The following is a 107,194-nucleotide window of genomic DNA, read 5'->3' as shown; positions in this document are numbered from 1 at the left end:
TGGTACCTGAATTGTTTGACTACAGAACCGTTAAGACTTTAAGGAAACCCCCTACTTAACCACGTGCTTATTCTATACAAATATCGCAGTGTTATCAAAGGTTGAGCCATGCTTAAAACGGAAAATAATACAACCATTAATGCTTCAAAACAAAGTTTCTATTGTTACATTAGGTTTAATGGGATACAGCAACGCAACACACGCGAACAGGGTACGCTTCACAGAAGGACTTTGTATGGAAAACTGGCCCCTATTTATGTGTTAGACACGTGAAGAAAACTAGGAAATCGCCACCAGGACAGCCAATTGATGAGACTACTACTAGTGTTTTATGGTTTTATCTACATAGTCACTGGTGGGCGTCGCCTGCACACCTAAGACGTACGCAATTTGGTCCTCCAATCGAAAAGGCATTACCGGTTTAAATAAAAACATTTGACGCTTCTGTATTTCGCTCTTTGAATCGAAAAAGACATGACGGATCTAAAAACTAGTGGAAGCAGATTGAAAATAAGCCGGACCATGACAGTTGCTGGACCCTAGGTTGCCAGAATAAAGAGGTTCAACCTGTACTCGTCTCTACGTATGTTACAGTCAAAGCAAAAACCTGTTCTTACTGGAGTCCGGGGAGGTTAAGGAGTCAACCTAACGCTCAAAATTAGTTTGCCATCAAAATTAAGCCTTTGTCTTTTTATTATAATTAATAGTATAAAAGTTATTTTTTAAATAAAACATCCTCAATAACAGATGGCGCCACACAATTTTTTAAACTGCTAGTATGTTCCTTAAGCATAAATATTTTTTGCCGGAAAAGTTACACAACTCGTTGCTGGATTTTTTATTTATCAACTTTTAAAAGATTGAAAAGTACTGAAGAAATAGAAGGTTGCATTGGAATTGGTAAAACCAACCACCCAAACAATATGTGTGAAGTTTGTACAACAGTACTTCAATTCTGTACTATCTCTCATTCACTACTGAATGAGCAATAGAATGGATGATGAAAGCTATGTTAGTTATGTTGGGGATTTTTCTCCTGGTCTGGATAAAACTTGGGGACTCGTGAAAAATTAATATTATTCTTAGTAACAGAAATAATATCTTTAAGACTGTTTTTATTATTAATAAATCTATTTAATTTGTTTAAAAAATGATGGCTAAAGAGCCAGGGAAGAGGCAAAAGGGGCTCGTTTTACCACTGTGCCCTATACAAGCTCTCGACGGTGCTGCAGAGTTATGATCTAAAAAGTGCAGTAATTGTAGTAATTGTAACGTTGTATAAACGAAGTGACTGTAAATATCTTCAAGGAATAAGTTTGCAGAGCATACGAGATAAAATGTATGGAAAAATTCTGATTGGGAGAGTGAAGGCAATTATATTGTAAATGGGTTACAAGTACAAAACAGTAGGATTTACGGAAGTAAGACAGAGACAAGTCATTTCTGCATGCTCACCGTGATTTACAATGATGTCATCATAACAGTTCCATAAGTAACTATAACAGTTCGTAAGTAGGTTTTTTTTTTTACGTCACAGCTCAATATTTTATTACTGTGTTTCAATATTCATTAGACGAAAAAGTAGTATTTAGGTAACAAAGATGCTATTTCGAGCTTTAGAATCGATACTTTTTATATTATTCCTGCCTTATTATATATTTTATCGGGCAAGTTTTACAATAAACCTATACTATTGTTTTCGTAATTATTGTTCAAAATATACAGAGACAGATTAGACTATTCATTTACATTTTTCAATATTTAACCTATTCAATATCCTTTTTATTTATTTATCCTGTAGTTACAGGATAAATAAAAAATTTCATGTAAACCTTGAATAAATAAAACACAAATTTCTATTTTTACTAACGTTACTTTCCTTTTTCATTTATAATTTATTATGTTATTGTTATGTAATAGGCTATATATTAATAATCAGTACCTGGAACGTTAAGTGAGTCGCCGTAATATTTCCTACACCTGATAATTATGTAAATATATTATAAAATATATCCTAATATTTACATAACTTATTGGGCTGCAATATGAAAAAAATTGTAGACCTGTAAATTCCACTGTCGTCCGTCTGTATGTCTTCTGTCTTTCCTTAATCTCGAGAACGGAATTAGATGAAAGACGAGACCGGATATAGAAATATTAGGGTCAGGAGGCCCGATTGACTATATATATATATATATATGAACTTTCGATTTGCACCGGAAGTCACGTTATTTCAGTTCAAAAGCGTGACTCTATTGCTAACAGGAACAGTGTGATGTATAGGGGCAAAACACTACTAATTTGAAGTGGAGAGCATATATTTTAAATTAAATAGTAATTTTGCTTATAATGATTATATTGATAATAAATTGTTTATTTAGTATCAACATAATCGTTGTAAGCAACGACGGTGTGATAAGTCTTTAAATTTTCGGGAGAAGCTGTCGTGTCCTTGAAATTCGGGTGTTTTTTTTATTTATTTATTTTCTGTCCACGATTGCTCGCTTTCTAAGTGGTGATCACTCGTTGCTAAGTGTAACGAGATCTCGACTTAGATCGCAGGAGAGGTCAAAATCGATGTTTAATTCGATCTCAACCGCAGATGGTCGATCTTAGGACTTACATTCTTCTATTGTTTATACGTTCGCTTCTCATTTTTCATACATAAAAAAATTATTTCTACCTTCTTTCTTTTATTTTTTCTTTCAAACATATTTTGACGCAAATTTTGGTGAGGGTTCGGACCTATCCAGAGCCTCACATACTAATTGGAAGCTAGTAAGATAAACCTTATCATTTCCATTATTGTAGGGCCTAAACTGAGATTTCCTGCTTGGAAATAATAGTTTTAACTAAGTAATAATGCAGCTAATAAACACTTAAATATAAAATTTCAAATAATCGTAAAAGAAGATGTAAAACAAGCGGTTGTAAACGGATCCATTTCATTATGACACTTCAGATTGGATGTGTTCTATAACATTCCCTTCATTATCATTATTTAAATTAAATAAGTTATTAATGAACGTAACGTCTTTAGTTAATGACAATTAAGTTTAATATTTTTTAGGTATAAGTGTTATTTAAATTTGTTTACATTTGAAAAAGTACAGTACACGAAATTAATAATACAATAGGTTAAAGTCAATTATGTAAAATATTTTTACGTAACTACAGGAAATCGATATATTTTGAATTTTTATAGTGATAACAAATTAGAAAATAATCTAAATCAATATAGAAATGATCTTTATAATCTGTATATAGGTCTAATATTCTACTCGAGTGTTGAATATAAAAGGTGCTGTCGTCAATGAAGAATAGAATAAAGCATAAATTAGGTTAAATCCATTTTAATAATAAATGTTTGAAAGGAGAATATTTTTTTTTAAAAAAAGTCACTTATAAATTCCTATCGAGAAGAAATTAAATTGGGTTTTTCCAAGTACGTCTTTATCACGGAAACGAATCGATAAAATAACAATTGATTTTAATGACTGAATGATAATTGATTATTTCCCCTTCAGCAATTGTTCTGGTTACTCTTCCTTTATCTATAGGCCTATAATATACTTAAAACCATGGTTACAACTGCTAAGTGTTTAATTTCGAAACTCGTTAAAACGAAGATGAAACCCAACTTAAACAATTGATCGTCTGTGATCGAGTGAATAACACCACCAAACACCGGTCGCGTGTTCGCAACCGACTAACAACAGGCTGGTCTAATGGGGTCTTCCGGATTATCATCGCGTGTTTAATGCCTAAATTGTGACCAGTTTTTTATAGAAAGTCCTCTCGGGAGGCACAAATTTTGACATTACTGTATGATATTATATAATTAAAATTTTTGCTAAATTAATCTCAAATTTTATAGGAAGTAAAATGGCTCGTTTTAGGATTTTCCGGGCACTAATTACATCGTAAAACAACAACAATAATAATAATAATAAGAAAAATGTATATAATAATATCAATATAAATATTTTTTATAGTGTAAGAGAAATTCCAGCCTAATATCTTTCTAGGTATCTAAAAAAAAATTAACAACGAGTTACTTAACTTTCCCGGCTGTTATGAGATTTTAATTTTAAAAAATTGTTATTAATCATAATAAATAAATAAAATTGTGTATGGCTCCATCTGTTTTGAGATTTTGTTATAAAAGTTTCTATATTTTTAATTATTATGAAATGAAAAAAGGCCTAATTTTGAGGGTAGAGATGAGCTTTATAAAAAAACTGTAAATGCTAATAACAAGAAAAATCTTCATTAAGTCCGAACTCACTCGAGATATGACAGGTGACCACCCTCTATCTCTCCACCTTTCGACCTTTCACAACCAAGATTTAACAGTATAAATGTCCCAACAACAAGCTATCGTGCCAAATTTCATTTCTTAATTTTCACCCCATCCTAATATATTAAACGAAACACACATACATACATACATAATGGAATTTCTTTTTGCCTTTCTTCCCTTTTTTGGGGTTTTGAGTGGTCTCAAAACATGGAGATTTGCAAAAAATTCAGAGGGTCATATTTGACACTATCCTAATACTTTCCTTTGGTTATATCTACACAACAGCCGGAAAAGTAATGTTAAAGGTGAGAAAATGTAAGTTTTGGATAGTCTGTTCCAATAATTGTATCTAATAGCACAACATATAAAGTGATATAAAATAAATGATATTTGAGAAAAATTGCAAAGTACAGGAAACATTAAACGTGTTTTAAGTATTAAACATGTGAAAAAACACGGAAAACATGCGACAAGTCCGCTGGTGAGGCACAAACTCAGGACCGAACTATCAGTGTTCGGTGGTTTTATCCACTCGGCTACTGATGGGCGTATAAAAAAAAGGGGCTCTCTTAGTACCTATAGAGCGAAGTTTTAAGGTTCTGATTTCCCCTTTTCTTACTCTGGCAAAATTCACAACGGGCATAAGATAAAGCCCCTGAGTGTCCATGCAATGAAAGCAATTTTAATAAGTCCAAATCATTAGATAATATATATAAATAAATCATATTCGTTTAAGCATGAGAAGCAATTCAATGAAAAGAAAAGTAAAACACATATAATTTTAAACTATTGATTTGTCCAACGATACAGATAAGTAGAATAAAAAGAATCATACACACACACAGAGCAAGAATTTATTGATTTTTGCCTTACAGTATTCAAAAATTCCTTATTCAAAAGCATTATTTTATAAAAGTTACTGTTCATAACTATACATAACTTGTTCATAATTTGTTATTTTTGAATAATATTATGTAATTTAGCTTGTATAGTAACTGAAATTGAATTTATGTTTAATTATGTTTGCATGATTAGAATGTAATTTAAGTGAGAGAGGACCAAAGAGCCATTCAATAAATATTTTATTTTATATTTATTATTGTTAGTAGATTAAGCATATACTAATCTACTAACAATAATCTACTGACAATAATAAATATAAAATAAAATATTTAAAATTAAATAAAATTAAACAAAATAAATGTTGTTTTTGTCTTATTCAATTTAAAAATAGACAAAATAATAATATTTTTTATTGCTGAAACATCCCTTAATTGTACTACAAAATACATTCTTCGTACAGCGTAATGATGTTTATAATGGCGATGATTGCACATTGCAGAAGCAATAAAAATTAATGAAATAAAATTATTTTAAATCAAACAATTTTATTAAAGAAAAATAAATCAATAATCGCAACAAGCTTATTTTTATTTATTTATTATTTCTTTGTACATAAATGATTTGCAAAGAGAATTTTATTATTACGTTAACAGGTGCAAAATTATATATTTATTTACAAAATTTATTACTTAAAAATGCTTAAGAGTGTACGAGAATACCTTTAAAGTATAATTTATATGTAAATTAATTACAATAGATGTACTGTACATGTACTATACTCGCTCTACGTCTCTTATCGCTGTACAAGTAAACTTTTGCAGTGATAATTTAAAAATAAAATGACAAAAATAAATAAAATATATATATTGGAAGTATGCAAATTATATGTTAATTTTTTTTAAAGATATATATTAAATCATTTTTCTTTATTATAAAATTCCATTCGGTAAAGAGCCGGATAGAAATAATAGGTCTACGCATTTAAAACTCGTAGGTACAGTACGTAATTAATAGATAATTTTTTTCAAATATTTATTATTATTTTATGTTGTGAATGTCATGCTCGGCTGATACTAATGCCGGACTAAAGTCAAGGCATAGTTATCCAAACAAATGTAACAATGATTTTATATAAAACTTATCGAAATGTGCATCAATAATGTATAGAGAATTCATCTTATTAAAAGAAGACCCCCAAAAAGTTTCAAGAAAAATAAAAGTACGGAATTATTTTTTTATTAATTAATAGTTTGAAAATTTTATTTAAAAAGTAATTTTTGTATAGAAAATATCATCAGAAAAACGACCAGTTTGGTTTATATTCTCTGGCATAGAAACTCAATGGCCTGGTATGGGCAAAGATCTTTTTAAACTAAAACCATTTGCTAAAACCATTTAACACTCTGAAGAAACACTTAAACCATTTGGCATTGACTTAATGCAAATATTAACAAAACGTGCAGCCTAAAGTAGCAAGAAAAGAGAAATTATATCATTGTTTGTTGCCATTGCTGCAATTCAGATACATTTTAATGTTCGCATTTGTTTTTACGTGTTTGCAATGCCTGGTTCGTCTCAACAGAGAGCAAATGGTTAGTTTGTTTCAAATTGATAAAATATTTCTGTTCCAAACAGTAATGCATTGAAAATTGTAGAATAAGCGTTTTTTTTTTTTTTTTTTTTTTTTTTTTTTTGTTGAAGACATTAAAGTTAACACCATCATAAATATGAATTGTGTTTATGTTAGACACGTGTCTCGACGCAACTTGCGGTTCTCAATTTATGCTATTTCCTTTCTTTCAGACAAATTCGACTGTTGAGATTCGTTCACGGGACCTGGGCCCATAACCTGTGGTGATTTCCTATAACCGTGAACGAGTCAAAAACAGGGCGAGGCAAAGGCAACAAGAACATTTATTAACTCACATACATCCGACTTGGATCTTACACGAAAAGGACGCCTCCTATCGTGAACAATTGACAAATGGAAGTGTACATTGACCAGACAATAAATAAAGACTTAGCTTGTATATACGTAACTCGATCCCGAGTGGTTCTTTGACGGTCGGACGCACAAAATAATTGGCAGATGCATGAAAGCCGTCAGTTTGGAAATTATAATTGCTTAGGTCTTGTCCATTGTCATCCGAAGAGACATCATCAACGTGAACTTGATCGCATTCCTCTAAATCGTTGAAGAAGAAATGAATGTCAGCAAAATTAAATATCATTTCTTCCATTCGTAAACCAAGCGACATAGAAGTGGGACCATCCTTGCAGTATCTGTTAGCGTATGTTCCTGTCAGAAGCGAATGAAACACGATAATAGTTTCATCTAAATCCCAAATGAATACCCTTTCTAATTTATTTTCGGGATCAGGAGAAGGATTATTTTGTTTCCTGCCTCTTCCACGAACACAGCGATTACTTTTCTTTGTAGATCCATTAGTCACTTCCATTTTCAGAGGTGGAGACGGGCTCGTACTCACTTGGTTATAATGCGGGCTATCTGTTACAGCTTTCTTTAATGTTTTATTAAGATTTAATGTTTCTAGACTTTTGTGTAGTGTGTGTGTGGTATAACACCAGTAGAAAGAGGACAACAGGTGCAATAAATAATAATAATAATAATTATTATTATTACAGAATCGGCTCAATATTTTGGGGACCTTATTATTTAGACATTTATCATTAGCTGTCGTGGATGCATACAAAATTCGTCAAGAAATCTGGCTTCCCTCCTCATCCCTTCTTTACACCCTTAATTCCGAAAAAATGATAATATATTATTACGTTTTCTTTTGTCAACTATTTAGAGGAACTTGCCACGTTGGGAGGGTGAGAATACCCTTGCAAGGGTCTAACATTAGCGAAGTGCGGGACCGTTTGAGATTTCACGGATCGCATACCCACGAGACTCTTTCTCATTGTTGTTGTCATAGATTATATAAAATAAACTATTAATTTTAAAGACAAACCTCGCCCTACAAGGGTCTTTTTTTTTCATCTTTAGGTCCTACACAGTTACGTATTTCTCCCTGATTCGATAGGATATTTAATATAGAATTGCTAAAGATGACGTGTACGTACCGCAATGAAACTATAATTGGATCGTTTTTGTTTTACATTTAAAAAAAAAAAATAATTAAATAAAACGAAGAATATCAATTTAATTAACGGCTTCGATTCGTAAATAATATATTTAAAATAAAATAAGTATATTTCATTTTTACTATTAAAAATTACGTAGCGAAAAACACGTCATTAGTATCGCGAAACCGGTATACACAAGCGGTAAAGACGAAAAAAAAGGAAGCAAAATTTGAATGTAGTAAGCGAACACACAGTTTCAGCAAACATCCAATGAAAGAGTGACACAACATGACTTCATATCTACTATAAAATCGCTATCGAGAAAGCGGTAAGTGTGTTACATTATTGTATAGCTAGCGATTCACTAAGCGAAAGGAAGTGTGTGTATGTGTGCGTGTGCTTGTATTTACTAAATAAACACAGGGCGATGTGGTATGAGGGACAGTCTACTACACCACCTACACGAAAAAACAGGATTAAATAATATTTTTTAAACTTTTCTATTGTTAAAATATATATATATATATATACATATATATATATATATATTTGCATTTTTACAACAGGATTTTTAAATATATTTTTAAGAAATTACAACTTGAAATTGGAAGAAAATTCAAGGTAAATTTTTTTATGTCACCATTATGCCTTTTTTATTGTGTTTTTCTTCCTTTTTTTTGTATATTATTGCGGTGTAAAATACTTTAATAAGTTGTTTTAAAATAGGTAAATAAATAAATAAGTAAATAAATAAATTGCACGTTTAATTACGATGATTCATGTTAAAGTAAATGTTTATTTTTCTATGTGAGGATTTAAAATTTAAAATTAAAAACGACATATTTGAACGGTAAAGATGCAATCTTTACCGTTCAAATATGTCGTTTTTAATTTTATTTTTATAAAAATAATGCAATATTTTGGTATTCTTACTTCAAAATTCGTAATTTTGGCTTCCTCTTAACGGTGAGAGACACCTTTTATGTAACTAATAATTAATTTAATTTTTATTATACTGTAATTATATAATATATATATTATTATTATCATTTCTATATATTTATACGTAATTTTTTTTTAAATTTATTACTAAAAACATTGCATAAAATTCGTAATTTTAGCGCCTGATGAGTTTATGAATATTTAATTATTTTATTTTTTAAATAAAATAATTAAATAAATTTTCAATTGTGTTACTTATACATTTTACTTCATGAATATTAAATATTCTGTTATATAGTTTTAAATGGCTTTAGTTAATATAAGTGATATAAACCATTGTTTTCAGCTTATATTTAAAATATTTACTCAATTTTGTTTGCATTTAACTATAAAATAATGTTTATATTATTTAAAAATATAAAAATGCATACGAATTTATGCAATTAGTTAAATCTTCTATGAGGAAACTCGACAGAAATGATTCATAGTCATGTGTTTTCTCCATCAGCGAAAATATTAAAAAAAAAAAATTCAAAATGTCTGCTAATAATAATAATAATAATAATAAAATGTTTTAAAATATTAATTAATTAATTAATATTTTAAATAATTTTTATAAATATTTATTAAACAAAACTTCCTGCCTATATAACTAGTAAAATATATGTAAATTAATTATTAAAAAAAAAGAATAAAAATTTCTACGGTGCATACGATTATTATAAAATTAACTTTAATGAAGTAAAATTCATAATTAAATCATTAAAGTACACTTAAATTTAATACAGTCCTTTATTGTCTCTTTATCGAATTTTAATACATTTATTATGCAAAATTCGCACCTATTAACGTAATTACATGATTTTAAAAACGTTTAAAAAGGGGGGCATAAAAGGTCTTTTTATTGCAATAAGTAACCCAAATTATTATTTTTGTGAGTAATCTGTTGTTATATTTCGCTTGTCACCTTTATAATTTATTAATACTGTCGCAAGTGTTGGCATATTTGTTAATGCCAATATATTGTCGACTTATTAGAGTCGAATGCAGTAGTTTTGGGTATTAAAAACGGAATTTATAATACACGTTTTCTGTAAAATTGAATGCTGTATAATTTAGAAAGGAAAATTGAAATAATTACGTAAAAAGAATCGTTCGTTTAGGAAGATTTCATTGATTGAAAAAGGCATTTTTCTTTACCGACCAATCAACGTTTAGATACTTGACACACGTTGTACTTAAAAATCAATATTTTTCTGTCCTTGGAGTGTGTTTACGTAGTTTTCCAGTTGTATATTCGTTTAATACATTCTTATTCTAGATCGAAGAATAAATATTTACTAAGATTATTAAATGTTTGAATTAATTCCATTTCTTAGTTCAATAAATTAATTGCATCTGCCTTGAAGTCCTCAATATACAAATATGGATGAGGGATGATTTTTTTTTTCGTATTTTCAAGGAGAATTCTAATAATTGGCATCGGTAAATCGATTCTTGTCAAATCAATTAAAAATTCTAAGTGTCTTGCGTAAGTTCACTGTTTATAATCACTGGAATTTTTAAAAAAATTCTTACTTTTAATAAGCTTACAACTTGATTTATGTGTCTAGAATTTGAACAAAATCCAAGGAAAATTAGTTATTTACGTGTACCATTTTACTAACATTTTATAATTCATAATTTTATTTAAGATTGTAAGTGGGGGGAATTTTTATTTCGCCCGTTATAGATTCTTGGGTCTCCGGGCAAATTTGAATTAAGGGGTCCCATGTAACCTCTTCTACTTAATTTACCTATATATAATAATCAGGGACGGATTTACACATAACAGGCTTCGATTTAGAGCAGTGGTTCCCAAACTTATTATGCCCACGGATCCCTTCTCATAGCATAAACCTGACATTATTTTTTAAGTACTCGCATAAAGAATTTTCTACGGACTGAGCCATTTCTTCAATCCTTCTTTGCACCGTATTATTACTCAGCGGAATTCTTCTTATAATATCGGAAGCTGGTTTATGCAGCACGGTGCGTATTACCTCACTTACAGCCGGTAGAATGAGTTCTTCACCAATAGTGTGCGGCTTTCCGGACTTTGCTATCAGTAAAGAAATGTTATAAGAAGCACGCAGTCCATAGTCGTCTCGCTCAGATGTTGTCGCAAAGACTTGTTTCAATGACGGTGTTTTCAAATATTTTTCTTTGATTGTTTTTAAAAAGTTAAATCTTTATCTTTTTTTTTTTGTCGCTATGGACTTTTGTCAAATGTTCCTTAAGCTTAAAAGGTTTCATTGATTCGTTTGACAGTTTTATGCATAGAAAGCACATAGGTACTTTTATTACCTATGTGCCTTCCTGTGTTGGCATTATTCCATTACCTATGTGTACCTATGTTGGCATTATTCCATTACCTATGTGTACCTATGTTGGCATTATTCTATTACCAACAAATAGTACGTATAAAGCCATATTTTAAATCTTCACCACTATATTGTCTGCATTTTTTGTTCGGCTCACTCATATTATTATGTGTGAAAAAAGGGCACAAATTTAAGATACAAGAAAATAAAACAAATTATTTCTTTGAAAAAAAAACACTATTTATTCATAAAAACTTCTGTTTCTTGTTTTTTGCAAAGAAATAATTTATTTTAATTCGAAAATGGAATAATACTACAAAGTGACACTCGAATCAATTAATTATTTAAGATGTAAGGGTAAAATTTTAAGTAATAATAAATAAATAATATAATAAAATATTGGTAAATATTATATAATAAAACTATTAAATAAATTAACTTTAACAAATGTATTGTGGTTATAATCTATTCTATTTCATCGACCTCTACGGCTTTCTTCGACTCCGCAGTCCCCTTTTCCCTTCTCAAGTCCGGAGCGCTGCCCCTCCGCTCTGAGATCTTGACCAAGAATGGCTCTTCCGTTGGCAGTACTGTCCGAGTATGTGGCGTCGATTTTCCGGAAAAACTATAACTAAAAAATTTAGACGCTAGGGAGAAATTTGGCGCTTCTGTTCCATTAATGTGCACATTGCATACGTTTTACAACGAATTTCGGATATAAAAAGAGACGCAAAACGTTTTTTTAAACACGTGCACTCTCTCTAGAGTCTAGAGGATCGTACGTCATTTCCACATTCTACATCTGTGATCACATCTGTATTAACATCTGTAATTGACGTGAAATTATTGTACTTTTTTTCTTAACTGCAGAAATTCGTCAGAAAATTACGTACGCTATATGAAAATTAAAAGGACATCAGCGCCAATTTTTTCCCAGCGGTTGAATTTTCAAGTAAAATCTTTTCCCGAAAATTGAATCCCCTTTATACTCAGGACAGTGTGCGTGCCAAATTTGGTTTGGTAGAAATTACACAATTACACAGAAAGCACCGAAAACTTAGGCTACTCCTTAATTACGATCACCCATCCTATACTTTATCGGATTAAAATATTGAAAAATAATTATTATAAACTACATTATTATTTTTACTCTATATATTTTTCCTATAAATTAGCCAAAAAACATAATTTGTTTTTTTTCTCACCATTGTTTTACGTACAAATGCTTTAATTTTATATCAATGAATGTAAAAATTATTTAATGTATTACTTAAAAAAATTATTTATTTATTTATTCGAGTTTTTCTGTTTATGTATGTAAAATATTCTTTAAAAAATAAAATAAAATGTAAACAAGGAATATAAAATTTAATTATGTAAAATCTTATCTATATTATAATAGGCCTGTATTCATACTAATGGTTTATGTATTGTTATATCATACCTCGTTTGAATTTATTTTATTTTTTATCCTATTTTTTAATAAAAATTCTCAAAAATAAATGTTTAAACAATATTATACTCTAATTCGGGGATGGCCAACCCGCGGCACGCGTGCCACAGTGTGGCACGGCGGAGTTTTAACAGTGGCACGCGAAGACATGATGAAAAATTTAAAATTTTGAAAAAAATAATAATATCGCCTTCGAGAATCTTATCAAATTCCGTAAAAACCCTACACATACGCTACTGAATACAACAGCGCCGGAAAGCGGCACCCATTGACACCAGTACAACGACGCGGTATTGTCTCTGGACTACAATACATTGCAAATACGAGCTCGAGCTCTGAATCGAAGACGATTTCGTGAGCTTTTCCCGGAAGAAACGGAAGAGGATGGCGAGTTACTCCTTTATTGTAGTGTGCGCTGGCTTTCCAAAAGAAGTGCACTCGCGAGATTTTGGAATTTGTGGGAGTGTGTTTTAAAATATCTGGAAGAATACAATGAACTGCCCAGTGAGTGCTTGCTACTTCAAGAATGAAGATTGGCTATGGGATTTAGCTTTTCTCGTCGATATTATGGGGCATTTAAATAATTTAAATTGCAGAGAAAAGATTGTATTTTTCCTATCCTAGTTAGTCATATATCATCTTTTGTGAACAAAATTTTGCTTTTTTTTCTCGATTTTGGAGAAAAATTGAACGTAATAAAATCAAAATCATTTTTTCACCTTTATATATTTTTTAGTATGTTGGAAAAGTTGGAAGTGGCACGCATAATTTTTTTCTTTCAGATAGGGGCACTCTTCCCAAAAAGGTTGGCCACCCCTGCTCTAATTTAAAGGCTAAACCAATAAAAAAGATTCTCAATCTTTTTCCCTCGCGTATCTCCCGAGTCTTCTGTGTATAGACTTATACCACTAACCGATTGTTCTCAAGAGAATACGTGTACCACGTGTTGAGAACTGTGGGTTAACCCATTAGACCCCTCTTTAGACTTTATTTGGTATATACTCCTCCCCTGTTGCAACCATTAGAGAATCTGTAAGATAGTTTATTCTGGGCAGCCATAATTATATGGAAATTATTATAACTATTAATTTAATTATTATCATTTGAAAAAGAACAGTATAAATACAGTCAAACCTCTAATAAAGATCGCCTTCCCAACCTCTAAACTTCGGCCATTTTTTCCAGGAACGTTGAACAAACATGCCTACAAAGTATCGGATATCTTTCACGCAGGTTCCCGTTGTTCAGAGGTTTGACCGCATTTTCTTTGAGAAAAATCAATAATCCATAACAATCAATAAACAATGATATTCTAATGGTAGGAAATTGAAACCAACCGTATAAATATAAGAAGATAATTAGGAGTTTGCTGTGTATAGAAATTGTTCGAATCCAAGATTCTTTACTGGGATTGTTGAACAAAAGTTTTTATATTCACACACTTTTTTTCTGTTTTTCTGTACAGAAACAAAAATAAAATAAAAATTTAATTATGTAAAATCTTACCTATGTTGGCATATTGCCTGAATTTTCGATAATTTCCTGTACATTATAATATATTCACACTAATAATTTATGTATTGTAATATCATACCTCGTTTGAATTAATTTTATTTTTTAATCCTATTTTTTAATAAATGTTTAAACAATATTATACGCCTACTCTAACTTAAAAGCTAAATTAACAGAAAGGGTTCTCAACCTTTTTTCCTCGCGTACCTGTTGAGCCTAAATCATTCGATAAAATCGATTAATTTCACTTCGAACGAATTTCAACTAATTTAAACGATTTTCGATTTCCGTCCCTGTAAAGGACTCCACTTTACAGGGACGGAAAGACTAAATTACTGGAAATTTACATAAGATTAATGAAAATAAATGAAGCGTTTTCTATATTTATCGTTTAGTAATAAGAAATTTAAAGAAAAACAATAGGATATATCCGGATTGAGTCTGTGTAATCCGGATTCTAATAATACCGTTCATAAATTGAAGATTAAATTTCACTTCATTATTTCGCAATTTAAAATATTTTTAGTATTTATTAGAACTATTTCACCAATAATACAAGTGTTTATCTATTTTATTTTTAAATATATGTATAAAAATATAACGTACGATGTTTACAACTATAGTTAATAGTATTCTACTAGCATTAGTCAATATTTTTTCCTCTTTCAACTTTCAAATTAATATACAGTAAAACCTGTTTAAAACGGAACGATATCTGCAGAACTTTCTGTTTTGGCAGGTTTCCATTTAATATATATTTATTCATTATGGTCTACGTGTATTTTTGTAAACTCACAAATTAATCCAAAGAACAGAGTTAGATGATAGTCGAGACCAGATATGAAAAGCTTAGGGGCAGGAGGTATACCAATTTTCGGTCAAAACCGTTATTTCAATTTAAAAATATTCTGAACGGAGTTAGGCATGACTCGGACCACGAAACAGGACGAAACACCCGCTTTGAAGCTTAATAACTCTTGTGTTTTATGTCGAAAATGTTGCAGAGAGGTTTGTTTATTAGGGAAATTGATGCTATTAAATTTTGATGGTTAAAGGTCAAGAGAGTGGGAAGATAGAGTGGGGTCTTACAGAAGATTTTACCTGTTATTAGCATTTACGATTATTTATAAAACTTATCCCTACCCTTAAAATTAAGTTTTTTTGTCATTATATAATAATAAATAATATAAAATTTAAAAAAAGTAAAATCTCATAACAGATGGCGCCACACGCAATTTTAACGTTTGGCTTGGAACGTTACTCAACTCGCTGGATTTTTATATACACGCAATCAGTAGGGTATTCTAAATTTATAAGGTATTACTATAATTTATTATATAAATACATTATTTAAAAATTATAAGACAAATGCAAAACATGGAGAAATGCAAATAAATTCGGGGTTTTTTTCTGTATGCATGCATATTAGTGTGTATGTGTGTGTGTGTGTGTGAGGCACGGATTTTTGAAAGCGATGTTTATCCGATTTACAAACTGCATTTTAAAGAAAAATTCTTTTTATTTAAAATGTATCACGTTTGCGTAAACATTCCATACCCGAGGATGGACACTGTTAACAATTTTGTTTCTCTTTGGTTTACTTCTGTACTTGGTAGTGTCATGTGGGCAATTCAGATTGCTTCACTGGGTGTTATACCTGGGTGTTACTGGATGTATAAATAAAATTTTATACAAAACTTAGTTGCGCGATCGAAATTTAAGTTTAAATTATACTAAAACAATATATTTTACATTCTAAACTTCGCCTATAATAACTCTAATTAATATAATTACAATATGGAGCTTACTTTTTAATTATAACTTTTTTCTCCTTGACTATAAAATCAAGGGTAACCGATAATTTACATTCTTGTCTAACGAATTTTATTAACATTAATTTGTCTAAAAAAATAAATATAAAAGGTTGAATAGTTTACAAACGACTAGTAATCGAATGGAATATTTTAAATGAGAAAATTTGTATAAAAAATAAATAAATAATTATAATAAATTATTCATTTTCCTGTAAATATTTAAATCGATTTATTAATGTCATCCCTCAGTTATATTCAAGGTCTATTTAAGCATATTTGTTTTCTTGGCTCGTGTGATAAATATATCAAAAATAATCGGACCGATAAGTACTAAATTACATCAGCTTAAGCTTTTTAATGGGCTGCTTAAGCCCATTAAAAAGCCTTTTGCTTCGGAACTCGCACGTAAAGTTCAGTTTTTTCATGCAAAAAATATGATATAAAAATGACATAAATTAAAATATCCTTCGATAAGTGGTTAAAATTCAGCTATTTTGTGTTACTGATTAATTTTCTTCGTATATTTTTATGAATGGCCCTGGCCTGATTTCGTTTCCCTCAGCCCTGATTGTAACAACGTATTTAACAGAAATTTAATTGATAACACCAGTAGAATTTCCCTAATTCAAACTAAATGTAAAAAATATTCAGATTAAACGAGAAGGGGGAAAAACATGTGTAGTATATAAAGTAGTGTTATATTTCTGAACGGTTTGACCAAATTTTTCACAGATGCAAAGAAATACGAAAAATATTATTTTTGACTTTTTAATTACCTTATATGAATTAAATTCGGGTGATTCAAAATTCTCCATGCACGGGTAAAGGATTCGCCTTATTATGCAGTCACTTTACACCTCAGAATATAATATATGTGAGTGCCATTTAGCTGAATGCTTGCTTACCTCCCACATACGGCAAACGTATGTTTAACACGTCTGGTGTTATACACACATTGCATCATAAGCGAACCCTTTGAATCACTTTATAGACTATAAAAAGTTGACAATGCGACTTTTAAACTTGGCCAACTTATTCAATTTTCTTAAATTATTATTTTATTCATTACCTCTCAACTTTTTGATTAAGTGCCTCGTGTCAGCACTCAAGTCTTTTCACTGTAAAGATATATCAATTTAGTTGTAACTGTCAGATCTTAACGAGTTGTGTAGGAAAAACATTCAGCATTTTCTCTTATCTCTAAATTTCATAACATAGTCGTGATATTTTTACTATATTTGCCATTGAATAGTATTAATAAAATAGTTATTATATCGATTTATTTGAACATAAACGCTTTAATATTGTGTATTACTGTGTAAACAACAATACCGTTTTGTAACAGTCGATGAGGGTATAATGACTATATCATGTGTTTGGCGCATCAATTTGTATCTGGCTTTCGTGATTAGTCACTACCCTGCGGGTTTAATGGCCCTAGGCTAAAAATTCAAGAGACTGTATGTTATTAAAAATTAAATTCTCTATATTTTCTATTTATAAAAGTGAATTTTATAGGATAAAATATAACATGGCAGGAAATGATGCACTAAAGAAGTTCTAAATGCCACTATAGTTGCACTTGTATATGTTATAACTATGTGTATATTTTTCATCCATATATCGTAATTCATAGATAATATGGGCTTCAAAGAGTTGTTAATGTGATTATATTTAATAAGGCATTTATAAAGAATGCAACATTATCGATTTGCATAATATTAAGCTAAAACGAGGAAAGTCTTATTTGATAATTTAATATGGTAATCACAGAATATAATGAATTAAATATGACTAGATGCTAGCCAGTAGCCCAATGAATAAAAGCAGCGAACACTTGTAGTTGGTGGTTAGGTGGGTTTTGCACATGAACAATGGACTGCCACGTGGAGTATGTTTGGGGAATTTCTTCACCTGAACAGAGAGGATAATTCTAATCCAATCCTAAATTTTAATGTATTTTACAGGAATTGTTAAAAATTCTTGTAAAATACATTAAAATTTAGGATTGGATTTTAAAAGGATAAAGATTGATTGGATAAAGATGTTTAAAAAGAGATGTGATGAAATGCAAACTTTAGTAAATGAAATGGACTTTATTTTTTAAAAATACCGTTAAAAGTATTCTCAGTGCTCTTTTATCACCTTATTAAGTGTTTAAAAGGGAAGCAGTAGGTTATTAATATGTTGGGGAGCCTCAAAAAGATATGACTCGGACTTCTCAGCATCTGAAAAATACTGTTTTTATATTCTATCTCAATGCTACGACACGCACGATCGTTGCTCGAAATCAAAGTTTTCTTACGCTTATAGTATATTTTCTTGATTGGTTTATTTTAATATTTATTCATCATGTCATTAATTAATTTTAATTAGTCACTTTAATCCGACAGCCCGAAATATTAGACGATAAAGGACAGGGCAGGATATGATATACTTGAAGACAGGAATGGCCCCCGTAAGGACTTTCTATGCTAAACTGGTCTTTAGACACGTGTAAAGAAATCTCGAAAAACTCCACCTGGACACGAACCCGCGATCTGTGTTCAATGATTTTAATCACTTAGCCAGTAGTTGGCCTTCGACAGTAAAGGCGTTAGCCTGCTTGCTCTAGGACACTAGATTCAGTTGCGGGCCTGGAACTTCAGAAACTTTTATGAAACAGAGCCTCGTGTATCCAGGTGTTTCGGATACTTCGAGCCCGTCTCTTATTATTAAGCTGTCCCCATCTGGGCCTAGACGAACCCGATAGATATGATTAAAATAGTATTAGTTCCCTTAGAGTAGAAATAATAATAATAATTCAAGACATAAATAATTGTCGAACAACTGTTTCTTTAAACATTTGTTCTCTGTTTACGGATGTTTTTGCGTTTTTATTTCACGAATAAGTTGGAAGAATTAACTGCTATACATTCATAAGCAAGACCAAGACGATCAGATTGGCCAAGTGGTAAAGATGTCAGTTTGCCATTCTGGGAATGTCAATTCTATTCCAAGTGAGGAACCTGAGAAATTTTCAAGGGCCAGTTGTCTCGGATATATCGGGTAACGTTCCTCCTGTTCGACTGCTTTTATTATGGGCTGGGCGAACCCACGAAGGGTATTGTTTTAACACTTCAACGATTATTACTTTCGCTGAAAATCAATGAAATTAGCATAAACAAACATCAAACTCGTTAAAAAACCTGTTATTACTGAATAATCATATACACTGATAAGATAATGAAACAGAATATAAGCAATTACGTAATATCTTGTGTTTTCAAAGTTTCTTAAGGTTTACTTAAGAAACCTTACGAAGAAAAACAGATTGTTCTTTCAAGACTAAAATTCATACTAAATTCCAAACGTTATAATTTTTATTTTAAGATGATTTAAGTATCAAGCTTGTTGGGAATCGCCGGATGGCCGAGTAGATAAGGTGACAACTTACTGCTCCGAGAACCCGGGATCTAATCCCAACGGATCGTAAAACCTCAGAATCTTTTACGGGTGGGCCGTTCAGGATATATTGCATTCCGTTTCTCACAAGCCGGTGTTTCCATTGTGGGCCTGGATGGACCCATAATTGGTTGCTAAAAAATGGTCCTCGTAATGCTTACAGGGAGGAAAGAGTTCAAACTATAAAACTATATAGGCCTGCATACATATGATAAATAGTTTAATAATTTAAGTTATAAACTGTAATTCTCTAAAATTGGTATTACTTATTCATTATTGAAATGTTACCCTGATTCTGTAACAATCATGGCTTCCACGAGATTAAACTAGGCCGGTAAGGATTCGATACTTTCCATAACATCCTCCCAGACAGGGCTTTTTGTAATTGACATCCAATTAAAAACTTTGAATGGCAAAAATTGAACAGTCCAATGATTTAAGTATTCCAGTCCAGTTTGATACATAATCAAGCAATTTCTTTTTATATTTTGGCATTCGTTTTCCAATTCGGGTTGCTATCATCGAGTCATTGAAAATTTTGGAGTTCAATTTATTTGTGCAATCTACAGATTTAAAGCTGACATGATGTATGGCTGTGTAGTAAACCAATGTTAGTTCAGTAGCAGCAATCTTCTGCTCTAATTTGGAATTGTGTGGTGCAATAAATTTCTCAATCCAAACATTACTTCCAGTCGATGTAATATTTTTCTTATGACGATCTATTTCTAAATGTTGCTCTTCCCTTTGTAAGCAATATTCAGAGTTAGGTTACAAATTGGACAAAATGCTTCGTCATCTTTGTTAGTAGCTTTAAACATTTTAAAGCTTTTTTGAAGTTTTTCATTAAATTTACATTTTCGCTTACTACTCATTCTGATTCTAAGATAATAAATATTTTGAATTAAAGTTTTAACGAATGATGGGAATAAAAAAAATTAAATTTCAGCTTACTTCTGCACTTCACTTGCAGCTGAACACGTCGTTTCACAGTGGAATCTGAGGAGGCCACTGAGCCGTACCTTTTGAGGAGATGGTCAGTTAAGTCGGTCACCGATTACATCCACAAGTAGTGTCGTAGTTGTGTCAGAGGAATGATACTGGACAGCGAAGGAGTCCAACGGTCATTGCCACAAGTTCATTTTACAGAATTATATACAAGGGAAATATATACAGTTACACCGACCGTGGAAAAAATTTTCAGAGCGTTCGGTGAGTGAAAGTCCGAACAGAAGTATGTCGAACCGCCATAAATCAAATAAAAAACCAATAACACATGGTAATGAACATTTTACATTAAGTATTCAGACTTTAACTACTAAGTTTAATTTTAATTCTGTCATTTATGAGTTATACAAAAGTATAGTGGTGACACATGGATCACCTCCAAAAGTAGGACATTTGCTGTTTTTGTTCAAAGGGGGGAGGACGGAGGACTGAAGGCCAAATAGTAGGACATGTCCTCCCAAAGTAGGACGTTTGGTAACCCTACATAGAGTGTATATGTTACAGTCAAAACCCGTTTTTAGTGACGGCCGGATGGCCGAGCGGTAAAGGTGGCAGCCTACCGCTCTGGGGGACCCGGGATCGAATCCGAACGGGTCGAATAATCCCCAGGAATTTTTCGGGGGGGTGGTCCGTTCGGTTATGTCGGGCTCCGTCCCTCACCACCCGGTCGCCCCATTGTGGGCCTGGCCGAACCATAATGGGCATACTAAAAGAGACCCTCTTAGTGCCCACAGGGCGGAAAGAGTTAAAAAAAAACGTTTTTAGTTAGAACTCGTTTTAACTAGTTGAAACTAGATGTCTTTCTTAAAACCCGTTTTGTCTAGTTAAAACTAGAATTTACTGCTAGTCAAAAATGAATTTGAGTTAAAACTAGAATTTACTGCTAGTTAAAAATGAATTTGAGTTAAAACTAGTTTTAACTAGACAAAACGGGTTTTAACAAAGACATCCATTATAAACTAGTTAAAACTCGTTCTAACTAAAAACGGGTTTTGACTGTAACGTATATATATAAAACAAAAGTATTAAAATAATTTAAAATATTAAAAATTGAAGACACGGTCTGTCGAAACAGGAAACACCGTTTATTCAATTTAAATGTTCCGGATTACATTTTTGACAAGCGATGTTTCCTCATCAAGTCGCCGTGTCGTGTTTCAGTATCCTATCAAACCATATTTTCATTTTGAAGATAACATCTCGTAATTTCACTATTTTCCTTGAAATCCAGGATCAACTTAGGTTTTTATTTTCTGGAAGACCTTCAATTTAACAATTTTTTTGTCTAAGATAAATTTTCGCAGTAATTTAAGTTTCATGTTGCGAAAGTATATTGCGTGTTTATAATCGAATGCTGCAAACAAATTTAAATCTATAAATTTCTCTTCTTTTAAACATACAAATTATGTTCTAGAAATGTACTTTCAAATGCATTTAAACTATTGAAAACACTACAATAAAAGAATTCAAAGTATTTTATTTTCAGGGGCAAATCCACGGGGGGCTACAGGGGCTTAAGCCCCTTCCCATTGACACACACAGAAAATAAAAATTAAAATTTATTCGTTCCAATTTCAAAACGTTGTTTTGAAAATCATTTACGTTGGAAAAAATGGTTTATTGGACAATCCATAACAACATGTTAATGTTACCTATGGTTCCAAAATGGCGGCTTGTCTCTGATTCCAGCAAATAGAAGAAGATGTGATATTTTAATAACCCCAAAAAACAATCTTACGGATAAAGATAAGCAAAGTAAATACCGGCGAATCCAAAAAACTCAAAAGGGACCTAACTCAAAAATTAAAAACTTTTGAATAATTATAAATATATTTTATTAGACAACCGGATGGCCGAGCTCACACAGCAAGATTTTATACACTAACTTCTACGCGAAGGGTTGACGTCGATTGAAAACTCAATTTTTTTAGCACTACGTTTTCCTTGCATATTTCCTACAATAATTAATACTGTAAAAATTACTTTTAAGTAAAATTTTGTAAAAACAGTGGGTTAATGTTACCTATGGTTCCAAAATGGCGGCTTGTCTCTGATTCCAGCAAATAGAAGAAAGGAAACAGTGGAGACGCACGTTCTAACCTAACTAACCTATTCTAGTAATTTTGTTGGTAATAATTACGGTAATTTATTACAATAGGTTAGGTTAGAACGTGCGTCTCCACTGTTTCCTTTCTTCTATTTGCTGGAATCAGAGACAGCCGCCCATTTTGGAACCATAGGTAACATTAACCAAACAGTGCCACACACAAAACAAACACGGCGATACTGTTAAGTCTGAAAACTACCGCTTTGGGGAATCCGGGATCGAATCTAAATGGGTTTAAAATCCCAGGAATTTTTTGAAGGTTGTCCATCTGAATACTTTGGCCCTCGTGGGCTTGCTATAAAAGGCCCTCTTAGTACCCACTGGGCGTAGAGAGTTAAAAAATGTATCTTTTATTAATTTCATATTGTGGGGTTTGTTGTCAAATGTTAATAACTCAACAAAATAGTATGTAATTACCTCAACAGCCGCACGTCAGGTTGCCAATTTAGCGGAAAATCCTCTGAATAAGGTAATAAAGTAATATGGCAATAGAATGTTTACAAACACAACTGTAAATCACGCGATTTTTTTGCGGAAACTTAATTGTAGGTTTAAGTGTGTTGCGAGATAAAAAAAAAGGTTGAAAAACACTGGTCTAGAGGAAATGTTAGTGGTCACTAAGAGGGCCTTTTAATCATATCCATCATGAGTTTGGCCAAGCTCACAATGGAGACAACCGAAAGAGGACGACTTCCGACACATCCTGGAAGGACCCCCATGAAAAGTTGCTGGAGAGCTGTTTGCCGTGATTCGATTTCCGGTTCTTATAGTGGCAGACTGATGCTTTTATCACATCGGCCATGTATCCGAAGTGAGGTCCTGTGCACGTGTAAGGTGGCAGCTGGAAGATTTTCGGAAAGAAATTTACTCCAAATGCATAAATGTAGGTCTATTTATTCTTTACGACAATGAATATAACCTATATAATATCGAAATCCGACTAGAGGAGCGATCTCAACGTTAAATCTGCTATCTGCTTCATTTTTGTTCTTTTCTTTTTGCATCGCATCGATCTGCCAGAAGAATAAATAAAAACAGTAAATCGCTAGTCCGATGATGCCGGACAGTACAGTATATATTTTATAAAATCAGGCTTTACTTATATAAATAAAAGAAAATCAATGGGAAAAATTTAACAGAAAAGCTAATATGTACTATAATATCAAGCAACATCATTTATCATTTTGTCACGTCATTTTAAATCAACTAAACTATCACATACTGTATATAAAAACTAAGACGATAATTTTCATATTTTATTGTACATTCTGGAAGTCTTACAAGGGCATTTACTCATAAACTATATTATCAACACTGATCTCAATTGTGAATTTGTGAATTTGCCCCAAAATGGCGTAACTTTTATGTCGTTTTCAATCGACGAAGAGTAAAGACTGCCGCCAACAAAGATAAGCAATTGCATATATACCATCCATATCGCGTTACAATTTTTAAAAATTGAAGACCTATAAATTCCCACTGGCTTCCGTCTGTTTGTCTGTCCCTTCTTAATCCCAAGAACGAAGTCAGAAAAGTGAAAGTCGAGACAGATATGGAAAGCGTAGAGGAAGGAGGCCCCGATTAACTATACAAGAACTTCAGGTTTTTACTAGAATTCACGTTATTTCAATTCAAACATTTTCTTATAAATGGATTTAGATAGATAACTGACCTGACTCTCTTATTATCAGGAAGAGTATGATGTACAGAGGAAAGATATTAATAAAATTGAAAGCACTGTGAAGAAAAACTGCAGCCCGGTATTGTGACGTATTCATATTTTTGAATTAATAACTTGATAGAAATTGAATGCTTAATCATTATAAACAAAATTTGCAAATGTGTTTTTTCTTTGTTACCTTATTACCAGTATTGTAAAATTGATAATTATTTACAGTAATTTTCTAAAACAATATACTGACATTCTGATTTTCAAATGATGTTCTAATAAGTTGTCATAAAAGATATCATCTCAATTAACACTTATTCCAGACGCCATTAATTGTCCTAAATGTAGTGCTATATTTACATATATGCTACTGTGTACAACTACAATTTAGGGACTCACATTACAAGACTAACGTTTTAAATGTACGACTAGTTTTGATGGAACGTGAGGCGTGTCTTATATGTTATAGTTTTTCTTCATTTTTGACTCTTTCCACCCTGTGAACACTAACAGGGCCTTTCCCACGCCTATCGTTAATTCCAAGTCCATTGTAGGCTTGGAATTGTTGGAATAGGGTCACTCCAATTGTGTACCTGGGCCTATTATGAGGTACTGGGTCAATAGGCGATGGACTGAGTTCGACTTATCCTTGACAGATCGCTCATGAAAAGTTTGGAAAGTTAACTCACTTTGATTCAATTCGGATATCGCAGAGTGGTAGGCTGAGTTTTAACTTCCTTGGCCATTTGGCCGATTTTGATTTCTTTATTTAGTGTATTTATAGACTGTTATTGAAACTCCCGCATACGAACTAAAGTGTTTTTTTCTTCATTTCAATCACGTAGGATGATAATGAGAGCGATCTGGTGGCAAGGAACTGCACTTGACTTGTCCAAGACAAACCAGACGCGTATTATATGCATCATATTTCTTTATATTTAACTAAATGTTTTTAATATAAAAGTTGCAATTTATGGCGCTTTACTACGAAATGCGCCATAGGACTTCGAAGGAATGTGCAATAATTATGCTTTAATCGCTTCCGATAATTAATTATACGAGAGTATCTTGAATAAATATAATATCCATTAAAATCGTTGTATGTTGCAGAATCAAAAACTCCAGCAACGAGTTGCTTAACTTTCCCGGCGACATCGTCACTAATCGCCATAAAATCGCCATTTATTCAGACCCTACTCGAGATATGACACGACCCCTTTACCTCCCACCCAAATTTTGGTGATTAAAGGTCACTTTAATTAATCACCAAAATTTAACAGCATCATTCCTCCTAATACACAAGCCTACCCGCAAAATTTCAGAAAATTTCGACAAAAGCACAGGAGTTATTAAGCTTCAAAGAGGGCGAACAAAATCGTGCCACGTAAATACATACACATACACACATACTAACATCCGTACATACAGAAAAAACTCACAAATTTTTTAAAGATACATCCTCATTAAGGTACTGTACGTAAAATATTAAAGGCGTTTTTCTCTGGCAAATATTAAATCAGCAAGTAAGAAGTGTTTAAATGTATGGTTGCCAAATACAGTATGTGCACAGGATTAATTAACAAGGCCCATACGGTATGTAAATGGAAGCCAGGTCTTGTAAAATGAGAATGCCCTCCTTTTGGATCACATGTACTCCATTTTAACTTTAAAAAACGTCCCTCTAATCAAGTGGCTGATTGGATAAAAACACATGCTAGGTGATCGCCAAGTAACGGACCATACCATTGCTTATCTAGTTGTATTAAAGCCGCTTTACTACGAAATGCGCCATAGGACTTCGAAGGAATGTGGAATTTAGGAAACTAATTTTAAAATATTTTAAACATTTAAATTAATACTCACAAATATATTTGAAGTATTAAAAAGATAACATATATTAAAACAATATTAAATCATCTATAACAGTATGCAAATTAGATCGAAGTTTATAAATTTATGTAAATGAGGAATCATCTTCTCTTTCATAAAGTGTGGAAGTAGTTTAAACTCCGTTTTGCTATAATTTTATATGAAATAAGTGGATACGAAGAAAAACTCTGTTTAAACTTTAATAAGCGAGTATGTGAAGTTACGTTTCAAGTGGAACAAGACAAATTAGATTTATGAGGATAAAGCGCACTGTTAACGTAATTATTCGATAAGTTTGTTCAAGTAAGTGTCATATTTTGTGGTTACAATGTAACTATTACGTAAAAGTCTCCTTCAAACTACACTTTAATGAAGTTATTCTTTAAACTAATATTTCCCAAAGTGGTTCCTACGGACCCCTGGAAGTCCTTGGAACCGCTGATGGAGTCTGTGGAAAATTGAAATTAATTTGGGGGTGCGTGGACAACGCCAGGGGGTCCGCAAAAGGTTTAATAAAAAGTAAAGTAATTGTGACCTATTTTTCATTATTTTGAAAGTTAAAAATAATAATAAATAAATTGGATGTCATTTTTACGTCCTGACGTAAACGTTTGTTCTGTGATTAAAGTTATTGCTGGTAAGGTACGTATGGTGTTTTTTATCGTCAAATTTCGGGCTATTTATCCAAAAATATTGTTAACCTTTTACCACCGCCATCTTGTTTACGTTTATTTTGTAAACGGTCCGACGACAATATAGGTCAGACAAGCGATATTATTTTAAAAATTCACCGAAAATCAAATTGTCATTATGTTCATATGAAAAAAATCGCGTACATTTATTAATATAAAATTAGTTTAGTAGTTTAGAATAATTATAATTCCTTCCAATTCTAAATATCTATTGTTAGCAAAAGGTGGCAACACTACAGCCTGAGAATAAACAGGCAGTTCTTTATAGCTCGTACGGGAGTAAGTTGTGTCTGTTACTGCTGCTGTTTTATTGCGCTGCAAACGTAGTGTTTTTCATATTAGAAGTCTGGTTTTAATACCCACGTCGGCTACCAATGCTAAGAAGAAATGCAGACAATATTCACAGGAGTATTTGAAATAAGGTTTTGTGCCATCGTTTGCTAACGAAACTATTCCTATGTGCTTATTATGTGAAAAAAAAACTTTCAGCAATGATGTTATGAAGCCGGCGAAAATGAGACACCACTTGGAAAGGAGCCATTCTGATAAGAAAAACAAAGATTTTGAGTATTTCAAAGTACTAAGAGAAATTGAGAGTTCGGCCAAATTTGAATACATATTTGAAGTCATCCGCTAGTGTTGATAGTGAAGGAGGACTGAAGACATCCTACAGCATCTCTCAATATAACAATGAAAGGCAAACCGTATACTATTGGTGAAGAGATCACAATATCAGCTATAAGAGATGTAATTGAAATTGTTACGAAGAAAGACACTCGGCTAGTTTCAAAATGCATAACATTAAGTGCCAATACTGTGCAGCAACGTATTGAAGAAATGGCCGATGATGCGGAAAGAACATTGATCTCTGAGCTCCAGCATTGTAAGTTTGCGAATCAACTTTCGCAAGTTCAAATCTTCTCATGGCTTATGTTAGGTTTCGTAGCCCATCCCTGAATGACACTGTTGATGAATTTCTATTTGCTAAGTATTTTGAAACTGATTCAAGAGGTGAGACAATTTTTTATGTTTGCAAGATAATTTGAACAAGTACAGCATTCCTTTCGGGAATATTACTGCAGTAGCTACTGACGGTACACCTGCTATGGTAGACCGTTATAACAATATTGCCACTAAATATCCCAAGCTCAGAGCAGAAGCCGAACCTTTTTTACTTGCATTCCAACTTCATACGCTGGTTTTAGCCACGCGAACGCAATTTTGACAAAACAGAGAAACAGATTGAACTTGGAAAACCGTGGTGATTTGTGACTAAAACTTACCAATTTTCAACCGAATATCAATAATCTTGCTGCTTCTCTTAAGACACATCCATCCCACTAATCCAACCTACTTTTTTATTAAAATAGCTAATATATTTATAAGGTATTCAGTAGTCGCAAAATGACAGAGGTTTTTTTCATGCAATATAATTTGTTTTCAAAGATAATTGTGTATTTTACGTGTTATGACACGTATGGTTTAAGAACTACAGGCAAATTTCCATCTATCCACAATTTTGCTATTACTTTTTAAGATTATAAATCAGTGGAAAATATCTCCTTTTTCTGTTCATGTTATTGGGTGGATTTTATAAGATATGGAAACTATAAATTCTTTTGTCGGGTTATGCAGGTCTTATTGCTTAACATCCAGAAATGCAAAGAACGATTTAATGTTTTTGTTAAGTACTGTACTTAATCTGGAGGTCGATAAGAAGGCAAATATTCTATGAAGGGGTCGACGGTATAAAAAGTTTGGGAACCCTAGTCTACATTGTGGCAAATATATGGCGCCAGAGGACCTTTTTTAGACAATTTGCATATGTATAAGCGGAAAAACTCATCTAAAAAGAATGTGAGTAGACAAATAGAAGACTCCAGTTTGTTTTGTTAAGTTACGGTAACGCAACACTTCGGCGCGATCTGCCTAGGGGATGACTTCCGGGAGGTTTTTTTAACGGTAATGAAATCGTTTTTTTAAAAGGTTTTCCTCTGTCAATTTCTAATGAATATGCCTAAATAAATCATTTCATTTCTATTTCCTTTGCGAAATTTTGACCACTTTCTAGCTGTCCCGGCGTTGCTCCAGCTCTTTAACTCTATTACCTCCCGCCACGCTGCATATTTGTCTAGTTTATTTTTAATGTCCCGTAGACCTGTACCATTTGGTAACCAATAGATTGGAGTATCAATTGATAGATCTAAGTTCTCTCTAATTTTCTGATAGATTAAAATAGTTACCGATTCTTCAGTCTTTCCTACAATTTTTTATTACTTTCTCGAATGTTATATATAACAACAGGGAAAGTTTGTCGAAATTTTCTGAAATTTTGCAGGGAGATTTGTGTATATGGAGGGGATTGATTCTATTAAATTTTGGTGGTTAAAGGTCGACGGGATGGGATATAAAGGGCGGTCGTGTGTCGTATCTCAAGTAGAGTCGGACGTAATGACGATCTTACTCGTTATTAATATTTACAATTTTTTATAAAATCCATCCCTATCCTCAAAAAGAAGCTTTTCGCCATTTTATAATAATCAAAAATTTAAAGTTTTTAAATAAAATATCGTAGCAGATGGCGCCACACACGCAGTTTTAGATGTTTCAGAGAAAGTTAAGCAACTCGTTGCTGGATATTGACATGATGTAAATCGAAATTGATACTTTTTCTCATTTACCATTATTGTGTTATAAACTTAATACCTTTATCTTATTGATTGAAACATGGAACACAATTTAATCTGGGAATGTTTCGCTTTAATACGTAAAATATATATGCATATATAGGCCTATATAATTGTGTTTTCAGGGGAAAATATATTTGGAGGTAACATCACGTAGGTGTGTGTATATATATATATATATATATATATATATAATATATAAACATTTTAAAATATAATGTGAGTTTTTATATTTAAGCATATAATTTAGATAAACACTGAAAAAATACTTCGTACATTTTTAAAAATATTTTTCTATATTTTAACACAAAGGTGTATTACATTCTCTATAACATAAAAATTTGTTTGTGATTTAATACAATTTGATAAAAAATATATACAGTTATTCAATTTATATCCAACTCTATCCATCATAACGCTAATAAACAATACAACAACAGAACAAACATCCTTAAAAGTGTTGGAACAGTTTACAAACTAGAATGCAACTGTCATAACCCGAAAATTTACATTGGTGAAACTGGCCGAATATTAGAAACTAGAATTAAAGAACATGAAGCAGCTATCCGCCTTAAACATAACACTTCTCCTTGGTACACCCACACAATAGAAAATAATTGTCAAATTAATGAAAACAATATCAAAATTTTACATTCTGAGAAGGATCCATACAAACGGAAATTTAAAGAACACATTGAAATTAGAAAACACCCTAAAGAGCATCTTATTAATATTTCCGATGGTATGACAATAAATCCCAATGGTACAAATTAATAGAGGACACCTCCATACGCTAAACATCGTTTAAAGCACACTCCAATGTTCGGAATGCCGAGAATGTATTGGATTACATTACAGCACTTGTCAGCAAGGTCTGTATAAGAAGGTCAGGACACGCTCCCGTGATTCTACGTGGCAGCAACCATGTTGGGGCATATCGATAGAGATCACCACACGTGGTTCCTGCGTGGGTCGACTATTATTACGTATATACATACTCAAAACGTTAAACAATGGGTTATTCTGTGGCACCTAATTTTAAAAGTAAGTCTACCGACCTTCGATTGTTTAGATTTCCTGCAGATAAGCAGAGGAAAACGAAATGGGCGCAGAACTGCAGACGGGATAAGTGGCCGCCAACTGAACATTCTAAACTATGTGAGGATAGTGTATATTATGTATTTTTCTATAGGTACTGTATAGCTTTATAGATGTATACGTGAGCTCACATTAAATTATTTGTTGTTCAGCTTCATTTCGAAGAATCTCAGTTTGAACTGTTAATCTCAACTTTTCTGTCAGTGAGATTACATATTTTTGCCAGAGATATGAACAGTACTTTGAATGTAAAAAAAACTGTATGGAAGCAAAAGCTCATTTATGCGTAATTCTGCTGACTTCCGAAAATGGTGTTTTATTATATTTGTATCTTGTGCGTTTACAGAGAAAGAAGTTATGTCTCATAAGCTCTGTTAAAAATATCATCAAATTGTGTTTAATATTATCCTTTTTGATTAGATTTTATGTAATTAGGAAAATATGACGTTTAAGCCTTTGTAAAGTAAAAAATGTTCATTAATTAAACGTTAGTCCAGTATTTATTTTTTAATGCATTAATATTGTATTGGTAAATGCTTTAAAATAAAATTTTGGATAACTTATGTTATTGCATTACTTTACCAAGTGCTTATATACGTAATTGCATCAGTTTTAGCACCTATTTAATTAGTTTCATTCACGACAGCAAATGATGTGGATGATTGTTTCTTTTAAACTATTTGATCGAAAAGTTGCATAAAATTTGGGTTGCATAATCATCCGAAATTATAATAATAATTTCGACTGGCAATCACTGGATTTATGCAATTTTAGTTTAATTAATGTCGTGTAAAACTGACTGCTCGTACAAGTTTGCTTAAAACGTGCGACTCAAAATACCCCAAAATGACGGCTCAAGAAGTAGGTCACGCGTGTCCTGACCTTCTTGTACAGATCTTGCTTGTCAGTAAACTGTAACACGGTCAAGACCGGATAAACTCCTGCCTTTTTAGTTTTTACCCATCTTCACCCTCATTAGGAACAATGCACTTTCACTGCAAATGTAAGTTTTTATATAAATAATCTAAATTGAATAACCGTGTATATTTTTTTTATCAAATTGTATTAAATCACAAAAAAATTTTGTTATAGAGCAGGGGTGGCCAACTTTTTTGCATATAAGATCTACTTTTTATCGTAAAAATGTGTCGCGATCGACTTGTTGTCATAGGCATAGTCTAAGTGGGGAGGAGGAAGTGTGAAATACATACTATGTTTATACACTGTTTCAGTACGAAGTGCACTCACTGCTTATGAGTCGAGTCATAACTGCATGCATACGGTTGCGTTCGGTTACAAATATATGTATAATACATTAAGTCAAGACATCGCTAGCGATCGACTTGTTGGCCACCCCTGTTATGAGAATGTAATACACCTTTGTGTTAAAATATAGAAAAATATTTTAAAAAATGTACCAACATATGATATGTAAGTTTTATGTTGTTGTATTCCAATTTACGTGATGTTTAGTATTGTCGGAAACCTTGCCATATTTTGTATTCTTTAACAGCACTGAAGAGGGGTTGGGAGATAAACCAACCCGAAATGCATTTGATTAAATAAACGAAAATTTTACTAACCATTGCTGTATGATCGTCTACCAGAATCATTATTTGGATTACAAGGACGGTACACACAGAAATACTTCGTACATGTTTTTATGTTCGTGTTAGTGTAAAAATCTCATTTTATTTGTATATAGATGCTGATTTTATAATCTTTAATTGTATCTCATCATTTTAAGCTTTCATTGAAAACAATACATTAAAACAATACTTTTATCTATTTTTCGATATTTCTTACTATTCGATGAATTTTAATAAATTTAACACACACACACACACACGAGGCAATTTTCTATACAATATTTTTCGAAAAATACGACATAGGACGAATTAAAATCGACTTAATTTTCTGAAACCGCACTTTAAAAAAAGGCTATTAATTAAACCATGTCTCTGCAACGAGTTCAATGCATAACTGTTCATTGGAAATTGCGAAACAAAATTAGATATATCGATTTCCTTTAGCGGGATTTAGACACGGAAAGGTTAAACAAACTGTTTTAATTTACTGTAAATCGATCAAATTAAATTTTTTGACGTGAATAGCGTCTATGTTAGTCATTAGGAAAGTTTTCGTTAAGGAAGTGTTGCCGAAGTGCGCCGCCTATACATTGAAGCTAATCATAATCAGTTTCATCTATTAGCGACTATCATCCGTAGTCATTTACATATGTAATTGTTTCCAACGGTAATCAATCTATACACATTGATCATTTTTTTTCTCTATATAAATGTTTTCTAATAATTAACATTTTTAGATATATTTTTTGTTCTTTAACATCATCTTCGCTGTTGCAATTAAGGGGCCGTCCATAAATTACGTAAGGTATTTTGGGGTGGGTGGGGGTCAAGGATTTCTTACTCGGGTAGGCAGGTAATAGATCTCGTCTTACGTAATATTTTATTTTTTTGCTCTGTAATTTTTTTGCTCGGTAATTAGATTTAAGTATCTTTTTAAAAATTAGCACTGAGGAGGGGTTGGATGAATATACCAACCCGAAATGCATATGTCATTTTTTAAAGAATAAAAGAGAGTTCCTAACTTAACGTTTTGCTGTGAGACCGTCTACCAAAAAACCTTTTGGATTACAGAGACGAATTATATACATACACATTTATTTTTTTGATCTCGTTGAGTGGTGGAGTTTTGAATTTGGCTTCAATTTGGCGGTTTCTATTAAGAACGCTCGTTGCACTAACGCCACCTCTTGTGACGTGATAAATAACAACACTAGCAAACTCACTCTCTACACATTTTTTATCATAGGAGAAAGGCCGTGTGGTGGTTTCCTCTCGTTTTTTTTTATTAGAATAAGTGCACCACTCCTATGGGTGTATAATACTAAGAATACATAAACCAAAATACATGATACAAAGTAAACAAAAAATTAATATTGGGCTTTTAGTGAAAAGAAATGTAAAACTAGAAATTAGAAAGTCTTTTCTTCCATATTTTTTGAACATAATTGTAAAAAGCATCAAACAGTGGCTTCTGAACGAGCTTATCGAGTGGACACGACCACCCGAAACCAAGCGTAAAGATTTCTAATTTCAGAATAAGTCTATCTTGATCTTAAATTGGACAACGATAGATCATACGCTCGACGGTGTGTAGGTTTTCTGTAGAGCAAAAGCAAGAGGCAGTTTCTGCCCGGTTATACATCGCCAGGTAGCTTCTAAAATTACAACGCTCAGTAAGTAGTAGTGAGCAATAGCAAACGTTATATCTCTTAAGTGGTGATGAGAACCTGCATTCAACTCTAGGAAAATAAAGTCTTGTTATTCTACCAGTTTTACTGCTCAACCATTGTTGATTCCACTTTTGCATAGCGTTTTCACGAACATAATTTTTAAGGCTGCTACGCGAGAGAGGATGTGAGTGTAGTCCAAGTCAGTGTCCCCTTAGCCTCAAAGTCGGCTTTTTCATTTCCTAGTATGCTAGTATGGCCAGGAACAAATATAAAAGTTACCTTATTACAAGATTTTTAATATGGTGCTGGATATATATGATTTTATTGCTATTGCAATTGGGATTTTTAATAGAACTATTAGGACAGACTGAGAATCACTGTAAATGTTGATAGACAGAGTTTTGTTTGGTAGTGAAGTGGCCCACTAAACAGCTTGGTAGATAGCATCTTCAGCTTGATAGATGGAGGTATGTGTGGGGTGTCCGTATCTTCTAACATATTTTGGGCAAAGTGTCAGTTTGGAGGAAGATACACAGACACTTGAGCCGACGTGAAGGGGGCTTTTGGACCTATCTGTGTAGATATTAATGTCTGCATGGTTATCCACGGAGGAAGCAGATGACACCAAATCTACCCTGAAGATAACCTTGTTTACGGGGTGATAGTAGGGTAATTGCAATGTGGTAGCATATTGAATAGCCGTGGATAGGAGTAGAGACCGTTGTTGAGCCTTGATGTTTATAGTTCTGATGTAGTAGTTTAGAACCTTTTCTACAATACAAAGTGCGAAGGAAGGAAGGAGTTCTGCTAGTATCAGAGAAGCATTAGTAGAAACAGTTCTGCAGCACTTTTAAATTCTGACGGAAAACTGTTTTTGAAGAGAGAGTAATTTACTTGCTACTGAATGTTTACTAGTTACATGACCCCAGCTAGAGGCCACGCAAAGTAGCATTGGTTGTATTGCCCCATTATATAGTGTTACAGCTTTATGATTTAGTCCCAGGTGCATCTAGCACATTTTATCAGCGTGTGGTTTATTTTCTTGGCCTTAGCCAAGATGTGATCAATGTGGCAACGGAATGTGGTTTCTCTCTATTCTCTCGTTTTATTTTATATGACGTTTCTGTTTACACGTGCACTAGCTGCTTTACACGTGCACTAGCTGGTCGATCTGTCAGTTTTTCGCGTCCTTTTGTGAAAATTAAAATTTATATAAAAATGAATATTATGGCATTGATTAATGATAATAATAATAGATTGTTAATAATTAAAAAATAAAATAAATTGTTCATTCGAATTCATTAAATTTTTATATTTTAAAATTTGTTTACATAGTCTATTATAAATAATAGTGCATATTAATTAACTAAATAATAATTATATATTTTGGACCTAAGGTTTTTAGGGTTTCATAAAAAAAAATTTTTGTTAAAATCTTTCTATAAAATCATGCTCAAATATTACGTAAGATAGGGAAGGGGAGTGGGATCAAAGAAAATATTACGGTTTCTTACACGGGTGAGAGGGTGTCTAGAATGGCCGAAATCGTCCGTATGTAATTTCTGGACGGCCCCTTATTTCTCTGTAAATACACTTCCAAATTTTTCAGTCTTATCATAGCCAAATTGTCCTTTAACTTATTTTCCATATTAACATTATTCTTCCCTACCGTTTTATTAATAATTTGTAAGGATAACCATTCAAAAGCACTTCGAACATTATGGCGTCCATTTCTTTTTGAATATAACTATTAATATTTCGGCTGGTTTAGACCCAACAATAGACTCCATTGCAACATTTTTCTGTCTATAATGGCGCATTCAAAATCTCAGCACGCTGTTAGCACCTCTCGGCATTCCTGTTCAAAACTCAGGTAACCCCCGATTGCTGACGGGAAATTGCAAGTGTCTTTCAAGGTTGTCAGAGTTAGCAAGATGTGTTGTCTGACCACGTGAAAAACGAGATGAATATAACGTACAATAATTTATTACGATAAGCTCTACAGAAAAGTTTACTGAACTCCAGCAGTTTAAATAATAATCACAGTAATACTACTAAATCATCAGGCTTCTGTAATCTACTACTAGAAAAAAGATGGTAGCTCGTTCATAATTTAATTCATTACAATCTTAATAGACGTTATTCACGAAATCAACGTGATTCCGTAATCCCCTGTTACTCGTTTATTCTGAAAATAGTTTTTTTGGAAAGCTTAAATGTTCACAATATTCTGGTTTTTTTTGGGTTATAGTTTTGGAAGAATAGTATTACCTCTGAAAACGATACGAAGGACTGTAGCGGGTAAAAATTAACCTACTAAATTTTTAAGTTTCAATTTCGTGGAGCAGTCTGGTACAGAGGAATCGAATGATAATTTTTAAAAATTAATTTCTCGACTCATTAGGTGCGGTAACTGAAAGCCCAAATGGCGTAGTGTTAGGATTAGAGTTGAAAAAATGAGACACCAGAGAGATCAGGTTTAGAAAGGTTCGTTATCTTTACTGCACGCGATGTGGTGTGTCGAAGAGACCAGCTAACAAAGATTTACACACACACAAAAAAAAAATAAATACATTGGGGATATTCTAAAGGAGAAATTTCGGATTTCGGTCGCTGAACTGCAGAAAATGCTTCCGTGAAGTAGCTGAGAGGGCGTTGTGCTTAGCAGGCATGTTCATTTTTCCTCACCCATTTTAAGATTTCACATTCGCGTTCAGATAGAGCAGTAATACGTTCCAGTTGTACACTAAACTGTTCGTGTTGTCAACTCTAGCGTGCGTTCAGGTTGACACTATCTTGAGAGAGTATCCCACGAGAATATTGTAGTATTAGTTCTCTAAACGAGGGTGACATATTTGTCTATAGGGATAATTAACGTTTTTCTGTTTATATATATATATATTTTAATTTACATGGACTAAGACAATATTTCAGTAACTATTGAAATCCTAACGATTATCAGTTTTGGCTAATCATTTGAAATTTTAACGATTTTAGGATAGTATGTGAGTAATATACTTTTATATTTATAGATATGAAAAGGGCAAATTTCAAATCGCGATTGCTATATATACAGGCAAGGAATCGAATCTTTCTATAAATAGGTCAAATTTCATCCCTTATGTTGATTGCGAAAATCAATTTTTTAATGTCGAGTTAATAGCGAATGTAAATAAGCTTGCTTACTATCAATAGTATTTATTCTTGTTCAACAAATAATTTTCGTGTTTAACAATTGTGTAGTGCTCCGACTCACTTTATCTCCCACAACTGATAACGATTAAAAAACGCCGTGTCAGCACGTTTCCTTTTGTAAGACCCACCCGTCTTTATGACGACCGCAAAGTCAATTCTGACACACACACAGAACGGAGGTGCACGACACGAACACCTGAATTTACTAAGCTAACCTGTTTTACGTCATATTACGTGCCTGTTGTAAGTTGTGGGTGAGGTATCAACAGAGAAAAACACGTGTTTACTTACAGGTTTAACAAATTGAGAGAAAAGTATAGAAAATAGATTCCAAAATTTGGATCTAACGAATCAGGAAACTTTTTTTTTATCCGTTGTATTGTATTATTCTATTCTCTGCTGTATGTTCCGTGAGTGTTTTTATATGAATTATATTTGGCTTTTCTGAATTTTGCTTTTATAAGGTTTGAAACTATTCGATATCCACTAAGAATTTGTTCGAAAACTGAAGCTGACAGGGGACTGTCCATAAATTACGTAACGTAGACGTGTTTTTACTAAAAAGTTACGCAATGTTATTCTCGACTCTTGGGTGACAGTATGATCCCTTTTCCTTTCTCAAGTTTGCGTAGCGAACCGTAGTATTTATGCCACTGTTTTGTACGTTATGCATGTAATTAATAAAATAATGCAATGTTTGGTACGTCGTGCTGTGCATTATTCCATAGTACGATTAAGAGAGTCGATGGAGAATATGCGTTACTTAATGCGCGACAGCGTTAAAGGGATGGTAATCGAAAAGTAAAAAAAATTGCGTTACGTAACTTATGGATCCTTCATTGTCTCGATGACATAAACCATATTTGATATAAAGAATTCTTTTATTGTAGTTACTAGTTCAACTTTCATATTGATCTTTCTCACGAACTGTTCGATAACTTGATTCTCGAATCTGGAGCGAAGAAGCAAAGTTCACGAAGCTATTCATACTCGTATTTATCTGTAGTTTGGCAATAAGGTGCTGCTAAAACTTTACTATTACGAAAGCATAAAGTTCAAAGTACATTTAATATATTGTAAATTATTTATTGAACCATTAAATAGCATTGATAGAAACTTGGAAAGTTAAAATTGAGATGCATTAGAGAACTAAACTTACACACTGTTTTTGTGTGTATATAAATTGTGTTTAGTTATAACTAATGCTCGTATATCGATCAGTTCTGAATATTTCAAGATTATTATTTGGGACGTTTAATTGTAAACAGGGTTCGAGATATAAGGCGTTAATAACGCTGTCGGGTTGATAATGTTTTTTTTCGCGCGTAATAAATTAAACATTAATAGGATGCTAGTATTAAGTTTATCGTATGCTTAACATATTAAATTTAAAATTTAGTTCTGTTTTTTAATAATTTTTTTCTTAAGACAAAAAATTTTGAGATTTTTACATTTAAAAACAAAAATACGAGTTGCGTAACTTTCCCGGTTGTAAAGTGACTTTATTTTAAAAATAACTTTTATATTATTAATCATTAATAGTTTCTGACACCAACTGTTGATTTTTATCATGAAAAACTTTTTATATTATTAATCATTATGAAATGACCCAAGGCTGAATTTTGAGGGTAGAGACTAGTTTTATAAAATACCAGCGGAGACACTTAATTTAAAAATAGCAAATTGTGGATTGCGGAAAAATTCTGTTAGGCCCTATAATCCAGTTAGTTACTTCGAACGAGGATAGAGGAAAAAAGAGAGATGATTGGTTAGGGAAGTAATTTGTTCTGTTAAGGGTGGGGTTTGAAATGAGTACTTCAGTCAGAAAATTTAGGACAGTGTCGTGGATTTCTAAAGTGAGTTTTTACGTTTTGACAAAGCCTTTCATTTTTTTTAAATCAACTTTATTACATAATTACTGATCTAGTATAATTTAATTAAAACGGTGTTTCTCTACCACCGATCCGCGAAAATATTTTACCCTTCTTAAGCTGGCGCAGTTGATTATGGGTGACATTTTAAGTAATGTGTAGTTACCATACTTTCTGTAGACCAGTAACTCGTTCACCGGTCCGCGATGAGAAAAAGGTTGATCTAAATCACGTTTTCGACTTAAGTTTCCTTTAAAGATATATAGATAATTATAAATTAAACTTTTTACTTTATCAAAACGTTTAGGATGTCTGTGTATAATCTCGAATGAATAGAAAAATGGCCGTAAATGAGAGCATGGACCCCCCTCAGGAACAGGGATAAACACGTGTCGGGGTCGTAACGAGTGTTACGCAGGTCCATTATAGGATGGAGATTTGTCACGTGGCTCGTAATTCGTATGGGTAGATGAGGTGGGTAAACACTGAGGTTTTTTTCCTGAACTTAAAATTAAGTCACTACAGTTGGTCATTGACTGGATGAGGTAACAAAAAACAAATTGACCTCGATAAATGTTTTACTTACTTACTTTCCTACGTTCAATTCTATCAGGATACAATGATGGCTGATATTAAATCTAAGATTTTGAGGTAACAGATTCGAATGTTTGACTTTCACAATGTCCATTTAATATGAGTAATGACACAAGACAAAATGATGTATCAATTCGAGTGTTATATTTCGCACCCCGAAAGCAACTGTAGATAGAATTAGGGCACCGATTCTTTGGCAGTTTATTGGATTAAAATGTCACATTAGCAGTTGTACGTTTTTCCATGAAAAATTTACATAAAAGAAAACGTCTGTACTGATTTAGAGGCTCGATTACTTTAGTCTTCTGAGAGGTATAAGTAATTTAATTAATACTCAAAGCTGGCGTATTAACGCAACAGAAACTTAACAAAATGGTGAAATGATAACCCATTTTGATGAGAACATTTTAATTACATTCAGTTTATATTTATTATTTTAAATGATCTTCATACGTTATATTCAGTTACGACTCGTTTTACGACACGAGTGGACGTTAAGCGAGGGATTCTTTTGTAAAAGACATCAACTTTATACGAGAACTTTGAATTCGTGGTGTTCTAAGCGTTTAGAAGGTATGTATAGTTGAGTAATGATTTGTTAATAAGAACGCTTTTACTTTAAATTGTTATGTAAACGAAGCTCCTGTTATACACAATTGGTGCTATGATCTTGAACAAGCGAAATTGCCTAACTCTTGAATGATCCAAGAATGCTTTTTGGGTGATCGCTATATAAATATTACTTTTTAATGCGCGAATTGTTAAGAATAATAGTTTTTACCTTATGTCCGATCCGTGGAGAGCGGTTCCCCTACTTGGGAACAGGGGAACAATACTCGACAGAAGGAATTTGGCATTTACCCGTGTATTCACCAACACGAGTTAGGGTTAACTCGAGATTTAACCCTACTTCTATTGTGTGAGGGGAAGGTTTAAAAATCAATTACCCTTGACCTATTTTCAGGTTTTGAGAGATTTCGATACGACTTATTGCTTGCTTATTTTAACGAACAAGTAGCTTAGTAAATGTAACTAACTATAATAGGTTAATATCAGCTTCGTAACCGAAATTAATAATATAAGAAAATGTTACGTTAGTTAAATGAGTCTCTGAAAAATTACTCTCGATAATATAAATATGTAATATTTATAGAATTCGTTTCTAAGCACAGTTAACGGGATAAAAATATCCGTAAGGTATCCAGGACAAAATCGGTCACGGAATAATTCATATCGATCCAGTAAACAAACGAATGGTCAGTTACTATGAATTCTGTTAATAGAAGAAATTCTAGTATTGTCGAACTAATTTTAAAAGTAATCTTGCAATTCGTACTTATTATTTTTACCTTTATCCCAAACTGTTCTGAAACATAATTTCGCCAACTTCCTTTAATCATCATCCTTCAAAATACAAAGGAAATTAGTTTCTTGATAATTTACTTGCGTTTGTGTATTGTTTCTCAGAAAAATAAACACCCGAGAAACAAAATGTGACGAGATCACAATAATATATAATGTCGGGCTGCAATTTTTAATCATTTCAATTAAAATATTACGTGACTTCGGCCCAGACCAGAAGTTCGTATACAGTTAATCGGGACCTCTGGCTCCTAAACTTACCGTATCTGATCTCGATTTTCGTCTAACTCATTCTTAGAAAAGTAGACATGATTTAAAAACGTGTTTTTGAGAATTTCGACTAAAAACTGATTGATTTTAAACTATATAATGCTTCGTTCACGTTGTAAAGGAAGATTTTACAACCAACGGCAGTGACCGTCAAACTAACGAGTCAGTAAACTTCCCCAATATTCCTCGGGGCGAAAAGCTGACCACATAAATTCCAGACATTGGTAGGGGCGTCCACAGAAAATTTTCCAGGAAGTGCAAAGGTTAGATACAAATAATTACATCAATAAATTTTTAACATTTTGGGTTTCTTCCCTCCCACAAGTAGATTATACAATACAACAATACAAAAACACTGTCGCTTGGTTGATGGTATAAGGTTACGTATCTCAATCACTTTTACTATTATAATTTGTGAAATTCTTTACTCGATCTCGGGGAGGGGCAAAGCCCCGTTTGCCTCCTGCGGTCGCCCATGGTTATTGGACTTTAAGTTTCTTTTCTCCCGAAAAGTACAGTACATCGCTTGATATTTGTTGCTCTTTATCTCTGTGACTCAGGGAAAAAAGTGCTTTTTATATAGAATCTTATACTTACCGATGTGATGTTTTCCAATACGTTCGTATTCCAGAATATATTCATTGTAAAATATCAGTGAATTTTTCTTCTTAACACCTTCGATACGGGGGGAAAAAGGCACCATTTTCCCCCCGTATCGAACTTGCCGAAATTCTGTGTTGTACCAGGATGGAAACTAAGTTTAAAAACGTTTGATTAGGTATACGCAGTAAATCCCGAAAACGAAATTTTTTGTTACACAAGACAACTAAATTTGTTAATTTAGTTGTATTGAAATGTGAATTTCTCAACTGTTTCTTCACAATTGACATCTTTCAAATCGTCGTTTATACGGTAAGATTATATTATTTTACTATATTTAAACAATTCATAAAGTCTTTATTAATAAATGCTAAATTTCGTTGAATAAATACGGGAAGACCACGAAAACATAACGTAAATGTCTAGTGGGAAGGATTTATCCATTTACTTTCAGATGTTCTTTGATTAAATGCATTAACAATCGATGTCACCTCCCGTCTTTCTTCCTCTATAGAGGTTAATCTGTGCTATTGTGCTCTTTCTGTAGGATTAAGTGGATTTTTTTTTCTTCTAAAAGGTGGAGTGACTTAAACGATTGGCACTTACTCTAATTTATTTTCTATTTAGCAAAGTAAATTTGAATAATACGATATTTAAATTTACAAAATTTATGTATTGTCTATTCTTAAGTTTTCTAACTTTATCCTTACGAGGAAATTAACAGTTCCACGGCGGAGTCGACCCTATTTGTCCTGGCAACTTCTATCAAATGTATTTTCTTTATTTATTATTCTTTTATTTTATGCCGTCGCCGGAGGGATGATTTTAACGTTTTCCATATTAAAGAGGACGAGTAAACTCAAATGGAAGGTCGACTCCGCCCCGGAACTGTTAATTTCCTCGTGCAAAAGGTCAAAGTTAGAAGACCTACGTATTGTCTATTTTTAAAAATTCTTAAATTTTGTAAATTTAAGCTTGTTTGTCCTGACAATTTTTATTGATGATTGGTTAATGATATTTATTTGAACTTTTCGCATTTTTATCGTGGCATAAAACATTATTTTATGCGTAAATGCGTGAAAATAATGTTTATATAAGCAAAACTTGCCCGTCTGTTATGCCAGATTATTCAAGTGAAAAAAAAATTTAACTCACCTTTCTTCTTGTAGAAGATAAAAGAAATGAGCGAATTATTAGTAATATTTTGCACTATTTTTGTGTGTTATTTTATACTATACCCTGGTAATATATTAAAGATGTTAATTTATCAATAACATGTATAATATATATAAATTTTAGTTAGTTAGGGTTGTTTATAAAGGAAAGTTAATGAGTCATGATTACTTACCCCTTTCCACGTGTCTATCTTTACTGCCAGGAATGAAAAAATATGGTTTTATTCAGTGAACATCTTTATATTATTAAGTTAAATTGTCTTAAAATTGGACATCACTGGTAGAATATCGTCTCATTTCTAAAATACACTTAAAAAAAGTAAGAATTAAGACACTTGTGCAGTTTAGGGAGTACGGCTGTTCGATTAATTTTATGGAAGAAAATCTTTCAATTATAGACTAATTTGACTCGAACATTTCCAAAACACGTATAATTTTTTAGGAATAGTCCATATAAAATGCGCTATAAACAAAAAATTGTAGGAATACTTACCAAGTGCGCACCGTTCGAAGATGCCATTGCTTAAGCTTGTTTTCGTCGCGGAACGGCACGTCGGACGGAAGACTCGTATGAAGCGTGTCACGTGACATTTGTCGGTGCTATTCGGTCACGTGATTACTCATCTCTGACGTATTTCCTGATAACTCACTCTTTTTTGCGAAGAATTCGCTGAACTTTGGAGACATCACATAATCGATCATAATATACTATAGTATTTTTGTTGTAACTAGAAACGACTTATTATTGTTATTGACTATATGAAACATCAAAGGTAAAACTGCTCGCTAACGGCGACAATTCTATCATGATATATATTATGATGATAAATATTAATCGGATGCAACATAAGATGTCTAATGTCTTGATGTAAATAAATATTACACAATTTTGTTTACGACACGAGAGATTAGGCCATTTGTAGAGCAGGATTATTAGTTATCGCATTATCGTACGTGTTGATTTTAATCCATATTTAGAATGGAATGAAGTTTTAATATTTCTATTAATGATGGCTCCAAAGTTCAGCGAATTCTTCGCAAAAAAGAGTAAGTTATCAGGAAATACGTCAGAGATGAGTAATCACGTGACCGAATAGCACCGACAAATGTCACGTGACACGCTTCATACGAGTCTTCCGTCCGACGTGCCGTTCCGCGACGAAAACAAGCTTAAGCAATGGCATCTTCGAACGGTGCGCACTCGGTAAGTATTCCTACAATTTTTTGTTTATAGCGCATTTTATATGGACTATTCCTAAAAAATTATACGTGTTTTGGAAATGTTCGAGTCAAATTAGTCTATAATCGATTAATTTTACGGAAGAAAACCTTTCAAACAGCCGTACCCCCTAAACTGCACAAGTGCCAGAATTAAATACGAGCAGGGAATAGCCGAAAATAAATTAAAACTTAAAAGAAATTTGGAGGTCTTTCCTTCGTACAGTACTTTTTCGGCTTTCTTATCGAAGAGTGATAGCTCCCACGAAAAGTTGCTGTATCTAACAGGGCTTTCCCTCCCCTGTTAGATCGTTAACATTATCGAATTATACATAATAAATCCACTTTTTTTTTTTAAATGAAACTTTATAGCTAAAGCGCAGTACAGGAGTAAACAAACTCCTAATTCGCGTGCGCTTAATAGATCCTCCCCTCCCTTTCGTTGACTTAAGCAGGTTTTTATAACGAAAAACTAAAATATTAGTTTTTCGTTATAAAGTTTGAAATTAATAACGCGATTAAAAAAAAGATAATACGAACCAAAAACTCCTGTTTTTGTTTTGTTTTTGTTCTCGTCAAGGTGAACACGAAACGGGAACGAGACAAGGAACGGCTTTCCTTCCTTCCCTATCTGCGAACCGGATCGTTCGATCGCCTCTCCCTCTACCGGCGTAATCTTCCGTTCGCTAGAGGGCAGTGGTTAGAAGCATGTGACAATGTTTGGCTTTCGCGTTGAACGAAATTTGGCGCCAAATGGCGATAATTAAGACTATTTTAACCGCCAAGCGTAAACCATAAACCCAGGTAAGTTACTTTTAATTCAGATCTCGCCCGCGCCATTTAAAAGAAATAAACGAGCGAGTCCGACTCCTTCCTTCTCTCTCTCTCTGTGCCGTGTTTACACAAGGCGATTCGACCATTCTCGCTCTCGTTAAGTCTTTCGAAATGGGTTTTATTGGCCGCTTTTACGGGCGTTATTGTCCAAGTTTTTAGTTGTAGATTTCGTAGATAAGTTGTTTTCTTTTTATCTTACGCGTATACATTTGTTGACCTTGTAGGAACAAGTTGCTCGGCTGGCTACGCTAGGCCTACACACTAAGGCCAACACACATTATGGCTTCTGTATTGTCAGACTTCCCGTCGACGCCACGCGGCGTGTTAATTTCACGAATTCGTAAGCTCGAAAGCGACGTAATTAACGTAAAAATTTAAAAAAATTAGTCCCCGTTTTCGCATCCATTCTCCTGTGTAGGGCGTGCCTACTATTGTACGCATGCCCGCACATTGTATTAACTTCCGGTTTTCTCTAAATTTTTTATTGTTTGTTTGTATAACTGTTTCTCTACCGAAGTGTCGACGTATTTATTTGTATTTTTTTTAGTTTAGTAATTTTAAAGAAGGGGAAATTTCTTCTCTGTCTTTAACAAAGGTACGAAAATTTTTGTTTTTCCTCGTTTCTTTACTTGATTAAAAGAGGGGGGGTTTGCGACATCGTAACGTCTACGGAAACGAAATACTTGATAAAGTAACGAAGGTCTTTTGGAGATAAGAACTTTTAAATTGAGTAGTAAAAACTGTACATCTTACGTAGGAGTTAGGCATTCCCCCCACGCCACGAGTGATCTTAGTAGCTTACAATTTTACAAGAATACAAATATAGTATATGTACTGTAAATATACATACGTACAAATATTTGCTTGCGTGTAAATTCTGTATTTCCGTATACGAAGGGTTCGAGTTTAAATTTTAATGTAACGAGTATTTTTATCTTCGTTTTCAAATATTTTACGACTAAACAACGTTTTATTTAGCTACATCGAATAACTTTTTTTATACTTTAAACAATAGTTTTAGTGTTATGAGTGACTTGTTTTTACAAATAAACCGTTGGTGTATTTGTGGAATCTCAAAAGAACTGCCCGTTTATTTTATTTTTTTAATTAACTTGGTCCTTAAGTAAACTGTTCCTTGCCTCTAATTAATGGGTTAAAAATTAAATAGTGCTACTTTGTTTCCTCTGCGAGATAAATTATTACTTACGACCGTACAGTAAAGCCTTGAATGAACTTCTACGTCGTGATTTATAGAAAGATAACACTCCTCCTCTTCCTCCTCCTCCTCCTAACTTAGACCAATAAGTGCAAATATCAGTTAAGCTGAAATTTATTGTTATATAAGGTTATTTGTATGAAAATAACAGGTTTTATTTACATCTTCTTTCAGGTAATTAAGTTTCTAGAATGAGTTCGAACGGATTTTTTTGTGTGTTAAAGTAATTACTTTATTAAGTGTTTTGTTTGTCTTTGTAAGTTTCGTCATTATTATTATTATTAGTTTTTGTTTTGTACAGGAGGATGCTGATCTTAAAATTACGTTTACTCTTTAAAGAGGGGGAGAATAGATAACTGCATTCATTAATTTATTTTATTAGTTAATGCACTTTTATTATTCAAACTGAAAAGGATAGATTCGGCTTTAATTGGCGTTAATACTAACGAAGTAGGTCGTCCAACTATTGTTAAAATGAACAATAACGGGGACAGCTGAGAGAAGCAGAAACTCCCACCTGTTAAAATTAGGTTCGGGTGTGTTTGAACGGTGCTTACGGGCATAAAATTCGATCGTTTTATGCTAATGAAGGGGTACGTTATTTTTTTTCTACGACTATTGTCTATCCGCTATTATTATTATTATTATTATTATTATATAAATATTAGATTCGAAATTAAAATTTTATACGAAATTATAGAAAATACAAACAGTTATAGCACGACTGTTGCGAGCGCATTATATATTTATCATCGTCGTGCTATCTACTGACATCGTTCATTCGTATTGTGGAAAAATAACTAGCGTGCAGTTTATTATTGTTTACTGCCAGGAATAGAACTCTCGACGATTGAAATTCCTTTATTGCTAAAATATAATATTTTTCGTGTCGGTAATGTTAGCTTTCAGCGCTATCAATAATGTCTCCTTCTTCGATTTTACGTCGTTCAGTAATCGAGAATGTAAAATATAGCGAAACTACATCTTAGATTTGGAGTGAGAAAGGGGGAGAGGCGAGATTTGGAGAGAGGGGTGGTGAGAGGCGATGCCGTAGATAAAAAATGAGAAATGATAACGAAATGGTTTGTTTATCCACTCACTCGCTGTAGATACGAAGCGATATCGTTCGGTGTTGTCTTTTATATTGATATATTCTAGATAAAATGTGAATTACACAACTGTAAAGATTGATATCGATGCAGTTATTTCATAGAATCAATAAAATGTGTATTTCTTACGACTGATATACGTTCTATCGATCGATATGGTACACCATTTTCGTCGGGTTTTACTGTTTTTCGGTCGGACTAAAGCATTTATTTTCTAAAGAATACAATTATCAACGTTATAACTAGCGCTGTCTACATAAAGAATGGATCAAAAGTCGGTTAAGCGTATTGAAGGTACACTTATGAACCCTTAGAACATCTGTAAACAGAAGGAAATAGAATTTGCTTCATTTTAAACCGTTCTCGTAGTTTATCTATTAAAATAATTGAATAAGATTGCGATTTAGGGTTAGATTTACCTTAGGTAGCCAAAATGGCGGCTCGTCTCTAATTCCAGCAAACAGAAGGGAAATGGGGATGCACGTTCTAACCTAACCTATTCTAATAAATTACCATAATTATTGCCAACCAAATTATTAGAATAGGTTAGGTTAGAACGTGCATCCCTTCTGTTTGCTGGAATTAGAGACGAGCCGCCATTTTGGCTACCTAAGGTAAATCTAACCCGATTTAGTTATTGTATTGTAATGGTTTTTCGGCCGTTCTGTATAATTTCCTAAGATATTTTTAGCATATACAGTCAAACGGCCATAAAAATGACCGTTGTTTGGAAGTTGTTTTTGTATGCATTTCAAAACAGATGGTTCCTGAAAAATGGCCGCCGTTTAGAGGTGGCGTTATTAGAGATTCGACTGTAGTAAATACTATTTATTTATTTTTAAGTAGATGAATAAGATTTGTCTTTATATCAGTTACTTCAAAGTTTGGATGTAACGTTGTGTGAAAATAAGTTCTATGGACTAAACTGTAACAAAATAATTACTAGAAAGGCCTTTAAAAATATATTTAAAGTCGTCGTCACCTAAAATTTCAGAAGAACTGTATATAAGGAAAGTGGAAACAAAGAATAAATTAAATCGATTGCCTACAAAGTTATGAGTGTCATAATCGTTATTGCTACTGATTGATCAAAGGTGTTTTCTAAACCTCCCCGTTTTATTTGAAATAAACAAAGGTTCGACAATGGGACGATTGCACAGATAAGGTAGGTTTCAAATTTTCAAGAAAGGGTTTTGAAGGCTGCCGACTCACGTGGAAGACGTTTATGACTCGAATATGAATGTGAAAAATAAAAGAAGTAATAAAAGGAAGAGAAATACGACTTCCGCTTTCGAAAGGAAGAGTGGAGGAAGTGACGAATGGTCGCGTTCCGGAAGTACCTTGTTACCAGTTTTTCCGGCGCGAGCAGGGGAAGTGCAAGTCTTCAAGAGGAGAAAGGAAGGAAACACGTGGGGGTGGACGTCGTGAAAAGGATTTAGAACAGGGCGATTGACTTGTTTGTTCCTGGTTGTTTCTAGAGGTCAATATGTTAGCGGAACACTTCCCCCCTAATCTATATAAATATACACACTTCTGAGCTTGGCTTCACTTTTATATTACTTTCGCGAACTTAAAAACGTTACACGAGACAGAAATCGTTTAAACATCGACCGGTATACATTAAAATTATACTTTATGCCCTCTCTCTTTTTCTTTTCTTAAAATAAATAGTAAAAGGAACGAGCGAAAGTAATTTATATTCATTTTTGTTTCGGTGTAATTTATATCTACGGGTAAATGTAATTTTAAGGTCAATTAATGAGGTCACTCCTGGATTTTATCGTCAGCTTTTCAAAGCCCTGAGCGAGATAAAATTTTTTTCCTGGCAATTTCAATACTAGATATAACCTGTGATAGCTACTTTTATCTAAATGTTTTCAATATTTATATAACGGAAGTGAACACCAAGGTCAAATGTTACGTAACGGTTCATCGATGTTTTAATAATTAAACTAGTTTTTTAAGTACTTTACGTAATTGTAGTTTCAAGGATAGTAGTTTAATAATATACTCTTTAATTCTAGATGTTTTAATTGACCTACTCAATATTTACACCTAATTTAACATTTTTAACTCCTTCGAAATGTGAACGATAATTTTTAAGTGTGTTAAATGTAAAAATAAATACGGTATGTACGGTACGCAGAAGATATGAATTTCGAGCTTCACAGTATTAAGATAAAAGATTTGGGGGTTATAAAATATCTATATTAACGCCTGGATATACCTGACTAGGGCCCGAAGGACTCGCTTTCTTATGGGTTTTATTTCACTGCACGTTATTAATATTTTTTTTTTAAGTATTCAGTACCTTCAAAGTTTATCAAACATTTTCTGAATAAAATCAAAGTAGTGGGCAGAATAGTGAAATAATTCTAGTTAGCTTCGATTATATATAATATATATATATCATACGGTCATTAGTAGACATGATGATTGTGGATAAACCACTTAACACCTCAATAGGCTGGCCACGTAGTTTTTTGGGTTTTTTTTTTCTAATAGAAAGTTACAAATTAGAAATGTGTAAAAATCATTTATTAATAATTATACGGTGTAATGTATTATTAACTGATATCACGCTGTATATTGTTTTGTGACGATATTAATCACAAAGATTGGTGTTAAATTCGATACCTTGGTTGTAATATCATCAAACTTTGTAATAAAATTACAAATTTTTTTTATAAAACGAAGAACCGCCGTACATTTTAAAATATTTTTAAAACAATTGTTAATACTTATTGTTTGTTTTTATAATGAATTCAGTTTAAATTCAAAAAATTAAACGTTTCTTATGAATTTAAAAACGTTAGTTTTCTTTGCACTGAACAGTTTAAGCACTAATAAACAATGTTAATGTAGTAGTCCACGGGTAAACGCTTATAGTACAGGTATCCCTTGCTTATTAATTGCGCCAACGCCTTTAATCCCCTGGTTAATTAAAACTACTTCACGTGTATAAGAAGTTTTAACTGCTTTAATAAAGGATACCAGCTATGTGGAGTTTTCCGGTTTTTCTTCGAGTCTAACACCTAAATAGTGGGCAGTTTCCACAAGGTTTCCCCGGGAGGCAATGTTTTGGCAGATCGTCCTTATGTTGCATTGACTTATTCTATCAATCCAATCTAATGTTACCATAAGAATGTTTGTAATGATTATTTCGATTAACTCGGTAGCCAATGATAATGTGATAAACATCTTAACTATGTTACTTATACTGTAATCATTTCATGTGAGCGTGAGAATAAACTGTTTGTTAAACTGTAAATGCCAATTAATTTTTTAAGTTAAATGTTCTATAGAAATACGATACTACGTAATAAATTCAAAGTAAAAAGTCGAGGTCATAAACACTTTTTTTTAATTAAATGCGCCAGAAAGAACTCTTTGAGAGGCACTTTTGTAGACAAGCGCTCGGTATCTGATGGTTATAAAATTGGCCATGAAATTTAGCTAATTATCAATAGTTACTGATAGATTGTTGTTATTATTCCTACGGTAATTCTATGTTACTTTGATAAAAAGTTAAACTTTTTTTATCAATAAGTTGTTAGTATCTCGCACATACCAAGATTTGACCGTGTTTATATCGTTACATTCATCTAAACATAAGATGTAAAAAGAACTTATTCTTCGATTCACTGACTACTTTGCCAATAAACTTACCAACTCCTTTGTCGTTGAATTGAATCCTTTGGAGTCATTTTCCTCAACTTTCACTTCGCAAGTGTTGTAATGACACTGCATATTTTAAGATTTCATTTGATGTACAGTTAATAAAATGACTAGTCGAATTGCGTTAGTTGCATCTTTTGTTTGTATTTAATATAACTTAATTACATTTTATTCCCGCTTCTGACGGCAAAATGATTTTTCTTTTCGAAAATTCGGCTTCGTTTTGGTGATTGCTGTGAAAATATTCTTATTCTTACCACTTTTGATACCTGGTGTGACTTTTAGTGTATGGTATCTTTTTCTTCGTTTATATTCAGTTCACTTTTATTACTAAACAAATGCGATTTGCAGTTACTCTGTTAGGGCAATTTATAAGGCCATGACCAGTCATCAGTCAGAAAATATTAATTGGCTTCTGAGCCATTCGTATTGACTATAAAATTTGAATGCAGACTTTACAGTTACTTGTCTTTCAGCCTAAAACCATGTGCCGGCATCCTCTGCTATTTAGGAGAATAGCACGTTTAAATAAAAATTTTTTTCATAATTCATGTGTAGTATCTGTACTTGAGAACCACTGCTGTAGACAAATTTATTTATATAAATAATATACTAGTAGTATTATACTTGTGAGGTCCGAAACACCTTCACTTGTTTACGTGTTTTCGGTCTCTTTCTCTGTGAAAAACAGTTGTAAACGATGCCAAACTCGAAGTAGGAGAGACTGTGTCATTGTGGGAAAATATACCAGGAAATGTGGCTGACGAAGCCAAAATTTATAAACAAGTAATTTAGAATTTAAATGAACAAAGGAGGAAAACTACTTTAAACGTCAAGTGGGATCAATTAGTCAGATGTCCCAACTCCCGAGCGCAAAAACACCTCTCCCTAATTACGGGCTTTTTCACCCCGGGGAATTCGCAAGCAAATAAACACTAGAGGAAGTGATAGTTCCGGCATGGAAATGGGGGAAACCCTTTACGACGACCCGAATACGATCTCTAGCAACAGAATGAAAGCTGCTAAAGGAGTTGGAAGTAGTGTCGTTTACAGTTGCGAGTTGTTGTGTCCTAAACCAGTCGAGACGTGAGATCAACCATGTTCACTTCGTCTACTTCACTTCAGCAAGAGATCAGTTATCTCCTAGCTCTGTGGGGTAATCCCTCCACATCCAGTCCCAAGTCTGGATAAATGGGGAGGGTTAGGGAACCTGTCAACCTACTCTGTTAAAAAACCTTGCCTTAGAAACTCTATGGAAAGGCTCTAGCATATGAAGTATGGTATCTATTGGTAGGACCCCAGACCAGAGGATATTCCAAAAGCTACTGGGACCAATGGCTATTGCAAGTAGTAGTGTCTGGGGGGGGACCTTCGGGAAGCCCAGATACTGATACGCCTTGTGACAAAAGGAAAAGTCTGAACTGTACAAAATCTCACAAATTGGCAATATGGAATGTGAGGGACATGAATATCGGCAAATTGGACGTTTTAAAACACGAAATGAAGAAGCTAACATCGACATTCTCGGAATCAGCGAGCTCCATTGGACAGGAAATAGGTACTTTAAATCAGATGATATCACAGTATACTACTCTGGACAGAACGTAATCAAAAGGTATGGAGTAGCATTGATACTGAACAAGTTGGCATCAAGAACAGTCGAAAGCTTCAGAACGATCAATGAGCGAATCATGGCAAGCCTATGAACATTATAATCATACAACTATGCCCCCACGGCTGACACAGATCCAGAAGTTATTAGCGAGGTTGAGACCGAAGTTTTAAATGCGAAAACGTGAAAGTCTGACGTTCAGTGCCGCTTTCCTGTAAGCCACAAGATTCGACACTTTCAGAACACCCATGACACAATATTGAAGTAAAAACATGTTTTTGATCTACTTGTTACAGTAGATACAGTTTGAAAATGGAGTTTGGAATGTCGAGCATGATTCCACTGACTTTCCAAACGCCATTGTTAAACTTCTAGGCTTACAGGAAAGCGGCGCTGAACGTCCGACGTACACGTTTTCGCGTTTAAAACTTCGGCCGCAACCTCGCTATTGAGAGCTTCTATGCAGAGGTTCAAAATGTCAAATGTCATCTTTTTCGGCAATTCATCTAAATTATGAGTGATTTCAACCCCAAAGTCGGCAGTCAACCAGAAGGCAGTATCACAGGTAAATTTGGATTAAGAGAAAGAAATGTAGCCGGTGATCGTCTGATCCGGTACTGCGAAGAAAATAGTCTCAAAATAACAAACACGGTTCAAGCAACTTAAACGTCGTATGTACAATATACTTGGACTTCTCCCAACGGGCTCTCCCGAAATCAGATTGACTACATTCTACACAGTTAGCGCTGACTGAGCTCGGTCACTGCAACTAAAACTTTTCTAGGAGCGAATTGTGAGCGCCTAGCAGTCAAAATCAGATCCACAATTCGCTCCTGCATCATCAACAAAGGCATGACAACAGCAAGATTCGACACTTTCAGAACACCCATGACACAATATTGAAGTAAAAAAATGTTTTTGATTTACTTGTTACAGTAGATAAGCAGTTCGAGACATTGTGGAAAGAAATAAAGATGACAGTGATTGAGACAGCCAAATAGGAGATCGTGTTTGTTTTCAATCAAACCCATTGGCGTAACCAGGGTTTTGTTATGGGGGACCCAGTAGAGGCTGTAATTTTCTGGGGAGGGGTACGAGGTTAACTGGGGAGCCGTGCCCACTTATGCCCCTTCCTGGCTACGCCCATGATCAAATCCTCAGCATAGCTGATCAAAGAAGAGCAGCTAAAACTAGTGGTAATAGGGAATGGAGTAAGAAGATTGAATGCTGAATTTCAATGGGCAGCTAGATTGGAATATATGCTGTAAGCAGCTTGAGGAGGATAGCACGAAAGGCTATACCCGGACTCTTTGCACGAGTTAAGAGGACTCGTAAACTCTTTATGGCCCACAAAGGCTATATAAAAGACAAGAAAGGGAAAGAACTTGAAGACCAACAGAGTATCAAGATCAAAGATAGATGGAGGGAAATATGCTGAGGAGTTGTACTCATGGAAACGAATCTAGTTTTTCACATTTAAACGACCTCATGGATTTTGAACCCTCCATTCTAGAGTCAAAGTCGTAAAGGCGCGAAAACAATTAGCTAACAAGTAACAAAACAGCAAGCATAGATAATATACCGCCGGAGCTATAGCAACCAGTTCCAACGAAAATCATCACTGTCCTGTGCCAGGCTGGAAGTTAGGGCAATGGCTACAGGACTGAAAAAGATCAGTATTTATTCCTTTGCCCAAGAAGGGTGACGCTAGAGAATTCTCTAACTACCGCACAATCGCTCTTATTCCACACGCAAGTAAGATCTTACTCAAAATTATTCTGAAAGAATAAGACCAGTAATGGAAACTGCACTTCCTGATGTCCAGGCAGGATTTTGGCACGGACGTGGTGCGCGCGACCACATTGCAGACTTGCGCTGGATCGTGGAAAAAGCTCGAACATTTATCTGAACAGTTTTGTTTCATTGACTACAGCAAAGCTTTCGATTGTGTCGCACACACGCTCTGGCAAGCACTACAAGAGATGGGAGTATCGATGTATTTAATCAGACTGATAGTCACTGTACACTGGACAAGACACAACAGTGAAAACACCATACGGAAACACAGATTAGATTCAGATCAACAAAGGTGATCGCAGAGGTGTTCTTTCACCTTTCTTGTCCGACGGCGGTAATGCGTATGCGGAGGTAATCAAGCCGAAATTGGACGTCAACAGACTGGAGATCAGAGTGAGGATAGGCGGCAGGATCATCAATAATCTCCGTTATGCTGATGATACTACGCTGCTTACTGAGTCAGAGAGCGATTTAAAACTGATTATGATGTTCACGGCTGAAAGTGAAAAGATGGGCTTATATCTAAATGTGAGAAAGACTGTCATGACCACATCCAGTAATGGCCAAGTTCAATAAAAAATCAACAATGAGACCATAAAATGTGTACAGGATTTTATTTTTCTTGGCTCAAACAGTGATGGAGAAATGAACCCAGAAATTAAGAAAATAGCTTTAAGTAGAAGCAGAATGATGAGAGTGAAAAAATCAGGAAGGTCAGGGACATCAGCATCAAAACCAAGTGCAGAATAGGCCAAGCTCTTGTTTTCCCAATAACCATTTATGGATCTGAGAATTGGACTGTGGGAAGGCAGACAGGAGGACTATAGATGCCTTTTGAGATGTGATGCTGACACAGGTTGTTACTCATACCCTAGACAGCAAAGATTACCAACAAAGATTCCAGTGATAAACCTGGTTTTGTGGTTCAACAAACCACATAAAACCAGGTTTATCACTGGAGGGCATAATTAACAGATTCGGGCTCACATATTTTGGTCATGTCAGGCGTGCTAATACCCTTGAAAAGTCCACGATGCTTGGATTAGTCAGCGGCAAAAGAAGACCTGGCCGTCAAACGACTCGATGGGTAGATATCATCAAAAATGACACAGAAATGATCATTGGAAAGCTTAAGGAGAAGGCTCAAGATCGGAGAGCTTGGAGGAAGCTTGTCTACAGTGTCGCCAAAGGTCGAGAATGACTGAATGGCTATCATCATCACACCAGTGAAGTGAGACGTGAGATCAAGTTATCTCCCTCACGTCATTATGACAAAAGCGTGAGAACGGTGCTTTCGAACTTATTGTAGGTGTGTTTAACCAACAAGGCGTCGGGTATTTGCTCACATGCATATATATAGTTTTAAGCGATAACTGGTTCATTTAACTATTTCCTGTTACAGAAAAAAAATTCATTAATTTTTGTTTTAGAAAATTGAATGGGCATGATATTTTCTTAGTTTGATACAGATCTATACACTAAAACTCCAATTATCCAAATTAATTGGGACTTTGCATCCGGATAATTAGAAATTTTGCTTGAGATATATATATTCTACCCCGTTATGTACGCGTGTATATAATTTATGTAAAAATAAAATATTAATGGCGGAAATACATGTACCTAAAAATGAATATATTTAATTTTCTACCGTTAAAAAATTATTCTTCATGCATATACAGTACTGTAGTACATGCCAATTTTAACAATGTGGAGGACAGTCCGAATAATTAACGTCCGGATAATTGATACTGCATTGAATACAATAAATTTCAGTGAAAATTAGAACAGACTTTTATGATTTATGTATTTATTCTTAAGTGTAACTCTTGATTTTAAACATTGGAATGGATTTATGTAATAGTCAGCAACCCTTGGCAGCTCGCCCGTGTGTTGAATTGACTTATTCAATCAATCTTAATGTCTTATCGGATCACACGTGGATGGCATGTAGCGTTTAGTTTTTTGTCGCGTGTTTACTGTTTATGATCTAGTTTATCCACGTAGTTTCATCGAAGCATTTGCTTGCTTAAATTAGGTTATCGTGTCAGTTTTAGAAATACACACTTTATTCACCGCATTATTTTATGATCCCCTCTGATTTTTTTTTTTAAATCAACGTCTAGCAAAGCTTCAAGAATATGGTTTGAGAGTGTGTGAGTATTGGGTTGGCTGGAGGAGTGTCCTCGTTGAGTTTTACAATATGGTAATTACGGGAAACAGCGAAAATTAAGGATAAAAAAATCTCTTAATCCGAGAATATCGATAAAACTTCACATCAAGTCATCTCTTTGCTGAATTTAAATTTATCAAAAAAAGTTTTTTTAAGTGTCAAATTCCCGATTTGGGAATACTGTACTTTGCTGTTAATGTGAATAAAAAAAACAATGTAAATAGCAGAATTACATAATCTAATGAGTGTGTCGTTTAACTCGTGACATTCTAGAAAATATAGAAAGGTTCTTGCGATAAAATCTAAGCGATATTATATATCTATTAAAACTTTTGTTTCCCGTTATGTGTATACCAAAACAATTAAATAAATGGAAATTTGCACGTGTCATTGTTATAATGCGCAAGTGCGAGTACGAACTCTTGGTATAACAATAAAATCTTATTCATTTTGTATTTGTTTTACTTTTTTAAAAGCTTGTTTGCCTAAATTGGGGCCCACCGTAATGTTACGCGTGATCAAAGTGGCCCGCGAAACAATTTGGGTTGGCCAGGCCTGCCTTAGACCCTTTTAGAGATAATGCAAAATATGAGTGACGAATTCTTGCAAGATTTACATAATTCTTCATAAATGATTACGTGTTGTACTTTTTACTTAACAAATGGGCTGCAATTTGAAAAAAAAAATCTCAACCCGCCATTGCGACGATGTCACAAAGAATTGCTCGTTTATATAAATATTTTAAATCCGTACGCCTCTTATTACAGATCGGTGCCGTATCACTGAAGGTAAGCACTTAAACTGTAACGCAAGTGGATTTATTTTAATCAAAATATTTCATGTTAAAGTGTCACTTTCCGTTATCGAAACGATATATTATTCAATATTTCGTTAAGATTGTGATTACAAAAACATTGTGTATGTGTAAGGAATTTTCTAAATACATAACTGTGCTGTGTATAATAATCACGGAATGGTATTAACATTGTGTATGGATTTACTTCGTGATAAATTTCACTATTAAAAAAAAAGCTTTACAATGAGAATTTTATCAACTTGCAAGCTGAAAATTTTAACGTGAAAGGAAAATCAATTTGTAGTCAGTACAATTTTTAGTATAAAATATCTTTCTCTGTTACTGAAATCTCAATGTTCGTTTTATAATAAACAGATTTCTCAAAGGATTAATTCGATTTTTATTACTTTTAATCACTCAAATAAATAAGATTAGCCGTAATAGATGCAATGAGTGATTGATGTTTCATCAGACAATAAACATTGAACTTTGTGGATGAGTAATAATAATCCAATGCGTCATTTGATATTTGTGAAAATTCATATCTTTATGTTAAACTTATCAAATTTCCTCCTACAATTTGATAAAAATAATATTTCGAGTAAAGTATTGATGAGATATGGCAACGCAACACGCGGGCGCTAGGCCAAGGAGGTGGTTCTCCGGGGAAGACCCTAGGAGAGATCCTTGGCCAGCAGTTTCTGATAACTTTTTACGATATCGGAGATACACTAACGATGTTTTATATTAAATTCAAAAATATTTATATTAGGTATACATCAGGCTGTCGTATCGAGAATTTCGAATCATCTTCGGAAATGAACTGTAAAAATGGTTTGACTCGATCAAAGTTTGTTCTCAAAATTCAACAATTAGCCTACATTAAACATCAATTTCGGGAAAAGATTAAGTTTCATTTTTTAAAAAATCAAAATTGAATAAAAACTTATCTAAAAGCTGAAGATATAAGTATATAAATGGTAATAGTTTACTTCGTTCCGGGACTAAAAGTAGCACCCTAATGAAGAAGCACCCCAAGAAGAAGCTTCCCTATCGGTAGGATGGGGAACCTTCTTGAAAAAAGAAATTTGATATTATACCTGATAGTTTGCGTGCGTATAAGGAGAAGGGAAATGCGATACTTTGATACTTATTTAAACCTAATATGGAAATAGAAGAAAGTTGGACAGAGTATAAATGAGAACAACACTGGACGACCGAGCACAACGATTCAAGCGCGTAGTTATTCCAACTTCCTGTCTTTTCCATTGCCTAGATCGATTCGTTCGATTACGCCAGTTTTATATAGAGGGGTATTCCTTGGGATTTTCTATTTCCATTCCAACAGGTTCTTTCGACTGAAAGATCACCCGATTAGTATGAAAGCCCCAGATAAGTTCGCCAGATTCTATCCGAATTTGGTTTTTTATTTCTGTGAAATTTAGTTGTTAGTTCCATAATAAATTTCTAGATTTATAGTTATTTTTACGATAAATATATTTTTCGTAGTTAATTTTGTAGTAGATAGTGTAAATGTTCTTACTGAAATGTCTCTTACTGTCTTACTCTCTAGACCACAGTGGTTCGAATGAAAGTGTCGATGTACAGTACTTTCTAATTGATACTCTTTCGAGTATCAAGAAACGTCTGTTATATTCTTCTATTGATTTTTCAATTTCTTAACAGTGAATTTTCTTATATTTAAAATGTAGAAATATCGTTCGATTTTTAAAACAATTCTCCTATAGGAACTTTTAAATTTTGAATATATAACAGGAAAAAAAACTGGACTTTGGACCGATACTTTCTCGTAATGGCATCTGTTAAGTTGGTATCTTTCGGCATTTTAACAAGGATTTAAAATACATTTTATCTTCTATTTTCTCTAACGGTCTACGTTTAAGCTTGTGTAAATATTTCCTGTTGATAACAGCTTGGTTTTATACTCATTGCACAAGTTTGAAATCTTAATTTCGTTGATTTAAATTATATATAAGGAGTGGCCAAACCTTGTCACGATAGGGGCCATACACTACCTATCAGAAATTCACACGAGCCACATTTGGAATGCCTATTGGAGAGCCTCATCTATTTACAGTATAAATATATGATATAGTTACACTATTCTATAGTAAATATCACTTAATAACACTTAACTATCATTTAACTTCTTCGGCTCTGTCTTTTCGAGGTTAAGCCACAGTTTGGACATTGTAGCTCTGTATTCGCCATTAATTTAAGTATTCAAGTTTAAATTTGAACAGAATATAACGTTCCTTTTATAGGTGAGCAAATGAAATTTGAAGTGAACCATTTTTTTTTCGCCTAATCATCTAAAGATATTTTAATTTAATTTTCTTATAAAGTAAATCCGATTATTTTTGAATAAATTCTTTTTATATAACGTACACTCCTTACAGATATATAATATTTCAAATTGTTTAACGTTACAGAGACAATACGATATTTATATTTTTCTTGCATATAATATAACACCTTGAATATAAACAACTTTACAGGAGAGGGAAGACGAAGTTCGCCGCACCTTATCCAATTTCAGTGTGAGAAAGTTTATAACCAATTAAGAATAAATATCGCTTCTAAACATCCAGTCAGTTGTTTTCTGTCGACAATAGAGAAGTAATTTCAACTCTCTTGTGTTATCGACAATGCGGTAATTCCGCTCTTGTTCCTAAGATAAGATTTTTTTAAAAATTGTCACGTTAATTCTGCGTTTTAATCTTCACATTTGTTACTCGGAATTTAAGAGGTGAGAAATTTATCATATATTTCAGGTTTTAGGAGAGATTTGTGTGAATTTTTATGTACTTAATTATACGAGATGGCTCGGATTTTATGTAAATTAATCCATTTCGATACTTATTTAATTTTAGCAGTAGCATATTAGTATTAACTTCACTTTCCGTGCCTGTTTTCTTTGTTAGAATATGTTTTGCTTATTCTTATCTACTATAAACGTTCATACTTTTAAAGATGGGTGTGACTTATTTTCCCACGTTACTCTCTGCTTTCATTTCCAGCTCGTACGTAAAGAGCTTTTTGCGCTTTATTAAAACAGTATTTTTGATTAATTGAAGCGTTTTTTAAATTTTTAATACATTGAATAACAGTTACATTTCCTGTAAACCACGTTGGCTGTTAGTTTCCGTATTTATTAAATATAATTAGTTTAGTTGCTATGACTCTGCTCTTAGCATGTCTGAAGTTAAATTAAGATATTTTAATTACTAATTTATCAACATTCGTATGCAAACGTGCTTAAATCCAATTAACATGTATTATAATGCTCAGCTGTGTTTTATACACCGCGTCATTGCGATTTCAATTTTATATGACTTCTACGTAGCCAACTCTTAAGTGAACGACGTTGCTGTTTCTTCCTGTTCTTTATATATTACAGTAAACTCGTTATAATTTCTAAACTCAATCTGAGGTTACTGATACGTCAGAAAAAAAAACATCTTACGTGAATTTGAAGCATCTCTTCTCACCGAAGTTATTCAATTAATGAATCACGAGACTTGTAGAGTGGCGAAGGAACCATCAACGTAAAAGTTAAAAAGGAAAATTAAAAAAAAAAAAACTAATTCTGAAGAAATCCAGATGTCATCGGGTCAATGGCTGATCAGATAACAAGACGAGCCAATGAGAAATACGAATATTAGAATTTTCTCCGTACAAAGTTCATTTTTAATTTTGTTGACCAATGAGGAGTGCTGGTTTTTCTTTTAAAAAAATCAAAAGTGCAGCTACTATGTGAGGAAAGAACGTAGCGATTTCAGTACCGAGAGAGGGGGAGACTGGCTATTTGGATTTTTTTTTTATCCACTAAGCTTTCTTCTCAATTTTGAAAGGACCGTTACTTGATTTTGTCGCATCTCCAGTGTCTGTAAACTGCTGATTTTAAACTCATTTTTATTGGATCTTTATGGCTTTTTTTCAAGAACAAAAGAAATTAAAGTTAATTGTTATCAAATGTAACACTCTTTCTCCTTTATTTTGTTATTTATTCATTTTTTTTAGTGTTAAGTGTTTAATCTTTACAATCGTTGTTTAACAGCTTTTTCTGGATAGTTTGTACAAAAACTTCGCTGTCGAGAGCAGAACAATTTGTAAGTGATAGAACTTTCATATTCAGAATAGCAGTACCGTAAACAATTGACTTTACGAATATTTAGCCTTGAAAAAGTACATTAATGAAGGGTCTGGGGGGACGTCTCGTAACCTAACCATTATTTCGTTTTCAAGGCTAAACTGTTTAGCTTCAGGCACACTTGTAATAACTATATTCATTGTGATAAACAACAAATTACACGTGGGTAGAATTACGGCAGGGTTGAAATGATTGCCAATTTTCATTCTCTTGCAAAAACCTCGTTGTTACGTTTAGAAGTTCGACGATGCCCCCCGGGGCCTTCTAAAGAACAATAAATTACTTCAGACTGCCAGAATAGATCGATCTGTTTACATTATAGCGGTTAATTTCACTCTTCCTTTGATGAGTAAATTTCTGCAAGAATCGTATTGTTAGCCAAATAGTTTAATCAAGTAATGATTTAATTTAATCCCCACCACTGTAGAACCGAACTTTTTTACGAGTTCCTCACCCCTTCCTTTGATTTCATACCTGCCTACCGTGCAATACGCTTGATAATTTTAATCACGTAGGCTGTGAAGAAATTGAGGTATAGAAACATGGATGTCGCAAGGACAGTTTAGATTCTCGCTTGGACAACCACGCCTTTTTGTTGTCAACTTTTCTTTATAACCGTAATTTAGCATATTAAAGATGATAACGTATTAAGTATCTTCAGTGTTGAAACACGAATTAAAAAATAAAACATAAAAAGCAAAGTTTCTTTCGATTAGTCGGGAATTTCCCAATATCTTTATGTATTGTACTGTACGTTTTATCGTTTTGCTATTAGGAACCTGCATGCAGAATGATCTCCAGACAACGGCAGTGTTTATGTTCCATCAATGACCGTTGTTCGGAGGCTTTATTATTTTAAAATATTTCAAAGCGTGATATAAGAATGACAGCTATAGTGAAAGAATTAGGGGTACGAGGTGAAGAATTTTGATATTTCAAATATAGGACTCCATTGTATTGTCACGGGAAAAGGAAAATTTAGAGAAGCTGAAAGTTTGACGAATCATGGAATCTAAACTGCAGCCTGCTCCGGATTCCTGCCATATTGAAGGTGGTCTTGGTAAATCTGCAAGAAAACTTTGATTATTTCCCCCTTCTCTACCGTATAAATCTAAGAAACCATGTTTGAATCGCGCGCTCACACTGGAAACAAGATAAGGTGCTAATGCGAGGTATAAAGCGAGAACTTCTTCAAATTGCAATAAAAATCAGGGCCAGATATCTGCGAGAGATAATATATTTCTTGCATGGTTTCGCTTTGCGAGAGCAATATCGCTACAAACTTCTCCCTCGCTGCTATTCTGGCATTTGCGGGTCCGTTACAGCCAAGTTTCGTTACGCAAGTGACTCCGTAGTTTAAAGTGTTTTTTGCAAAATCTGTCAGCGAGCCGGTGATGTTTTCTAGATTTAAGTTCGGCAAATGAAATACACCGAGACTTTGAAACATTTATCTGATATTCATCAGGAACAGTTTACAGGAAGGGAATTTATTACTGATATTTAAATAAAGTCTTGACCTTCACCTAGGTTTTATTAAATATAGACTTAATTTATTTGCAAAATTATTTGAATAGAATCATTTTTTATCGTTAAAATTCTGCGTAAACAACATTTTCGTTGCACCATTGAATGAGTAAATAGTCTGACATAGTGATGCAATTATCGTCGTATTTTCTGAATCTTTTCTACTGTAGTTTGTTGATTTTAACTAATCATCACCTCTGTAGTTGCCTTACGGTGATATACATTCGGATACACTTTACATTATATGAAATATTGCAACTAGTTTCGGTTGAAAATGAGTTTAATCAATAGAAAACTGGCAAACACTGTGTAGTCGTTCATAATTTACAGTATCTGCCCGTTTCCATTTCGACATTTTGGTACAGAAAATACCGAATAACATCTTTGTTCTATTATTTTCTATTGAAACTTGCACGAAATGCCAAAGTTTTATATTCACAACTGAAGATAGATAGATGATAACGTTTATAGCAGCTAACTCGAATGCCAAGTCTCTTGTATTGAGTGACCTTCATACGTAAGCAAAAGGTTTACTTTATGCAGCCGTAGAATATAATAGATATATATATATATATATGTGTGTGTGTGTGTGAACCCCATTTAACTGAATGTTTTCCTTTCACGTAGGGCGAACACGTATTGCGCGTGTGATAAGTAGTGCATACATACACTAGTCACACTCGTCTCTTTACGTGGTGTGTTTTGTTTGGCGACTATACATTAGCTCCTTATATAGCATATTTTATTGATCATTAACACGTGAATACTGTGCTTTGTTTCCTGAAAAAACTAAAGGATGTAGTTCGTGACCAATAAAATTTATTGAAAAGGGATTTAATCCGCATTTATTAATTGAATGAAGCTATAAATGTTAAATACGTTTCTTGCTTTTTAATAAAATGATTTTTTAAAAATATTTTATACAAGAAAAGTGAATTGTGACGAACGTTTGTATTTTTGTTGTTAAAGATTGCAACTGAATTCTCATTGTCGGATAAAATTTCCCTTTGAAGTTAATAAGTAAAATTAGTTTCTAAATTTAAGTTAGAGGTTTCTTTTTCTACTGATGGGGCGATACCAAAATTTCATCTGATTTCGATTCAGATTCCTTTCAGTAATGGAAAACGATTTGGTAAATCCAGAATCAATCTTTCGAAAGAAACCCGAAAATTCTCCATTTCATATGTGGATACGCATGCTTATTAACTTTATCCGAAATAACATTACAATTACAACACTATCCCCAAATAAATTGCAACTGCAGTAATTCTCTTTTATTCAAAGAGCAATCCCACAGTGTCATTTAGGGTCGCCATCTTTGGAAACTCCTACGTTGGCCGAGGCGACGACCGGAGGAAGGTAAACTAGAAGATGCACTTCTTTTCTTCATGCTTCTGGCAATCTGCATGCGTTGTAAATGCTTTATTCCATCGTATTTAACACTAAATGATGATCGGCAAATGATGCAACGTGCCGAACAAATATCATCAAATCTTGAATTCATTCACTGGAACCAGCAGGTTTTCCTAAATGTATAATTGCGTGAAATTTTTTCGAGGAAAGAAGAATCAAACGAATCCCTACATTGTTTCATCTTGAAAAATCTGGATTGGACTATCGAAGACCACTTAATAGTTTACGTATTAATTATTAGAGAGGTCGCGGCCGAAGTTCAAACGTTAAACTTGTACGGCAAGCAGAAGTACACGTTTGACGTTTGAACTCCAAGTGAAATACGTTGCGGCGCACGTTCACAACAATATCCCATGAGTCAGCGCACTGACTCATGGAATATTGTTGAGAAATGGCGGAAACGTTAACAACGACGAAGGTAAATAAACTATTTTAAAGTATTTATAGGATGTTTAATAACACTAAATAATTATTTTTAATTAGCGTCGTGTCTCCTACCGTACGATAAGACTATCTCATACTTTTGTTGAGGGAAGTAGTGGCTTATGTAAATCCGAAAGCAGCTCGAAAAATTATTTTTAGAAAATTTACAAACCTATTACGCTGTTGTTGATAGAAGATGCCGTGGAAGAACAAACCTACTTCTACAGAATTGTGATAAGCTATTATAAAGACAAATATATGTAAATTCTATAGGCACTTCACATCACTTGCAAAAAATTGAATAATTAGACGATGTAAAAAAACAAATAATTTCTGGATTAAAAATGTTATTCATAAATGCTTAAGTCATAATTTAATGATTATTTATTTTATTAAAATAAACCCCAAACACAAAAAAAAATGAAGTTTAAACCGATCTTCTCTACTCGCCATGCTAGACGTAGCGAACGCCATTATCAACCTCCTAGAATTGCCAGATGGCGGCGCTCGAACGTCCGACATTTACGTTTTGGGCTGAACGCACGGCCTCTATTAATCAGTCAAAAGATTGAGATTGAAGTAGTGTTGCCACCAGGCCAGTTTTTAAATTCGTGGTCCGGATTAATTATTAATTTGTCTGGTTTTCGTAAAAATTGTGAAATTATTATGAAACAAAATAAATTTATAAAAATATTTGCGAATATTTTACTTTAACGGTTACAGACTTTAACTTCATACCCTACCAAAACTTATTCCTGGACTGAGGGACAGAAAATGTACTTTTAAAATTCTAACTTGCAAATATCTCTGGCAAATAAGTACTGTGTTGGAACAAACCTAATAACTGGTTTAAAACTGGCATGCGCATTGTTCGGTCCTTGACTGTAAAATGACGTTGCCCATGCCTCGTACGGTTTCAAATTCAAAACAGTTTTGGAACAAACCTATTGTCCGGTCAGCAATTTTGAAAAGTTGGCAACACTAGATTGAATGTTTGGAAGATCGGGTGGTAAGTGTGGATTGCGATAAGATAATTAGTCCCGTTCTGCATTAGTCTTCGAGTCTTAAAAATTACTTTTGAATCGAATTAATTTAGAAGTTTAAGTTCTTAGTTATTATATTAGCATAGCCGACAGTTGAGACACTGGATGAAGCGAAAATTATTAATTGTATGAATCGATGAAATATTACGAAAAATGACGTTGTCCGTTACAAGACAAATTAATGGATTTTTGTAACGGACGTTTTAAGATTTTTTTAAAATAACGGACGTTTAATTTGTCTTATTGTGAAAGAAAAGTTATTCGCTGAATTTCAACCTTCGAAGATGCCCCATTCTCCAGAAGACCCGCCGTTATTGGAGAGGACCGGATCAAAACATTGGATGACATCCCTCGTTACACAGCTTGAGAGTAGCAGACATAGTGAAAGTCATCGAACAGTATTGTATTTCAAAATTTGAAGAAGCTCGGATACATGAATTCGGAAGAAGCTCGGATACATTTGGGTACCTCGCGACTTAGCGGAAAAGAACTTAACTGTATCGCATCTGCATTTGTGATTCTCTTCAAAAACGAAATGAAAATGACCCTTTTCTGAAACGTTTTGTGACAAGTTATGAAAAGTGGATCGTTTATAGCATCGGCGCAAACCATCGTGGGGTAAGAAAAAAGGACCACCACTAAAAACTCCAAAGGTCCAGTCTTCATCCGAAGAAGGTCATGCTCACCGTCTGGTGGGATTGGAAAGGAATTCTGTACCACGAGCTGTTTCCACGGAATCAAACAATCAATTCTGATAAGTATTGTTCCCGACTGGATTAACTGAAGAAGGAAAATTTCCGGAATTGGCCAACAGAAAAGTCATTGTTTGTTTCATCAAGATAATGTCAGACTGCAATTTCTTTACGAACACGCCAAAAATTATTGCATCTAGATTGGGATTTTTTACCCCATCCTCCATACTCACCCGACCTTGTCCCACCAGACTGCCATTTGTTCCGGGTTCTGCAGAATTTCTTTATGATAAAAACTTTGGTAATTTAGAAGCTTGCAAAAACCATGTGGAACAGTTAGTTTTATCTGTGAGAAAAAAACCTTCTCCGTATTGGCTACAAGTCCTTAAAACAATGGTACATACATTAAAAAATACATAATTGAATAAAGGTATGTTTTTAGTTTTAAAACCGTTTCTTTATTTCTTTTGATCACTACAAACTTTTCGAACAAGTTTCTCGTCTGAGAGCTGTTGTTTTATGTTACTCTACCATTTAAGTTTATGATAAGCTAAGATATGCCTACCTATGCTAAGGGAGGAGTAAAAAATTAGAAGATAAATTTTTAAAAAAATTACAATTCGTTCGATCGCTTTCAAATTAGATTCATCTCCAATTCGAAAGCTCTCGGACAGATTTGTCGTGTGTGCCACGTATTTGAAATTTTTGATTTCAATGAAAACTTCTCTTGGTAGCTTACTACAAAACTGTTTATATACACTTCATTTCTCTTTTTAGAAAAAAATCCCCGAATCCCTTTTTTGTTTTTGTGAGAGGTTATTCTCTGTTTTAAAATCAGTTCTGTTGGGATACCAAATTTGGTAAGATTTATCTTTCAAAATAAGTGTGGTATTCTGACACTATACATTCTACTAAAGAATGTGTAATGTAGTCATTGCGATAAAGGAACCCAGGTTGGAATCTCGTTCGGAATTTCGAGATTGTGGTTGTTTAATGATCGTTTATTCCTCACTCCTGTTTGAACTTACGATGTGTGTGTCGTGTACTGCACCAACAGTCTTGTTTCTACTTACGGTATCTTATTAACTAATTTCTGCTACATTGTAGACGTTATATTTACATATCAGTGATTGATACAGAATATTTTTTAATACAGATGCTTTTGTAATTTTAAATGATTTTAGAAATCTTTCTGTGAAATCTTTGTTTTTTTCCGCTCTTTCTTCAATGAGTATCTTGCAATTCTTCTCAAGATTCTAAATTCTGAAAAATTATTTGAAATGAAATAAATAGAAAAAATTTAAATACCAGGAAATTTTTATTGTAATTTTTATTCATGTTTTTCTTTCTCTGTTTTACAGGAAAATGAGTGATGGCTGGCGAAACTGTGAAACGAAATTTGCATCTGCCTCCGAGTATCAGCCCCGCGATCGTTGCCAAACTCATCATTCAGATTTTAGAATGTAAGAGATCATCCTGTAAATGTGAAACCAGCAAAGAAATATTGCATTTTGCAATGAAAATACTTCTGAGCGAAGACGACTCTTCTCTGTATTCGGACCATAAGTTTCGGACGATCACCAAATTTTCTTCGTGCGCAGGCACGAAGAACGTTGCCACACAAACGAGACGTTGTAAACGCAATTCTTGTACTATTCAGACTGACTCAGAAACTGTGATACCAAAGAAGTCAATTTCTGTACAGACCGAAAAGACTCGATTCAAGCTTCTTCAGAGCAAACTCAAACAGCGAATTTCGAATGGTTCTACTAAATCAGTTTCCACGCAAGCTAATTTATTAGAATTTGTAAATGTGGCTAATAAAGAGAATATTGAAAACATATTGCAAGATGATATGGAAAACACCAAGCACGTAGAAAACAGCGACGACAAGATGTATTCCGAGAAAAGTCCCAAAAAAGAGAAAAACAACAAAAGATTATCGAGAGTGACATATTTTCATGGAAAGAAATTAATTGAAAAGGGTAGTAAAAAATCTCCATTTCACATACCTCTGACGTGTGACAAAGATACGGAATTATCCGATCCAAGACTGAAAAATAGAGATTGTTTAAAATTGTGGAACCCTTCGGCTTTGTGGAACGTATCGCAAAACGACGAGGAGCCAGAAATGCGTGTACAGAAGTTGATTGACGAAGAAACCGTCGAAACAAAGGTTAAAGAAGTAATAAATATTTTCCCGTTGGATTTTCACGACGAAGTAGGTTCTCATTCGTCCATCGGTACAACTGATTCGGACGTCGCCAATTACGTTTCACAGAACAAGAGAGAATGTATTAATAGATCTCACGATAAAGTTACTTGCAGTCCAGAAGACTGTTACAGCAAGCTAAACGAAATTACAAATATTGATTTCGATAGGGATTTGGAAAATGACGAAAGTCACGAGGCGAAAGCAAAAATGCTAGACGTAGTTAATTTTACCAAGAAAAATGTGTGTAAAGATCCACGACTTAAGGGGAAAAATTGCCTTTATAACAGTAGCAACGTCAGTGGTAATGTTGTGGCAGCAACGAATAAATCGCGCAGAGTCACAATTACAGAAGGAATGCCATTGCAAGGAATCTCTGCAGAAGCTCAAAAGGTTCAACATCTCGACGAATGTTTTTGCAACTGGGCACCTAGACAAGCTTGTCCGAGTGATCCGAGAATCAAGCTTCGGTGCGGAAACGTGAATTTAGATTATCGAAATCCGAAAAGGGACATCTCTTACAATAATGCAGAATTACCTCTTAAGAAACAGAAAATCGACTACGATCCAATGGAGAACGAACTGTTTTCGAGTCGAAAAGCCGAAGAAATTCGAACGCCTCCGAGCGCCACTCCAGAATTCTCGCCTGCAAGTATCGAAAGTATGTACGATTCTATAAAACACCAAGAAAATAATAATAGCGGAAAATTGGAAAAAACCTCGTGTTTTCACGAGACTGTTTCGGAAGCTGCTTCACGCAAGGTAAACGAAATAGAAGAAAAACTTGGTATTAAAGATCGAATATGTTCAGAAAGTTTTCAGCACAGTTATTTACGCTTAAACAACGAAAAGACGAATCATGTACCAAGCAACAAAGTTTGTGATTCGGCAGAGCGCCAGCATCTGAAGCTCTCTCCCGAACGGCTTAATAGTCCACCAGTCTCTACAATAAGTTCCGCATCTCTCAATCAACAATCAGAAAATTTAAATAAATTCGAGGACTTTGATTCTAAATGTTCAAATCTTCACGAAAACGAAAGTTCCTTCAATGAAACAAAGTCCTCTTTGAAAGAAGCTAATTTTATAAATATCGAGAATGGTGAAAAGACTCAATCCATGTTGCCATACAAAATGGAATATTGCGCTAATTTGTGCAAATTAGATAAAAACACAGCAAAAGTCCAGAAAGAAGTTACCAAAGATGCCAGTTCTGATGATTATTCGCAACATGGCATCTATTTAAATGAAAAGCACGAATCTGAGCAAACTTTACAAAAGGAATGCAGTCTGAAAGATGTAAACAAAGTTTCGTATCAGAAACCTAACACACTTAATTGCAAAAGAGATTCTCAAGATTCTGGAATATCGGAACACAACGTTCTGGATAAAGAAAGCATCGAAGTGTACTCACCAACCGACGAACTGAGTATGTGTAGCGACATGGAAGTGTCGTATACTCCACCGGTCCATCCGTCGTCGCCGGATAGATCACCTTTATTGGACTTTGATTCTGATAAAAATGCTGCCGTCGATGCTGAAAATGATACCACGGTCTCGAGTAAAGAATTGCCCAATTTTGATAAAATCCCCGAATATACCACTCAAGATATCATCGAATCTGCAAATGCCAAACCGGATCAACAGAAAGGAGAATCCGAAATGATTCAGAATTACGCGTTTATGAAGAACTGGATGAATTGTATGCCACAATGGTTCCAGCAACAAGCATTATCTAACTATTACAAATGGTATAGAGACGGTACCGAGATGCCTACAATGCACTACCAGACATTTTACCCGCCTTACTCAAACAATTACTTATCGGAATGGATATGTTATCCTTGGTGGAACGGAAATGCGGCCGGATGGCACTGACGAAGATTCGTACACTTTATAATGAGGCTCACATTTCACATTCGTGGCACACGGTGACATTTGTACAAATCATCTGATTTTGCTCAATCATTTCTTGTGATATAGCTTAGTTAGATATCATCGAGATCATAAGAATTGTTAAAAGATATCAACAAATTCTTCTGTACGAAAAAATATTTAAAGAGGGGCGTAGAGAAACTTTTTATATTTTGCTACATGAAGGAGTTAGAAGAATTTTATCGGACAAGAACGGCACTCTTAGTTTCTTCATTAAAAATGTTTTTAAGACAGATATTTTAAGAAAAATTATTTTCTGTAGTTGTTTTAGGAGTAATTTCACCTTTGTTCGTTCGTTCGTTTTGTTTTTGTAATCCAGTTTCTTATCCTAATGTACAGTACATGCATAATATAGAAGATATAATAGTGTATTCATTTGTACTAGTCATCAATTTCGCAGTTCTACACATAAAATTTTCATATGTAATGTCGTAAATTCGATATTTAAAGTAACATTGATCAAAATTACAAACAGGTAACTGATTTTAAGAAAAGATTTTTTTTATTAAATCTGTTACTTGAGAAAATCAAATGTAATTTATTTGTGTTTTTAAATGTTTTTATTATCATTTACAATAAAAGTTATCGTTCGAAAAAAAAATATATATATACAGTATATATTTAAATTTGTTTATCAAAGTTTACTAAACTGTTAACCTTAACCTGAAATTTATTGTTTATTCTATATTAAGAATTTTTTTTTAGTTAGTGTTTTAAATTTCCTTTTTAATACAGTAAGAAGTCTTTACAACATAGCAATTGTTTTTATGACACTCCTCATCGCAACATTCCTTTATCAGTTTGGGACAAAAAAAAAGAGTCGTGCTAAACAAGCATCTGCTTGCCATATTTTAAAAATTGGTTCTTAAAAATATAATTTATTTAAAATATAAAAGCTGAAGGAATTACAATTAAACTTAATAGGATTTTTATTTGCGAAATATTCTCTTCATTAAGCAGATCTTATCAGATGTCATATACAAAAACAACTGCACTGATATAAGTTTTCATCCGGATACTTTCTTTGTGTTACGACACAAACTTTTACATTGTAAACTTGTACGTAAGTTTATATCGTGGATTTGAAGCAAAATTTTCGTGATATCGTAACTTATTCCACGTGTAATACTCATACTTTCTACTTACATTTAAAAAAATAATCGTTGATCGATAGTTATTTTGAGAAAAATAGTATCGTTGCGTGACAGTTCTCTCAAATAAATGCACGATTAACTATTTGCGCTATAACTTCTATAATATAATTAATTTTCACGTTACGCATCCAAGGTGCCTTTTCAATTTATTGTAATTTAACTCATATTAATCATTTGCATCGAGGTAATCAATTACAGGATATTTAATCCCAGAACGCAGAAGTAGAATTAAATAATAGTCCTTGAATAGTTAAAGTGCAAAGATGAATTTTATTTCAATAAATAATCAGTTGTGTATTCGACGACAGTCATGTGCTGGGAAAAACCGATGAGTCATATTAACGTCACACTTTCCTATTCGACTTCCTTTAACATAAATTTTCTTTTTTTTATTGAATATTTTCCTTTCGTAATTTTTAATAGCAGAATAAGAATTTTTTAATATATGTCAGGCCCCGTTTCTGTCCACCCATACCCATTGTGGGTCCACGATGGGTTGAAAAAGGCCCATTTAGTGCTCGCAGGATGAAATCAACTGCGAATGCCTTACAAAATGTTACTTAAACGAATCCCCTCATTAAATAATGACATTGTTTTTTAAAGTGGTTTTCTCTTATCTAAAAAGGTAAGTCTCATTTAACAATAAAAACTTTGTTATTAATTTTGTAAAACTGATATTATTTTATTTTCTTCTAGATTTTTTTAATGAAGTCTTAGGTTATGAAGGCCTGTAAGAGAACGTAATTGTCACTGAAGAGCTTATATACAATTCAAATTATACTCGGAATACATCAAATAAATTTTTAAACTCCGATAATATATTTTAAAACCTTAAATTATTGGAGTTTAAGGAAAATGTCTATTGTTTTATTTTTCTACTTTTATGTAAAGTAACCCTTTATATTGTTGATGAATTATTATATAAGTGCCATTTAATGAAATTCATTGAATTGTGCCTTTTCTAAGGATGTTGAAAAAATTTGGAGCATCCTCTGTAATTATATATATTTACACACACAAGTTGCACAGTCACTGCAGCAGGTGTAGTTGAGTCGTACTTTTTGAAAATTCCAGTTAGGTGGTGACTTCTTGCACGTGGTAGAGAACTACACTATAAGAAAGGATTTACCACAACCTAAAAGATAACGAAAAGTTTATATCTTTCCCTCTCAATAGATTATGTATTAGCGCTATATGTAGAGAAATCTCTATTGACCAGAAGAAACTAACCTAAGTATGATGAAATTCCAGAGAACGAGGAATTCACCACTTTTGGTACTGCACGAAAACATTTGTGCAAGACAGTCATCCTATGTAGAGACTTCAGTATTGTAAGGGATACGCAATACTGTGTCCTTTCTGCGGTTTAAAGTCTGAAGACGAAGTGTGTTCATTGATCCTCTGTGATCTCGTACAATGGTGATACTATGTTTCAAGCCTGCCAAATTTGCAACGTGTCCTACCCAACAAAAAATTCGCGGCCTGCACAACAAAGCATCATGGTGAGTTTTCGGTTGTAATGCTAACGTTAGAAGGGTAAAATCGAAAACAATATATATTTTCATATAATAACGTAGAGAGGCGCGAAAACTTTTTCGTGATTACAAGAGAGCATCGATAAGGATATAATGTTTACTTTTCCAGTAAGTATATATTGTGTATTACAATCGTTAAGATATTCAAACAGTCGTAAGATAAATTTCGTGAAAGTTGATGCGATTTACAAAGTGTACAAGTGTCATCAAATTGAAAAAACTTTATGAAGGTGACTCGTATACACAAACAATACTACAAAGAAACAATTTTAATTAACATTTAAATCTTTAAGCTTTTTATCTAAACTGTGTTACTCATTCTGTAGTTTGAACAATGATGTCATTGATATCAACATAATCTGGCATTTTCAATACATTTAAAACAGCATTGGCTATGTTTTCTGGTTGAAGAGGTAAACGGTTTTTATAGGTAAGTTTAGCAAGTTCAGGATTTTTCAACATCCTTTCCAGAAATTCTGTTTCCACTTGACCAGGACTGATGCACTGCCAAAAATTATATATATATATTATATTATTCAATTACTGCAAAACAAAATATTAAATTGTAAACTTACACAAACTCTAATTTTGCTTTTCTCGGCTCTTAATTCCTGTCGTAATCCTTCTGCCAATGCTTTTACCATATGCTTCGTTCCCGAATAAAAACTTAATCCAGTATGTGACTTAACGTGATGTGCAAGTATACTAATTAGAACGAAACATTATACAAATCAAAACTATAATTCGGCAGAATATATAAAGTAAATTATATAATAATTTAATTTACCGGCATGGACACAAAGATGAAAGACTGAAGAACATGTAAGAGTGGAAACAATACGGAACATGTATAAAATTATTTTATTGCTCGAGATATTTAAATTAGTTAATCTGGTTTTCAGTTGTGTTACGAAATTTTCAAGGACAATAGCATTTTTAGAATAATTTTCTAACATTTTGTATTATTTTAACTTTTTAATGTTTATTCTTTTGTGAAAAAACTGTAGATCTTCAATGTTACTTTTCGTTTACACACACAAAGGCATATTTGATGCTACATTGTTTGGTCAGGATGCCAACAAAACACGAAGTCAAAGGTTGAGAACCACTGAATTAATTTGATCTTAAACGATCCATTGTAAAATATACCTATACCTATAAATACTACTTTCTTTTTCCTTTAAAGGATATTTGCGATGTCTTAGCACGCGATGACTGAATTAAAAATACGATAAATAACATGGGTGTCAAGCTATCGTGCGGCATGAAATATCATGAATTGTACGAAGACTGTCATTTCAATATCAAGATTGTTTCTTGCTTGAAATTTAAGACTTATCTCATAAAGTTAGTTCAATATATATATAACTGGAGGAGTAACAAAATATTTATAGTTAAATATACTATTACATCACCTCTTACAATTTTTAAGTCGTGGACTAGAGAAATATAAAATCATTACAAGGGAACTAGTATTTAAGCAGAGGTTTAGAAAAAATAATTTCCTGTGTTAATATAAAACTCCAATAACGACAATTGCTTAGTAGGTATATTTCGTAAGTTTTCATTCTGTTATATCTTCAATCAAAAGAAAAGAAAACTAAACGAAAAAATCATGTTTGATTCTATAAGGAACTACGACTTCTTTTTGAATATACCAGTTATTAAATATATAAAGTCGTGACTAAATTATTATTTTCTACGTCAAAATCGTGATTGTTTTCTTTGAAAACAGACATGAGCTGTCATCTATATCACCATGTGATTGGTCGCTATTTATGCTATAAATTTACTGAATTACTCGAGTCTGCTACTAAAAATTAGATATAAAACGGTACAGTTTAATAAAACTATTTTATTTCAAATAGAATTTTAACACAACATCGCTTAATAATATTCGCATTAATTTGTCTATGATATTTATTAGTTTTTTTAAAAAATTTAAATGATCTATAATTGGCCTTAGAAACTATATGGCGGTTAACGCGTAAAGGATAGAATCCGGACGAGTTGAAAAGTCCCCAGGAATTTTTTGGGTGTAATCCGTCCGGATATGTCTGGCCCCGTTCCTCACCCCATTGTGGGCCTGGCTGAACCCATGTTGGGCTTACTAAAAGAGGCTCTCTTAGTGTCCACAGGGCAGAGTTGAAAAAATCCCCAAAAGTGCTCTAAGGTTTCATTTTACTTCTAAATTAGTTACTTTTGTCACAAAGTTCTTTTTTATTGATGACAAAAGTATTTGTTCTAGAGGGTGGTGATTGTACGGTCGAGTACCGAGGTCCACTAGATGTGATTAACGCGATTTTGATATACACTAGCAACGAGGAATTGATTAACTGTTTTAATCAAGGGACCCTGAAACTCCTATTGTGGGTATGAGAACAGGTCTCGGTGCACGTAGGGAGGAAATATATTTTAAAAAAGTCTTAAAATTCTCCAGATATTAATTTTAAAGTCTAAACAAATTTAATTACGTTAACAGTTTTATATTCGAAGATATACATAAAGCTAATTTCTAATTAAACATTTTTAGATTAATTTTACTTTTTAAAAATATACTTACCTGCTGATATGTATTATCTGCCCGTCATTTATTTCTTTTTCTTTCATCAGTGTTATTGCTTCACGGGTAAAAATGCACAATGCGAGAACGTTAACCTTAGGTGGTGAAATTTCAAGAGGTTAAGTTTTATTTGGTACTATAATGAATAATAATATCAAATTCTTCATTATATAATAAATTTTAGTCAAATTTTTGACCAAATAAACAAGATTTTGGTAAGTGATTATTAAAATCCAGCAATCTTAACGCGATATCTCGAGGATTCATATACCAAACTTGATATCTACAATGACTGATGAAGGTTGTTCTACCTTCGTTAATTAAAATTACTCATCTATATTATTGATATTTTCAGTGTTATATTATGCCTAAAGAACAACTATAAATACAGCTAAGGAAATACAAAATCAATTTATATAGAGAATAAAAATGAAACACAGTGATATCTCGTACTTCAAACACTTCAAAGTTCAAACTGCGGGGGCATTGGAAAAAAATAAGCTTCGAAACAAAGAATACAATCTGAAATTAGCAGTAATGTGTTAAATTTTACAGTTATTGAAAATACACGAAAACTGTGTTCAACCCAATAAATATGGTTATTAACCACGACACTCGAGAAGTGTGTGTAAGCAACGAAGTCTAACAAGTAAAGGGAAGCTGTTATATCGACGATTGAGGTAAAAGGGAATTTATAGGAAAACACGAAAGCCGTACACGCGTGGTATCTGGCAGCCATGTTTAAGATGACAAAGTCGACAGTATGCGAACAGCAAATGCAAATTTCATTTTATTATACGATATTTACGTATTTTATGTATTGTTTTCGTGTTTTAATTTATTCTTAGCGCTTTAATTGTTATTTTTACCTTAAATTGTGTTTGCTATTTTAAGTTTATTGAAATGAGTATTGTTTAGGGTCTGAGGATGAATTATTTCTAATGGGAGTTCGAACGACTTCCTGGAATGAATTAAATTCGAAGTGCGAGGTACCACTATATTTAATACATGTATTTGTAATATTTGCTTATAAATAATACAATATAGATATATATCTTACGTCTATAATATTTTTCCAATCATCCGTCTTGCCATTCATTAAAGGACAGACTTTAGATAAGCCAGCATTGTTAATACATACATCAATTTGTCCATAATGTTCTCGAATTTTTTGAAAAACGTTCAAAATTTCCAATTCGTTGGTCACATCGCATCTATAACAATTTCAAAAATTATAAAACAAAAAAATTCACTAAGTGTATGATAGATTCAAATTATCTTACTTTATTGGTAGCAATTCACCTGGAGAGTGTGATGCCAACTCGTCAGCTAATTTTTCAATAGCGTTTACGTTTCTGGCACAGCCAATCACTTTCATTCCATTTTTTACTAATTCTCTACATATTGATGCCCCTATACCCACAGAAGCACCCGTTACCAAAGCCACTCTACCCATCCAGCGATTCATTTCGATTATCTATGTAATATGAAGTGAACTTTAATACTCATCAGTTTGATTTCCGTCATGTTACGAAATATAAACTGATTTCCTTTATAGATTTTATTATCTGATACAGACATATTAAATAGGAATAGGTGAGAATTCAACTAAACAGTTTTATCAGTTGAATTCTAACCTATTTTATCAGCTAAAGATGTAATTAATATATTGTCACTTTAGAAAAATAATCATAAGTATTTTGGTATTTTATTTTACAGACGGCAGTTATTCCGAATAAAATCTCAAATCTAGCCAAATTTTTTCTTGGAACTTTAATGCAACCATTGGTTATTTTAATTATATTATTATTATAAGTTTGTTTCTCACGGTTCGACCGGTAATTCTGGCGGGTTAATGAAAATCAAGCCCTTTGTTTTCTTTTTATTGATCGAGGTTGAGGAATCTGCGAGTGATGTGGCATCAGTGGCGTAGCGTAGTAGGGGCGGCAGGGGCGGCCCGCCCCGGGCGGCACTTTTAGGGGCGGCAAAATTTCACAATAAATAATAATATCGTGTAAAAATACCTAAATAAGAGGGCGGCGAAATTTTCCTCCGCCCCGGGCGGCTGACACCCACGCTACGCCACTGTGTGGCATGCTTGCAAAACAACATGCATTTCTGGTATAAGGTCACCAGTTAGTGACAGTTTCTTTAGGTGCACAGTTAATGCTTTTGGAATCAGAGCTGCCGCCGATATAATTATTAGTATTATTCGTTTTGCTTCCAAATTTAACTTCGTTTCTCGATGATTGATATTTGAGAACTTTTGTGTTCTACTTTTTTTTGTCATCTTTCTATATGAAAGGTTTTGTGTGAAGAAATGAGACGCGAAATGCCTGCCTATTGTGTCCAGTTGGAGTGAAGATCGACATATCTGATACCAAGCCAGCTGAAGATCGTCCGGAGCGATCTTAGTTTTTCCAATTGGTCCAGTATCCACGAACTCACTAGTAGCCGAGTGGACGAAATTACTGAAACTGGTAGTTGGGGTTGTTGATTTCCGACTCAATATCCAGCTGGACATGAGGAGTTTTTCAGATTTTCTTTACGTCAGTAACGTCCAAATAGGGGCCAGTTTCCCATAAAAGACCTCCCGCGAGGCATTCCCCTTGACAGATCGCCATGTGTCGCGTTTTCTTTTTTGAATAAAACCGAAGCAACCAGTAGCCGCTACGCAATATCCCATCTCTATATGTTGTACAAGTTCATGAGTTATTAGCGAGGTTGAAGCCGAAGTTTTAAACGCGAAAACGTGTACGTCGGTCGTTTGGCGCCGCTTTCCTATAAGCCAAAAAAAAAAACTTTGGAGAGTCAGTGGGATCTTGCTCGACATTCCAAAGGCCATTGCCAAACTTCTAGACTTACAAGGAAAGCGGCGCTGAACGTCCGACGTACACGTTTTCGCGTTTAAAACTTCGGCCTCAACTTCGCTATTTATAGATTTTCTTCCTGGAAGTATTTTTCAATAAGTTTTACTCAATAGAATAGCAGTAGCCTACCAGCGAAGGATATCCGTTGAATATATCTGAAATCTTCGTACACGTACATTAAGATCAAAACCAGCTGCTTTTGAATAAATATTAGGTTTAATAGATTCTACAATATATAATCGGCTTGCTGTATGGTATATTCCAATATAAATACGTCTCTGTAATCCAAAAAAAACACTTTGGTAGACGTATCTTACAGAAATTTCTGGTTAGCAAATTGTTTTTTTATTTATAATTGAACTACATACTGAACTACATAGAATCTATTAAGTTCAATTGAACTATAATTGAACTTAATAGATTCTATTGATAAGCAATTTGTGCTAATTTCACATATATTACAACTTTTCCGTTTTTCTTTTTATGCAATATAAAGAATGCACTAATCAATGTTATTACAAATAAGAAAAGATAACAATCCATTGTTTTAACTGATTAAATTAAAGGAAACCTGACATTTTACAACTTTTTCGTTCTACGATTTTTTTTTTAAATCTTCAATACAGTAATACAGTAGAGCGTCGATAACTGGAACCAATTGGGGACTGGGGTCGTTCCTAGTAGTGATTTTTTCCAATTTCCGATTATGTACGAAAAATATATTAACCTGTCTGATGTTCAAATTTTTCTCCGTTGCGTATCACGCTTCCTGTTGAATTTTTCTCCGTTGCGTGTCGCTTCGTGTTGAATTTTCGTCGATTTTAAGCCTAACAAAAATTTTTATAATAATAATCGAGGCTATCGTATCGTTAAAAATTATTTCTTTATTTTGTACAAACAAAATAAATATATTGAAGAATATAAAAAACATGAAAATTATACTTTAGAAGTAAATTTAGTATCAAAAACGTTCGATTCAGCACGACACAGTCCGACTGAAAATCGTTCCAGTTTCCGGCCATTTCAATTACCGGCGTTCCAATTTTCGACTCTCTACTGTATTTTGTTTTATAAATTTAAATGTAATTCTATAATATAAATTCCCACAGAGCTTTCTATATAGATATAACAGAAATAAGCGTCTAAATATATAAATTTTTCAGCTGGTTTTTAGAATGACTGATGGCTTGTGATCGACGTTGGTGCCTTTCGTTGAGATCCTTAATGTCGTTCAAGAATCTTGTGCCTGTTAGCTTTTTTTTTTTTTTAATTTACTTGTTTACTTGTGATATACACGGACTCTATGGAAGCTTCACTTTTTGTTGAGCTCTATTTTAATTATTTATAAGTCTGCAAGTCTTTCAAAGAACATGGCGGAAAACCATAATCTCGATATAAACAACGGAAGAAAAGGAAAAAAGAAAGTGTAATTTCTCATAACAGTCTGTAGTAAATTAGTTGAATTATGTTAATTTCCAATATTTTACAATTTTATATTATAATTTTCAAAATTTTCAATATAGAATGCAGTTGTTGAAAATAGAAATATGATGTACTTCATTGTGAAATAAAAATTTACTTTTGTAACTATATAAAATTGTGGGCATTAAAAGTGCTAGTATTAAATCTCTTAAAAATTTACCTTAATAACAAAAGCATTCAAAGATTCAAAGTTAAAATGAAATTTTAATAAAATAATTTTAAAATAAATTTTCTAGGAATAAAATATCACTTTTTATCAGTTGTTAGAACGTGGAATATTTCATCCGTTCTGAAATGTTGCAACTGAAGACTTCCGCCAGTACAGCTGTCATATTAATGTAATAAGCAATTTCAAAACAATAAATTATTTATTCTAATAGATAATGTAGTAATTAATAAATGCTTTATAAATTTTATGTCAAAATCTAATTATCATTTTTATATTGTAAAATATTTTACAACGTAAAGAATCTCAAATGTAAATAAAATAATTATTAATGGAAGCTGAGAGGACATTTTCCCAGGCACATAGAGTGGGCGAGTGGTGAGAAATGGGGCACGAAGTATCCAGGACAGATCTCCCCCAAACAATTCCTGGGGTTGTTCACCCGAATTCGACTCGAGTCCTCCATTAGCCTGCATCTTAACCATACTGCCATTTGGTCTTTGGTATGGTTAAAATGCAGGCTACCTTTTGCCAAAATGCTATCTCGGGGAGACTTTATATGATAAGGTAGCCCCTATTCAGGCGTTAGATCCAAGTGAAGAAAGCCCAGAAAACTGCAGCCCGCTGGAGAGGCGTGAACCTGTGACCAACAACCAATATTCGGTGGTTTTATCCATTTGGTCAGCGGTGGGCACAATTTTGCTTTTAGTAACAAAATAATTCAGATTTTGTGCGCAAATTTTAAACGTTTATTTAAAATTTAATTTAAAAGATAAATCATATTTACGTAATTTTTCAGCACGAATGTATTAATTAACGATATTGACATTCTAAAAAGTTCTACTCGTTAGTTATATCCGGTCTAAAATATTTTTTTGTAGTGATTACAAAACATTACAGGAAAATTACGTTAGTTTTGCCTTGATAACTATTATCTCAATCAAAAATTACCGGAAAGGATAGGGAAAGCAATCGCATTTAGTAGAATTGTGAATAAACTAAAAGAGTTGGCACAGATTATTTAATTTTTATAAATTGTACTAATCTTGAAATTTCAATTAATTACACAAATACTGTTATTGTACGCATCAATGGAGTAAACAGACACTTAGAACAGAAGGCTTCTACTCCGTTGGGAATATACAGGATCGAATCCCCGTTTGACTATTTGGATTTTAGCAAGTGCTGGCAATCTCTGAGATTTCAAGTGCAGATGAGGCAGAATGGCATTTCATGGACTTGGTTGAAGAAGCTGCGACTTCCCCTTGGATCCTCAAATGGTCGGGATACCGGATAATTTGGTTTCCTGCTCCACGACTTTCAATCGTCTCTGGCACAAAGAACTTTCAAGATTCAATTCTGAATACACAAAAAACAAAAAGCAACAAGATAACTTATTTCAGATTGCATTTCTTTCCTTCCAGAGCGGATGGCATCTCAAACAAATCTTAGAAGCGAATAAGTGGTACAGTATATGAGGAAGAGAAAATCTAAGAAAGACTAATATCAAAACTGATCTAGTGTGAGTCCGCAGGTTTTGAGGGCGTAAATTCGAGAGTTTAAAGGGGTTCATGACCCGCAAGTTCGATAGGAAATCGATCGGATGTTGATTACACATCCGATCCGATCCGAAAGAAAAAACAAAAATCCAAGTCATCGCGAGTCAGCAAATTGGTCATCGAACGTTGAATGACAGGCTGGCTCAGTGCCAACAACGATGGTATAAAAACCCGATCGACTCTGGAAAGAGGGGGCGATCGTCCAGGAAGGTCTGAATGAATCCAGTGTCTCCAGTCCCGGACATAAGACTGATGCCAGCTTCCATAGTCCAGGAGGTCGTCGCATACTGTCATCGGACCACATATTAAGGTATATCGACGTAACCTTTGTAAACTCTCTCTCATTAGAAGTTAGGCACGTGACCACTTTATTGGTTAGATCGCGGTTAGCGATAGGGATATTTTATCCGCATTTTAGCAGTAGTTATCTTTATATCTTTATTGTATGTTCGCTTTTGTTATTTAATAAACCTTTATTGTTATTTGTAAAACCTGTCTCCTGTCAAAGTAAGGACGCCTGTCGACTTACTGACGCACCTCGCCACTCACTTTTTGCCCTCCTAGCCATCCGACGACAACGAGGTCGGGTTTTACCAACCCGTGCAGCGTAAGTGGTCAGCGAGGTTTTCCCCCTGACCCTCTGCTTATCTCACACTAGCAACATCTTCAGAGAGCTGCATACATAAAAAGATAACTGACATAGCTATGTTAAAACAATTAATGTAGATGGCGTAAAGTTTATGTAAAAATATGCACTATTATAATAGAACGAACAGACTTTTAATTTTTTATATATTATAATTAAAAGTTTGTATTTTAAATTTATATTAATAAATATTCGAGTGATTACTTTTCTTCTGTACTTGAAAAAGCATGAGTTGTTCGAAGATTCTACAATTTAAATGTGCCTCTTGATTATTTAACTTCTGTCTTGTTACGAAACACTATGTCAAGTGATGCTGAATAAGAATTTGAATTAAAAATACACTTACAGAAGAAATTCAACTTTCTAAATTTTAACATGTTTACTCTGTTATAAACTGTTTACTTTTATAAATATACATAGACTAAGTGTTATTATCTAATGTAAGGTCTCATCTTTTGTTTCGTTTAGTGGCGGCGCCGTTGTCGCCGGTAAGCTTAAAATATTAAATTACTTATAGAGCTAGTGAAACTGAGTTGAGCGCCACCTGTACGCAGGCAAAGAAAACTGCTTCGGGAAAACACGTGTGTCTTTGGGTTGGATACGTACTGAAACGCGGTGCTTGTTTTCTTCCTGTGATAATGAACCAGATTTCTTCCACACAAAACTTCAAAAAATAACTGTTGTGTGGTTGGTCGTAGTATTACATACATTACTGCACCGCCAGGTTCAAAAGTTAACCAGTAATGTGCGATAGTGTTTTTTTAAAAATCGATATTAATATCGGTAATACGACATACGTACAGTACGTGCAGAATCAATACATTAAGTCAAAATAATCTCGACTTACGTCCGAAGTTGCGGAACCGAACCCCATCGTAAGTCGAGAAGTGACTGTATGATGAAGTGACTGACTAATGCAGGCATTACTTTGACCGTAAACTGCAGAATGTATGTATATATTATATATTATTTAAATATATACTTATAAATAATATATAAATTTATAATTTAGCAAATCGCTATTTATTAAAATATACAGGGTGGGCCAGCGAAAACGAAACGGCAGAGTGTTCGTGTTCGTCCAAGCAAAGCGCTCGGACAGGTCGATTTTACTCTCGAGGGGACATCTTTTGCAATAAAGTTTTTGCGATTCTGAATATTAACTAAACAAACATTTTTTTCGAAATAAATGCTTGTTTAGTTAATACAAAATAAATGAGTTTTTAAAATTTTTTGTTGTCTGTTGTATTCAGAATCGCAAAAACTTTATTGCAAAAGATGTCCCCTAGAGAGTAAAATCGACCTGTCCGAGCGCTTTGCTTGGACGAACACGAACACTCAGCCGTTTCGTTTTCGCTGGCCCACCCGTATATAGTGTTACATGTAACATACAAAATTCATACAGAATAAATTCATATATTGCAAGAATGCTATTATTCCTCAACAAGAATCAAATGAACAAAATGTTGAAACAAAAGTAATGAACACGAAGTACTGAACTTTAAAATTATCACATTGAAAAATCACTGGTAAGATCATCATCAGAATCTTCCTCACTAGAATGATTTTGTACGGTTGAAGCAGATGATGGTTTCCAAGTAGACCTATAACATTTTATCGTTGTTGCTTTTAAGCAGCTCCTTTGCTAATAACAGTGCTTCATAGGAATCGGTAAGAACTCGATTTCGTAGTTCAGTTTTTATTAATTTAACTGTAAAAAAATACGTTCAACTGCTGCACTCGAATGAGGAAGCAATAAAAACATCTATTTACTGCCAAAGTAAAGGTATTAGGATTTCATGAATAGTACTAGGAAAATGGTGTTGGGTATCTTGGTACTGGAACAAGTAAAAAGATACTAAATTAGTACAAAAGTACTAGGTGGAACAACACTGGTGCCGCTTTTGTAGCCCCGATTGTGTCATCCGGCGTCACCGCTAGAGGCGCCTCGATCTAGTTTCGCCGTTCCTTCCACTAGCTCTATATATTAGTTGTGTAATGTTCGTTTCTTCGTCTTCAACGTTCGCTCTCATCATATCATAACCTTATATGGAGCAGTCGGTAATTAAACGAACATCTTATTAACAAAATTGTCAATACTGTATTAAGATTTTAAACTGCATTCCAATACTTCGTTTCAGTGGCGGGGCAAGACCTAAATTTGATGTGGGCAAGCTACATTTCGCGAGACCCTCTGGTGGCGCAAGAAGACGGATTTTATAAAATAAAAAGCAGTTGAAACTGTCAAATTTTTATTCATTAAACAAGTTCGGATGTCAAATTTTCTGTGACAAATGTACAGAATCTACGTACAGGTTTCGATAAATAACACGGTCTTGTGTTCAATGCTCAATATACAGTAAAAACACGGTTTCAAGAACATTTAAAACTGCCAAAGCTGAAAGTCTTTCCTGACCCATTCTACGAGGGTCATCCAGAAAGTAACGACCGTTTGGTTTTAATAAATGAAAGAAATATATTTTATTAACAAAAACATGTCACTTACAAAATTGAAACTTACTTTATTTCTCTTCATAATCACCGTTATTATTTAAGCATTTGTCATATCTGTCCACGAGCTTTAGAATTCCCGTGTTGTAGTTGGCTGCCGCCAGTCCATTGAGCCAGTTGTTTACTGCATTCTTCATCTCATCATCACTTCCAAAACGTTTCCCGCCCAGGAACTCTTTGAGTTTCGTGAAAAGGCTAAAATCGCAAGGAGCAAGATCCGGACTGGGTGGATGATCAAAAATTTCGTATCCAAATCGATCCAGCAACCCTGTGGTTGCAGCAGCAGTAAGGGCGGGAATTGTCATGAAGAGGCATAATACCGCGAGAAAGCATTCCACGCCTACTATTTTGGATTGCTCGCCATAGTTTTCTTAAGGTGTCACATTATCTATCTACATTGATTGTAGTGCCTTTTGGCATGAAATCCAACAAGAGAACACCCTTACGATCCCAAAACACCGTTGCCACGAGTTTTCGTGCCGACAGAGTTTGTTTGAATTTTCGCGGGTTTTTGGGTAACGAGGGATGATGCCACTCGAGTGATTGGCGCTTGGTCTCTGGGGTGAAGTGAGAAACCGATGTTTCATCACAAGTAACAATTTGATCGAGAAAGGCATTTCTGTCTGCGTGATACCGCGTCAAAAATGTCAGTGCTGCACCCATTCTCTATGTTCTGTGCTGGTCACTCAGTTGCCGGGGAAACCATCGTGCACAAATTTTGCTATAGCCAAGATGTTCAGAGACAATTTCACCAAGCAAAGAAGGAGGTTTCAACTTCCGAGCATTCAAAAATCCAATAACACCTATGACTTCACAGTCGGCGGAATTTTGTATCGCACAGTTCATTGCTGACAATCACAGAATTCACAATAACAACTTGTTTCGACAAGCACTCGTACAAAACTGAGAAAAGATGTCAAGGAAACTATTCGACCTTGGATAGTAGCCCGAGATCAAACTGCGCAGCCAGAATGCGCAATAGGTTGTTACTTTCTCGATGACCCTCGTATTTCTTAAATAATTTTTTATTAGTTTTAATTTTGAAAAGCTCCTTTCAGCGTAGGCAGTACTTACCGGTATTATTAACAAAATTCGAACGACAATGTAAATATTTGAGTAAATTTCTTTCAAGTTATTTTCTGTTATGAATTGGAGCTGTTTCACATCTTTAATGAAGTTGGGTAAATTTGGGATCATTGTTTGTAATTGTTCATATGATTCGTAAGGTTGGAAGTCACTACTTTCACCCACTCGCGGGACTGGGTGTACATTTTGATAGTTTTTTAATATTTGCTCTTTTGGAATATTTTTTAAACTCGCTTAGATCATAGAGAAAACAAAAATTTTCAAAATGTTGATTTAAAGACGTAAATCTCGAATCCATATTGCTTCTTATAGAATCAATCACGGTGTTAAAAAATCTGTTTCGTACCGGATTTTGGGAGACTGTATAGGTTGATCGCTGCCTTCATAATCGAACATCCTTTTCTTTTTGGCTACCCTTCATTTTTAAAGTCTTTTGGCAGTTCATAACTGCTATTCTCAATAAACTGACGAGCGTCAGACAAGCATTTTTCGAATCCAGCGTGAAAGTAACGTAAACAAACAGAATGGGAAATCCCCAGCTCCGGCTGGCGGGGATTCCCCGCGATAGCAACGCATCGCCAGCAGATGTTGCTAGACTAAATAAAAATAAATTTGATATGTCAATATATTTATCGTTTTATGACGAGTACATTTTTTTCGTTGCGTCCACGGCTTTTAAGTAATGCATAAACCTTCGAGGCGCGAGGCCCCTCGGACCGCGAGGCCGTAGGCGGTGGCCCACGTCGCCCACGCCTTACGCCGCCTCTGCTTCGTTTCACCTGTCGCCATTAACAACGAACAATAATCAAGAGTTTAGTTTTGTTCAAATGTATTAAACAGAAGATATCAATTCATAGAAGTTATAAATTCGAAGAAGTAGATTATTACTAATATTGTAAATTATAAGTAAAAAAGAATCCCTTTAACGTTAAAATTTGTTCGCTGTTACGTAAGCCTGACACTGTTCAGACGTTTCTCGCCAAGATCGGTCGCCTATCAACGCGAGCATTTTGTTATAAATTCGCATTTCCGATGAAAGTTGAAGACTTTGCTTCAGAATCGTGACAACCATAAACGACGAGTTGAACTCTTTAACGCCAGAAGAAATAAAACATTTTACTGTCGCCCAGTTGAAAGCTGATTTACGTTTGTGGCAACTTTCTCTTGCTGGAAGCAAAGACTTTAATTTCTCGCATTGTAGATGATAATACAAAAAGAAAACAGCAGGAACTCGTTACTTTTAGGATACAATCAAATGACAAAGATGATGATGCTAAAATAATTCCTGACAGTGCGGAATTATTAAAACAAATCCAACTGTTACAAAAACAAGTTGAAACCCCAAATAATCGCACCGATATATCACAATTTCCTGCACCTACTTCGCAACTGGATCCTAATATTGCCGCAGTTCTGACCACGCTAATGGAATCTCAAAGACAGTTGATTGAGACAAATAAATTCGCCAAGTACCATTCAAATCACGCCAACTAATGACACAGCAAATTCCATTCTGTTTTGCTGACTGTCCTCGAAACTACCACTGAAGGTGGTAGTTTCAAGGACAATGGTGGGAATAAAATACCGTATTTCGTTGCAAAAAGAAATTCAATGACAATTGATAATTTCAAATTTATTGAGGTAAAAAGAATGTAGAGGTGGCTATAGACGATGTACTGTACAGTACATGTACTACATAGTACGTAATACAGACGTGCTACAAGTGATTGTTAATCCAAAACACGTGATTAACTATTAATCACAAAGGTTGCAGGAGGTTGTAGAGTTTAATTAGATATCCTCTCTTGTATATTATCGACAGATTGTACTGTACAACTATTAGTAACAAGGGTAAGGCTTTCTTCTCGTTTTAATTCATAAATAAAAATTTAGGTTGGTAATAAAATTTACATCCATTAATAATTAGTTATGTATTAAATAACATTAAGTTTAATTATTATTTAATTCCATTAGGCGTTTCTGAAATTCTGCTTTATACATGGATCGCTGGGTAGATAGAGTAGCCTTAGTTACGGGTGCTTCTACGGGTATAGGTGCCTCCATTTGTAAAGGATTGGTAAGAAATGGGATGAAAGTCGTTGGTTGCGCTAGAAATGTAGATGCCATCGAAAAAATAGCCGAAGAATTGTCGTCTTTTACTCATGGTGAATTGTTACCCATAAAGTAAGTCATTCTGAATTTCTGGTATAAATCTACATGCTTTTTATTCTAATTGAGGATTGTTCTAGATGTGATTTAACTAACGAATTGGAAATCTTGCACATGTTTCAAGAAATTAAAAAACATTATGGACGAATCGATGTATGCATTAATAATGCTGGTCTCTCTAAAAACTGTCCCTTAATGAGTGGTAACACGGATCATTGGAGAAATCTTCTAGACGTAAGTAGTGTTGGATGGTTCTAGATAATAAGTAGCTTGTTTAGCGTACGTTCTTGTTAGTTAGAATAGCTCGCTAACTTTACTATTAGCGCGCTATTTGCTATTAACTGATACTAGTGAAGTTAAATAACCTAAACTGACTAGATTTTGGTACACAGAAAACGTTCTCTCTCTCCTGTTCCCGCGTCATCGCCCATCCTTCATACCGAATCGCTTGCGTATGTCATAGATAAAAATAGGAAGACCGTAATTTATTGGTAAACAGCAAATTCAAAAGAATTTTATTCTATTAATTCACTTCACACATATGCTGGAACAATTCTCGATAGCTTTTCTCGTTAACTCTTTTCGTCTTGTGGGCACTAAGAGGACCTCTTTACTAAGTCAGTTGTTGGTTCGGCCAGGTACACAATGAGCTGCCGGGTGACGAAGAACATATTCGGACGGACCACAACCCGAAAAATAACCTCCGGGATCGAATACTGACGGATCGATCCCTGATCCCTCAGAACTGTAGGTTGCCACCTTCGACCATGTTTAAATAGCTTAGTGTAAGTACTTTTCATAGGAATGCCTCTTTCGCAACAGTGGTTTGTTTTCCGGCAGAAATTCAGAAAACGCCACGGAGCTGAATTGCAAATGTATTTTGCAATGTTAATAATAAATAATAAGTGTTTATACTATTATTTGTCCCGGCAAACCACATCTGTAGTGATACATGGTACCGGTACGATGTTTTTTGTTTTCGTTTGCAAACAACCATCTTTCCGACTACGTAATAAGGTACACTACATCTAGTGTATGTCACTGTTTATTTACAGATATTCGAGCTTTTAAAATGAACTGAGGTTCTAAAAAGGGGAAATCGCCGAAAATCTGAAATACAAAACATTTTTCTGGAAACTCCAGGAATGTGGGGCATTTCAGCGTCTCCACAAAACCTTTTAGAACATGATTTGGAGATCAAAATACGAAACGTGTGCGCGATCCCATACAATACAGAATGTCTGGTCCCTTATATAAACATATAAACCAAAGGTGAAATAACTTCACTTCGAACTATGGTTAGAAAATATAATGCAGGCCACTCCCCTCCCAACCCACTCTCGCCATAAAAGATGGGAATTGCACCCGCCCCCCAAATAGCCTTTAACCTTTGACTGAAAAAAAAGAATATGCCGAACAAAAATAGCTTGCGATCCATGATCAAAGGAATTGATAGTAGGCTTTTCTCTTGACACGTTCGAATCCCTGTTGGCTCTGGGTCCTAGTTCGGCCTCACCACTGCGCAATTGTAGTTACGGCACTGATATAAACTGTTATGCTAGAACATAGAAACTATTAATGGCAAAATATGAACTAGTTTTTGTTTAGTGATGTAAAGAACACAGGAAACATAGCATTATATTGATATCAGTACAATTGAGGTCACATTAATTAACTATTGGGTAATACTATTGAGTAAGAGTATATATACTGTATATACATACTCTTGTATGATTAATATTTATTAAGAAAATGTGTTTTTTCCTCTGTTGCAGCATTTTTGTACGTATTACCCAATAGTTAATTAATGTGACCTCAATTTTACTGATATATATATATATATACAGTAGAGCGTCGATAAGTGGAACGTCGGTAAGTGGAATGGCCAGAAAGTGGAACGATTTTCAGTCGGACTGTGTCGTGCTGAATCGAATGTTTTTGATACTAAATTTACTTCTAAAGTATAATTTTCATGTTTTTTATATTCTTTAATATATTTATTTTGTTTGTACAAAATGCAGAAATAATTTTTAACGATACGATAGCCTCGATGATTATTATAAAAATTTTCGTTAGGCTTAAAATCGACGAAAATTCAACACGAAGCGACACGCAACGGAGAAAAATTCAACAGGAAGCGATACGCAACGGAGAAAAATTTGAACATCGGACAGGTTAATGTATTTTTTCGTACAAAGTCGGAAACTGGAACAAATCATTAACTGGAAGGACCCCAGTTCCCAATTGGTTCCACTTTTCGACGCTCTACTGTATATTATTAATTTACAACTAATTGTATTTAAATTAATTTATCAAAAATGCGCGGTAATTTTCGTTGTCAGTTTTTCTCAGTACAGTATTTCAATTAATTAAGAAACAAAATTTGGCATGGTATCTTGTATATAAGTGACATTAATGATATTAAATTTTGGTGGTTAAAGGCCAAGGATTGGAGAGAGAGAGAGACGTGTGATATCTCGGGTAGGATCGGACTTAATGAAGAGTTTACTTATTAGCATTTACAATTTCTATGAAACTCATCTCCACCCTAAAAATTTAAGCCCTTTGCCATTTTATAATAATTAGTAATACAAAAGTTATGTTTACTACGTCGGTGCTTTCTGATGGGACTTAACGCCCCTAAACGAAAAATAGGCGCGATAAACGAACAAAACACAAGAACAATGCAATCGATGTCGATTCGGCATGTACATTACAAGGATGGCCTCTTCTGCACCTAATAAGTGCAAGGATCGCTTCTTTCTTTCCGGCTGTGCCTCAATTCCATCGCTATTCGACAGTCGAATCGCAATAAAATTGAGACGGAGCCGGACCTAGTTTCCGTCTTTCTTTGATGGTATAGACCAGTGGTGCCAAATCTACGGGTTAGGCCACCTGACCGAACATATTTGACACATCACTGAGCGACCATTTAAGAATTATATCAACAGTTTATGGGACGGTGGATTCGTTTACGTCTGACAATTGCTGACGATGGAGGAGGGAAATGAGTCTTTGATGACGTAACATTTCATCCGTCGTTTATTTTTCTCTCCAGTCATCACAGAATTACCTAAAAATATTTTTGCGTATTTTGGTTTAAATGTCTGAACTAATGACATACCTGGGGGTGAAGATACTTTGATTTCTGATAACTGGTGATGATAGAGAAGAGGATCAAAAAGAGGTAAATTTTTTACGACAAAATACCTGAACGGTCCCTTATAAATGATAGAAATAGGGCTTCCTTTTGTATATATGGAATATACAAAATATTTGTGGCTCCCCCTAAGTACGACTTATGCGCAGTTTGACCTGCTAATTGAAACCGCTAGTCTAGACAGTCGTTCTTGTATCGTGGTCTCTCTCTACTTTTAAACGTAAAACTCCTCTTATATCCTATAATTATTTTACTTTTTAATTACTTTATTTCTATATATTACGTTCTTTTGTGCTTTGTTCTTTATTGTTAGTTAAACTAGTTAAATCCTCCTTAGTCCTTTAGACATGGAATTTTATAGCGACTCTGTAAGCCCATCTATAATCCCTTTTTTTTCTATAATCAAATGTCTGAATGTCTTTAAAAATTCTTAATTTTTTTCCATTTAAGTCCTGATATTGTATATTATGCTACATATGATCATTTTCACCTTCTAAGCAAACATACATAAACTTATAGAGAAAAAAATTAATAGTCAGAAAAATGACTTACTGTCATTCTATTGAATTGCATATACCAAGTCTTGGATTTGCTGAAACACCCCACTGTTTATTGAAGTAATTTTATATTTCTAATAGAATTATATAATTTATAACATTAAAAAATCAGTTATTGCAATGGTATTTTATTAGGTTAACGTCTTGGCTTTGTGTATTTGTACCCGTGAAGCAATAAAACTGATGAAAGAAAAAGAAATAGATGATGGACAGATAATACATATCAGCAGGTAATTATATATTTAAAATAAAAACAAAAATTATTTGAAATTTCTTTATCAATTAGAAATAAAGATGTAACAAATACTTTGTAGTTTTTTCTATAAAAAATTATTTGTTAATAGATATGTAAATAGATATGTTAATGCAAAGACTGAATTTTCTTTTATTTCCTATACTTACCACAGGAAAATTTTATATTGTATTCCATAAACTTGATGAAAATAATTAACTTACATAAAATACATTATGCACAGTAATTATTCTCTTATGTAAGACATATAAATAGTTAATATAATATTTTTTACTTTATATATTATATATTAAAATGCATAACAATTATAATGAAAATAATCATATTATTTATTTCCTTGTTAAATAGATTTTTTAGTTTAAATTGGCAATTCTAGCTCAAATATGTGTAGGAGTGATGTCTGATGGTGTTGCAAGAGCCATTCTATATATTCCCACAGAGAATAAGTTCTACATTTTATTGTCACTTGTAATAAAACATGTTCGCATCAGTAGTATCCCTCATTGAAATGTTCAAAATATAATCAATGATGGAATCATTATCTTGAACAAAGAATGCTTCTATTGTGAATCATTTTTATCAATGCTGTTGGCTATAAAGTCAGCATTTGCTACAAGTAACTATTTCCAATACCAAAATGTTGCTTCTATATGAAAACATATCCCAGACAAAGTCTGGCTGAGAATAAATAGCTTAGACACCCCAGTCATCTCTAATAGATATAACATATACAAATAAAATCAATTCAAAAAAGGGAAAAATATATACTGTATATGTATTAATACTGGATAATTTCCTTATAATCCAGATCCAGAAATCATATTAGAATATTTATCATATTTCTTTTTTGTGTAGAAAATAGCTGTGTTATTTATGATAAAACATAAAATGTGCTAGTTAAAAGTTGTCTTTATTCTTCCCATTATTTTTGCATAAAATCTTAATTTTTTCTCCTGTTCTTCTAGAGTTGATCTTTCATATATGTAATTGGAAGCCATTACATTATTCCCCATAGCTAATTTAGAATTTCAATTGTTATAAGGTACATTTGAGAACCTTTCTCTTTCACAACAACTCTAAATTAATTGCCATGTTAAGTCTGGATTTTTAATTAAGACCTGATTCAAATCAGGTCCACAAATTAAAGAATTATTCAGCTATAACAACTTTGGAGATATTTAAAATCTAAATTTTAAGTATTATCTAAAAGCTTAACTCATCCTTAATTTAAGGATAGATAAAGCAGGGAGGACTTCCCAAATTTAAAAAAAAAATACCAATAGGTTATCATTGATACCAAATTAAAAAAATGGTACTTGTGTTTTTATTTGTAAACATTTAGGTAAATCAACCCCTCTACTCTTTTAACCAAAGTGTCCCCATACATCCACCATTATAACAACAATAGCTGGTGTAAACTAAAACAAAATGTTTGCTCCATAATTTTTATTTGGTTATGTTTTTTACATACTCAAATATACCAAATAGTATAACATTATTTGTTAAAAAAAAAACTTTATTAAATAAATTCATACAAAGCCTCGATAAACTTTTCGTTAGCGTGCTTGGATGTAAAGTTATTACGCCATTTGGATCGAGTTTTTATTGCGGAACAAAGCATATGGTAAATGCATTGGCAGAAGGATTAAGACAAGAATTAAGAGAGGAGAAAAGTAAAATAAGAGTTTGTGTAAGTTTTCAGTGTTTAACTTTTTATAGCTCGGTTTATAGAAATCATTTTATAACACCGATAGAATATAATTGATATATACTGTAATATATTTTGATATGTTTATATGCATGTTTTATTGTAGTGCATTAGTCCCGCTCTAGTGAAAACAGAATTTATATCAAGAATGGTTGAAAGTACAGAAATTGCCCAAGAGTTTTATGAAAGCAGAAACTCGCTTCAACCTGAAAATGTTGCAGAAACTGTTCTGAATGTATTGAAAATGCCAAAACATGTTGATATTAATGATATTATTATACAGACCACTTTACCATCAATATAATTTAGTCCAAAAAAAAACATTTTTTTATAATCCTAAATAATTGATCTCAGATTATTTCACTTGGTTCTAATTGATATTATGGATGTTAAATGATACAAAAAGATGTAAGAATTATCCGTGTTTTCCGTTCACTAATTATCACGGATGATCGGGATGTTATATTAATATAAGTAACCACGGGGTTAATGTTACCTTAGGTGCCAATATGGCGGCTCGTCTCTGATTCCAGCAAGTGGGACGCACGTTCTAACCTAACCTATTCTAATAATTTGGTAGCTAATAATTATGGTAATTTATTAGAATAGGTTAGGTTAGAACGTGCGTCCCACTGTTTCCTTGCTGGAATCAGAGACGAGCCACCATCTTGGCACCTAAGGTAACATTAACCAAACATGGTTTATAAAAATTAATATTTTTCGCTTATGAATTAATAAAATCAACTCCAAAATAAAATTTGACGTGTACTTTTAATGTTTATTGTTAATTATTTATTCCGAAACGTTTAATTATTGATCATTTTATATAGATAATCGTTAAATAGTAGCTGTGTTCGTGGGTACTCTAGATCACGTGACAAAACTATCCCGGGGGAGACGTGTCGTCGTTTACTGATAGCAAAGACACACGCGTGAGGGAGACACGTGCATCATCATTGTTTACAAATAACGCGATTTATTCGTTGATAAAAACTGTTTATTTGAAAATTTGGTAAGTTTGTTTTCATATGATTTAATTGTTAATATTTATAATAATGTTAGCTTTCTACGTAATAACATAATGGTTAACTTACATTAGTTTTTAGCTTTTATACAAGGTCTACAGACCTCGCTTTTATACTTTTCACAGTAACTCCCTCTTCTGTCAAATTTTGGCATCAGGAAATGCATAGAGATTTCGGTCATGTCGATTATCAAAAATATAAATATAATATAAAATTATTTTACCTATATATTAATTTGGTAAGCTTCAGATATTGTCCAGCTTCGTTTGAGAGAACGGCGAGGGTACAAACATGGTTCAGGTATCAAAATAAAGCTCCTGCCCTGTACACGGGTCCGTTGCAATCAGAAATAAAGAATTCGCAACCGTTCGGGCGTGGTGAAGCGGCATAGGTACAATGTTGATGAGGAGATAGAGCGGTCCCCTCTCGTTTTGCCTCTTAGCAGATCCTTTGCCATTTGCTATCAAAATCGGCCAATGAAATTACTTCAAAACGGCTCACAACCCATTTTCTCAAAGTGATTAGAACTATTTTGTTATTGTATTTTTCCTACCGCTTCAATATAAAATTCAGTGGCGTGCCGTGACATTTGATGATAGGGAAGCTGTGTTTCTGTAAGAAGCCGACTTTCAGGGGCAATCAGTTAATTGCGCGTCAGTGATGGTCTAGGGTCCATTCGTACGTGCGAATGACAAAAATAAACAATTTATGTACTTTAATTCTAAAATACAAATAATACATACATAATACAATTATAGAAAAACTTGTTTCTTTTTTTTATTTTCTATAAATTAACTCTATTCGGCGATGTTTTCCCGCAAAGTCGTTAATTACTTTATCATAAAAGTCACTCGTCGTTGATTCCATCAACGTATTTAAAAGTTCTTTTTCTATAGAAAGCAACGCTAGCGACGACAATCTTTCCTCCGACTGAGTGTTCCTGGCGAATGTATGAATTCGCTTCATTGTTGAAAAACTACGCTCAACAGACGCACTGGTAGATGGTATTGTAAAAATTAATGATATTAAACCATATAATTCTATTAGTACGTCTTTGTTTAGGTCATCATTAATTATAATATTTTTTATGTCTAAGAGTGACTTGCCAATATAGTCCGGACACGAATATAAATATTGCAATTCACTACGTAATTTACATAAATTAAAAAATTCTCCATAAAATTTACGTAAAGCATTAAAACTCTCTTCGGGAAATTGTTTTTCATAATATTTAAAATTATTAAAATCTAAAAGTGATAAAAATTCTAGAGATTTTATGTCGGCAAATCTGTCAATACAATTTTGTATCAATGTATCCATTATTTCATAAAACAGACGTCTATATAAATCCTTTTTAGACTCAATATCAGTATGTCTCATTCCTCTTTTTGGTTGAATTTCTAAAAAAGTTTCATCTTTTTTCAAAGCGTCCCAAATCAAATCAAAATCATTTCTTTTCTGTCGTAAAAAATCAATAAAGTGATTTATTCTAGTAATACAATATGCTATATTAAAATTTTTTTTTGTAATATATCAAAAAGGATATCTGAATGTGCAAATATTTGATGAAAAACTAGTAATAAAAAGTGAAAATCAAAATCTATTAAATAATGGTATAATCCTCTTGCGGCAATTGTAGTATCAGAATCCCATTGTTCTGGACTTTCAACCATATTCAACAACAAAAGTTTTAATTCTTCTTTATACTCCATAACGCAGTTTACAATCCTGCTATTGTAATTCCATCTAATAGGTGTGGCTGAAGGAAAACGCTTATTGACTTCTAGATCTAAGGCGTGAGATCTTTTAGAAGATTTAGAAAAAAATGAAGAAAATCCTGTCATAGTTTGAAAAAATATTTTACATTCTTTTATATATCCAACAGATTGAGAGAAAACTAGGTTCAATCTGTGAGCATAACAGTGTACGAAAATAGCATGTTTGGATATTTCTTTAATTTTAGCTCGGACACCATTATGTTGTCCGGCCATTACGGCAGCACCGTCGTATGTTTGTGCCACTAATTTTTTAGTGCATTGAAATTCGTCTAAGTAACTCTTAATGTGAGTGAATAACGAATTTGCGTCTCTGTTCTCACTCGCATCAGTAAAGCCCACAAATCTTTCTTCGACGTTACCGTTTTCTTTCACGTAACGAAATACAGTCGACATCTGGGCTCTGTGGCTAATGTCCGTTGTTTCATCTACAATTATAGCAACAAATTTTGCGTTTTCAATTTCTTTTTTAATTTCTTGCAATAAAACGTTTCCTAACGAATTAACGAGCTCATTTTGAATTTTGTTCGATAAGCCAGTAAAAACTGTAGACTTCTCTAAATGCATTTTTAATTGATTATCTGACGTACTTAATAAAGAAACGAGTTCAATATAATTACCTCTGTTATTAGATTCAATACATTCCCTATGCCCTCTAAATGCCAATTCTTGCTTTGCTAAAAAGCATGTAATATCTATTAATTTAGATACAATATATCTATTAGCCGTAACTATCTTGTTATAATTTTCAATATTAATTTTATATTGTTTACTAATGTTAAATTCTATTCTATTTTGATTTCCAAATTGCTTCAATTTTACGAAAGAATCGATGTGACATTTACGATTTTCGTGTCTTTTTCTAGCTTTACTCAAATTATTTAAATCGTCAAAGCCATTCTTATTCCACACACTAATTTCATTTGAAAATAATAGGCAAGGCCAACAAAACAATTTTTGCATTTTTATGCATCCACAAAGCCATTTTACGTCTTGATAAATTTTATCGTGAAAATGTCGAACAAATTTTTTTGTCGAAGTACTTATATTTAATTTAGGCGTTGGTCTTTCTCTTTTAATAATGGCTTCTTTTTCATTATATTGTCTTGAGCCAAAACTTTTTTAAAGTAAATTTTCAATATCACAATTACAGTTTAAATCGCTAGCCATGATATAAGGGCTAAAATTAAAAATAAAATTATTAAAACTTACTTAGTAAAATAAAATTTGTGATGGATATACAATTATACATACCTGGTACAAAATATTCAATTGTATGAATATACTTTTGCGAAGAAACGTATATAAAAATAACATAAATAAATAACGACTAACCCGTTACAAAGCTACACATCCACAAGAGCCGAATTATCGGGCTAGAGTTGGCTATAATAAATAAATAATTAATAAGACAATTTGGCACTAGAGCTCGGCGTTAGGCGCCATCTCTTACTAAACTTAATAATTATAATTAAATTAAATAAATAATTTTAATAATTTGGAACTGGAGGAAAAGAAATCGGCCCGAAGCGGGACTCGAACCCGCAACTTCTGCTATCCGTGCAGACACGTTACCAGTTACGCTACCCGGACCTTCGGTCCGATCGCCTCCTCCAGTATATATAAGCTAACACGACGACCATTGACGGTCATGACGTGGGCACTTGATGTGTCCCCAGCCGGCATTGTAATGACCGTCAATGGTCGTCGTGTTAGCTTATATATACTGGAGGAGGCGATCGGACCGAAGGTCCGGGTAGCGTAACTGGTAACGTGTCTGCACGGATAGCAGAAGTTGCGGGTTCGAGTCCCGCTTCGGGCCGATTTCTTTTCCTCCAGTTCCAAATTATTAAAATTATTTATTTAATTTAATTATAATTATTAAGTTTAGTAAGAGATGGCGCCTAACGCCGAGCTCTAGTGCCAAATTGTCTTATTAATTATTTATTTATTATAGCCAACTCTAGCCCGATAATTCGGCTCTTGTGGATGATATAAAAATAACATAAAATATTGTTTATTTTTAAATATTTAAACAATCCACTGAGTTAAAATTGCTCCCTGCGAGTGGCTCACGAATGGAAACAGAGACGATTTTGGTAGGTGTACAGTGAATGCATGCGTGACAAATCCCGAGGGTGCCGATACCGGTCAATGTCAAATGCCTCTTTTGTCGCATCACTAGTATATCTCAAAGGACGCGACAGGGCCGTTGTAAATTTTAAACGTTTCTCACCATAGATGTAAATATGTTAAACTTAATAGTCATTTGTTTTCTAACTACTGCAATTCGTTTTAGTACCAGGTATACACGGAAATCAGTTCCCCACTGTACTGAACTAGTAATTGCTTCGGTTAAGCTTTTGTTTAAGTCAGCAGGGTTTTACTTATGTCACCATTCCCTAATCTCTTAATTATTTAACTACTTCTTAGTAGAAATAACTCGAAACCAGTTACTTTGTACTCGAATATCTGTAGTCTTGGGAAAAAAGTGGAAAGAAATTTTTATGACAACCGATACTTAGATCGTACATTTAAGGAAAATAAATTCTAGAGCTTTTTTTGTACCATTGTACGTCTCATTCATTAAATTTGGTTGTAAATAATGATGCCAAAGTAACAGTTAATTTTTTAACATTATACAAGAATTGTACACGTTTTTTCTGCATTCCCTTACAGATGGGACATACTATAATCGTAATATCACCGGTTTAACATCGAAACCCGTAAGTAATATAAGATGGGAGAGCGGAATAAATGTATCAAATATTTTAATGGATTTTTTTTAAACTCCCGTCAACTATACAGAACTATCATAAAAACATGCCAGTAAACTCCTATCGGTTGGGTTAAGTTATAAATCTAGTCTAGAGTGGGCAACCTTTTTTATAACACGGGCCAGAATAAATTTTACGTTTTTCCGCGGGCCGTAGTAGTTAATTGACGCCTTTTTGTGACTCGTAATTTTTTTAGTCTGCAAATATGAAATAAATAAATAAAAAGTTAATTACTACATTTATTTCTCTTATCGTTTTCGAAAATTACAAAGAATTGGAAAATTAACTATTAATTAGTTATTTTTCCAATTTAATAATCTATTAAAGATCTCGCGGGCCGGATAGAAACTTTTCGCGAGCCGTAGCTGGCCCGCGGGCCGGGGTTGCCCGCCGTTGATCTAGTCTACTCGTGATTCACGTAATCGGGCGAGAGCGGCCGAATATCTAGCAGGCAGGCGGCTAAACAGCCCACAACCGGTCCGGGATATAAAGTTAGAAGCTTTATGTGTGAAGCATCCACCAGCTAAACCGGGTGAGGTTGGTGCACTGTAAACCGCATGTGCTAATGCCTATATAATCTGGCTGATTGGAGACTGACCCGGTTTCGACATTCCTTCCGCCACCGAATTATTCGAATATACAATAGCAATCTTATCGTTTTTTTTTTCACATGTAGTATAGAAATTTGTAAAAGATACATAATGCAGTTATAATAAAATATTAATTTTAATTAATTCAAAGTACGTTAAAATATGAAAATTTATATTTTATAAAATTCAAGGGAAAGTCATTGGAAGGTGGAATCGGCGCTTCCATCGCTTCCAATGACGGCACGCCACTGATAAAATTAAAAAACAAACAAAAAAAAATTGCATTTAAGCTTTGTTCTCTCCGTTTTATGAGAGGTGGGGGACCTCACCGACGATAAGAGAGACGGACGGTCGAACCGGCGTCAATAAACGGGTGATTTATTCCTGTAAACGGAGCCGGGGAAACGGAGAAATTGGGTGCTGTAGAATTTAATTGTCACATTCTCGGTCGTAGATGGTGAGGGAGAGAGAAGGAGTGATACCGATAGAAGCTTTTACGGTCACCCGACACCGGATCTAAAGCGAAAAAACAAACGCTTTTTCGGAGGGGGCCGTGCGGGGACACAGCTGTGTCCTCTCCGAAAGGAAAGAAAAACATTTTCTGTTATTTACGGGACAGTTTTCGAGAAAGAACGTAACCCTACCCGTCGGGGGGAGATAGAGGGTGATCAATACTCCAGGCCCGAATCGCGTCCGTTGTAACAGCGCGGGGACCAATAGAAATGCGGTAAACCAACAGTTCGGACAAACCAAAAATCAGAATTTGGGACAAAATTGTATAAAAACCCGTGTCTTCAAGGACATGGGGTGGTCTGCACGATAAAATGCGTTTTTATCCCAGTAGCGTAGTATCATGCACCGGGCGCCACTCTCAGAGGGGGGCCCAAATGGTCTCCAAGACAAACTATATGTGCTTCTGGAGGGGGAAAGGGGCGCCAATAAAGTATCGGGCGCCAGTTATGTTCGCTACGCCACTGTATTATACATCCCGACCCCATCGAGGAATCCTGTCACTGGCAGAGACCCTTGTTATCTTGTATTGTAAGAACCTATCTGTTAATTCATTAAACGCAAATTGTATGGTAAATACGTGTCCGCATGAGTCTCTGGGTCCAGTACCGCTACCCCCATACGATCTTAACCTCTCGCATCAATCTGATAGATCGTGAGAAAGGCGAATATTCATGTCTTTTATTACAAGACAGAACATCGTCGGTGGCAGTCTTTACGATAATTATTTTTATTAACTTTCACGAAAGTACTAGTCCACGAGAGATTAAAATAAAAAGAACTGTTTTGGGAACGAAAAGTAAAAGGCATAAGGTAAGGATATTACTTACTGTTACATTAAGAAAACAAATAAAAATATTAATTTCTCGAAAACCATTTTTATTATTAAAATAATATAAATTTCAAAATGCACGAAGTACGAAATAACGTTAAACCTACGATGACCAGAAAGAAAATGGCGCCGTTATCACGAACAATCGTAGATAGCAATTGTGGTAAAATATAAATTTTGGGCTTTATTTCAAACGACATCTGTAGACACTTTTTTGATTAATTCGCGTATCGGTACGTTTTCAAGGCTGTTCTCTTCCAATACACTTCAGAAATGGTACGAGTTCTGTTGGTAACTGTTGTACTGTACTTATCAGCTAGTTCGTAACTTTTTATCGTATTGGATGATAAACTTTTAGAACAGTTTGTGTTATCCTTATCGCAAAAATGTTTCTAGATAAATCTGTAACATAGTTTTTTTTATTTGCGAATAGGAAATATGGATCGTTGGATGAATAGAGTAGCTCTTGTAACGGGAGCGTCAGCAGGAATCGGCGCATCTATTTGTAAAGAATTGGTGAAAAATGGGATGAAAGTCGTGGGTTGTGCCAGAAATGTGGATGCCATTAAGAAAATAGCCGAAGAGCTAGCAAGTCTCTCTCCGGGAGAACTATTACCTATCAAGTAAGTTGTTTTTAAGTGTGTAGTTACGAAGAAAAGAAAGTAATAACGGTTATTTATGGAAAAAAATCAGTCATATTCAACACAGCTCAAGCTAAAGATGGAGATTGTCTATAGTGAGATTTTATTAAATTGTGTAATTAATAAATATTAAAGTGAAGGAAATTTCGTGAGTTTTAGTGTGTTTATAAGAATAAAATATAGAATATTTCTAAAATATACAACGTACCCATGATTTTCTTTCATTAATTCGTTTATTTCTTTAAAAAAAAACACGAATTTTAGATGCGATTTAAACAACGACTCGGAGATTTTGGGTATGTTTGAAGAAATTCGGAAACGTTTCGGCCGAATTGATGTATGCATTAACAATGCTGGTTTGTCCTTCGTGTGCCCTTTAATGAACGGTTCGACCGAAAAATGGAGGGAATTATTACAAGTAAGTTTTTCCTTTAACTGAAGCGATTTCTTACAATAATCTTCAGAGAATGTACAACACGTAAATTTCAATACTTTGAAGAATTAGCTCTGATACATCAAAGATTAATTTCTTTTAAAATATAACGTTTAAACAAATAAACTTCTGGTGCGAGGTAACATCGATCTGTGTAAAATATTAAGCGAAAGGCCCCAAATTTTTCGTGCATTTCTTGTACTATAAACAGGGTAGACCAAAATTTTTCTAACATCGAGATTAATGCTCTATTACAACTGAACTATGAGGTATAAATCTTACTCAAATATCATTCAAATTAGCATTTAAAGTCACTTAAGTTACTGCGCGTTTAATGTTTTTTTATTTTTTTCTCGTGCTCAACCTGGGTTTACCTCAAATTATAACCTTGAGCTAAATACTGATGGTGTATTGAGTTCAAATTAATCTATTATTATACACTACCTTTTAACAAGAAATTGTCGTATAGGTTAACGTATTAGCTTTATGCATTTGTACTCGAGAAGCAATCAAACTAATGCGAGAAAAAGGCATCGAGGACGGGCAGATCATACACATTAGCAGGTAATTATGCTAATTAAGCAATTTTTAATCCTCCTCGTGTCATTAATATTTATATTTATATCCCTTTATTACATTTTCTAATTTAGTATGTCCGCATACCGAGTGACCGGGTTACGTGGCACCAATTTTTATGCTGGAACTAAACATATGGTGAGAGCATTAGCCGAAGGATTACGCCAAGAATTAAGAGCCGAAAAAAGCAAAATTAGAGTTTGCGTAAGTGATTTTTAACACTTTTTAAATAAAATCGAAATAGAATTCGGACGAATTAAGAAGTGCAAAAATTAAACAACGATAGGATAAGTTTATGTGATGAAAGAGAAAGCATATTCTGTATTATATATACAGCGTATTGAAAGTGACTGTGAGGGGCTCAGCTTAGTAGCCAAGACGTAATATGTGCCACCATAGCTACGGCTCCGTCTTAATGAACGAACGGCGAATTTTCCCGAGTTTCTGTACATATTATACACAACTGAAGTTGTGTATAATATGCACAGAAACGACACGTAAATGGACAAGTGAAAAGTCACAATTTCGGTATTTGAATACATCAGTGGCGTAGCTAGGGGGTGCGGTAGGTGCGGTCCGCACCGGGCCCATGGAAAACGATAGGCCCATGGGGGCCACAAAATCACGAAAAAAAGACCCGAAAAATTATTTCGGGGCCAGGAGAATCCTAGCTACGCCACCGGAATACATTGCCGTTAGTTGGAAAGAATAAATATTTTCATAAATTATCACAAAGCCATGGCGTAAGACTACAAATGTGGAATTGTGTTCAGAACTCAGATAATTTTGGAAACTATTGTAGATCCATATTGCAGATTCTTACGAGCGAAAGTCCGACGAATCTCACTATTGGATCTGTATTAGTCATAATCTAAATCACTCTACAAGATCTCACTTTCGGTGTTCTTAAAACTGATTTACTTTTATTTCGTTTCAGTGTATCAGCCCGGGTATGGTAGAAACGGAATTCTGGGGAAGAATGATTGAAAATCCAGAACTCGGTAAAGAAAAATACAAAGGACTAAGGTGCCTTCAAGCCGACGACATAGCCAAGACAGTTTTACACGTGTTAGAAATGCCCGAACACGTGGATATCAACGACATACTCGTTAGACCCACGGAACAGCAGTCGTAACAAAAATTTTGCTTTACGAATATGTAATTGCTTAAATTGAATCATACTGAACGTGCAAGTAGTTTCGTACAGTATATTTAAAATTGCATTTGGTACTAATTACACTTCTCTTAATTTTTTTTTTCAATTGGAGTTTTAATAAAGAATGCTTTCAGAAAAGATTCATTTTACTAAATTATAAAACTACTAAATCATTGAAAAAATTGAATGCACAACACAGTATTTTGCCGTAAAATCAGTTTTCCAATCACGAGCAGCAGGCGGTTCTCGAAATCTCAATCTGTAAATAACTTTTGGCATTAGATGGCCAAAAGTCATTCGCATTTATGAAGTTTGCCTGGCACAATATTCTCGATTTTCTGCGTTAAACATAATCGAACTATCTTTACGTAATTAAATTTGAATCACACAATCGACAAAAAGGTCGTTATTTCCTAACGGTTTTTTGTCGATCCCGAAGAGGGTTAGTAAAGCTAACCGAAAACGTTACATTACAGAAATAATTTAACTGCAGAGCGGTGGTGTGCCGTCATTGGAAGCGCCACCATCCACCTTCCAATGACCTTCCCTCGTATTTTCTAAAATATAAATTTTTATATTTTAAATTTATACTTTGAATTAATTAAAATTAATATTTTATTATAACTGCATTATGTATCTTATTAAAAATTCTATACTATATGTGAAAAAAACGATAAGATTGCTATTGTATATTCGAATGTCAGTGGCGGAATGGAAGCGCTTCCGAGACAGCTTCCACGGCGAGAATAACGAATAGTGTAAAGCAGCCAGAGGGCATTGGCGCATGCACTTTACACAGCACCAACCTCAGCCTGTTTAGCCGGTGGAACTACACACGTGTAACGCTTCCAAGGATTCTAGACATTGGCGCATGCGCTTTACACAGCACCAACCTCAGCCTGTTTAGCCGGTGGAACTACACACGTGTAACGCTTCCAAGGATTCTAGACATTGGCGCATGCGCTTTACACAGCACCAACCTCAGCCTGTTTAGCCGGTGGAACTACACACGTGTAACGCTTCCAAGGATTCTAGACATTGGCGCATGCGCTTTACACAGCACCAACCTCAGCCTGTTTAGCCGGTGGAACTACACACGTGTAACGCTTCCAAGGATTCTAGACATTGGCGCATGCGCTTTACACAGCACCAACCTCAGCCTGTTTAGCCGGTGGAACTACACACGTGTAACGCTTCCAAGGATTCTAGGCATTGGCGCATGCGCTTTACACAGCACCAACCTCAGCCTGTTTAGCCGGTGGAACTACACACGTGTAACGCTTCCAAGGATTCTAGGCATTGGCGCATGCGCTTTACACAGCACCAACCTCAGCCTGTTTAGCCGGTGGAACTACACACGTGTAACGCTTCCAAGGATTCTAGACATTGGCGCATGCGCTTTACACAGCACCAACCTCAGCCTGTTTAGCCGGTGGAACTACACACGTGTAACGCTTCCAAGGATTCTAGGCATTGGCGCATGCGCTTTACACAGCACCAACCTCAGCCTGTTTAGCCGGTGGAACTACACACGTGTAACGCTTCCAAGGATTCTAGACATTGGCGCATGCGCTTTACACAGCACCAACCTCAGCCTGTTTAGCCGGTGGAACTACACACGTGTAACGCTTCCAAGGATTCTAGGCATTGGCGCATGCGCTTTACACAGCACCAACCTCAGCCTGTTTAGCCGGTGGAACTACACACGTGTAACGCTTCCAAGGATTCTAGGCATTGGCGCATGCGCTTTACACAGCACCAACCTCAGCCTGTTTAGCCGGTGGAAACTACACACGTGTAACGCTTCCAAGGATTCTATCCCTCAGCCATTGGGTAGGAAGCTATCTGACTAGGTGAATTGTTTAAGATTTAAAAAGTAAAGAGTATTCAATGTTATTTTTACGTACGTTTTTTTGCAAAGTTATATTTAATCACAATATAATTAAAAGAAAATTATAATTATATTGAAAGATTTTCAGACAAAATCTTTAGAATTTTTACCACTTTTAGATGTTAATAATTTTAATATTATGAAAAACAATTTTTCCAAGCGTGTTTTAATTCTTTCAATTAAGTACATTTTGTGGGAAATTTTTTCAATTTATCTAAATTACGTAGCGAATCGCAATATTTATATTCGTGTCCGGAGTATATTGAGAAGTAACTCTTAGACATAAAAAGTATTGTAATTAATGTCGATCCGAACAAAGACGTACTAAAAGAATTATAGGATTTAATATCATTAATTTTTACGGTACCATCGACCGGTGCGTCTGCTGAGCGCAGTTTTTCGACCACGAAGCGAATTCATACATTGGCCAGGAACACTCGGGCGGAGGAAAATTGTCGTCGCTACCGTTGCTTTGGATAGAAAGAGCTTTTAAATACGTCGAT

General features: G+C 33.9%; 3 protein-coding genes and 1 long non-coding RNA gene across 8 annotated transcripts; 3 read left to right on the top strand and 1 right to left on the bottom strand.

Annotated features, from left to right (window-relative positions):
- Positions 1-8,836: 8,836 nt before the first annotated feature.
- LOC136970614 (uncharacterized) lies at positions 8,837-71,673 on the top strand. Of its 5 annotated transcripts, none has more exons than XM_067265083.1 (2): positions 8,837-8,860; positions 68,284-71,673. In XM_067265083.1, the coding sequence occupies exon 2, from the start codon at positions 68,295-68,297 to the stop codon at positions 71,007-71,009; it is 2,715 nt and encodes a 904-aa protein (XP_067121184.1). In that variant the 5' UTR covers positions 8,837-8,860; positions 68,284-68,294; the 3' UTR covers positions 71,010-71,673. The 5 variants fall into 5 exon arrangements, with proteins under 5 accessions (XP_067121184.1, XP_067121166.1, XP_067121173.1 ...); XM_067265065.1 differs by lacking the exon at positions 8,837-8,860 and adding an exon at positions 26,653-26,720; XM_067265072.1 differs by lacking the exon at positions 8,837-8,860 and adding an exon at positions 45,125-45,242.
- A 2,165-nt stretch (positions 71,674-73,838) lies between these two features.
- LOC136970703 (dehydrogenase/reductase SDR family member 11-like) lies at positions 73,839-77,852 on the bottom strand. The gene is made up of 5 exons (XM_067265172.1): positions 77,602-77,852; positions 77,379-77,532; positions 76,319-76,413; positions 74,331-74,460; positions 73,839-74,259 (listed from the first exon to the last, which is right to left on the bottom strand). Exons 1-5 carry the CDS (start codon positions 77,784-77,786, stop codon positions 74,071-74,073), a joined length of 753 nt encoding a protein of 250 aa, XP_067121273.1. The 5' UTR covers positions 77,787-77,852; the 3' UTR covers positions 73,839-74,070.
- Positions 77,853-88,471: 10,619 nt separating this feature from the next.
- Positions 88,472-104,938, top strand: LOC136970493 (uncharacterized). Its single transcript, XM_067264943.1, has 12 exons — positions 88,472-88,489; positions 88,613-88,822; positions 88,888-89,041; positions 92,660-92,754; positions 94,338-94,467; positions 94,592-94,786; positions 102,216-102,270; positions 102,428-102,617; positions 102,900-103,053; positions 103,538-103,632; positions 103,719-103,848; positions 104,582-104,938. Exons 2-12 carry the CDS (start codon positions 88,638-88,640, stop codon positions 104,777-104,779), a joined length of 1,581 nt encoding a protein of 526 aa, XP_067121044.1. The 5' UTR covers positions 88,472-88,489; positions 88,613-88,637; the 3' UTR covers positions 104,780-104,938.
- LOC136970730 (uncharacterized) lies at positions 95,385-96,559 on the top strand. Its single transcript, XR_010880023.1, has 2 exons — positions 95,385-95,497; positions 96,407-96,559. It is a non-coding gene; the product is annotated as an uncharacterized lncRNA (long non-coding RNA).
- Positions 104,939-107,194: the final 2,256 nt, after the last annotated feature.

Source organism: Centruroides vittatus, unplaced genomic scaffold (assembly GCF_030686945.1).
Source record: "Centruroides vittatus isolate TY-2023 unplaced genomic scaffold, ASM3068694v2 contig_1049, whole genome shotgun sequence".
Lineage (NCBI taxonomy): Eukaryota > Metazoa > Arthropoda > Arachnida > Scorpiones > Buthidae > Centruroides > Centruroides vittatus.
Note: the sequence above shows the minus strand (reverse complement) of the source record. Positions and strands in the feature narration are given on the sequence as shown.

Coding starts and splice junctions, on each gene's coding strand:
- LOC136970703 (XM_067265172.1), bottom strand. CDS start 77,786: ATGAATCGCTGGATGGGTAGAGTGGCTTTGGTAACGGGTGCTTCTGTG. Junction 74,461..76,318: donor CAGATAATACATATCAGCAG/GTAAGTATATTT, acceptor CGTTCTAATTAG/TATACTTGCACATCACGTTA. Junction 74,260..74,330: donor AAAGCAAAATTAGAGTTTGT/GTAAGTTTACAA, acceptor AATTTTTGGCAG/TGCATCAGTCCTGGTCAAGT.
- LOC136970493 (XM_067264943.1), top strand. CDS start 88,638: ATGGATCGCTGGGTAGATAGAGTAGCCTTAGTTACGGGTGCTTCTACG. Junction 102,618..102,899: donor GGAGAACTATTACCTATCAA/GTAAGTTGTTTT, acceptor CACGAATTTTAG/ATGCGATTTAAACAACGACT. Junction 103,849..104,581: donor AAAGCAAAATTAGAGTTTGC/GTAAGTGATTTT, acceptor ATTTCGTTTCAG/TGTATCAGCCCGGGTATGGT.
- LOC136970614 (XM_067265083.1), top strand. CDS start 68,295: ATGGCTGGCGAAACTGTGAAACGAAATTTGCATCTGCCTCCGAGTATC.